Raw genomic sequence first — 144,179 nt, 5'->3', positions numbered from 1 at the left:
GACGAATGTTTTTATGTCTTCAGCGTTCATAAATTCATACTTGTGCTCGCGCGTCCTCGGCGTGTTTGCGCGCTCCGCTCGCTCGCTGGAGTGCGCGCACTGGATGCGCAACAGCACTGTGCGGTGCGTGAGCCACAGGCAGGACGTCACCGAGAGCGAGGCTTTCGCAGCCCGTCCTCGCGTAGCCTCGAGTAAGGAGGAAGGCACGATGTTAGTCATGGTTTCTGTGTGATCTGCAGCAGAAACTGTGGATCTAGCAGTAGAACCCGTGGATCTAGCAGTAGAACGTTCTCTTTATATGTAAGTTTAGGCCCCTGACCAAGTTACATAAAAAAGATGGTTCTGTAAGGGTTCTTTAGTAAAGACAAGGTTTCTATATGGATCCTTCAACACTTAAAGAACCATTTGCATGCTTAAAGGGTTCTTTGCGTGGTGAAATGGTTCTCCAGGTTGATAGAAAATGTCTTTTATAAGGTTCTATTTGAAAATGGTTCTATATAGCACCGAAATAGGTTCTGCTGTTGTTACAAGTTTGATATTGTAATCATAGAAGAACCCTTTTTTGGTGCTACATATGTTAGTGCTAATTAGAACCTTTAGCACCGTATAACACCAAAAATGGGAAAACAAAGTGACACCTTAGCAACCACCTGGAATACCATAGCTATGGCCTAGCAACACCTTAACAACCGACATTTGCTATACGCTCTTGAAAAAAGATGGTTCTTCAAGGGTTCTTTAGTAAAGACAGTCATTCTATACAGAACCATCAAGACTTAAAAAATCATTTGCATGCTTAAAGGGTTCTTTGCATGGTGGTTTTGCAATGGTTCTTCAGGGTGATGGAGTGACGTTTTGTATATGGTCATATGTAGAACCTTTTTGAAAGGGTTCTTCTAACGTTATGATGTCACGCTTGTATACAATAGAAGAACCCTTTTCAAAAAGGTTCTACATATGGCCTTATACAACACATGCTCCACCAATCTGAAAAACCTTTCCACCATGCAAAGAACCCTTTAAGCATGCAAACGTTTCTTTAAGTATTCATGGTTCTATATAGAATCTTTGCCTAAGAGCCCTTGAAGAACCGTCTTTTTTAAGAGTGTACTGTAAAAGCTGTTTATGTGGCAGTAAGCCTTATTTGCTTGGAAAATCAAGAATGCAATAAGCAGTGATTTTGTGTATGTTTAACCTTTTCCAGACCTCTTCCCAAGAGATCCCAGTGTTATTTGCAGTTATCATCCAATACCTGCTTTCACTAATCAATATTTCATTATGTTACATAGAGTAAATGTGCTGCTGATGGAAATGAACAAATCCATGCGATGGCTGGAGGAGAAATCGGGAGCCAAATGTTGTCCTTCAAACTTACAAGATATAAACAAAGTTTTGAAAATAAACAAGAAATTACCTTTTTACGGCATTTGTTATTGTGTTATTGTAATCATATATGGTGTTTTTACACAGACCTACAGACACGAGAAATAGTTTAGGCACTAAGACCTTTGAACAGTACTCTCCCTCTCTCTCTCTCTTTCTCTCTCTCTGTATATATATATAACACATATAACACATATATATACACATATATAACACATATAACACATATAGAGCTATTGTCGGAAACAAAACCTCGAATCTCCAAAATGGAAGGAAAAACCTTCTTCATTTTTAATGTAGGTCAATGGAATCAGACTTTTTTCCGAGTCATTTTGTTCCATTTCTTTTGTTCCATTCATAATGACATTTATGCACAATGTAAAGGTCAACAGATATTTTCAAATTATGTCCAAAACTGGAAAACGACAAAAATGGAGATTCAAGGTTTTTTTCATATATTTACACATCCTCTTGTTGGAACAAAACCTCATATATATACATATATATATATATATATATATATATATATATATATATATATATATATATATATACTATGATAGATAGATAGATAGATAGATAGATAGATAGATAGATAGGCAGACAGACAGACAGACAGACAGACATACAGACAGACAGACAGATAGATAGATAGATAGATAGATAGATAGATAGATAGATAGATACTCATTTAGTTCAATACACTGTTTTTTCAATATTGTTTCTGTTGTGGTTGAGGATAATAGTGTTTATACAGAGGAACAATGTTTAAATCCACAGTAGGAACAACACTGTCTGATCTACAAAGACACATTATTTTGATGTGATTTGGTATTTTGATCTAATAGCAGTGCCTCTACCTAGGATCTGTCTGTGTTGTACTGTGCCTGTAATACTTTCTACTGTTGTTGAGACAGATGTTTCTTTTGTACTACTACTGCCACTACAACTACTACTATCACTACTACTATTACTACTGCTCATACTACTACTACTACTACTAATAATAATAATAATAAAAGTGGAATGACATAAAGTAAAAAAAGAGACCACACATGCATAAAGAATAATAAGGTAAATGGAAAAATAAATTAAGCTTAAAAATAAAAAGGAGTTGGGTCAACACAACTTACTTATCTTGAGGGTTAACTCAGTTGACAGTATTTTTTTCACAGTATAAGACTCTAAATAAAGAAATAAAAAGGAGCACAAAACAAAACATCCAGTAAAAGGCTGAACAGAACATCTGCTAGTAAAGGCAGGTGTTATAAATTAATAAATAAGGAGTTCCAAATCTTTGGAACATAACAGCAGAAGGCTGCTTCACATGCTGCTTTGTACTTTGTCCTTGGAACATTCAGTGAACCAAGACTTGATGATCTTTAAACTCGTTTTGGAACATCAAGGTTCAACTCCATTAACAGCTTTAAAAACAAGTAGAAAACGTTTCTGCTGCCAGTGCAATGACACTAAAACAGGTGCAATATACAGATCAAACAGCCCTGTTTCCAGTGCAGATCAGAAGGGTGGTGTTTTCTTCTCAGACAGAGAAAAAGGTTTTTCTACCACAGATCAAAAGAACATGTTTGTAAACCAAATACTGTTGTTTTTGTCTATAAATCACAAAGTTATGTGTCTTCTATAAGTTAAACAGCAGTGCTTCTGTGGATCTAACGGTAGGGTTTCTACTGCAGATCAAAGTAGTTGTGTTTCCTTTGTAGACTGAAAAGTATTGTTTCTACTGTGGATTAAACAGAAGTATTTCCTCCACAGATCAAACAGTAGTGTTTACATTACAGATCAAAGAGTATACTAAGATAAAATACTAGTGTTTATACTATAGGCAAGGCAAGGAAAGTTTAGTTATATAACACATTTCATGCACGAAGGCAATTCAGTGTGCTTTACATAAATACAACCCCAATTCCAAAAAAATGGGATGCTGTGTAAAATGTAAATAAAAACAGAATGCAATAATTGGCAAATCTCGTAGACCCATATTTTATTCACTATAGAACATAGAACACATATCAGATGTTGAAAGTGAGACATTTTACCATTTCATGAAAAATATTAACTCTTTTAGAACTTGATGGCAGCAACACATCTCAAAAAAGTCAGGACAGGGCCGAGTCTACCATTGTGTAGCTTCCCCTCTTCTTTTAACATCAGTCTGTAAACGTCTGGGAAGTGAGGAGACAAATTGTAAGAGTTTTGGGAGATAAATTTTGACCCATTCTTGTCTGATATAGGATTCTAGCTGCTCAACAGATTTTTTGTTTCATGATGTGCCAAATGTTTTCTGTTGGTGAAAGGTCTGGACTGCAGGCAGGCCAGTTCAGCACCTGGACTCTTCTTCTGCTAAACCATGCTGTTGTGAAAGATGCAGTATGTGGTTTAGTGTTGTCTTGATGAAATATGCAAGGCCTTCCCTGAAAGAGACGCTGTCTGGATGGGAGCATATGTTGTTCTAAAACCTCTAGATACTGTTCAGCATTGATAGGGCCTTTCCAGGTGTGTAAGCTGCCCACACCATAGGCACTAATGTAAGCCCATACCATCAGAGATGCAGGCTTTTGAACTGTGCGATGATAACAAGCTGGATGGTCCCGCTCTACTTGAGTCCACAGGACACGGCGTCTGTGGTTTCAAAAAAGGATTTCAAATTTTGATTCATCTGACCACAGAACAGTTTTCCATTTTGCCTCTGTCTATTTTAAATGAGCTTTGGCCCAGAGAAGACGGCGGTGTTTCTGGATCGTGTTGACATATGACTTTTTCTTTGCATGATACAGCTTTAACTTGCATTTGTGGATTGCATGGCAAACTGTGTTCACAGACAATGATTTCTGGAAGTGTTCCTGAGCCCATGCAGTGATTTCATGCCTGTTTTCAATGCAGTGCCACCTGAGGGCCCGAAGATCACGAGCATTCAACATTAACCATCGGCTTTGTCCCTTGTGTGCAGGGTTTTCTCGAGATACTCTGAATCTTTTGATGATATTATGTACTGTAGGTGGTGGGATATCCAAAGTCTTATGTTGTTTCACAATTTTTAGACTCAGTTTTTCTCAGATTGGTGAACCTCTTCCCATCTTTGCTACTGAGAGTCTCTGCCTCTCTAAAATGCTCTTTTTATGCCTAGTCATGTGAGTTAGTTGCAAATTGCTCCTCCAGATGTTTTTTATTAGGACCACTTACTTTTCCAGCCTTTTGTTGCCCCTGTCCCAACTGTTTTGAGATGCGTTGCTGCCTTCAAGTTCTAAATGAGTTAATATTTTTCATGAAATGGTAAAATGTCTCACAGCAGTGTTTATACTACAGATTGCAAAGCAGTGTTTATACCATGGATAAAACAGTGGTGTTTATATTATAAATCAAACTAGTGTTCATATTATAGATCAAACAGCAGTGCTCATACTAGAGATCAAACAGTGGTGTTCAAACTACAGATCAAACACTAGTGTTTATATTATAGATCAACAGCAGTGTTTAAATTATAGATCAAACAGTAGTGTTTTTATTATAGATCAAACAGTAGTGTTTATATTGTAGATCAAGCATTAATGTTTATATTATAGATCAAACAGCAGTGTTCATACTAGAGATCTAACAGTGGTGTTTATATTATAGATCAAACAGTGGTGTTTATATTACAGATCAAACAGTGGTGTTTATATTACAGATCAAACAGTAGTGTTTATATTACAGATCAAACAGTAGTGTTTGTATTATAGATCAAACAGTGGTGTTTATATTACAGATCAAACACTAGTGTTTATATTACAGATCAAACAGTGGTGTTTGTATTATAGATCAAACAGTGGTGTTTATATTACAGATCAAACAGTGGTGTTTGTATTATAGATCAAACACTAGTGTTTATATTACAGATCAAACAGTGGTGTTTGTATTATAGATCAAACAGTAGTGTTTATATTACAGATCAAACAGTAGTGTTTGTATTATAGATCAAACAGTGGTGTTTATATTACAGATCAAACACTAGTGTTTATATTACAGATCAAACAGTGGTGTTTGTATTATAGATCAAACAGTGGTGTTTATATTACAGATCAAACAGTGGTGTTTATATTACAGATCAAACACTAGTGTTTATATTATGATCCTGCTAGAACCATTTTTCCAAAGTTCCTCCATTGTGTCATTTTTGAGAATTTGGAGCCCTCTCTGGTGGAAATGTGTAATTGCGCAGAGTAATGTAATGTGTGTTGTGTACAGTATGGTGAGCTTTGCTCCCCTTCCCCGAGCAGATGAATCTGATGATTGCAAGCGAAAGAATATCCAAAGAGAACTCAGGTGAAGGATGTGTTTTCTGAGAATGTGAATGAACTCATGAACATGTACGAATTCATGTCTACAGTATATGAACAAAAGTATTGAGACACCTACACATTACACCTACAGGAGCTTTTATGACATCAAATTCTAAATCAATAGGTGTCAATACAGAGTTAGTCCCCCTTTGCAGCTATAACAGCTTCCACTCTTCTGGGAAGCTTTCTACAAGATTTTGGAGTGTCTGTGGGAATTTTACTGCCAGTGTTTGTCTATTGAGACTGCAAGGCTATGTGCTTAATTTTATCCACTAGTTAGCAATGGGTGTGGCTGAAACACCTGAACTCCATAATTGGGAGGGGTGTCCTAATACTTTTGCCCATATAGTGTATATCAGTATAATGTTCATTTTGTGTTTGACACATAAACATTGAGCCGGATCTTCTTTTTGAGCCTGTGTGTGTGACATTAATATGTAAAGACATAAAAAAACTATTTCAGGCTTTACAGTGCGACTCACAGCAGCACACACACATCATATTTTAGCTGGTTTTTATTCTCCTGATTTAATAATGCTACTTCTTTCAGTTTTAACAAGCAAATTTTACTTTGATCCTATAGAACCGTTACTCTATCATGGTGAAGAACCATTTATGAATTCAAGCAGCTCTTTGAGCTGTCATTGTTCTGTATATAACCATTGCCTTTACTAAAAACCCACAATGAACCCCATTTTTATAGGTGAATGTTCTTTAGAGCAAACAGCAATATTTCTGGTGCAGGTATAACGACAGTGTTTCTGCTGTATATCAGGCGTCGTTCTAGGCTTAAGATCACATTTTGCAGCACCGCAAAGAAGGGATTTGCATTGTTTCTGTAAATATTCAGTGGAATTTGAACACAGTTTTTTGTTACTGTGAATCAAAATGAAACGATAACTAGATAAGGTGCAGACTGTCAGCTTTAACTTGAGAGCAACATCGATCCCACAGTGTAGGAATTACAGCCTTTTTTTAAGACAAAATCCTCCCATTTTAGGAGACCACAAGTAATTGGGCAATTAGTTGCTTAGCTGTTTCTTAGCCTGCTGTGTGTAATTGCCTCATTAGTTCAGGCACAAGGGAGTTAACAGAAGGTCTTGAGCTGTATCTAGATGCTTTCATTTACATCTGTGCTCAAAGAAGAGTAAATGCCAATAATACAGGCCACCCTGAGACTGAGATATCACAATAAATCAATCAGAGGCACGACGAAAGCGTCGGGTGGGCCGAATGTTTGGTATTTTCTTGGATTTCAAGAAGGCACTGAGGTCATTGGTGGAAAGAAATGACACTGGTCGACCACCAAAGACCACGGTTTTCGCCATACATCCTGCTCTTTGCATCATCAATCTTCACCACATAAACTGCAGCATTGTAACAGGCCTGGAACCGCAGTAGCTCTATTTTTGTCTTGTTCCATTGCTGCAAACCACATTAGGCCACCACACGCTCAAGCTACAATTCGACTTACTGCGGGGAACGGACCACTAGGAGAATGCTTCCACTCGAACGGAAGCAGAATTCAGCTGTGACTCATTTCCTGAAGCTGAACAAAGATCACGGCGTCATGTTGAGCTTGCGTGAAGAATGGAGCTCAGAACCGGCTCTAACTCACTCACCACTCATTAAAGTCACTAAAGGACAGTTAGCTGTGATCTGCTTTTCTAATGCACGTGATATACAGGGCTGCGCAGAAGTCAGAGACCACCACCTATCTATCTGTCTATCTGTCTGTCTTTCTGTCTGTGTTTCTGTCTGTCTGTCTATCTATCTGTCTGTCTGTCTGCCTATCTATCTGTCTGTCTGTCTGTCTGTCTGTCTGTCTGTCTTTCTGTCTGTCTGTCTATCTATCTGTCTGTCTGTCTGCCTATCTATCTGTCTGCCTGTCTGTCTGCCTGTCTGTCTGTCTGCCTGTCTATCTATCTATCTGTCTGTCTGTCTATCTGTCTGTCTGTCTATCTGTCTGTCTGTCTTTCTGTCTATCTATCTGTCTGTCTGCCTATCTATCTGTCTGTGTGCCTGGTTGTCTGTCTATCTATCTATCTATCTATCTATCTATCTATCTATCTATCTATATGTCTATATGTCTGTCTGTCTGTCTATCTATCTGTCTGTCTGCCTATCTATCTGTCTGTGTGCCTGGTTGTCTGTCTGTCTGTCTGTCTATCTATCAATCTATCTATGTATCTATCTATCTATCTGTCTGACTGTCTGTCTGTCCGTCCGTCTGACTGTCTGTCTATCTATCTGTCTGTCTGCCTATCTATCTGTCTGTGTGCCTGGTTGTCTGTCTGTCTGTCTATCTATCAATCTATCTATGTATCTATCTATCTATCTATCTATCTGTCTGACTGTCTGTCTGTCCGTCTGTCTGACTGTCTGTCTATCTGTCTGTCTGTCTATGTTTCTGTCTGTCTGTCTGTCTGTCTGTCTGTCTATCTATCAATCTATCTATGTATCTATCTATCTATCTGTCTGACTGTCTGTCTGTCCGTCCGTCTGACTGTCTGTCTATCTATCTGTCTGTCTGCCTATCTATCTGTCTGTGTGCCTGGTTGTCTGTCTGTCTGTCTATCTATCAATCTATCTATGTATCTATCTATCTATCTATCTATCTGTCTGACTGTCTGTCTGTCCGTCTGTCTGACTGTCTGTCTATCTGTCTGTCTGTCTATGTTTCTGTCTGTCTGTCTGTCTGTCTGTCTATCTATCTATCTATCTATCTATCTATCTATCTATCTATCTATCTATCTGTCTGACTGCCTGTCTGTCCGTCTGTCTGACTGTTTGTCTGTCTATCTGTCTGTCTGTCTGACTGTCTGTCTGTCTGTCTGCCTATCTGTCTGTCTGTCTGTCTATCTCTCTATCTATCTACCTATCAGTCTCAAATCTTCTCAGAAATCAGTCATTCAGGAAAATTAATAGCTTGTACTTAAAGGCTATTTTGACTGGACTTGGTCAGTTCTCTTCTCCCATGGCATAGACATCTAAGGACCTTCTCAGGTGGCGCTTCATTTTCCAAATTTCAGAATTTGGCTCCATATAATTCTCCTTCCTTCAGGATTAGCCTGCGCCTCCTTTCATGTCTTCACAGTCTGCTTACACGGCGTTTCAAACTGCAGGCCACATCACATCGAGCACCTCAGTGCACTGGAGGAAAAGCTCTAAGTGTCCACAGCTGCAGCAGCTCTTTTACAGGCTGCTTTCTCTATGGCAGCTTGAATAAAGCTGTGTAAATGAAAAGGGACACCTGACAGCATCTGAGCCATCCAGTGAAACATTAAGGGGATACAACTCCTCTTCTGTCTTTAACTGGGTAAAACAACGTGCCGTGAAAAGCGGCTCAGTGCAGCAGCTGGAGACGGGATAGTTCTGTGCTTTGCACAGTAAAAAGTTAATCAGTCAGTGAATATCATTCAGTAAGGCCTCCAATTCTGATTACAACTAGATCCTGGACACCATGACAACAGAGTTTTTAATGAGATTATGGGTCATTTTATTTTGGGAGCCCCCATAAATCGTCTACAGATGCTTCAATTATTGATAAACTATCTGGTTGGGATTAGGTTTTGGATTAGATTACTGTACAAAAGTCATGCTTTCATTTGTTTAATTGATTGATTTTCCAGTCAAATGACAATTAGGTAACTACTAAATCTTAAATATACTGTTCAATATTTAATGTGTCCCTCGTTTCTCTTCATTACAGCTGCCATTCTTTTCTGGAAACTTGCTTTCAGTTTTCCAAAGAAATCTGCAGTGATATTTTCCCACATTTTCCAAGTTCAGTTTAAGAAGTTGGTTGCATTTTCAGTGATCCAATTAATGCAATCCAAATTTAGACTCATCAGTCCATAAAACCTTTCTCTACATCACAAATGTCCAGTTTTGGTGTTCAACAAAGGTCAGAGATCATCCTTTCAGACTCAAGTCAGTGAATTCTTTGGGAGCAGCTTTTTTTGGGGTGGACAGAGCTGGACCAGGGGCTGGATACACGAAAGTGTCTTAAGAAAGAAAATCGGTCTCACTTTATTCGGATATATTCCACTATAGATTATCTACAGATTTCCAAATTTTTGACAAACTATTTGTTAAAAACTCAGTTGATTCTATACAGTGGTGGGGTTAGGGTTAGGATTTGGACCAGGGTTAGGGCTAGGACCAGGGTGAGGGTTGGGTTTCGGCTTTGGGTTGAGGTTAAGGTCAGGGTTAGGATTAGAGCGGGTTTAGAGTTAAAGAGAATTATGGTCAAATTAGTAGATATTTAATTGAATGTAACTTGAAAGTAAATTAAGTGTCTACAAAGAATTTAAAGTTGACTATCCAAATAAAGTGTTACCAGAAAACCTTCTTAAATGTGTGTTTTTTCTTGACTTCATTCTTAAGAAAAAGGTTATGTAACAATGTCATTCTTCAAATGTAATAGGTGACAAGGTCAGCACCTAAATTTATCATGGACACCGTGTCTCTGCTCGTCCTGCTCATCTTCATCCATTTTTTGGATGAACTAAATAAGTGAAATAACAATCAATAGAAATTCAAAATTTATCTTGCAGTGTTTGTGACACATGGTAAAATGCAGCACAGCATACAAAAAAAAACCATGAAAACTTTTCTAAGAAAGTTTTAAGAAAATAATTAATATTGTATTAACAGAATATTTGAGAATTTCTTAAGTAAATTGCACTTAAGAACATTCTTAAGAACTTCTTAGTGTTTGTCTTAAGAATCTTCGTAAGATTTTTCTTACGAAAGCTTTCACAAATCTGGCCCCTGATTGGTTTTAAGATTGGAGAGAGGTAAGAGTTAAAGAGTGGACATGTTAAATACTGCTATACATACTTACATATATATATATATATATATATATATATGTATGTGTATATATATATATATATATATATATATATATATATATATCATCATGCAAGATAAATTTTGAATTTCTATTGATTGTTATTTCACTTATTTAGTTCATCCAAAAAGTGGATGAAGATGAGCAGGACGAGCAGAGACACGGTGTCCATGATAAATTTAGATGCTGACCTTGTCAACTCTTACATTTGAAGAATGACATTGTTACATAACCTTTTTCATATTAAATACTGCTATACATGCTTACATATATATATATATATATATATATATATATATATATTGCACTTAATGTCCATTTAATGACCTTTGAACACAGTAGCTTTACATTGTGTGATAACTTCATGATGAATGAACCAATAGAAATGCTCCAAAATTACAAAAGATCAAATCTTTCATGCACCTTTAAGTATATTTGTCTTCTTCTGTAACGTTTTCTGAAGACACATTTTGTCAGTTTCCTGCTTTATTCTGGCACTAAAAAATTGTTGTTGCTGTAAAAACCTGGTAGTTAATGGCTGTTTTGACTGGAAGTTAAATGGACAATAAGATGATCTCTGAATTATGTACAGTACTATAACTTTTAAGTTAGGATTAGGGTTAGGGTTAGGTTTAAATTCAGGGTTAAATTTAGTAGTATCCATTACATTCAACTTCAAGTTCAGTTGCTTTTAAAATGTATTTAATTGAACGTTAGTAAAGATGAGGTGAGCATCTACTGTGCATCTTCAAAGTAATCTGTGTTATCAGATGACTCATTAACCCTGCTGTTGTGTACAGCTGTGAGGAACAACAGTAATGTTCCAGGTCAAACTGACCCGATGCATGTTTAACTGTCTGAAAGTAGTTAAATATATATCGCTGCTGTCAGGACAAAACCTCATAACTCTATTTTTGTTATTTTTTAAATTTTTTACATAATTTGAAAATGCTTCTTGGCCTTTACATTGTGTGAAAATGTTATGCTGAATGGACCAAAAGAAACGGCCCAAAATGACTTGGAAAAAAAGTCATTATAAGTGAAGTAGGTTTTTCCTTCTCCTGTAAAGTTCTCATTTTGGAGCTACGAGGTTTTGTTCCAACGACAGTGATATTTTTATCCACAGACTTTGTATTTAGCTTATTAAATATCACTCTGATCAATATTTAGTGTAATCATGCTTTTAACCCCTTACAGATCGTAGCTTACTCATAATAATTCACTCATTTTTTCAAATTTTCAATTTTTTCTGTACATTGGCAAAAACTAGACATTCAACACATTTGTTGTAATTATTCTTATTTTTTTTTTATTTATTTTTTTTTTTTTTTCAAAACTTTTTGACAAACATTAATGTCATGGGGTCATATTGATTAATATAAACAAAACATTTGTTCTGTTCTGGCTCTCTCTCTCTCTGTGTGTGTGTGTGTGTGTGTTTATGTGTGTGTATGGTTGGGAAAGATTAGGCAATCACATTGTGGCTCAAATTTGAAAATAAAACAAATCATTTCAGGTCTAAATTTGATATTTCTATCCATATTTTGATCCTTTGTAGCTTCTGTTTTCACTACTGGGTCAAATTGACCTGGACATTATGTGTGTAATATAAATATTCAGCAGGGGTTGCAAACATGTTAAATAAACTATTATCCATTTACATGTTTATTATACCATTTAAACCCAGCGCAAAAGTTTTCATCCTCCAAAAATTATTAAAAATAATTTTAATAATTTGAAATGAGTCAATTTGACCCAAAACATAACAGAAGGATTAAACTAATCTTAGATTATATCTAATCCGAGATTTTTCAATATTTATTTTTATTTTTATTATTTCTTTTCTTTTTTTTTTTGCATTAAAAACTTCCATCATAGCCGTTATTCTGTTTATGAAGAAAATGTAGACATTTTATTTTTATTGGAGAACACAGCTGGAACTCTATATCTGATTGTAATATTTGTCAGAGATGTGGGAATGTTTGAGTCACGCTTGGTTTACTGCAAGAATCAGTGGAAAAAAGTTGGAGTATTTCGTGATATTTTAACTTGTGGAGAATTTTGAACAACAAGCCAACATTGCAGAATTATATTATATAAGTGATTCGTTTTGCAGCTGCTCTAATGAGCAGTGTTGTTTTTTTCTGCACATATTGTATGATTATTTAACTCTTCTCCTTTTGAGTCCTCCAGCCTTTTGTGCTCCGGCTCTGCCAGGTACTGATGTTGGTCTTCAGGCACTGATGTTACCATGGTGACCAGTTGCTTCTTCTCTGAGAGAAAAACAATCTCTCTGTGTTTCTCTCTCTCCCTCTCTCTCTCTCTCTCTCTCTCTCTCTCTATCTCTCTCTCTCTCTCTCTCTCTCTCTCTCTCTCTCTGTCTCTCTCTCTCTGTGACAGAAATGCAGAAGGAGCTGATCATGTTTTTCTGGGTCAAGTGATTCACACGGAATGGATCTAAACTCTTTCTATATGTCATTACTTGGTCATTACTCATGTATACATCCATTATTATCTTACAGTTACTTACAAAGCGAGGAAAAATCATCGCTCTCAGTTCACACCCATTCTTTTAAATAATTAATGATTATTATGCAATTAGTGCTCTGCCCACACATACACACACAAGGAGCAGCTGATATTTAGAGTAAAATAAAGCCTAGTCCACATGTGTCCAGATATTTTTGCAAACTTTTTCCTCACAATTTTAGAAGAAATCTGCATCACCAACAGTGATTTAAAAAAAAAAAAATTATGTTAAATCAACATTGCAGGCAAGCATACTGCTCAAAATACAGGACCTTCATTGTTCGAGATCTCATACTCAGATTTCTACCAGAAAATAAAAGCTCAACAAATGAAAAAAATCTGTTTGCTGCCATAATTACCTCATAATTACCTCATAATTACCTGGTACATCCTATTCAGGTGGAGAACTTCAGCTTTTATGGCTTTTATGAGTACATTTGAATTATTTTGTCAGGTTTTTGTTTCAGATTTAATTTGTTTAATGATCATCAACTCTTTCTTTGAAATCACTGAGATATTTTAACAGGCCCATTTCATCATCATCATCTTATCCTTTATTTCATCTCAAGCTTAAATTAAGAGGAATCCTTACTTTCAATGGCCAATGACAACACATTAAGAAATAGACTTAAAAAAATAAAGATAAACAATACAACAAAAAAGACAATAAAATGAAAGAATATACCTTGAAATAAAGAAAACATGAATAACAAAGTTAATAAAACAGCTAAAACAATGAACTAAGATTATCTAGAACAGTTACAAACAAAGCAAAAATACAGAATAAAAGTTGAGAGTCGAGCTTTAGTGTGTCGTATCGTATTCCAGCTCACTGCTGCACCATAGCTAAAAGCAGATTTCCCAAACTTGGTGAAAGCTCATATTCCTGAGGTGTGATGAAATCACTTGAGTGGGTCTGGAAGAGCCCATCACACTAGATTCTGACACCTATCTATTACAGTACAATGAAAAGTAAAGCTCAATTAAATCAGAAAAATACAAATTGCTGACCACACAGAATCAACCCAGTCCTCAGTCGCATTTCAGACATTATTGCATGCAAAATAAATGAAAACAGCAGCAACCATGTACAAATTAACGCCATGAGGTCAGTGTTTTTACAAAAGCTGAGTTTCCACACAAATACACTGAAAAGTGTCTCCACCTTGGACAGTGTTTTCAAACGCTTCCATTTTCAGTGACCAAATTTGCTGTTTTCAGGTGAACAGGAGTCCAAAAATACAGAGAATATGCTGACACATGTGGGCGGGGCTTCAGCCACAGCTAGCGAGATTTTGTCGGTTCTGTTCTGATTGGTTAGCTGCACATCCACAGTTGTCTGCTCTAACATGAGCCTTTCAGAGTGAGATATGGTTGAGCACATTTTTATAAACTTAAATTTTATAATTTTTTTTGGAAATATTTCATTTCTGGGGAAGGAAAAAAGTGCTCCACTTTTCAGTGGAAGGAGGTGTAAAAATATTTTATATTTTAGCCACTTTAGACCATTTTTATTGGTCTGTTCATCATAAAACCTAACATCATAAACACAGCATAAAGGGCAGCTGGTGTTTTCAAATTAAGTAAAAAAATGAAACACTATAAAAATGGATATATTAGGTTTGTTCCCACAGTAACGCTTTAGTAGTGCATAAGTGAGATATCCTTGTGTGTCTGCTGACACAAAATTTGTTGTGGGTGTGTTTTTCTTGTAGCACATTTTGAGAAGCATTTACTCCTGCACATCACACAAATGATAGCCTTGTCATTTTATAAGTCAATCAAACTGCACTTTCCTGTTAAAGTATGTGGCTCTTGGCCCTGTAAAGTGAGGAAATATTATTTGGCAAACAAACCCGCTAAACCTGGCAATTCATGAAACCGGGCCGGATTCATGAAAATGAAAAAGAAACTCTTCTTAAATGTGTTTTTCTTGACTCCATTCTTAAAAAAAGTTATGAGAAATTGTTATTCTTCAAATAACTGAATTCTCAGTAACACTTTCTATGAATGTCACCTTTGTAAGCATCTATAAACACATTCATTACATGTTATAATGCATTCATAAGACATTCTAAACATAGCTATAAATATTTATAAAAATGCACTATACATTATAGCCATGTTTATTATGCATTATGAATTGTTAACATAACACATTATAAGTACTGATCATAACAAATTATAAGAGCTCATAAGTCGTATTTGTCCGCTCTAAGTAAAGTGAAGCGTACTGTACTAAAGCCTCCTCCAGTGTTCAGAGTGAGGCTTCAAGTTGAAGTATTTACTGAAGGATTTACTGAAACACTAAAACATTCACAGTAAAGCACATTACAGGCTTCAAATGTCAGAGTTTAAACTAGAGCTGCCATCAGTGTTTTACCTAGTGTGGGAAAGGTAATGTACACCACCGTTAGCTTGGTATTTGTCTTTACTTTACACTCTCCAAGCTGGGACTGACTTCTTTGGCACTGTTATAACATGTTATTAACACTATTTAAAATGCATTATATTAACAATTCATAATGTATAATAGACATGGCTATAAAGTGTAATTCAGTGTAATTCTTTCTTATAAATATTTATAACCATGTTTATAATGCCTTATGAATACATTATAACATGTTATAAATGTGTTTATAGATGCTTACAAAGGTGACATTCATAGAAAGTGTTACCGAATTCTCTTATTTTCTTTGTTTAACTACCTCCTGAAGAATAATTCTAAGAAGAAGAATATCATGTTTTTAAATGTTACACTTACACTGTCTTAGGCTGTCAGAGTTGACAAGGTCAGCATCTAAATTTATCATGGACACTGCCTCTGCTGCTCCTGCCCATCCTCGTCCATCACTCTACAGTTATCATATTTTCCAATGAGGATTTTTTTCTTGTTGGCTGTTTCTTCCACCATCTCCTCTAGCTCTTGATTTTTTTATACTTGGTTTGATGTTTTTCCTCCACTTTGTTTCTCAGAGCAGATTAAACTAAAAAACGGACATAACAATTAATACAAATTCAAAATGTATCTCACATCATTTATGGTACACTGTTAAATGCATTATAGCCTACATAAGAAAACAATGAAGATTTTCTTAAGAAACTCTTAACAAAACTTAAAAAATTAAGATTATCTGAAGAGAACATTTGAGAACTTCTTAAGTTTTTTTTGAGAATTGCATTTAAGAACATTCTTATGAACTTCCTAAGTGTTTCTCTTAAGAACATTCACAAGCTTTTTCTTAAGAAAGCTTGCGTGAATCCAGCCCCAGGTGTGTTTGAGGAGAGAAATCAGTAAACTATGCCAGGACTTTCTCTCTAGTATTGAACCCCGTAAATGACCAGGGCCCAGAGTTTGATTACACGCTTCTATAACCAAGAGTAGCTCAGCCAGTTTGCACTGAATTCGCTGTAGTTACTGAATAATAAGCCTCAGTATCTAATAAGCCTGAGATTTTAAGGGGTTAAAAGACTTTGAGCATTTTCAGCACCATGGACAGCAGCATATCTTCCCAACATTACATGCACCTACATAATCTTCTTTGCTTGCACTTCAAACGGTTTGATAGCTGAGCCTCAGGGCAGCATTAATGAAGGGAGTGCTACACCCACTGCTGTCACTGGGACACACTTCTTGCCTTCAAGCTTGTGATTATTCATATTCACCCTCCCATTTCCACCACAGAGAAGTATTTTCTTGGTCACAACCTGATTCAGTGTGTCTTGCTGTTTTGGTCGATGGACACATGATCTAGGTCATTACCGTAGGAAGCAAAGTAGGGATAGAATCAGCGAGCAAACACTGAGTGAGCCCTGGATGGTGCTGTTAAACAGCTTTAACCAATCCTTGTCTGGAGTATGTGGCAAAAAAGGAATACGTGGTAGAAAAATGTAGAGAAAAACATCCTAGATTTGTGGTCGTCTTATGTTACTTTTTGATGAGGCCTCCTGGTGGAGAATTAGGATCATATTCTTACTAATCTGAAACGTCACATGCTGGACTCATGGTCAAGTAATGAATTCTGAAATTAATTTGTTCCTAAGAGGCCGTTTCAGAGTCGTTGCTCAGATTACAGGAGCTGAGAGTCTGAGTCTGTGTTCTGAGTAGTGAATCTGAAACAGCCTCTCCTGAGAAGCAGTGCTGAATTGCCTCGTCGCTGAGTGGAGAGTTATATGAGGACAGGCCAGTGGCTCTGCTCAGTTAGGGAGGGGTGAGATGTTGCAGGACTTCAGATGAACAGTGGAGGGAGTGAGGGAGTAACATCCTATCATCCATGTCCATTACAGTTGGTTGGCAGAATGAAATAAAACGCCCTTCTGAATGACTCGGTCACGTCTTTCACTGCTTAGTGCAAAACGGTTCCTCCGAAGGGTCGATCTCAGCTCAACTGCTCAAGATTTAAAGAAGTAGAGAGAGAGAGAGAGAGAGAGAGACAGAGAGAGAGAGAGAGAGAGAGAGAGAGAGAGAGAGAGGATAAGACGGAGAGGGGAAAAGAGGAAAGAAAAAGAAGGAGAGAGAGGAAAAGAAGAAGAGCAAGGAGAGAGAGAGAGACAGAGAAACAAGAAAGAGGGGAAAGAGAGAGAAAAAGAAGGAGAGAGAGCAAGAAAGACAGAGCAGAGAGAGTAATGAGAGTGAGAGAGAGAGAGGAAAAGAGAGGGAGAGAATAAGGAAAGAAAGACAGAGAGAGAGGGAGAGAGAGAAGGAAAGGGAACAGTGAATGGGAGAGGAAAAGAGGGAGATACAGCAAGAGAGAGAGAAAGAGAGAGAGAGAGAGAGAGAGAGAGAGAGAGAGAGAGACAGAAAGAAAGAGAGAGACAGAAGGAAGGGGAGAGAGAATGAGAAAGAGGGAAAGAACGAGAAGTAGAGCAAGAGAGAGAGAGAGAGAGAGAGAGAGAGAGAGAGAGAGAGAGAAAGAGAGAGAGAGATCAATACTCCATGAAGAGAGTTTACCTCTTAAAAACAAAGGTGCCAAAAAATGTTATTGGTAAAAACATCATAAAGCTTATTTACAGAATACACTGGCAAAAGTTACATACCAAACAGAGGTTTTTCCTAGAACCCAATGTCCAAGCCAAGAACCACTTAGGAACCTTTATTTTTTAAAAGTGTCCACACTTAAAGGGGAATTCCACTGATCTGTCAAAATGTCTGTGTAATTCAGTGGTTGAGACGTAAACAATGTGCTTCAGAGTGGTTTGGTGTGAAATGGTTCATTGAGAGACTTACAGACTCTGATTTCTTCACAGTGGTGGTGATGGGAACCAGGGGTCACCAAGACTACAACACAAATATAGCCATTTTATTTACTATCCAAAACCACCAGTGAACCTACACGTGACGGGAAATTAGTTATGAATCTTTGGGGATTATTTTGCAAAAATATGTAGGTATTCGGCCAAAATCTTCTCAAAACTTTCACAAAACATGACTCGAACATCAGGCATTGATTCATAACCATTTAATGTATTAACTTTATGTTAGGGATCTTTTAGAAGCATTAAACCAGACGTCTGGTTCCTATCACCACCACTGTGAACAATTCTGAGTTGGTAAGTTTGTCTAGAATAGAGAATTTCACATCAAACCACTCTGAATGACTCTGTTTATGTTTTACCCATTTAATTGTTTTTGAAAAATTGGTGGTTTCTAAATGGTTTCTGGCTACGTGTAGAGGTTCCTTAAACTATTTCTTGAAGAACCATTCAGTGAAACGTTCTTTAAGGAACCAAAAGTGGTACTTATAGTTTTCTTCATGGAAAAACATTTTTATCACTCTCTCAGAACAACACGCTGTGTGCTTAACTAGGCACATCTACATTACATTTGTCTCTAAATGGGTTAAAATAGATAACGAGCACACCTTCATTTGTACAGTAGTGCTTTTACATTAGTGAGTCTTTATCTGACAAATTTACATTTGAAAAGCAACAGATGTGTCAGCAACTCGCCAGCCTTTCTATATTACACAAACAACTCTGACGAGTGATTCAGTCATGTCTTTCGCTGTTTATGTAACAACTGGTCCTCCGGAGGGTTAATCTCAGACGTAAGCGTATGGATCCCAAACAGGCCTGACTCTTATTTAATCAAAGGGATTTATGTTTGAACACACAGAAGCACCTTCTCTGCGGCTATGTATCTTCCTCTCTGCTGAAATCTGATTAATGCTCAGGAGCGACCTACAGGACCCAGGAATATCAGACTGGCCAATAGAAATTGGGTTAGTGCACTGCAGTTTGGCTTGTTATATTATGTAGTGGTGCGCTACCATGTCAGATACCCCCCAGATTCAGTTTGAGTGCTTATGAAAGAATTTCAGGACCACAAAGGAGATAAAAAGTGAACAAGTATCGTATTTTAAAAAGTTGAACCTGACTCGATTCATCATTCATCATTCATCATTTGTTTAATTCAGCAGTATATGCTGAATTAAACAAATGATATATATATATCACTGCTGTCAGAACAAAACCTCATATCTCGATTGTTGTCATTTGTCAGTTTTTGAATAATTTGAAAATACTTGTTGCTTTTTACATTGTAAATAAATTTCATAAAGAATGGACCAACAGAAATGCCCAAATTACATTTGGAAAAATTTATATATATACACAGAAATGTATATATATATATATATATATATATATATATATATATATATATATATATATATATTACATTATTATAATGGCAAGGAAACATGCAATAGACATTGGTATGTATGGAATGAACTTTGATATATCTTGTATGAATTAATTCAATATGCATCAAAGTTCATTGTATATATGTAACAACATTCATTCAATATATACCAATAATACGAATAAAGATTGATATTTATTAAATGATCGTTAATATATATTGAATGAAGATTGATATAGCTTTCATTTTTTTGCTTGGGAGATTTACTTTCTGTCTTTCTGCAGCAGTATTTTTCCACACCTCCAACTTTCAGTCTTAGAAGTTGGTTGCACTTTCTTATCCAAGGTCCAACCACAAATGTAGACTCTTCAGTCCATAAAACTTTACTCCACATCTCAGATATCCAGTTTGGGTGTTCTAGTGTAATGTTTTTCTTTGTTGTGTACAGTTTTGATGGTCTACCAGTGGGCTTGTGAGATTATGTGCAGTAGACCATCATCCAATTGTGCCCCCTAGCTGACTATACTACAGACTGCAGGCTGTAGGCTGCTCTAAATCAATATCCACTGCAACTTACCCCAGTAACCCATTTCAACATGGCAGGTTATGTGGAAACACCTTATTGTCTGCTATACTTACTTACACTGGAGAATATTAACAAGCTTCAAGCTAACTTTGTTCTTGGCACAGTTTTAGTACTTTTTAAGCCCAATCCCATTTCTTATTTTTACCCCTATCCCTTGTTTTCGAGTGTCACTTTGCCCCTTGGAACTGAGTTAATAGGGGTAGTGGTTAAAATCTTGCCCTGTGAAATGGGACCCTTAAATAAAAAGAGCATTACTTCATTAACAGCTACTAGCGCTCCTCTGTAGGTGACCCTGCCAGTCTGCAGTGACAGCAGAGGAGGGTAAAGTTCAGCTCCTCACTGCTGGGCTTTAGTTACATTTAGGGAATCATATGCTTTCAAAGAGGGGGGCAATTATTTATTATCACCCACCCCTAATTCTTCAGTGATATGAAGCTGAAGTCAGATATTCACCAGCTTCTTGTTTGAATTTTCTTGTTCCACCTTAAATAGTGCAGCAGTTACATTCTGGCACCTCAGGCATCAGAACTGCTGCACCATTTAAGGTGGAACGGGAAATTAGCTACTGGCAGCATACTACTAGCAATTTTTATGCTTGTTATAATGAAAATGATCATAATACGCTGAAACAACATTAAACTAATATAATACAGTGGTTTCCATACTTTTTTCACTGAGAAAATACTCTTTCTTTGGTCTCTTGTTCAGCCATCTTGCTGGTTTTTCTGTTTTTTTTTCTCATAACACTCTGTTTGGAGTGAGTCTCTGAATAAACTCAGTTTGGAGGCCATGAAGTCCTAACACTTTGCCCTACACCTCTATCTCAACAAAAATCGGGACACCCTACCCCTAGACATGAACATGCAAAACGGAGGGCTAGGACTTAGTGGTAGGGGTGAGGGGTGAAATGGGATTGGGCCTTAGTATTGTTGATAGTTTTTGTTATAGGTTTAATAACTTGTGGGTTTACAGCCTATAATTCACTTCTTGGTAAAAAATTAAAGGACTAAATTTTAGTCATGTGAAGTAGCCTCAAAGTTACTATTACTGTAGCTTTGTGTTGACTTTTCTGTTTTTAATAACCTGATGCAATTACAGCATAAAAATCTTTTGAAAAATCTCTTGAAGCCATTCTGTGGTGCAGCACAGTTTTTTGTAGTTTTGTGTATTTAACCCCTTGAATGGCCAGAGCCCACCAGCAGGCCCAACATTTCATTACACACTTCTATAACCTAAGAATAGCTCAACTGGTTTGCACTGACGTCCCTGTAGCGACTGAATAATAAGCCTTAGTATGTAATAAGCCTGAGATTTCAAGGGGTTAAAGTCACAGATGGCAGATAATCGGACATTTGTATCATCCAATTTGGTTGACAGTCGCTATAGATGGCAACTATCAGCGACTGAGGATGCAATCTTCAATCAGCTTTAACCTCTAACGTTTTGCACAGTCCCATTTTCTTCATTTTTTCATTTGTTCTCCTTTGACTTCCTCCTGTCTTATGCAAGTGGATTGTCTCATGTTTAATCTCCTATGAAACATCTCCTGAAAAATGAGTAACCTAATGGCTGTTTTGACTTGAAAAGTCCCCTTGGAAACACAAAAGTAGAGATGTTCAGCTCCTCCAGTTCAGCTGAGGACTTAGTAAGATATAATGTTCTGTTCTGCAGTAAAACATTAAAAAGCGCTGAGGTTTATGTGATTTAATCTAGTTAAAATCTTCCAAGATAACTTTTAAAATGCACAGCGACAAACAAGACCGTATTAACGATCCCACAAAGGCCCCATTGTGCCCACAGTCTTAGGCAGCATTCAGAGACACGCTTTCTTTTTTCCACCAAAGGTTGTGACCCCTGCAGTTCTCTACGGTCTATAGACATTCTATAGACAAACATGTTACATTCAGACATATGTTGCACTGTCTGTAGATACTGGGTTTCTGCAGCGTGCAGTTCCTGTGTTGTTAATTGAGCAAAGAGGACATCGCTATGGTAACCGAGTGGGATGACGTAATTGAAAGGACTCAAAGGTTACACACTGTTTTTATACTTCAGAATTAGATCTTTCTGATGTGTAATTAGAAAAGGAGGACAATTCGTTCATTGGGCTCTGGTACCTGGTACTCCACCAGCTTCAGGTTAGTCTGACATTAGGTGTTGTTTTTCTGAGGGCCACTCTTAAAAATAAAGACTGCAAGAATGGTTTCTTTGGAGCAATGCTTGTAGAAGAACCACTTTTGGTTCATTGTAGAACCCATGTTGGTTTGTTAAGGAACAGTTTTGGTAAACGAGATGTGTGAATGTGAACAATCAAGCCAAGAATAACTTAGGAACCCTTTATTTTTAAGTGTGTAGGGCTGGAACCCCATCAATTCCTTTGCCTTTAAAGGCACACCCCTAAAAATGGTTGTTAATTGGTTCTTTAGCAAAAGCAATGGTTATGCAAAAAACTGTGAACTTGAAAAGAATCATTTCAGTGCACAAATGATTCTTTGCATGGTTAAATGATTCTTCTCTCATATATGGTTCTTTAAAGAACTTTTTAAAAAAATGCACCCAATAGGGTTCTCCTATTGTTCTCAAGTCAGTGGTCAGCAACACATGGTTCCGGAGCCAAATGCGACTCTTTTACTGCCCTGTTGCAGCTCCAGAATCAGATTTGTAGGTGAAAATAAAATAATCCTCCTTTGCAGTAAAATAAAGCTCTGCTGGTCGTTCAACACAGTTTTAACAATAAATGGTTTTAAACGCTGGAGTTAATGTAGAACTGCTAATTCACCCTTTAACCCTGAAGGCTGGTGCACAGACTGCTGGTCACCAATGCAATGCAGACAACAATCTCACCTAGCTAGTAGGCAAACGATAACTTGGAGACGAATAGACTTATTTGCATTTTTAATCACTCCAGCTGGTTTCCTGATACGTTTAATCTGCAGCGAGAAACTGTCAAACACTAAAAAGTCACAAAGCTGAAGTTGCTTCTCATTCGCCAGCTTCTTGTTCGAATTTTCACGTTCGACCCTAAATGGTGCAACAGTTAGCTACGTAGTTAACTACATTCTGGTGCCTCAGGCACCATTTAAGGTAGAACGGGAAAATTTGAAGAAGCTGGCGAGCAGGAATCTGACTTCATCCTTGTAAAAAGTCAAACAGTGAGAGACATTTTACAAGAAACTATCCGACTGGTGAGGAAAAGTTTCCTGACTGAGATGCGTGAAAAGTGGCCACAGCTGAGCTAAAGCTTAAAGTAAAGCAAAGTAACTCTCTGTTTTCGTTTATATTATATTTTTTTTGCCTACACTAGTGCATTAGCACATACTGAGACATATTTACAGTTAAGCTGGTGAAACGTTACTTTACTAAAATGAACATGAAATGAAAAAGACATGAAATGTTGTGGCTCCCAAGATGGTTAGATTTTTGTTGAAACTTGACAAAATGGCTCTTTTTACCATTTGGGTTGCCTAACTTAAGTCATGGAAACTTATTTGGTACTATATTAACTTCTTTTTGTTAAAAGTGTATATTATAAGCACTATGGTGTGATGATCTTTGGGAGGCTGGGAGAGTGAGGACACTGGGAGGAGAGTGTGGAGACAGAGTTTTCTTTTTATTCTGAAAACAACACAACTCACTTAGCTTTTCGGCCAGCATACAAATTAAAGAGCACGTTTACTGGGGCTTTTCAGTCTTTAACTGTCCTGTGTCACCAGTCATCTCCTCCACTCTCACTGGGCTCTGCCACCAACCAAGAAAAGACATGGCTATAAGTAGGCTGGCAGAAACAAGGCACAGGTGAATCTAATTAGCTACTCAGCCCGCTGGCTCAGCATGACATGCTCTCCATCCTGCATGTGATGCTTGATCACGCCCCCCAGTGGTTATTTCAGCAATGCAAAGGAAAAAACACTTTTGGTTCCCTAAAGAACCCTGTTTGAAAAAGATTTATGAGTGTAAACAATCTTTTAGAGGTTTAAAGAACCTTTACTTACACTATGTTGTACCAATGAAGATACTTTGACTTGTCACTATAGCAGAACCATTTGCGGTGCTTTAACCCCTCACCACACCATGGGCCTGTTGGCAGGCCCAAAGCTTGATTACACACTTCTATAACCTAAGAATAGCTTCATTAGTTTGCATTTAAGTCCCTGTAGTTACTGAATAATAAGCCTCAGTATGTAATAAGCCTGGAATGTTAAAGGGTATGTATTCCACTGGTTCTTTGAGTTGTCACAAGTCTCTATATGTATCCCTTGCTGTTATTAAAGAACCCTTCAAGAACCCTATTTGTAAAAGGAGTAATGGAAGGGCTCTATGACTTCTTTCTAGAACCTTCAGACAATGTACATTTTTTTAAGCCTTAAAAAGATTAAATCTCATGTACAAGGTTCTCTAAAGAACCATCCATTGCAAGGTTCTTTAGGGCACTGGTTCTCAACCTGGTCCCTAGACGATCCACATTTTCCTTAATCTCTATGTCTTGCAAAATGGGTTGGCCTAAAAATCTCAACAGACTAGGAGTCCCTGAGGAGGTTTGAGAACGACTGCCTTAGAGAACCAAAAGTGGTTCTTCTATGCCATGACACAAAGAACTCTGTTCCTCTTAAGGGTGTTTGAGGTAAAAAGTACTGATGAAATGAAATGGGCATTACAAAATATGAGTTTTGGCTTATTTTTGATATTTCCAATCACCATAAATAATGAATGTATTATGTCACTTATGTCACAGTCAACTGGCCTCTGATCTCAATGAGTAATCAACAACAAACACAAAAATCAGCTTCTCTTCAAATACACTTTGGTATAATGTTGTCTGATCTCAGTGTGCTAGAGCCCTGTCCTTATTGCCCCCTCTGGCTGATAAACAAGGCAATGCTAATTCCCTGGTGATGACCAGCCAGTGATTCCATCAACACTTGGCAACCACTTTCACCGCGGGACATAAGCATAATGCCGCTATTTGTTTTATGTTACAACAATATCATGCCTCTTGTTTGGCACTGAGGATCTGTAAAGAGATTTCACAGGATTGGTTATGCTGTGAAATATGATAATAGCACTGTTTTATTCCATAAACTTTTGTTTATTCTGGCTTACATGTATAATTTACAGTTTATGCATATGGACTGTGACAGGAAGGGAACATCTTAAATGACCAGGACCTGCAGGTGTGTCTAAACTTTTATTACACTAAAGGATAACTCAGCTAGTTTGCACTGTATTCCATGTAATTACTGAATAATAAGCCTTTAATAAGACTGTAATAAGGTTGAGATCTTACTAACAGATGTGATCATGGTCAGAGAATGTTATAGTGTACTTTAGAAAAACTGGTTGATTTGTATATTTGCTGTAGGTGAAATCTTTCATTGGAGTGGAACATGTAAATTGCACCTTGGTTCTTGTCCCATACAATAAAAGCTGCTAGAACCTTTAGAACACATGTTAAAAAAAGAGTCATCCAGAGAAAAAGTTAAAGCACCAAAATATAGTTGTTCTATCCAAAGAACCCTTTTGGCACCTTCATTTTAAAAGGGTACAACAAATACCTTGGAAACATCTACAGAAGCTGCTCCTCGTCTTTTACCACATTTTCCCTGAAACAACCTTCCCTAAGCTTGTTCATGCTGGGGGTCCAGGGCTTGCAGAGTCCACTGTGTCCTGTGACAGCATTTTCAACTGCTCTGTGGGCGTTGCGGTCATGGTCCACATGCTTCTCATGGTTTTGGGCCATCTCCCGTGTTTGTGTCCTACACGTTTGACTCCATGACTGGTATTGTTTCTCCTTCTCTCCCTTTCACCCCTCGCCTCGCAACAAAGCCTGCCGTTTTCAGCGTACAAGGCTACTTGTGGTGCGAGCTACCCACTCCCTGCATTCCTGCTCCCTATCTTTGAAGCGTTTGTGGGCGATTTACAGATAGCAAGTCCTTCAGCCAACAGATGAGCTTCTGTAGGCATGACAAAACGAACAAACAGCACGTCGTGCTCCATTTATAGAGCCACAGAGAGGGCTATAAAATGAGAGGGAGAAGGCTTTGGCTCACTGTGGGCCACATGGTTTTGAGTAATCAAGGAGTGATGTATCTCATGTAGGTCAGTTTCAGCAAGTGCAAGCTGAAGTTTTACTATATTGCATGATATGTTATTGAAACTGATCTATTTCGCATGGTGCAAGAGTCAGAGACCACCCTTCCTTTATTTAATTTCTAGTCCTAAATGGCCATTAAGTACAAGTTATTATTTTTCAAGAGATGTTTCTAAGTAGATTAGATATTAGATAATTCACTTGCATAAAGAAGGAGAAAGTCAAGGGAAAATAAGTGAAAAAACAGTAGTTTCCAAAACTGGAGTTCAAAAAATGATTAAAAGCTACAGAGAAAATGGGACTCCTAACAACCACCTGGTAGACACCAAAAGTGCCCCCAATCAGATAAACAGCACTTAAGGCTTTCATCTCTGAGAGAGAGGAGAAAATCAAGCTGCTTCAGATCTGAAAACATCCACAGGTGTTTCTGTCCATCCTTCCACTGTGAGAAGACGACTCAGTGCTGTGGGTCTGAAAGGATGTGTAGCTTTCAAAAAGAACCTCACTGAGAAAAGGAGACGGACACAAACAAAGAAGCTGAACAATGGACTGACCACCCCAGAGTCCAGACCTCGCTTGGATTGTGAGAAGCAGAAAATGCAACAAACCTCTAAGACTGAACTTTGGAGGTGTGTCTGCAGATTTCTGTGAGAAAGTGAAAGTGAGTCTCCTGAAAAGACTGGAAGCTGTAATAAAGGCAAAAGGAGGAGACCTGAAAATTTTATATCATGGTGTCGGCAAAGAAGACGTCTCAGAAAATGTGGCGCTTTAAAGATAAATGCTCTTTTATTGAACAGGCAGCAACAGGCGCTACTGGAATGGCCGAGACAGAAGGCAGGTTACTTTCTGCCATATGCTTTCACCTGAGCACTAACACTGCACTGACTACACCACAGCCTGACACAGAATAGCACAAATAAACACATAAACACACTTTAGACTAACAACAACAACCTATTTACAAAGAACGTTTCTCCTGCCGCAAATGCGGCGCTTCCCAAGAGCCTCCTCGTGCAGCTGCTCTAGGCCATGCCTCTTCTGTTATTTTATAGACTGTTAGAAATAATACCATTTTTGTGGAGAGTGTATCTGGAAATTATATAAAAGTGTTAGATATGTGGTCTCTGGCTTCCGCACAGTGCTGTCCACACTCTGCTAAACTGTACCTTTCAGGGTTTTGTTTTTATGTGTTTACATTATTCGTACTTTGGGGAACAAAAATGTGCCTGTACCCTTTTTTCTGACAGTGTGTTTATAGTATGATACTGTATACAAATAAAATGTGTTGTTTAGAAGGCATGCAAGAAAAAGATGGTTCTTCAAGGGTTCTTTAGTAAAGAAGATGGTTCTGTACAGCACCATGAACCCCCAAAGAAAGGGTGCTAAAGCATTCTTCAGGTTGACGGAGAATGTGTTTTATGTGGTTCTATATAGAATTCTTTGGAAAAGGGTTCTATATAGCACCAAAAAGAGCTTTTCTATTTGTACAGGGTTGACATCATAATAATAGAAGAACACTTTTTGGTGCTATATAGAACCATCTACAGTGCCTTCTCCATCAATCAGGAAGAACCATTAAGCGAGAACAGAACAAATCATGCAAAGGGTTCTTTTGGTATTCATGGTTCTATATAGAACTGCTTTCTTTACTAAAGAACCCTTGAAAAACATTGTTTTTAAGAGTGCATGTTTACTTATCAAAGTCTTTCATTTGCAGCTGTGGAATAAAATATACATTTCCTACTTCATTCACTTCCTAATATGTTGCTTCATATGTTCTAACTACAAAGACTAACTTCATATGTCTTTCATTGAACGATGTTCTACCAAAATGTCTTTCTATTGTAGTTTTGGTTTGTTTGGGGAAAAAACTCAAATACTCACTCTAGCAATTTAACATCTTGTGTTTCCTTTAACTCTCCTTTGTTTGAAACGCTCAGTGTTGGCCTTGGTCTCAAACTTAAGTTATCTATTTGCACAAGTTGGAGCATGCTAATGTAAACAGTCCTTGTTAGCACTTTGAACAGAAGACTTTGTTTTCATTCAGAGTAAAACTCAAAATTCACGGCTTCTTTGGTCAAACTTCATTTGGTCCCGCATAGATGATCTACAGACAATTTAATCATTAACAAAATTCCTGGCGATGTTCAGTTCATTATCATTATGGTCAGGTTTAGGTTTAGGCGTAGGTGTAGGTTTTGCTTTGAGGTTAGGTTTAGTGTTCGGGATAAATTTAACAGGATCTTCCACTCACAACTTCAAGTTCAGTTGCATTTAACAGATATTTAGTTGAATGTTGCTTAAAGACATACTGAGCATCTACAAAGCATCCACAGTGGACCATCCAAATAAAGTGTTACCGAAAATATTAGCATGCTAATGCTGTGTTTCTTAGCAACCTGTACCATGACAGAACAATGGAAGTTCTCATAACTTCACAAATGTTGAAGACTTAATCAGAAGCAAGGCTGAAATGATGTGTAGTGCTTAATCATTTGGTAAATTTGATCAATTTTACAGGTCAAAACCTATAAAAAACAGGTCAAATTAATCTCAAATTCACTACCACTCAAATCACTGGGCATATGAACTGTTGCTGTTATTTTATTCAATATGCAGAGTGCAGAGTGGTTCCACCTTGGCAATGGAGGATGTCTACTTCACCATATCTTTGAACCTGTATGCTGAACATATAATAAGAGAAGCAGGACTGGAGGAAGATATGACAGTTACGCTTGGAAAAGGAAAAAACAGCCAGAACAAGAAGGATGGGCACAACCAGAGGAATCATGAAAAAAATATTAAGAAAACTGGATGTTCTAGAGAAACACTATCCCCAATACTAAACTTATACAGAGTGCATTGAAATACTATGATCTGGAATTTTAAGATGTTTTATTTTATTTTTCAAGAACAACAAGAAGTTCAAATAAATGCTACATGTACTGCAGTTATCTATTTTTGTAATTTCTTCATTCTATACAGTAGTAGCATCATAATGTCATTATTTTATACATGCATCCACAACAGAATTGGTTTTATATTGATGAAAACAGTGATTCTAAACAGTGTAAATTGGTAGGGAGTATCAAAGCATTAGTTTAAATCATACAAACAAAGATCTGGTCAAACTTTCTCTTCAGAAACATATTTAGCTGTGAAAATATGTTCGGTGTCCTTTGAAAACCACTGCTACTGTCTTACATCTTCACACCGTGTCACTGAAAAGCCAATTATTTCTCATTTGTCATTGCAAAAATCCCTACAGCAGAGATGAAAAGGAAACATAACAGGTACTTCCAGATCAAACATCACACAGAGCTCATGCACATCATTTTTCAACTTTCAACAATTATTTGTATAAAGGATATGCATCGTTGTGACAATAGCGCGATTGTGCCGGGGCTGTTGTGCATTGAGCTGCAGCTCTCTCATAGATAGGCCTTGTTGTGCCTCAGCCAGACCGAGGCAGATGTGGAAGAGAACAATGGAAGCTCCTTCAACAGCGAGCAGGGCAGTGACTGACTCCAAGGGTACACAGGCTCCGAAGAATGCCTGGCACAGATCCAGAGCCACTGACGCTATTACGGACCCACCTCACCTCCCATGATGGCCCGGGACGGAGGGGACCACACCTTCAAAGGCCGGCCCATGTTCCTCAGAAGCGCCGAAGACTATCCAGAAGCTTGGCGGAGCGTCGTCAGAGCGGAGACCGGATTGTGTTGAGAAGGACATTGGAGGGCCATCCAGACTGTTGACCCAGGCTCAGAAGATCAGCACCCAGAATGGCTACTGCTAGCACCTCAGGACAGAGCCCCTTCGGGCTGGGCCGGAGAAAGAGATCCCCTGGTATCCTGGATCAGATTGGCAAGTTCTTTGGAGGGGATAAGAAGAAAAGGGGCAAGGTGAGCGATAAAGAGTGCATGATACTCTGACTTTTAGAAAGTGAAGGGCATCGTGGCTTTTTGGTTGCTTTTCTTTAAACATTTATATCACTTTTAAAGACAGGGGAGACATGAATTTGAAGTGTTTTTGAGGTTTTATTTGCAAGGAATAATGCTTTTGTTCAAGTAGCCTACATATATATATATATATATATATATCACTGCTCTTTACATGGTATGGAAATTTCATGAAGGATTGACCAAAAAAACACCCAAAATTACTTGGAAAAAGTCTGGTTCCATTGACTTACATTAAAAGTAAAGCATGTTTTTTCCTTCTTCTGCAAAGTAACGATTTTTGAGCTACAAGGTTTTCTTCCGACAACAGCGATAAATGTATACATACTATATGTATGTGCATACTATATGTATGTGCATACATATATGTGTGTATATATATATATATATATATATATATACATATATATATATACACATACATACATAATTATTATAATTAGTTTGATGGTTTGATTTAATTATTATTGCTTATGTAGAGGAGAGCTGTTTTGTGGTATTCTGGATTATTTTTAACATGTTGTTTAATTTTATTTACCCTTATTGTTTTTTTGTTTTTTTTTACCAATTTTTAAAATGTGTGCTACATTTATGTTACTATGCTAGGTGATGTAGCTTTTCTTTCTTTGCATTTATTTGTGTCAGATTTAGCATACAACTCAGAATTAAGCAATTATTTGTGTAAAATTAATATAAAATTGAACATTTCTTTGTATGAAACTTGGCAAAAAGTTTGAATGTCTCAACATTTGAGAAATTATGGACACCAAGCACAGAATACTGAACAATTTCACAGGTTTTCATGATGGCTTCTTTTGGCTTGTTCAAGATCAATGATGACAGAAGATTATCATGTGTTACTCATTATCATGGTTTAGAGGATTTCTTGAATTTGAAGAATCCTTTAAATTCTTAATTTTTGCGATGTTTGAGATCAATCATTTTATACCATTTTATATTTGAATTTAAAGATTCCAACTGTATTACTTCAACTAACTCACTGCAAAGGACATTTTAAGTATCAATACTTGGTTGAGTATATATTGATTTTTTTCTGTTCTGGTCTTGAACTGTTATTATTAATATTATTATTGTTATTATTATTAATAATATTAGTATCTTTTTAGATTTGTGCTAGTTAATACTCCTGTGTATACAGCAATAATATGTCATCTAATATATCATCATCTAATGTATTTTCTATGTAGATGACTTGTTTCCTGTCTAGTCTTGAACAAACACTTTCATACTGTGTTTTCAGGGTTCATTCCGGGGTCACCTGTCCTCCTCACCCCAAAGACCCCTCCATTCCTCCACCCGACGCCGTGGAGATGTGAACCCAGTCCTGCACTTCTTCAGGAGCTTTGTGAGTACAAACTTCAAACTTTAGCACTAAGCAAACTGATATATGAGACTCAATAAAGCTTCAGGTAATGACACTTTAATCTGAGATCTTGCACTGAAGCCCCAGGACACCTTGCTTACTGTGCAGGAGCCGTCTTCACACCCACTACACAGCGTCTCTAAAATCACATTGAAAAGGCTGTAAAGGGATTGATTTTTGCCTTTTTTGCTTGTCTGTCGAATTCGAGTAAGAGAGGCCTTTACTCCTGTACTACACAGCTTTCCTAACAGTTCACTGAAAAGACTTTTAAGCATCTTTCAGTTAGTATTAAGCTGGGGTTACTTAAGGCCATTTTGCTTGATCCTTATTTATTCACTTCTATGAAAAACGTGAGAACAACCATCGAGACCCTCATCACTACCAGTGTTCCTTTTGTTGGGCAGCGAATTTCTCTACAACACATTGTGTGTGGAGTATGTCAGCCATTCGCAATCCAAGTTTGCCGTCCAAAGCTGTCGTCATGTCAGACATGCAGTCCATGTTTACACTTTTTTACAATGGTACAGGCTTGTTTGTCCATCAGACAGCGATTACTTCATTTCTCCCCATGCTTCTCTTTGCTGCAGATGCACCACATCACAGCTTTTCGACTAGAGTAAACACCCTAATAGATACATTACTTTGATAAAGTAATAGCGTTGAATCAATTATCCACCGAAAAGGCAGCACTGATTTAACTGTAATGTGTTTTGTAGACCTTTTTGGAAGAGATGTGTAATAAACTGTATGAAAGTCACCGAATATTAGTCACCTGCAGTAGAAACTCTGGAAACATTTCTCATTGTTGCTGCTTTATGAAACGCCTGCCCGACTGTAATTGGAAGCAGATGCAAATTGTTCATTAGAAAGACAAATGAGCTTCTAACTTCATTCATCAGCAATGAAAACTGTTCACAGAAGTAAGCAGAAGCTACTATAATGGCAGTAGAACTAAGATTACTATCATAAAGCTATCATAAAGTGTGGCTGGGTTGGATTTCATTCACCGAAACTGTACATTTATCACCCACAGGTGTCCTCTCCTCGTCCCAAGTCGAGGGTAAGTGTCTTTTTCTGTTCTCATTGATCTGTTTTGGTTTTGGCCCACATGAAAAAGTCCTTCCATAATTAACTTACCCTACATCACTTATAAATATAAACGTTATCATATCTTTGTCATGTGGTGGGTATAATCTCAGTATGTGCATTTATCTCACATAACCAGATAGCAAGATTCTCTGATGAAAAACTTTGAACTAATAGTAAGGATTCAACTTTTATTACTTAACAAGAGTAAATAAGTAAACAAACAAACAAACAAATACATAAATAAATATAAAAATTCAAATATGCACACAGACTTGTTCTTTGAAAGCTGGTTGAGTTCCACATTGCAATATTCTGGTTGTTATTGAGCCACAACAAAAGCTCCAAAATGGACATTTTACAGGAGAAGCTAAAAACATGCTAAACTTTGAATGGAAGTAAATGGATCAGGTTGTTTTCCCAAGTACATTTGGAGCATTCCTACTGGGCCATTCAGCATGAAATTTTAACACAAGGGCTTTTTCCAATTCTCCCATTCTTCTTATTCTAATTTTCTAATTTCTGTGGCAATTCTCCACAAAAAATAACAATTACATGCAAATATAAAATATATATAAAAATATTACATGTTATTCCTTCTATTAAATCAAGTGTGCTGGTGACAGAATTTATTTCTTTAGGAGACACCAAACTTTGTTCTTCAAACTAGCTCAAAAGACATCAACTACTTTTTTGAAAAAAAAAATGCTATATGCTGTTTTACCTGCAAAAACACACCAACTACTGAGATAAATGGCTTAAAAATGGGTTCACATATCAGGATATATATGCTATATATATGCTGTCTAGACAAAAAGTTGTATCACCAAAAGGAAACTTTAAAAACATTCTTAAGAATAGAATTTAATGGGACATTTTTGGGTATTTTCTATTGATCCAATGGGCAGCTGGTATTTTAACATTTTACCTTTTTTTTAAAAAATAAAAACAACAGATATAAAGTGAGATTCAAGGTTTTGCTCCAACAACATATGATCTGATGAGATATGATCAGTGATGTACATGATATACTTATGACCAGACTTATTTTTCTGGATATTTAGTTATAACGTTCCTGTCACTCATTTCCTGCCGGTTGCAAATTTTCTCAGATGCTCAAAACACTCATCTCACTTTTGTACTTTCCCTGTTTATGAATGTTTTTAAAATCTCATCACTGCTCATTCCTTCTCATAAGAGTTGCTTACAGGAGTTTTTATAGTTTGAATTCCAACAAGGCAGAAATTTTGTACTTCTGTGGCTTTAAAAGCTGAAACTTAATGGTTTTATCTTGTTTTGTTTCTTTTTCATGTGCAGTGGAGGGAACTCTTGGGCCTGGTATGTCACCCAGCTTTGTACTGAACCCTGTTTGCATTCACAGTCGTCACCGTAGGCAGATGTTTATGGCTTCAGCAGGCAGCCTTTCCTCGTTCCTCTGTCTTGTTCCTAATAGATGTGTCTTCTTCCTTAACAGTCCTTCTTCCCCCCTGTGAAATAACTGATTAGTAATTGCAGCCACTGGATGATTTTTCAAGGCTTTAATAGGTTCGACTAGTGAGAATTCACTTTTGCTGAAGAAATTCCAGTCTTGACATGTTCTTTTCTAATTAACCACAAATTCCAAATTATACTGCCAATACTTTAATGTTATTTATCAAACAACACTTGAAACAGAATGTTTGTTGCAATGAAATTCAATTATATGATTGCAGAAGTCACAAGTGAAAGGAAGTAATATATGCTCCTTTTATTAGTGTTAACCAGTGGCAGGCCTGTTAAGTTTCAAACAGTACTTAATAACAGTGATGGGCTGTGATTATTAGAGATAGGCCTTCAATTTCTGCTATAAAATGTCAAAAACCCTCTATCATAAAGCTAGCACGTCTATTGGATTTCCAAAAGTATGTTAGCACTAAGTGAACATTTTGCCATTCTCTACTAAATCTAGGACATTACATGCTTTATTTAAAGCTTTATTTAAAGACAGTAACATATAATTTATCTTGTAGCGGTCACACAGAGACTCTAGTGAAGACCTCTACTGCCACTGTTTTCCATTTCTAACAACTGACAAAGTTAGTTAGACTACAGCTCATATTTACATGATCTAGAACTTCCAGAAGGTCTAGTGCTAGGGTGCTCAAATCCGGTCCCAGTGGACTGATATTCAGCACAGTTTAGTAGTATCCCTACTCGAACACCCCCGCTGAACCTGGTAATCAACAGATGAGTTTAATCAGGCATGTTTTCAGCAAATTGTGCGGGACACTATACCTCTAGGACTGGAGTTGTGCAGCCCTGGCCTGGAGTAACATTTTTTCCTCACTAAATCAGTCCCACATTTTGTAAATCGAAACAAAACTGCCAATTCCTAACTATGTTGGTAGTTAATCTAATGTAAGTAAGTAATGCTGCATTTATGATCTAGTTGGAACTCTTGAGTTTCCAACCTCCAAGTGGGTAAAACTATTTGAACATCCCTCCAAATTTGAGTTCCGAATTCTCTGAGTTGCCATTACATAGAACAGCACAGAGGAAGAGGTAACAGCATGATTTAACCCCTTAAAATCCCAGGCGTATCACATACTAAGGCTTATTATAGGTTATAAGTATTTGGGCTAAGAGCTAAGGGGTTAAGCTTCTTAAACAAACTTCTATTTGTTTTAAACAAATGAATAAACAAAGGAATACTTTATTAATTATAAGGTTCAGCCAATTGGTGCATGATTTTTGATGAAAATTCACACTTTCATGCCATTTTTAGTGCTATATTAATAGCAAAGTGCCATAGCCTCCATCCACTTATAAAATAAATCGAGCACTATATGAACAACCCTTTAATTCAAATGTAAACAGTTTTTTTTCGAAAACAGAGCTTCTCATGTGCACATGGCAGCCAAATAAGTGCCAGCTTGCTCTGAGTGCTCTGAAGGCCTAAAAGACCCTGAGGGTTTCTCACTACTTAAGGAGACCATGGAGTATCAGGGCATAACCCTGATGCTGTACTGTAGAGTACGTCAGAATGCTTTATATGACGGCAGCAGGAGTACAAATTTGATCTGACAAGTAGGGGCACCAACATCAACAGGCTATATGCGCTATACAGTGCTAGCACCACATGTTCTCATGATATCTAACACTTGATATATCAATGTGAAACACAAAAACAAGCAACATTAGACTATAATAGTTAGATGTTTGGCGACCTGCTTCTCTAAGCACTGCGATAGGCTCTGTTTTGGCAGAGCTTAGCTTGTGCTTGGTGCTTATTCACTTATGCAGTCCCCCTCTATTTCAACTTGTTATGACAACATAATATAATTTTGGCAAAATAAATGGAAAATACAATCAGTTATATGAGCCATATTCTGCTACCCCACAACAATTATCTTGCATAATTTCAAATAGTGGGGAGGGATATGTCCCTCTCGGCCCCCCCTTGAATTGGCACCAATGGATGGAGGTGTATCTTTGACTGTGAGTCAACTTTCCTCATAAAGTTATATGACAGTTATAGCATATTCTGAAATATCCTTGATTTCTGATTATTATTACTATTTTGAATTGAACCGAGTTTTTTTCTGACACTTCCATCCAGAGTGACTCAGTGCTTCTGGATGACTTTGAGACAGCACGACTTTTTCTGAACCGAAGCCGGTAAAGCAGTTTTCTCTCCTAGGGGTCTAGCGACAGAGCTCATTTTCTCCGTTTTAAGTCTTGCAGCCCTTCACCCTCCCTCTGTCTTCATCAGTGTCTGGAAACGTCTCTGAGTCATTCACTCACCAGCGCCCCCTGTGTTGTAATCATGAACTGTTTGCAGTCTACAGGCTCATTTAGGGGTTCATACGTTGAAGCAAAAGTGTGGCACTGAGAGAAAATGAGCTGATATATGTATAAACATAATCCATCAGTCTCTTATTTAAGCATTTTAAAATATTTTAAAGCAACAGTTTTAAGGCAACCAAGAGTTACCAAGCTTCGTCATATTTCTGTAAAGTATAGACTTTCAGTTGATTGATCATCTGTTTTAATAAGTAATTATTGTTGTGAGAAAAAACTATTTTAGTAGATATAGTGTCATTTTTTGTTGGTGCCATGCTTTTGGTCTCTCTAACTCAGCCCTTTGGGCAGTGTTTGCTGCCTGTGTTGTTTGTGATGCATGCATGTGATAACCTCGGCAATTGGATTCATGCGTATGATTTCTTTATCTTGTTTATTAAGGATGGGACTATCCAGATTTTCCCAGTTTTTTAATCTTTTCATTCCCTAATGCTTTATCTTTGTCTCCTCCATTTCAGCACTGAAACCTTTTGTTGAACAAATACATACATATAGACGTACAGTACTGTGCAAAAGTCAAAGACCACCCTTTATTCATTCCGTTTCCACTCAAAGTGGCCATTAAGTTCAAGTAATTCATTTTCAGTGTCCAGAAAATACATATTGAACCCTTTCAATGGCCAGGGCCTGCCAGCCAATCCAATGTTTTATTACACACCTAAGAACAGCTCCATTAGTTTGCATTGAAGTCCCTGTAGTTACTGAATAATAAGCCATAGTATGTAATAAGCCTGGGATTTTAAGGGGTTGTTAAGGTAGTTGTTCCTCAAGGCCCCCCAGACAGTCCACAGTTTTATAAGCCTGAAATTTTAAGGGGTTACGAGAAATTACACACAAGCCTCAGCGACTAAACATAATACCAAATTCTCAGTATTTAGTGCCCAGACATTCTTTCAGGAGTTATATGCAGAGATATTTTCCCCTACCTTCAAAGTTCAGTCTTAGAAGGTGGTTGCACTTCCTGCTTCTCACCATCCAAATAATCCCAAACACGTTCAGTGATGCTGAGTCCATTTTTCTGAGAACGCTATACGTTTTTGCTTTGTTTGCTTGGTTTGCAAATTGTCCTTTTCTCAGTGAGGTTCTTCTTGACAGCTACACATCCTTTCAGACCCACAGCGCCGAGCCGTCTTCTCACAGTGGAAGGATGGATGTGGATTATTTCAGATCTGAAGCAGCTTGATTTTCTCCTCTCTCTCAAAGATGAAAGCTTTAAGTGCTGTTTCCCTGATTGGGGACAGTATTGGTGGTCTAATAGGTCTTCCAGGTGGTTGTTAGGAATCCCATTTTCTCTGTAAGCTTAATCAGTTTTTGAATTTTCTCAGATACGTGTCTGGAAATTACACAAATGAAGGGGGCTTTGACTTTTGCACATACATGTAACACGTAGCACGATAGTTGGAATGTTACGGAACATGTTACTCCTCAAAATAAGGTTTTCCATAGAGATGACATAACACCACTTTTCCGATATTGATATTAAAACCTTTACACTTGTGATCGGTTAATCTTCAGTTAATATGTTGATCTACAAGTAGCTGGATTGTATTCCTTCTTTTGATCCCTTCAATATCCTATTCATTATGCTGACATTGGCCCCATACTGATAGCTGGTATAGAACTCATGCCATCTCTAGTTTTAAATCACAGTGAATCCACTTGGTGTAACCTAGTGCTCACAGCCACACCGACTTGTTTACACCTCCACAGTTTATACAGTGCTTGTTTAAGTTCCAGCTCCATGCTGGTGCCATCAGTTTTTGTTGATGCAGGATATTTTTGTAGGCTTCGCCATCGACGCGGGGCTCGGAGAGTATCAGATCCCCCCACAGACGCCGCCGAGAACAGAACACACTCTCCAGAATCTTCAACCTGGTGAGCCTACAGTAGCGCTGTCATTTAATTAAAGGTCTCCGAAAGGTCACTGAGACAGAGGAATAAAACTGAAATTATGCTAATTGCATGGCAGCATCAAGGAGATGATATTTGGTGCAACATTAATTCATCCAAGGGTCGTAAAATATGTTAACATTTCTGACTTGGGATTTGGTTATTGGGATATTTAGCTTTGGGATTGAGTAGAAAACACACTCTACTGTGTCAGGGGTTTCACTTTCACAGGTCCTGAGCTGTAAACTGAAAATATAGCCACAGAAATGCACACAAGATTAACGAATGTAATGATGGATAGCAATGGTTGCTAAGCCAGAGCAGACGTCTGCGATCTGACGTTAACGGTGTTAGTAGTTTGTGTTCTCCTCTGAGCATGTTGAGCTGTTCAGTGATCCTTCATCCTTCCAGCTTAATAGCATCATGTGATGGGAAGACCTAGCCAGCATAACATTCTGACCACCTCCTTGTTTCTACACTCATTGTCCATTTTATCAGCTCCACTTACTATATAGGTGCACTTTGTAGTTCTACAGTTACAGACTGTAGTCCGTCTGTTTCTCTGCGTACTTTGTTAGCCCCCTTTTACCCTGTTCTTCAGTGGTCAGGACCCCCATGGACCCTCACAGAGCAGGTACTATTTGGGTGGTGGATCATTCTCAGCACTGCAGTAACACTGACGTGGTGGTGGTGGTGTGTTAGTGTGTGTTGTGCTGGTCTGAGTGGATCAGACACAGCAGTGCTGCTGGACTTTTTAAACACTCACTGTCCACTCTAACTACCTTGTCAGTACACCTGCTCTGTGAGGGTCAATGAGGGTCCTGACCACTGAAGAACAGGGTAAAAGGGGGCTAACAAAGTATCAGAGAAACAGATGGACTACAGTCTGTAACTGTAGAACTACAAAGTGCATATAGTAAGTGGAGCTGATAAAATGGACAATAAGCGTGCCTGATCAGTGTGTGTGTGTATATATATATATATATATATATATATATAATTTCCCCAGTTCAGGCTGTGACATAACCTCCCCCTGCTTCAGTACAGTCTGACATAATGCCTAAACATGACTCTCCTGGTGACTTCCCCTTTGTCCTGGCCTCCTTGTTCTTTGCCCACTGCTTACTGCCTGTTTACATGATCCACCTGCGTGACCCTAATCCCTGACATCATTATTCATCAAAACCTCTACATTTTTTCTCCTCACTGGACTGAATTGTGCGTCACTGCTGTTTCCTTATCATTCCCTATCTCCCCATTTCCATCACTAACACACAGCTCATCTCTAGCAGCCAACCAGGACATCTGCTCTGGAGATCCGCATACACAGTCCAGCTCTTATACTCGGCGTCCAACCCTAGGACTTTCTTACTGACAGAAAATTTAAGTCTGTTCTTATTTATTTAATGTCAACTTTTATCAGCCTATTCATTCAACATGATCAATTATATCCTGATAATGTACATGTCCTTATGATGATAAACAGTAATTGTACTATTTACCTCATGCATCAAATGCCTAAGAGAACAAAACCTATTATTGATCCACTTAGATGGAGTCTTAGAGGGGAATTGATCCACTTAGAGGGAGTCTTAGAGGGGAATTGATCCACTTAGAGGGAGTCTTAGAGGGGAATTGATCCTCTTAGAGGGAGTCTTAGAGGGGAATTTGGATGTGATTTGCACAAATTCTGCGTAATTTAATATTTGAGATATAAACAAGGCCATTTAGAGTGGTTTGATGTAAAATGGTTAATTGTAGAGAAGGTTACTGATTTGAATTTCTTTATAGTGGTGGTGATAGGAACGAGGAGTCGCCATGTCTACAACATAAACATTTTATGTGTTATCCAAAACAACCAGAGAACCTACAAGTCTTCTGAGTTTTCATGTGGAATGTTTTAGAAAAGGGTGGTAAATCTAAAAAATTAACCTTTCATCCACTGTAAAAATTGGCTCATCAGTTCAACCGAAAAAAAAAAAAGAAATTACTTTATACAGTTACAAGTTAGTTAACTAGTTTTATTCAACCTAAATAAATACTTTGGATGAGCGATTCTTTCAATCAATGTAATTTTTGAGTTGAATAAAACTAGTTCAATTTCTTGTTACCACATGAATTAATAATAATAAATAATAAAAGAACTTTTTTAGGTTGACCTGACAAGCCAATTTTTACAGTGTGGGGACTATTTTGCTTTATAACACCCTGCATGTACTTTTCAAACTTACTTTTAGGTCAAAAGCATCTTAAAACCATCATGAGTGCATTTACATGCACTTAAAAATCCGATAACTTCAGGAAATCAGATTTTGTCAGTAATCCGATCAACGCATTTACATGTACTTGAGTAATTAGTTAATGGAGAAACTCCAGGTCTACATGAGTCAGACAGTAATCAGAAGCAGCCAACAGACTCTCAGAAGAAGACGTGATTTAAATGTAACATAAAACTCAAAATTCATGCAGCGGCTTTTTTTAAAAATACCGCGCCACTGTACCTGGAAATATGAACATACATCATCTAGAAGATGAATAATATTTAAATCCTTCATTTCGTTAAGCATGTATTTGGTTTCAGCTGCTTGATTATTTCTGGTACCGCTGTCTGTTTTCGCTCATGTGCAGACTGAGAAATATGAAAGAAATCAGAGTAAGAGTTCACATACACTGAGAAATCTGATTACCGAGCTAATATCCACCTCTCTTTATTGGATTTCTTAATCAGTTTTCTAAACCTTATTTCGATCTATCGGAGTATGCTGTTTATATGACCATTTGAATAATCAGATAACTGCAGAAATCCGATTATGATGAGATTATTGAGCGCATGTAAACACACTCAATGTCTCAGGCAACAGGCAACATATTCATCACCATTTCATGTAGTAACCTTCTGTGATGTTGCTTTTAGAGGCATTAAACTACGTGTCTGGTATGTTGCCAAATTAAGTAAAAACAATGGAAAAAATTGTACAGTTAGAATATATTTCATTCAAGTTATGTACACTGTATAAATTCTTCATCAATTCAACCTAAAGAAATTACTTCATGTGGTAACAAGTAGAGCAACTAGTTTTATTCAAACTAAATAAATACTTTGAATGAACGATTCCTTCAATTTATTTTTCTGAGTTGAATAAAAAAGTTTAATTTCTTCTTACTACATGAAGTATTTTTTTTTTTAGATTGATCTGATCAGCCATTTTTTACAGTGAACAGCATAACTATGTATTGAGTACACATTCAAATCAGCTAAATTAAATACAGAACATATTTCAATGTATTAACTTACTCGCAATATTGTGACATGCTAACATGCTCTTCAGTGTTCAAGTCTGTGCTGAATTTAAATGGAGTATATTATACTGGACCATACTGCTGTTAAACTAGCGCAGTACTTGTAAACTGGGAGATGTTAGCTGACAAGCCACAATGTCACCAAGCATTAAGAATCCCCCTCACTGAAACAATTGTCAGTTTTGTTTTATTTTTCATGTAAATGCCAAAAATGTGTGATAAAGGTAATGTTATAAGGCCTTTATGGAGTTTTAGCTGTACTAGCTGTACTCTAAAGGGGTCTGATGCAGGGGGAATGTGTAAAACATGGGCCTGCAAAGTAACATTGCACTTTCCATTCTACAAGACTCAGATGATGCGAAGATGTATTTGAATTGCTGTGAGACACTGTTAGAAATTCTAGATTTCATCATTGTTTCAACATCCTGCAGCCTCAGGCTTTTGCCAATGGATTCAGATGAATTCAGAAGCAGCTTAGCTTCCTTGCTTTTAGATCATCATCACCTTCCCTTTCTTTCTCATAGCTAAACACTAGACTGTGAATAGATTGTTTAAATTGCTTATAGGTCATCTGACTGAATTGAATCTCATACCTATACGCTATATGTCCAGAAGTCTGTAGACACCAGTGTTTCTTCTGAAATGAAGGGAGTTTGTCCCTCTTTGCTGCAGTAACAGCCTCTACTCTTCTTGGAAGGCTTTGCACTTGATTTCGGAACATTGATGTGAGCATTTGATTGAGAGGTCAGGTACTGATGTTGGATGATCATTTCTGCATCACTCCAACTCATCCCAAAGGTATTGGATGGAGCTCTATCACTCCAGAGAGCTCCATCATTGCTCCACAGTCCAATGCTGGGAGCCTTTATACTTCTCTTGCCAGTGCTTGGCATTGGGCATGGTGACCTTAGGCTGATGTGCTGCTCCAGAGCTTCCATTCTATTGGTCAAGGCTTTTCTATGGCTGTGGGGGCACCTTAATGTGGTTGAATTCATTCATTACAATGGCTGTCTACAAAACATTGGACATATAGTGTAGCGCATGCATACATCAATGTGGAAATGTACATGTGTCCCTGCTAAAATCACAGGCTGTGCTGTCCCTCTTGAGTTTGAAAACCCAAGCGAAACAGCATCATCACGTAGGGATTTGCGTAATATCTAGACCTACCTCATCTGCTAATGAACTCCTTTTCTCCACATGACAATCTTTCCTTCTGTGAAGATGAACCTGAGCCTGTGCTCATGCCTTACATCATCCAAACGAACGCTGGAAACATCGAAGAGCCCTGAAATAGCCTTACACTCACCGCTCATGTGAAGCCGATGATCAAAGTGATGTCTGTTTATAATTTATTTTTACCCCTCGAGAGCCCCCTACTCCCTTCTGAGTGCTCTCTGAGGCTACTCATCGCTAGTGGAATGCATTATGGTCAAGATGCCCCATATGTCTTTTTATTTCCTGTTCATTATAGTTGCGCACTTTCCGTGAATCCTCGCAGGAAGGTGGTGCAATTATATGTGGTAATAACCACCATCCACTTGCGTTTCTCTGTGCTTTTTAGGGAGAAAGCAGATCCCGTTCTCCACCCAAACGCTGGAGCACCATCTTCTGAGACGGGAAAGAGCCAGATGGACGAGACGGGAAAGGATGAGGACGTGAAAGGAGAAGCAGAGGGATTCTGCCCTGCAGACTCACACCTTGCTACGAGCTTAACAAACTAATACCGGCCACCTCCGCTTGTCAGACAGAGATACAATCCTGGTATCTGAAGGGTTACATGTGGACGAGATTACTGCGGGAAACACCAAGTCCGCCAAATTGCTGTTGAGGTGCCCAGTGGTCTCAGTGGTCAAATTGGCTTTTTACAGCTTTTTTTACTCATTTTGTTCACTGTATCCAGAATGAGCAGCCTAAAAACATTATAATAAGCCAATACAAAACAAGCTGTTATCTAAACACGATGACCCTTCTTGACCATTTGGAGGAAGCACATCGGTCACTGCTTCTAGGCCATAAGTCACTGTTATTTCTATTAGGCCACAATAGCAAATATAAACAATTACACCACAATAGTAAATACAAACGCTTCTTCCCACTGTACACACAATGATATTAGCATAGCATACTAGCTTTTATCAATGGTCCCAAGCTACAGGAACCCCATTCACAGTTGCATCTTTGTCCAGTTAAGTTGAGATATCAAGCAACACATGAGCTGATGGTCCCAAACCTGATTTCTAACTGCAGCAAACTTGGAAACAATAGAAACAATGGCATTCCCAGTAGCTGAGTCAATAGCTAGCATTCTCTGTTTCATCAAAGCTTGCTTCCATTCTCTGTCTGTCATCTTTCCATGTGACATTCACAACAAGTGTGCTTGTATTTGATGCATTATTCAGCATCACATCAAGCCATCATCTTTAATCCATGTACTACTGTGAGAAGCGTTCCCCGAAGCATGGTTATTTTATGTAAGTGTAGCATATTTGTGGATATTTGCGTGTTTTTGTGGTTGTAAAGTGTCCTGTTGTGTACAGTTTGTTTCTTCTGTGTTAAGATCTCTGTAGTATGTTGGTTTGTGAGCTACTTAAAAGGGACTTTGTATTCATAACACTGAAATGTTGTATATTCGTAATACGTGGTATAGATTTTAAAACATTATTAAGTTACGACGGGTACTAAAATAACTCTCCAGATTGGAAAACATTATCCAAGCCAGTAGAGATGAATGCCCTTACATTGCACTGCGGTAGTAAAATGCTTACAATGGTCATTTATTTAAACAGCTTGGAAATAGTATGTGTGGCACTAGCTGTGTAATGATATATTGGAAATGTTTCATATTTACTGAAATACTTTTCAAGTATTTATTATGGATTAATTATTTGTCTATAATATACATAATGAAAAGAGAGAAAGGCAGAAATGTGGGTTTCTAAGAGTTTTAAAGGTAGTGAAGGTGTGAGAAGTGCAAGACGGATGTGAGAAAGAAGAACTTAAAGAGGGGCAAGTGGAGAAGAGTGAGGCAGATTGAAGCCGGTGTTTTTGACAGGCTCCCGTTCATAACGTGTCCTGATATTGTGCATTGTTTTGTTTCTCATATACATTGTTTCTCATTCTTTGCATGTACTGTTTATGAATAAGTGCTGAATATACAATAAATGTCAGTTTCACTCCTCATCAGCGCTGGATATGTCTCGAATGGTGCTAAAGATTTACAGAGAATATTTTAGAGTGGCCAACTTTCTAGATTATGATTGTAATACTTTTAACTACTACATCAAATAAAGATTCCTAAATGTACATATTTGTAGGTTATGTGTGTTTGTCTTTCAACCACATAAACTCTTAGTGAGACCTGTACGTGTGGGCCTACACTTCAGATCTGCACTCTTAAATACATATATTACATAGTATAGTACATAGATTGGCCAAATCACTAATAACTGTAGTTTTTGTGGAAAAAAGGAAGCCACAAAGAATATTATTGTCATATATATATATATATATATATATATATATACATACATACATACATACATCATCTAAACCGCTTATCCCTCTGGGTCGCGGTGGGGTGCTGGAGCCCACCCCAGCTGCCACCGGACGGAAGGCAGGACACACCCTGGACAGGTCGCCAGTCCATCGCAGGGCTATACATATATATACATATATATATATATATATATATATATATATGTGTGTGTGTGTGTGTAATGATATATATATCGCTGTTGTCAGAACAAAACCTTGTATCTCCATTTTTTTTGTTTTTCAGTTTTATACATAAATTGAAAATGCCTGTTGCCCTTCACATTATATGTAAATGTCATGATAAAAACACCAAAAAAATGACCCAAAATGATATGGAAAAAAGTCTGGTTCCATTGACTTACATTTAAAGTAAAGTAAGTTTCTTCTCCTGTAAAGTTACCATTATGCAGGTACAAGGTTTTGCTCACCAAGCACTTTATTAGGCACACCTGTAAACCTGTTCATTTATATTAATCAGCCAATTGTGTAGCAGCACATCAACCATCAGAATATGGAAAAATGTGATCTTGGTCATTTTGACTGTGGCATGATTGTTCGAGCCTGACGGGCTGGTTTGAATATTTCTATAACTGCTGATCTCCTGGGATTTTCACTCACAGCAGTCTCTAAGATTTACTCAGATCGGTGTAAAAAAAGAAAAAAACATCCACTTAGCGGCAGTTCTGCAGACAGAAACACCTTGTTGATGAGAGAGGTCAACGGAGAATGGCCAGACTGTTTTGAGCTTACAGAAAGGCTACAGTAACTCAGATAACCACCCCAACTGTGGTGAGCAGAAAAGTATCTCAGAATGCACAACATGTCAAAGCTTCAGGAGGATGGGCTACAACAGCAGAAGACCATGTCGAGTTCCACTTCTGTCAGCCAAGAACAGAAATCTGAGACTCACCAAAACTGGACATTTGAAGACTGCACCAACAGCCTGAATCCATGGCCTTCTGTCAACAGTACATGATGGTGGAGGTGGTGTAAGGGTGTGGGGAATGTTTTGTTGGCACACTTTGGGCCTGTTTATGCCAATCAATCATCGCTTGAATGTTACAGCTTATTGGAGTATTGTTGCTGACCATGTGCATCCCTTCATGGCCACAGTTTTCCATCTTCTAATGCACCATGTCAAAAAGCAAACGTTTCTCAAACTGGTTTCATGAATACGACAATGAGTTAAATGTTCAGTGGTCTTCCCAGTCACTGGATCTGAATTCAATAGACCACTTTTGAGATGTGGTAGAACAGGAGATTAGCAGTATGAAAGTGCACCTGAAAAAAATATGTAGTTTGCAAAAGTTAAAAAAAATGATAAAAGCTACAGTGAAAATGGGAATCCTAACCACAATGCAAAGCCACCTGGCAGAGAAACCACCACCAGATGCTTCTACTTCTGTCCATTCTTCTTCTGTTTCTGTCCATCCAATAAGCTATAATCTCTGTTTATATCAAGGATAGAATACTTTAGTATGACCTCAGCTTTTACCGAGGACTCTGTCAGCTTTGACTGTGTGTGCTACGTATCTGCCCTCCCAGCCAACCCTTCCTCATTGAGCATATCTTAACAATAACCGATTTCATCATATCTGGGTACCCAAATGTTGGCCTTGGGTGGCTTTAATAGATTGACATCAATCCACTATGAAAAGGAAATGACCTAACACAAGAGGTCAAGAGCAGTACAAGAGGAGATGCCATTCTAGATCTCATAATTACAGATTTGGCCTCATATTACAACTCACTCCAGGTCCCGGTGAGGTTGAGTGACCACAATTCAGTATTATGGATACCTAAAAAAACTGACAAGATCGACAACTGTATCAAGATCAAAAAACACCAGATGAGACCTGGAAATACGGCTCAGTTTGGAAGGTGGATATTTGACCACACAAGGAAAGGGATCTATGAGGCCCATGACACAGTGTCCAAAACTAGTACTTCTACCAGACACTTAATACTGCATGTGACAGATTTCGTCCTTTGGTAACTATAAAAATACACCAAACTGACAAACCTGGGATGAATTACTAGATTAAGCACTTGATATTTCAGCGTCAGAAGGTGTTTAGACACAACAGGAATATTCCCTTGGCCAAGTTCTATAGAAATAAAGTGCAGAAAGCCATCAGTTATGCAAAAAAGGGGGGTTTACTCCAGACAAATCTCCTACTTTAAGGATGAAAACACAAGACTCTGATATACTGAGACTCGGTCTATGGCTGGAATGAAGAAAAAAACCTTAAATTGACATCCCAGATTATAAATCAGACAACAATAAAGCCATAGCTGACTTTAGAAATCAATCTGTCTCTCATATGAACCAGTCACCAACTTTACCTTCTTTTCTACCTCTCTAAAATCTCTTCCCCTGGTCTATCCATTGCAGTTATGTGATAAAATGAAATTGGGTAAAACTAAAAAAGCCCCTGGCCCTGATGGGATACCTCAGAAGGTGTGGTCACACTGTATTTGGATGGTCCCCTATAGATGCTCTACAGATACTTAAATCATTAACAAACCCTCTGGTGATGTTCAGTTGATTATCAACAACATCATGGTTAGGTTTAGGAGTAGGTGTAAGTTTTGCCTTGAGGTTAGGGTTAGATTAAATAAACTCTTTCACACTGAACTTGAAGTTCAGTTGCATTTAATGGACATTTAGTTGAATATATATATATATATATATATATATATATATATATATATATATATATATATATATAAATATATATATATATATATATATATATATATATATATAATTTTATTTATTTATTTATTTATTTTTAATATCCCCGGGCCGATATACCTTGGCCACACCACTACCACCCCTTTTTCAGGGGACATAAAGTTTGTTTATTTATTTATTTTTTTTCATTTCACTGTTAATGTCACAACTCATCGTTTATTAATGACCATACAGATACAAGGTGAAACCACTCAACCCCCCTCCAAGTACCACAACCCCTGCTTTGAGTGAAAACAAACAATCCCTTATAGGATATCCTAAATGCATCCTGTGTGGAAAGAAGCAAACACCATCCTGACTCCTTAATCTTACCGTCCAATAGCTAATCAATTATGACCTATATCACTAACACCTCAGCTCAGCAAAATAGCTGAAGAGTTTGTTGCAGTCTGGGTAAAAAGAGATATAACCCCAAATCTTGACCTTACAAAGTTTGGAAGCCGACCTGGAAGATCGACTACTCATGCCTTAGTCAGCCTTAAATAAAGCCTCTGATTTTCCTTTGACTACCAGTACTTCTATCATTACTGACTTTTCAAAAGCATTTGATAAAGTGGATTTGACTGTTGCTATGAAACGGCTGATACAATTAGGAGTCAGACCGGCCTTAATGCCATGGCTCTTTAGCTTTGTGTCTGGCTGTCGGCAAAGATTTCGGTATCAGGATTGCTCCTCTGACTGGCAAGAGCTTACTGTGGGAGTGAATCAGGTATATTACTGAGGCCTCTTATCTTCCTAGCCCTTGTAAATGATGCTTCCATTGATTTTTAGAAATTGTTGGAGGTATGTGGGCGATTTAAACCTTATCTGTATGTGTTGAGGTCCCAATGTATCCTCTCCTCAGATAGCCTTTCATAATCTAGACAGGTGGGTTCACAGCAGTCAAATGACATTGTATCCAACCTAATGCAACGTCATGACAGCGACTTTGAAGAGGAATCCACCTCCCTCCACACACCTTTACCTGTGTGGTAAACAGCTACCCACGCACACATCTTCTAAGCCGCTTATCCTTCTGGGTCGTGGAGGGAGCTGGAGCCTATCCCAGCAGTCTTTGGGCGGAAGGCAGAATACACCCTGGACAGGTCGCCAGTCCATCGCAGGGCGGAAAACAGCTACTATTTTGCAAAATAACAAGTTACTTGGAGTTTTGATTCGGTCAGATTTACAATGGGACCCTCAAATGCATAATATTGTAAAGAAAGCAAATGCAAAACTTCAGAATAAGAAGAACTGGAGTGGCTATCTCAGACCTGACTTTGATATCCACTGATTACATTCATCCCATATTAGAGTATGGCCGCCCAGCATGGCATGGAAACCTGACACAGTGTCTGTCGAACCAGAAAATATAATTTCAATGGATTATGGTACAGTTATGTTCCCTGACTAAAGGTACTGAGATGTACCCTTGAGGGTCCCACCCCAGTGACAAGAGGGGGACTGCCCCAGTGACAGTTTCATACCTTTATTTCTGAGGGTGTACCACCCCTTCAGTAGAGAAGATACATACTATGTAGACAGTTTGTCCTCAGTATCCTAACCTCCCCTTTAGAGAGTGGCTACTACCAGACATCAGGCTGGAGAACCAGGGACAATAACAAACTACAGACCCCAAAAATGAGAACTGATAGTTTTCGAAAGTCACCCACTCCTTTATTCACAAGAATGTTAAATGAAGATTTATATGTGGTTTGTATCTTTATGAGACACATAGCGTCTTTATTTATTTATTTATTTATTTACTTTCCATTTATAATATATATAGGTGGGCATTGTCAATACTCAATTCAGTTTCTGTAAAACTGCAAAATGAGTGAGAAATAAATATAATATAATACAATATTATTATAATCTAATCTAATCTAATCTAATCTAATATAATATAATATAATGTAATATAATATAATATAATATAATATAATATAATATAATATAATATAATATAATATAATACAATATAATGAAGGTAATGTGTGAACACACTAAATACTGGAAAAAAATACATTATACTTGGTTGCTGATGCTTCTGTTTACTTTTCTGTTAAGTTATAAGCTTCTGCTTTTTTTCCTGATGCTGAAAGATGAATGGCATTTACTTAATGTCCGTTTTGATTGGAAATGGGTGAGAGCATGGGTGGTCTTGGACAGTAAATACATACTCAGGTGTCTGAGAAAACATTCTGTTAGCCATTTATCTGGTCAGCAAGCAATTATTGTTCAAAAAAAAACATCAACATAAGAATAAATACAAATAACCAAATAAACAACCTATTGATTTTATATCTACTAGTGTGTTTCCTAAGCTCTCCTCAGGGAAGTCCAGTCTTTACAGGTGCCATCCAATACCTAGTTTATCTAATCAGTCCTTCATGAAATTAAATCAGGTGATGGAATTCAGTTCAGAACACTTTTCTTTTGTCATCACATTTAGGTGCGAAGATGAGTGAAAATCTTAGGTGTGTAGCCCTCTTGTAGAACTTAAATACAAAAAAAATGAAAAAAAAATATATATATACATTAGACTCTAAATATATACAAATATATACAATATACACATTAATATACACCAGTATTGCACTATTTTCAATGTACACTTTTGCACAGTAATATAAGTTATGAAATAAAAAGCTATGATATGTACACTTTTACACATTTCCATGTATGCAACTTGTGAGTCCAAGGTAGATAAATGAGGTGCAGGGTACACAGGGGATAGAATACTGATATGCACATATTCCTGATTATGTAAGATTTGAATAGAAGCTGTGCAAGATGACCATCTGTATGTGCAAGCATAGATTTGCTAGACTGAAGTTACAGTGAGTCCATGTGATGACTGGAAACCAGTGAGAAGTCAGGAACAAAGCCTGTGCTCTTCTAACTGTACACTTCCAACTTATTCACTTAAAAATATATCTGGTTACATTGATTCTAATGCTATATTTAAGCAATAGAACACGAGAGGGAGTATGTTATTGCGAAATAACATCACGGCTGTGATTTGGTTGCAGATGACCACAGCTGTGATGTTATTGACGATAACACACGACCTTGAGTGTTATATTGCTTTTATACAACAGTGAAATAAATAAAGTAATAAATTAATAAACTGGGCTGTGAACGCGGCGTTTAATATGTTTTAATGTTCGCAGTTCCTTCACCAAATTATAGTTCCTTAACAAGCAGCTTGTTGCTACATCAGAGTAACGAGCTCCGCCCACTCGCTGCACAGCCGGCAGTTTGTTCTCCAGCTCCTTACACTAAATACCCAAGCTGTCATCACCACTGAGCAGCTTTTCAGTCGGCAGCTGTGACAGAAGAGCAGCTAAACAACCTGGAATTAGCCAGAAATGAACCGAATACCATTCGCCAAACGTGTAGTCTGATCTTCAGAGTCTGACCAAATCAGACTGAGCCATAAAACTGCTGCAATATCAAGTTTAGCTCAGTTTTGTCAATTTTTGCCAGATCAGTATTAATGTTGTTTTGTTCCAGCCAGTCTGTAAAGCATCTTACAGCCCATTTAGTTTGGCGAATGGTATTGGGCTCATTTTTGACTGATTCCAGGTTGTTTAGCTGTTCTTCTGTCTCAGCTGCCGACTGAAAAGCTGCTCAGTGGTGACGACAGTTTGGGAATTTAGTGTCGTCTCATCTTCAGAGTCTGACCAAATCAGCTGTCGGTCAAACGTGATCTTAAAAGTGTCCATTTTCTGTTTGTGGCAAAGTAAGAAGTAAAAACGTTCAAATGGCTTGAGCGTCTCCTACAGCTGTCAAAGTCATTGCTTAGCAACGGCGTCTCAGCGGAGTGATACGGTGTTTGTGAAATAAATGTGAGGTTATGGCGAAATATCAGCACGGTTAGAACACTTCTCAACCAATCAGCTTGCGTGGCCGGAACTAACTGTTGTATAAACATTAATATACACCACTATTGCACTATATGATATGAATAGAAGCTGTGCAGGATGACCATCTATATGTGCAAGCATAGGTTTGCTGGACGAAAGTTACAGTGAGATCACAGTGAGTCCATGTGATGACTGGAAACCAGTGAGAAGTCAGGAACAAAAACATACACCTCCAACTTATTCGCTTAAAATTAAATCTGGTTACATTGATTCTAATGCTATATAGTGTTATATAGCTCACTGGCAAACACACTTACTGCCCAGATATACTATATATAGTGGCATCACTAGATATACGATGTCACAAATGCTGTGTACAAATGCCTTGTGCTTTCAAACTGAGAGCTAAAAAAGGACAGATATTTTATAGATATTTTATACTAACACACATCTAGAAGGTGTACTCCATTTATTGGTACACTCCCCTCTTATGAAACGAGGGCTCACAGGAGGGTGTGCAATTTTTTTCACACAATGCACCGCACTGCATGCAACCCTGAGAAGCACTTTGAACGTATCCATGCTGTTACACCCCATCATCTTATCTCACTTCAGCTGAGATTCAGGAGTAGATAGTGCTGTAATAATATGGGCACTCCTGCTGGGCAGAGGACGCCTGTGAGGAAAATAAGGTGAAATTATACACAGCATCAAAGAAGGACGAGTGTCGGCCGGGTCAGATTCTGAGGCTGGAGTGCCCTCTTGTGATGCTGCGGAGTAGTTTTCAAGAGAGAATTTGCATAATAATTCTCATTACCAACAGCAACAACAACAAAAGCCGCATTTCTGAAGTGTTTGGTTAACTCATCAAAGTGCTATAAGATAATGTGCACTTATGAATAAACATATGCATAAACACAGAAACATTCATGATTTACAATGGCCTCAAAAGTATTTGAGCACACAGCGTAACCCATTGTAAACCTTAATAAAATTCTTTATAAATATTTTACTTTATAAAAAATATATAACAAATAATATTTATTTCAGAGATAAACACTTTCAGCACAGCATGGCGGTGATGGTCAGCTCTTAGTGTGGAGAAAGCCTGGAGAAGAGCTCCAACCAGACTGCACTGAGAGCACTGTGAAGCATGGAGGTGGAAGTATGGACCTGCAGAAAATCGGCAATGAAGCTGCTCAAAACATAATGATCTGAGACGCACCAGCCGCCTTTTGAAAGAATCGTTTTTTCAAAAAGAAAACAAGAGTCATAGAATGGTCTGTTTAAATCTCCTAACTCAATAATCTTTACACATTTTGAGGCACAAATGTTGAAATGCTTTCTGGAGCCACTGTACTTTCAGTTAATCCAATTATCCATAAATTAGCAAGGCAAGTTTGTTTATATAACATCTTTCATACACTGCTGTCAAGAAGAAACACAATTAACAGATGATTAAAATAATAGATTGAAAAGAGAAAATCATTAAACTCAAAATCAAATTAGAAATTAAATTAGAATAATTAAAAATCAAATAAAAAATGAAAAGTTAAATTAGGATGTGTATTTCTTTGCTTGTTTGTTTGTTTACTTTTACAGGTAATCTGTTCCCATTTTCATTCAAATATTTATGCATTTATTTATTTTAATTCAGTTGGGGTAATATTCTCATGTTTTTATGATGTTGTTAAGGTTTTTTTTATGTTTTATTGTCCAGCATCCTTTGGTATAATAATTTCTAGATATTATTATTGTTATTATTATTATTATTATTATTATTATTATTATTATTATTACTGTCATTGTTTTGTTGTTATTGTTTTTTGTTAATGATAATAATAATAATAATAATAATAATAATAATGAAAGTCCACGAAGTGTTGTACAAATACAAAACCTTTTAAAAAAAAGTTTTTATTCTAAATAATTTTGAAACATTTCTGTTGATCCATCCATCATGAAATTTCGGAATAGTGTAAAATTTCAAAGTATGCACTTTTTAAAAATATGGTTCTTCAAGGGTTCTTTAACAAAATAAATTGCTTTATATAGAACCATGAACACTTAAAGAACTCTTTGCACGATTAAATGGTTCCCTGCATGGTGAAAGCGTCCTTCAGACTGATAGAGAATGTGTTGTATATGGTTCTATATAGAACTTTTTTGAAAAGGGTTCTATATAGCACCGAAGAGGATTCTCCAGTTGTTATTATTTCAAGCCTGTAACTATAACAGAACCATTTTTGGTGCTATATAGAACCCTTTCAAAGAGTTTCTGCATAGAACCATCTGCAGCACATTCTCCATCAGCCTGAAGAACGCTTTCATGATGCAAAGAACCAGTATATACGCAAAGGGTTCTTTGACTGCTCATGGTTCTATATAGAACCATTGTCTTTACCAAAGAACTCTTAAAGGACCATTTTTTTAAGAGTGTGAACAAAAAAGTGGATAATGATTTTGTCCCAACAGCAACAATATGCTCAGTGTAGGTAAACACTGTATTGTCAGGTTGGTGTGTTTACACATAGCGCAGTGAGATATAATGCAGGTGTGGAGCCCTCTATAGGCAGCCTGTCAGAACGCTGTATGTCCCGCAGTACACGGAACAAGTCACTCTGGATAAGATCATCTGCCAAATACCATACAGGCTCACCAAGGAAAACTATGAAATGGGATAAAATGAGCTACAGAATGACTGAAATGACTGGTTCAGAATGTTGGCTAATAATCTGAGCTATGAAAGCAAGTTATTGATTGCAGAAAAGGTCCATATAGTGCCCGCCAGAATTATTATTTAATATGAATTATGCATCCTTGGTTAAAATAAGCAACAGCTGTATTGTTTATCAGCTTAAACTTATAGCCAAAATTTGAAAAATCTGACCTGTAAATGAAGTAAAAGAAAAAATCAATGATGAGAAAATAACCAGCATGAGCTATTTCTACTTATACAAGCTTAAAAATTGATATAAGAAGAACTGAATTTTCTGAATTAATCTCCCTTTGTTGCAGTAACAGCCTCTGCTCTTCTGGGAAGGCTTTACCCTAGATGTTGGAACATTACTGTGAGGATTGAGTCATCAGTGAGGCCAGGTACTGATGTTGGATGGTCAGTTCTGGATCACCTAGTCACAAAGGTATTAGATGAAGCTCCATTACTCCATTATGACCTTAGGCTCATGTGCAGCTGCTTCAGAGCATCCTGTTCTCTTGTCAAATCTTTTCTATGCAGATTATAAAGGTATCAGCAACAGCTATCCTTAAAGTAGCTGTACTCAATAATTGGAAGGACTGCCTGGATACATATGGACGCTCCACTGACATAAACATCTGATTAGTGAGGTGGTCCTAGAGCCACCCACCCCCACACTCATTAACTCTCTCCTATGAGATGGCTGCTAGAACATTGCAAACAAGCCATTTGAAAATACCTGTTATCCTTTACATTGTATGTAAACTTCATGGTGCATGGACTAAACCGAATGGACCGATCAGGCATAACATTATGACCACCTCCTTGTTTCTACACTCATTGTCCATTTTATCAGCTCTACTTACTATATAGGTGATATAATACCTGCTCTGTGAGGGTCCATGGGGGTCCTGACCACTGAAGAACAGGGTAAAAGGGGGCTAACAAAGTATGCAGAGAAACAGATGGACTACAGTCTGTAATTGCAGAACTACAAAGTGCACCTATATAGTAAGTGGAGCTGATAAAATGGACAATGAGTGTAGTCCATCTGTTTCTCTGCATACTTTGTTAGCCCCCTTTTACCCTGTTCTTCAGTGACCCCCATGGACCCTCACAGAGCAGGTACTATTTGGGTGGTGGATCATTCTCAGCACTGCAGTGACACTGACGTGGTGGTGGTGTGTTAGTGTGTGTTGTGCTGGTACGAGTGGATCAGACACAGCAGTGCTGCTGGAGTTTTTAAACACTGTGTCCACTCACTGTCCACTCTATTAGACACTCCTACCTTGTGGGTCGGCCTTGTAGATGTAAAGTCAGAGACGATAGCTCATCTGCTGCTGCACAGTTTGTGTTGGTCATCCTCTAGTCCTTCATCAGTGGTCACAGGACGCTGTTGGCTGGATATTTTTGGTTGGTGGACTATTCTCAGTCCAGCAGTGACAACTTAAGAACTTAAATAGGACATTTTATGTATATTTGAGTGTACAATTTCTGTTTATTTGCTGAGTTTAACATATTTATAAAAAATAAGATGTAAAATATAACAGTGTCTCAAATTCAGCAAATAAACAGTAATTGTGCCTTAAAATATGCAGTAGTGTGTCTCTGTAGAAGATCTCTTAGAAAATCAACCAATCATGTCATTTGGCCAGGTGCACCCAAACTCTTGCCTGGAAGAGGCGCAGTAGTACCAGCAGAGGGCGTCATGGAGTCTGCATTGAGAGTCAAGCTCCAAATGTTACACATTACACTTCACTGTTTTAGCCATTCAGTTTGTCTGAATATGTTATAAACACCTGTATATATATATGGCTTTGTGGGTATGTATGGAGTATATGTATGATTTCTTTCAGATCTCTAGGATCCATACGTCCATAAGTCCAGTCTTTTGTACTTACACTGTGAGTAGGAAATGTACGAACACTCGAACTGAAGCTGTGTGCTGTGCTCTGGGGGTTGCTGTTGCTTGCACGTAGCACCAGTGGAGTTGTGGAGGCAGGGGGTGGGTTGTTGTCATGGTACATCTCTCCCCAGTGGAGGATGGGTTAAGTACTCAGGGATTTCCACCAGAGCAAGACTCCACACCAGCCGGACCATCTGCCTACAAGCCCTCCCTCCCTCCTCTCTCCATCCTCCTTCTCCTAATCGTCTGCCTCCATAAGGGGAGGCTTGTATGATGCCTAACGAGTGTGATATTAAGACTAATAGAGACCCACTTCGCTGAACAGTGCCTCTAATATGGGTCAGTCGTCAGTGCTGAAGGTGTCGTCTACGTAAACAGTACTAACAAGAGAAGCCCTGATGGATATTAGCATGCTAATGCTATTCCGTTAGCCCTTATCAGCAAGGATCTGCCTTCAAGTGCTTGAAATCTGTAAGAATGATAAGAAACGTGACAGCATTCCTACAGGCTAACATATCGGGAATTTCTCCAGATAATGAGAAATAGGAGTGACATCTATTTTCTTTGGAATGCAAGAAAAATCCCTGGGAAACGGAAATGCTAAGCACAGTTGTAAACAAAGTGATGTAGTCATAGCAAAGTCGAACCACTCAGTAGGCTAGTCATGGATAACTTGATGAACATTAGCATGCTAATGCTATGCCATAAGCCCTTGTATGAAATCCAATGATAAGAAATGCGACATCACAGCTACAGGCTAATATATAGACCATCAATCAGTGTTACTGCAGTGCTGAGAATGATCCACCACCCAAATAGTACCTGCTCTGTGAGGGTCCATGGGGGTCCTGAGCACTGAAGAACAGGGTAAAAGGGGGCTAACAAAGTATGCAGAGAAACAGATGGACTGATCGGTGTATACACACATATATTCTCTCAGGAATTCATTGTACAGTGCAACAACTGTCTGTTTCTTTGTGCATGAAAATAAACTAAATAAACTGAATCTTGAACCATGTGACCACTTGGCCTGAACATTATCCCATAAGCCCTTGTATGAAATCCAATGATAGGAAACGTGACATCACGGCTACAGGCTAATATATTGACTGTCAACCTATTTTCTTTCAGGAAAAACAGGAAAAATTCACCTTGCAACTATATTATAGTCACGGCAAAGCACAATTATTCCGTAGATTAGCAAAAAACATGGATAATTCAAATAACATTAGCATGCTAATGTTATTCCTTCAGCCCCTTTCAGCAAGAATCTTCTCTCAAGTGTTCGAAACCCATAAGAATGATGAGAAATGTGAAAACACTCCAACAGGCTAATATAGTGACAGTCCTACTTCATTTTTTTGAAAAGGAAATGCCTATTAAATGGAATTTAAATGGTAAGTACAGATGTAAACACAGTGGTAGTCACAGCAAACTGCAACTATTGAGTAGTATAGAGAGAAGATAACTTAGCATAGCATGCTAATGCTATTCTGCTAGCCCTTTTCAACAAGAAATCTCTCAAATGTTCGACACCTATAAGAATGACAAGAAATGTGACAACAGTCCTACAGGCTAACATATTAGCAGTTGCTTAAGAGACTGAGAAATAGATGGCATTGTTTAATTCAGGGGTGCACCACTCTGGTCCTGTCCAGCACAGTTTGGTAGGTCCTCTACTTAAACACACCCACTAAACCTGGCAATTAACGGGTGAGTATAATCAGGTGTGTTTCAGCAGGTAAATATCCTAAATGTGCTGGACACCAGCCCTCCAGGACCGGAGTTGTGCACTCCTGATTTATTTCCTTTTCTATAAAAGGAAAATCTCTGGGAAAAGGAAATGCTGAGTATAGTTGTAAACACAGTGATATAATCAGAGAAAAGTGCACCTAGTCAGTCGGCTAGTAAAGAGAGTGGATGATTCTATTAACATTGGCATGATAGTGTTATTCCTTTAGCCCTTCCCTGCGGAAAAATCCAGCCCAGACCAGCATGCATTCCACACTGGTCTGAGTTGTTCTATGCTGATTTGTGCTGGTCTAGTGCTGGTTTTGGTGGTCATCATCATAACTTCCATTGCTGCTGATCAGTATACCAGAATCTAAAACACAACATATGCTGGTTATATTGGTGACCAGCTTTGCTGTTTTTGCAGGGTTATCAGCAAAGATCTGCTCTCAAGTGTTTGAAACCCAAAAGAATGATAAGTAGTGTGACCATTCCCACAGGCTAACATGTTGACAAGTGAATAGGAAAGGGCCATCATCTATTTTATTTTGCATAAAAGAAAAATCCCTTGAGAAGGAACATGCTACACAGTCATATAATACAACAGCAAAATGCAAGTATTAAATAGGCCAGTAAAGAGATATGATAACCTTCACATTAACATGCTGATGCTAATCAGCAAATATCTGCTCTCAAGTGTTTGAAACCTGTAAGAACAATAAGAAATGTCTGGGCCAATACATTACTGACAACTGCATAAGATGAATGAGACCTTGTACGAAAGGAAAATCCTAGGGAATGTAAAAGCTAAATACCTTTGTAAACGCAGCACTTTAGGCACAGCACACTGTCTAGCATGCTAATGCTATTCCTTTAGTTTTTTTCAGCAAAGATCTGCATTCAAGTGTTTGAAACCTATGAGAAAAATAAGTAATGTGACCATTCATACAGGCTAACATGTTGTCAAGTAAATAAGAAAATGGCATCACCTATTTTATTTTCCATAAAAGAAAAATCCCTTGGGAATGACAATGAAAAACGATGCTAAACATGGTCATAAAATTAGTCATATAGTAACAGCAAAATGCAAGTAGTAAATAGGCCAGTAAATAGATAGGATAACTTTTACATTAACATGCTAAGGCTAATCTGTTAGCCCTTATCGGCAAAGATCTGTGTCTGAAACATATAAGAGCGATAAGAAATGCTACATCGCCTCTCTAGGCTAATATATCATTGACAACTGTATGAGACGTTGTACAAAAGGAAAATCCCTGGGAATGTAAAAGCTAAATACAGTTATAAACACAGCAATATAGTCACAGCACACTGTGATCAGTAGTCCAGCATGCTAATGCTATTCCTTTAGCCCTTTTCACATGTTGACAAGTGAATGCTGCTGCTGCTGCTGCATAAACTCTATCTGATTAACCGTTGCTCCACCTGTTTTTCCCCGTTTTTGTATTCTAATATTTTATGCTAACGCTGTTTGCTCTCTGGTGTGGACCAGAGGAGGATGGGTTCCCCTTTTGTGTCTTGGTTCCTCTCAAGGTTTCTTCCTCTTGCTCTAAGGGAGTTTTTCCTCATGGGGGCTCGGACCTGGATTTTTCTGTAAAGCTGCTTTGTGACAACACCTGTTGTAAAAAGCGCTATATAAATAAACTTTCACTTGACCTGAATGGGAAAGTGGCATCCCCTTTTTTATTTTCCATGAAAGGGAAATCCCTTGGGATGGGAAATGCTGAACATGGTCTTAAAAATAGTCATATAATAACAGCAAAGTGCAAGTATTAAATAGGCTAGTAAAGAGATAGGATAACTTTCACACTAACATGCTAATGCTAATCCATTAGCCCTTATCAGCAAAGATCTGCTCTCTTGAAACCTGTAAGAATGATAAATGAAATGAACTTTTTTAGCCAACTGTGTCTGAACACATCGGAATTAGACCTCCGCATTTAACCCATCCGTGCAGTGAAACACCACATACACTAGGGGGCAGTGAGCAGCCCTATCCACAGCGCCTGGGGAACAGTTGGGGGTTAGGTGCCTTGCTCAAGGGCACTTCAGTCACGTACTGTCGGCTCTGGGGATCGAACGGGTGACCTTCCGGTCACAAGGCTGGTTCCCTAAACTCCAGCCCACGACTGTCCCGATAAGGAATGTTACATCACCTCTGTAGGCTAATATATCATTGACAACTGCATAAGATGTATGAGACGTTCTACAAAGGTAAAACCCTGTGAATGTAAATGCTGAATACACAGTGATATAGTCACAGCTCACTGTGTTCAGTAGTCTAGCGTGCTAATGTTTAGCCCTTTAGCAATTTTCAGCAAGAATCTGTTCAGGCTAACATGCTGACAATCTTAACAGAGTCCCACTCCATCAGGTTAGCTTTACAGCCAGGCAGCAGCAACTCTAGCAGTGATGCAGCAGGACACAAACATAAAGGCCCCCTTTGGAGCACACATGGCTAAATCCGGCGCCGGCTCTGCTCGAAAGTAATGACATTTAAACACTGCAGACTCACGTGTTTTTGCAAGGCCTGACAAAACAAATCTATTACACAGAGCTCCCGCGCAGCCACGATGAGGAAATACGACCTTCTGCATTCTTCTTTCACTGATTTAATGAAGTCTATCTCCTGTCCCAAAACTAATTACAGGTACAAAGAGACACCGGCAGATGAAAGAACCTATGCTTTGACGGATGGTGTGGGACTACACAAATGCAATTTGTGCCGTAATTGACAACAGAAGAGTATGTGCAGCGTTGGCCGCTTTTGTCGCTGAGCGTCATGAGCGTTATTGGTGTTCATGGGCAGCTCAAACAGGTTGGACGTACACAAACACAGAGAATGATAACAGTTTGCAGTACTGGTGGAACAGCATGGCTGGACCTCCATGGACATACAGCCCATATGTGCTCCTACAGGTCATTTTCAGCCTCGGTGAACGACTACAAAACTGCAAAGCATAAATCATAACATATCTGCTGATCAGAAACGCCTGAGAAACATGTGCTGTTTGAAGAGCCCGCTTACATTCCTGGGAATGCTCGGAATTCCAAAGAAATGTTCCATTCCATTACAGACGGATGAAGCAAGAAATGCCTCCAACATTGGATACACTTAAAAAGGATAGAACCATGAAGAACCCTTTGCATGATTAAAAGGTTCCTTGCATCGTGAAACGGTTCTTCAGATTGGTGGAGAATGTGCAGTAGATGGTTCTATCTAGAACCTTTTTGAGAATGATTCTATATGGCACCAAAAATGGTTCTTCTATTGTTACTTGACATCGAACACTTTTTGGTGCTATATAGAACCAGTTCAAAGGGTTCTTTGAGTGTTCATGGTTCTATATTCAATGAGATGCAGCGTTATAAATCATACATCGCATTAATTCCACAGACCTGAGGATAAAACAAGGAAAAACATGCCCCCCATCCCCACAGTTCAAGCCCCTTTGTGTCTAAAGCTAGATTAGTCCTCAGAACAGAGTGCTGCTGCTGACCCCTCCCCCACCCGTATGATCAGATACTCCCAACTTTCTGCTGTCACAGCAACAGGTCAGCCTAAGCAGCCTACGCTGGAAAAATAAAGAGTCTGTTCACAAGCATTTTGGTAGAGGACACGCTAAGAAACTCTTTTTATGGTGTTAAAGCTATAATGCATATTTTCAGAAAAAATGTGTTGCAATATTTTCAGCCCATTTCTGAGAACACTACTATTGTTTTTATTTATAAAACACTCTCCAGCCATAAGCCAGCATATATGACTTCAGTGATGTCTATAAATAATGGTGATTATCAGACTCGCCCCAGTGGTTGGTTCACATGCCAGGTACCGAGAGTTTTCACTGAACTGGGAAAATCTGCCTTTAGTTACGGAGAGCCAGTGTAACTCGGCCATGTTTGGTGTCAATCATTTCAGTCATTTTAAACATTTACTTTCTAGCCATCTCCACTCTGCCTATTATTGTCTTCTTTTCATTATTTTAGTTATTTATTTTCCCCCCACTTATTTATTTGTTTATCATCATTCATATTCTTATTCTTGTTTTTATTTATCATCATTCATATTCTTATTCTTGTTTTAATTATGACTATTATATATATATATATATATATATATATATATATATATATATATATATATATATATAATTCCTTTTTGTTGTATTTATCTATTTTGATTTTATTTTTTTAATACTTACCTTATTTGAGTCATTTTTATTATTAAATTTACTTTTATTATTTGATACGTTCTTACACATTATCAGTCACTTTTTCCTGTATCAAATCAGCAACACTGTAAATGAGGGTCACCCTCAATGTTCTCTGAGGTTAAATAAAGGTTGATTCATTTATTTATTATTATTATTATTATTATAATTATTATTAATAGTAGTAGTAGTAGTAGTAGTAGTAGTAGTATATTTACGTTTCTGTAGTTGACTGGCATCAGACAAGTAATTAAACATCATAACAGGAAGGTCTAGATAATATGATATAACCATGTTATTAACATGCACAATATATGGATAAAATATTGATAAAAATCACTAAATACAAAGACGCCAAGCCTCAAAGTAAAATTTCAGACAAAAACTGTTGGTGTTTGCATTTAGAACTGCAATGTATTCGTTCACCAATTTTTAAGGTTGTAGCACCTGCTATAATATCAGCAGGTACAACGGGTTGTGCAGTAAACTGAAGATATTAAGTTATTACAGAGTTACTGCAGAGCTGTTACAGAGTTATTACATTGCTTTGTTTTTTCTCTGTGGAAGAAATCTGACATCTCAAAGTGATAAAGCTTGATGGATCACTATGACAATCACTAAATCTGAGTAAGCCAAGTGCAAAGCCTGAAAGTAAGTATATTTCTGCATGTAAACTATTACTGTTAATGTCCTAAACCTTGACGGCTCGGAGGTGAAGAGGAAAACATCTTACACATAGCTACGGAGCCCCTGAACTCTGACCTGAAGGCGGAGTATTCTCAGACTACTTCCCCCACTCTTCCCCCATCAGCATAAGAAAGACCCCAAAGTCAAAACAGACCCCCCAGAAAAAAAAAGAAGAGGATAAAACAGTAAGTTGTTATTAAGGGCCACATGTTACAATTCTATCCTTCTCAGTCAGAGAAACAGGGAGCTTGCCAAGAACGTTCTTTAGAGAGATGCCATAGAACCTTTCTCTAGGAACTTTTCAATGCATGGCGGTTTTAATAATGAGATCAAGAACGTTTCGAAACTTTGGCGAAACCCTAAAGGTCCCATACCAAAGGCTTTTCTTAAAAACACACATCCAAGACAGGAACGATTTAGGAACCATAAGAGTGTAGATCAATAGACTGATGAACAGGATGGACTTTATGGAGTTCAAAGCCACAGCAAATAACCACCACTCTTCCGCTTGGCTTCCCAAACACCCCTTCTTTGGGCAGTATGTAAGAAAATGCTAACAGATACAGAAAAGAATGTGCTTGTTTATTCATCTGAACATCATCAGGGCAAACCCTCAGACACACGACATATATCAAAAGACAACCTTGTGCTTCACTTTCTAATAGTAGAAACCATCTCCCTTCCAAACCGCAGTATTCACTAGACCAGTATACTGCAGTCATTTGTGCTCATCATGGTCCTCCTGTGCCCAGACCAGAGGCACACACTCGTCTGAGCTTTTGTGTGCTCGTGAGGAAGGGAGGGGTGAAAGAGTTCAGATCCACCCCTCCCCCACCAAAAAACATCAATCTACCCATGTTCACTACTACGTACATCTCAAAACGTGCCCTGAACACGGCTATCGGATGTGAAGAAACAGGGGCCTTTGGGATCCTCATATGAGACACGATTAATCATACAGATAGAAGTTCATAAGAATCATTCAAAAAATCCTGACAAACAAAAGGCTTTTTGATAGGCAGGCAGATCACAGTGCAGATGGTTTGATTAATGACTAATGTTAGGCCGGTACAGTGTGCTTTGCTGGCTAATGATGGGGGAGGTAATGATGGCGTGGAGTTGAGTGTCAGTGAGGTAAGTGGAGACCGGGGAGTCAGGTTTCAGACACATGGCCCATGCTGGAGTATTGTTTAATGTCAGGGCGAGGCGCGCAGCCTCAGCAGCCACAGCAGCCACAGCGACAGCTGTCACGGCCCCTGCTAAGACTCGATAACGGCGCTCCTGAGACGTATCACATCACTCCTGTAATTTGCAGCATGACCTGAGGAGCCACTGTACCTTCCACACCAATATGCTGCAATAAGAGATTCTGTAAATGAGCAAGTGTCAGCTCCAAAATATGCAGTGGTTTAACTTGTCTAATAGTTAGTATATATGCAGGCAGTTATATATATGTATATCGCTGTTGTCGGAAGAAAACCTTGTATCTCCAAAATGAAAACTTTACAGGAAAAGGAAAAAAACCTGCTTTGCTTTTAATGTAAGTCAATGGAACCAGACTTTTCAAAAGTCATTTTGGGCCGTTTCTTTTGGTCCATTCATTATGGAATTTACACACAATGCAAAAAGCAACAGGCATTTTCACATTATGTCAAAAACTGATATATATATATATATATATATATATATATATATATATATATATATATATATATATATATATATATATGGGGTGCTGTTTATTAGGCTACATAACAGCTACATAAGCTTGTCATGACAACTGACATAAATCTACATAGTTTATAAATGCTTATTCCAATGGGCATCAATTCGCTATAAAGATACTTTGCCAATTGTGATCAAAGTTAGCTAAAGTAGCCTTTATGTCAGATGATGCCTACTGGAATAAGCGTTTATACACATTTATGTAGGGTTAAGTCAGTTGTCATGACAAGCTTATGTAGGTGACATGTAGCCACATGAACACTACCCTACAGTAAAGTGTTACCAGTAATATTTTATATATATTTTCCTCCATTGTGGGAGTAATGTGTATATATATATATATATATATATATATATATATATATATATATATATATATAAATATATATATATATATATATATATATAGAGAGAGAGAGAGAGAGAGAGAGAGAAAGAGAGAGAGAGACATTCTATTGAATATTAAACATTTTAGGTATGGAAAATTTTCAGATTTCTTTGGAAAACCGACATTATATATATATATATATATATATATATATATATATATATATATATATATATATATATATATATTATCAACAATTTGGTGTAGTTCCAGTTACTATTATGGTTACTGTACTACATACAAATGTCATCATCTGATGTTCTGGTGTTCGGTCTGATCTCTTATATTTTAAAATTACCCAGGATTATGTAACCTTAAGCTTGGGGTATGTAAACTTATGAGCTTTAAAATGTTTTATGTGTGTAAAACGCCATATTTTAAGCATGTTCTCTGTAGAGGATGATGATGTGTCACAAAACATCTTTTACATATTGACTGAATTTGTAACAACAAAAGATGAACACCTTCAAACTGCGTCTTAAACGTCATAACCACTATCAAAGCTACTATGGATGCAGGTCAACATCAGCTACACATAGCACAAGCAACCAAATGACACACCAAAAAGGGGAACAAAAAAAAAAAGCCACAAAGTTAACAAATTAGGCTGAGATGTCAAAGGTTTTTCTTTATTTGCCAGATGTAGATGACGTGAGATGAGATAAAAAACAAGGCAGCAGCTTTTGTGGCTTTTTAGGCCCCCTTTTATGGTGTGGTGAGTCATTTGGTTACTTGTACAAACACATACAGTCTACAGTTTAGCAATTTAAGTCTGAAAAATCTGTCGCTTTTCTTCTTCCTCACCAGCATTTCAGCATTTCTTTGAACCAAAACGTGTTTATTACACGTAATTACACAGGGTGGAAAATGGCGAGCCATGTAGACACATGTAATTGCTATGTGCACATAAGTGACCTACCTCTACTACAGTCTGAGAGAGAGAGAGAGAGAGGGAGAGAGAGATAGAGAGAGAGGGGGAGAGAGAGAGAGAGAGAGAGAGAGAGAGAGAGAGAGAGAGAGAGAGAGAGAGAGAAAGAGAGAGAGAGAAGTTAGAGCAGATGCTGAATAGACTGCACGTCCTTTAATCTACTTATAAATGCATTAACACTAAACTTCCCGGTTAGGACTTTCATTGTGAAGCAGCGGTGATGCGCGCGCTCCTCACCCTCCATCCATCCCCACACACACACACACACACATACACACACACACACACACACACTCACACGCGCGCGCGCGCGCACTTTTCCGCATCACAACTTTGTGCTGAGCACACAATAGCTCGCAGCGGCGAACGGGAGGAACCATTCCCGCTCCAGGTGTCGCCCTCAGCGCGGATCGTCTCCGCCGTCGCTCGGGACGCGCTCGCTGGAAGTTCAAGCCGGACCCCCCTCGCTTTGCTTCGCTGACCGTTCGTGGACTTTTTTTTTCTTTTTCTTCGGGAGGAGAATGGAAGAGGCTCGGTTTGTCATTTCCATGTAACCCCCCTTCCTCCTCCTCCTCCTCCTCCTCCCCTTCCTCCTCCTCCTCCTCCTCCTCCTCCTCCTCCCCCCACAAACACGGAGTGTCACCTTGCGTTTGTTGTCAGGCTAACGTTACCTCTCTCTCGCGCGCGCGCGCCCTCTCGCCCGGCTTCATTACGTCATTTGCATGCCCTGAGGTAAGTTTGGCGATCAGAATTTGCTCCGCTACTTTATGAAAGATTGCATATCGCTTCATGTATCGCTGCGAGAATCACTCTTGCCTACTTTGAGTGGGTGGTGGTGGTGGTGGTGGTAGTGGTGGGTTGCTGGGGTGGTGGAGGGGGGGGGGTGGTTCTAGCCTCTCTTCGGATGCGAATGGAGCTCTTGTTTGCTGATAATGAGGGAAGAACGGCAGGTAGTGGAGCTAACTTGGCCTCTTTCGGACTGTGTGCTAAACCACAAAGGCTGCGTTGTCGCCTGTGGAGCCTCTCGTCAGTTTCCTGATGCGCTATTTTTAGGAAGTTTTCCTCTCTGCTCTGCTCAGCGCTGCTTGTGCCCTCACTGATTGAGCTCTCTCGCAGATCGGAGGGTCCAAACTTTGAGACCCAGAGCCTCTTGAGTCGCCTCGCTGCACAGCAGACGGTTTGAAGGGGTCTTTAGCGAAGAATATATAGAACCGTGCTGGCTCCTCTGCGAGGTTAAGTGGTTCTCTAACCTGTTGTGTACGGTTCTTGAGGGAACACTTATTCTCTAAAGCACCAGATAGGGTTTTCAGTATCTGTTATCTGGATTCTCTGAGAAAAGGCGAGTTAATTACGCGTTAATTAGTTAATAAACGAGGCTTAATAATAACACCGTCCAGCTTAGTTAAACTTGTTGGGCTTCTGTTGTCTTTGGGCTTTTTTGTGTGTGTGTGTTGGGGGGCTTGTTAGCGAAGAACAGGGTCATAGGAAGTGTCAGCTCAGGTTGTGCAGCCTACATTGTCTTCCCCTCGTTCATTATATCTCGTATAAGCACAGTTGGTGCCTTTGTTTCTCTGCTCTTACGCACAGCCTCACTAGTACAGATCAGGGCCCTTTTGATGACCAGGGCTGATAAATCGAAGGCACTGTCAGGCTACTTTGCAGTCTATTACAATTCCAGGGCGGGGCTTGGCTCCTTACTTTTTTTGTTTTGTTCAGTTCTTTTTTTTTTCCACCCTCTCCTAAAGCCCCCCAATGCCTGTCAGCTCGCATTTACGCTCACCAAAGCACTGAAAGCCCTCCACAGATACGACAACGAGCCAAAGAAGCTGCGAGCGGCTGGAGTTAGGAAGGAAACTCAAGGAATATCTCGCGGATAGCAGGAAATGAGAGAAAGGAGCTTCTTAAAGACTGTAGAACTCTTTATCTGTGGATAGGCTAGGCCACTTATACACCCACGGTAAGACAGGCTGCAGTGAAACTCAATCTCACACTTGCTACACCTTAATCTTCTTGCTCTCCAACTGTAGCTCACCTCCTTTCTGTGAGCAGACCAGCTATTGTCTTTTTTCCCCCTTCCTTTGTCTTCTATATCTTTTTTTTTTATCTCAGGTCTATCCATGTCAGGTCTGTGCTAGTGATAATAGCTTTGCACTAATATGATGATGGTGATGATCTGCCACACCTGGAAGGCTGTTGAGCTCTCTTGGAGATGGAGATTACAGATAATGAGCCGTGAGCACTGACCGGTCACTTGCAGCATGGGGTGAACTTGCTTGGTTCAGGGCTCAGGGGAGCGTAAGCAGGGAGCTGATGTGATGGCGTCAGCATACTGACTTAATACGCATTGCTTTTGTGATGAGGGGCGCCTGTTTTCAGCAGACGGGATGACTTCTAACTGGAGCGACAAGCTCTTTTAAAAAATGTGCTCTTTTAAAAAAGAAGGTTTTAATTTGATTTCATGTGTGGTCACTTATGGGCCACAACTGAACGGTTCCCGAATAAACCAAGCTGTTGTAATGAACGTTTGTTGTTTTCGTAGCTTTATGTAAGTCTTAATCTGTTTAAGTCAAAGACATACCTCCTTTTTTAGTGTGGCTTCCTGGTGAGCAATGTAGGAAAATTGTTTTTTTCCTGAGGTTGGATACGTTAGGACACCCGAAAAAGCACCAGAAGTGCCACAAGACTAGTTTATTTAATTTTATTCAATGTTTATTCAACAGTGTAGTATGTGGACACTGTTAAAGTTTCAAACCAGCCCATATATTGAAACTAATCTGCTGTTTTGAACTTGTTTTTGTGACAATACACAAAAAAAGCCAATATAGTGACATATATCCATCTATATAGCCTAGAGCAGTTTGGCTTCACCCACTCAGGCTGAAGTTATAAGTTATGTTTCCACCTGGACATTTTGAATGAGGCACAATACAGTAAGAACATACATTTACATATATCAGTCTTACATCATCAAAAGCAGCCTGTTTAATTCTAAGGTATAAAGAGAGGTTGAAAAATAGTCATGTAAAAATTAATGATGGCTGTTTTTGGTTCATAAAAAACACAATGGAGATATAAAATGCAGGAAATATGTAGGATGTAGGCCTTTAGGAGTGACAATGTCAATGGTAGGCTCATATTGTGGTGTAATTTATCATGATAACGTTAAAAATATCACATTACCACCCTTAAAGCTTCCTAAAACACACAGCAGTTGGTGGGTATTTGCATGGAGCAGCTCTCGAGTTAAAGTTCACTTCCCTTTTATTTACAGCTGAAGTGCCAGGCAGTGTTTACAGCAGCTAACTCTCTTTGCACACCTCTAGAGAAGGCCGTGCTCGTCTGTGTTGACGTAGAGAAGACGTCTCGTTGCCTTATGACCTCTCAGAGCTGGTGTTAAGCTGAGGAGGAAGCACTGGCAGCTTTATGGTGATAGAAGAAGTGATTAGAAGTTTGGGGCTGTGAGATTAACTGTGATGTTACAGGAAGCTGTATGACCTTCATCTTAGTGTGGAGGTTCTCTGTGAATGTTTTAAGCTGAACTCTTTTGAAATTTTTTGGAGAATTCAGAGGGTAATTTGATGTGCAATGGCTCATTGTAGAGAAACTTACCAACTCAGATTTCTTCACAGTCTTGGTGGAACCAGGATCGCAGTGTTTACACAAATATGATTATGATTATGATTTACACAATCATGATTATTTACCAGTATTTCATGCTATTAGCTTTTAAAGGCATTGCATGCTTTAGACGACTAGTTCCTTTCCCTACCACTGTGAACAATTCTGACTTCACTCTGAATAACTTTATTTACATCCTAATCATTTAAAAGGCATTTTCTACATTTTTCTTGTACTTTATATATTTTTATTTTACTCTGAGATCTTCTTATGATCTTTGTTGGGGTTTCTGTATCAAGAACAGTCATAATTCATTTTACATGACCATTTTCAACCTCTTATGCCTTAGAACTAAAAACAGGCTGTTTTTGTTACTGTGCCTTTAAGACTGATTTATGTAAATGATCTCTGTTCTGATTGGCTGTATTGTACCATGCCTCATTCAAAAAGCAGTCCAGGCTGAAACACTCTGTGTAACTTAAATGCGAATGAGTGGAGCTAAACTAAACAAAAAGGTGGATTTATGCAAATGCTTTGGTTTTTGTGACATCACAAAAACTTTGAACTGTAGCTTTTCTCTGTTTCTCTATGTGTGGACTCGGGAGTGAATGACACATTTTGAAACTTTAACAATGACTACATGCAAATTCTTTTTTTTTTTAAAAAAGTTTGGAAAATCTGATTTTCTGTGATGTCGCTCCCTTAATAATTATGAAGAAAATTTGAAAAATCAGTGGGATTCCCCTTTTAAAGGCGGTGCTGTTTTACTCAGCGATGCCTGAATTCACCAGGGAGAGCTCAGACAGCTGTCTACCGGATCTGGGTCAAGCACAGAGCTCCTACCGAGAGTGAGAAAATATCAGCACCTATAGATTTGTAGTCCGTTTTGGCCGACGGTGAAACAACACCACATTAAGACGTACGTGATAATAATTTGCCTGTAGTTTACAGCTTGAACCTCCAGTGACCCAAGCACTGTTATTTACCCAGCACATGATTAGTATAGCTAGCATGCATTGTGGTCTTCTAACCACTAACTTCTTCAGCTCGGCCTTCTTGGGAGGAGACCATTAACACTGCTACTGTGCCATTGAGAATGGATGTAGTAGTGGTGACTGACCAAAACAAAAGGCACAAGGGTGCCATTGTGAGGGATCAGCAGCAGATTACTGGAATTCCTTTTTTTCCACTGGCTGAATAGGCTTTTAGTACACCCCCCCATCTGGATGCACCGAAAAAAGCTTGCATTGGCAACTTTAATATTTTAATGCTATTGTTGTCCTCAAGCAATTTGGGCCTGTTTAGTAGCAGTTATTACCATTGAGACACAACAGACCAGGGTTTTCGTGTGTCAAGGTGAGGTTTCCACAGTATTGCAGGAACGTTTGTCGTTATGTAAGCTTTATGTAGCCGTTCATGAAATTATACAAATGCATGGCACTTTTTTCACTGGCAGAGCAGGAGGGAGGGAGAGTGCAGACAGAGAGTGAGTCACCATGTTAGTGATAGGGCTTCTGTGTCAGTTCGAGAGTCATTTGAATAAGTTGGGTTGTGATAAAGGGTTCGCTGTATGTCACCCAGTCTGAGGACACAAAGCCAACTGTAATATCGCCTCATCTACTAGCTATAGACAAATAAATCCAGAACGGCTTTCTATGGATAAAACTACTCCTCTGTCCTTGGGCACATAAAAAAAAAAAAAAAAAAACAAAAAAAAAACAAACTGAGGGAATTCCCTTGTGTTATAGTACATCTGTCTCTGACAGCGATGGCACTGGCTAGGGGTGAGCAACAATATATCACCATTCATGCGGCCGTATGCAAAACTTGGAACGCCCCCAGTCATGTGACGTGCTTTGTTGATTTTCTGAGTGTCGTGATAAAAATGTCACATGGCATTTTTCTGCAAAAGGTAGTAAATAATTTTATAGTCATTTTTCCTGTTAAAAAAGTGCCATAACTTTTGCACAGGGCACATTTTATATTTTTCCCCCCAGTATGTTAAATTCAACAGCAATTGTGCACTAAAATGTGCAGAAGTGTGTTCTCCGAGGATGTGTTAACTTATTTTCACTTAGAAAAATCAACAAAAGCCAACTTGACCGGGGTGCCAACACTTTTGCATGCAACTATATCAAGATATTTTGCTATTGTGAGGTTGTGTCAGCGCAAAACAGTAGCACCTCATTTAAAATTGCTATCACTATTTTTCAAATCAACCTTTCATGTTATTGTGAACGACATCCAGTTTAACAGGACCAATTATTAGGTATGAGCGATGATATCAGAATCATATCAGTAACAACAGTATTATTGACATTGGACAGATTTTTAGATTTGATCGATATATCGTGAGTATTTGATGACATATTTTCTGTTCTCCAGAAGTGCGGAATGTTTAACCGATGCTGAGTTTCTACACTGAAATATATGCATTTTATTTATCTTACTGCATTTATAGCCCTTGACAATTAAATGTTACATTTCTCAATAATGCTGACTCAGCTAACTGTAGTCCCCCTTTCTATGCAGTGGACGTTCGCAAAGTGCATGTACTTTTTTACTGCATTTAAAAAGTTTTTCATTGTTTACTTATAAAAAGCATTTACTTTTTTCAGATTTTTAGTACCACTCTGCTACATTTCAAACTTTTATTCCACTACTTTCTGCAGCATGTGACGTTACTCAGAAAATTTTTCATGATATCCAAAAGAATGGGGTGCATTTTCGAACTGAAGCAAACCAACCAAAGTGCACCTTTAACTAAACCCCTCCCCTAAAACCTGTCTAATCATAGCTTAGCAACTGTAACCAGGGATAAGCACCTCAGACAAGCTTTCAGAGTTTAACAGAATGTTGTAACATTGTATGGGAAACCTTTAAATCGGCTACCTGATTTAATTTGAAGAGCGCACAAGAGGAGGAATATATAATATATATGTGTCGGAAGAAAACCTTGTACCTCCAAAATGGTAACTTTACAGGAGAAGGAAAAACCTACTTTACTTTTAATGTAAGTCAATGGAGCCAGACTTTTTACTAAGTCATTTTTGGCCGTTTCTTTTGGTCCATTCATCATGAAATTTACACACAGTGAAAAACTGAAAAACGGCAAAAAAAAATGGAGATACGAGGTTTTGTCCCGACATATATGTATGTATATATATATAATCCATTAATACACTTAAAAGCAAATATTTCAAATGTTTTTGTACTTTGTGTAAATATATAAATAGATGACTGTACCTTTACTTGAATAATATGGGAGAGTATCTCTACATTCACTCAAGTACAGGATTGCGCACTTTGTCCACTTCTGCAGTTTCTACATTTGCTAAACGTTTATGTATTTGCATTGGCAGATATGTACATGAAGAATAACAGATATTGTAATCGGCTCTTTTGAGCATTCAGAATTGCCAGGATTCGAGCTCACGATCTCATGTGATCTTGAACAAACCTGTGTTACTTGTCTAAACCTGTTTTAAATGAAACAAAGCTGGTCAGTGTTCTTTAAGTGCCGACACTACCCAGGATAGACTCGGAAAAGTGAGTTTATCATGAGACCGATGCTATATCATGATATTCCTACCCCAGCACTGACTCTCATAATTTATCTTCTCCTTTATTTCTCCAGCAGCACATCTTTAGGAATGTTCTGCGTGTCAGTTCTAGCTAGTTTTCTCCTGTACGAGCACACTAATTGAACAGTCTGTCCTGACCGCACTGCTCCTCTGGTCATTTGACAGGGGAGCTGGCACCACTGCTGAGCGGCTCGGGACACGAGTGGCCAACATGTGGGTGGTAATCCAGCTATTAGGGTAATCTGCTCAGTCCGCCGATCAATAGCGAGTACGCCCAGGCTCCAGGCACAGACCCTATTTCGGGCAAAATTAGGGCTGAGGGGGGAAAAAAGATATGGTTTAATCACTGGTGTTAAGTGGAGGGGGATGGGGGCTCTGCATGAAGATTTAATTTGCTGAGTTAAGATGCCCAGTTTGGGCGACAGCAGATGTTAAGCTTTTGTATGCTTATTATTATCATGACCATTTGTGTATTTATTGATGTACAACACTATGTAAATGCAGCAGAATTCTGTGTATGTATTGTTTATGCAGTTTGATCAAAAAATGAAAGGTAATATATACATATTTCACTGTAAATGACAGACATGGTGTCATTGGTGTCTCCTTCTTTAGTTTTAGCACCACAGCTACCAAGCTAATGTAGCTACCAAGTTAGAGAAGTCTGTGTTAGCATTGTGCAAACTTGCCTCAGACCTTGTAAAGCTGTTAAATAGTCTCAGAAAGACTTGCTTATGTGATTTGTGTTTCACGATTGCTGCTGCTGCTGTTTTTAGCTTTGCACTGTACTGTAGTTCATATTTATAGATAACAGTATGTCATACGGAGTCAGAAACCACATAAATGTGTCTATTTAAGAATGCCTAACAACTCAACATGGTTTGAAGTGAGTATGTGATGATTTAGCCATGCGGTTAGCACCCATGTGTCAAACACAAGGCCCGCAGGCCAGATCAGGCCTGCCATACAATCCTATCCAGCCTTCAAAGTATTTTCATTTTCTATTAATATTAGCCCGTTTCACAATGTGCTGCACTACAGCCCCCAGCATGCACTGCAACATAACGTGTGTCGACTGTCCTACCCCAAAAACAATCTATAGGCAGTGGTTACACCTCAATTCTACACAATTCTACACAATTCTGCACAATTCCACACCAGTCATATCACCAAAATGCATTGCAGCTGCAGGTCAACCAACATAAACACCTAACGTGAACTCAGCAGCTCAGAAATCGATCCCAAGTCTTAATGAACTTGGAGCATAGAAAGGATGCCAGATGTCTAGATCAAGCAAATAAGTGGGTTTAGATGACCGAGCATCTGGGGACATTTTGTGTGGACATCTGGGGACATTTTGAATATTTCAAGTGTCCGTGTAATATTTCAAGATCCACTACAACTGTCTGTATTTTACTGTTGAGGTTTTGGCATTTTTTGAATAAACAATGGCCAGTTTAGGTTACAGCACAACATTAATTAAAAATGAAATAAAAACATTTTTTCTCTGGCCCACGGATTTGATGAGATTTTTTAATATGGCCCCTTTACTGGTTGAGTTTGACACCCCTGAGTTAGCGCAATGTAAATACTTGGCCAAACCACAGTAACCTTTTGCCAAACCACAGCTACAAGGCTAGCTGCTTAAGTAGCTACTTTTCAGCTTTCTTGCTTTATAATACAAAAATGACAGGAGCACCTGATATACGACAAATGACAGGCCTAAATCAACACGACTTATACTGCCTGTTGAACAGTGTACTGAACACACAGCACTGCTAATATGCAAACACGTTTTATGTACTTGGATGTTTGTTCAGTGACAAGCATGGTGCACTTAAGAGGACAAAGCAGATAATCAAATTACATGCTAATGTAGGCTAGTAGTGAACCAGTACACTATATTCAGAGTGCAAATACCTTTTTTTAAAGTCAGGCCTCATCCTCATACATCCAGTAGTAACTCCCTCCCACAGCATTTACAATGATTGATTATAAGCCAGTGGTTAGAGAAGGCAGTGATGAAGAAGCACACAATGGATGGCACAAGGAAAGGAAATAATTTCTATAACTATTCAGTCACACAGATCTGCTTTCTTCAAAAGAAGCCTGGCTGTTGATAATAAATGCAGTCTGACATTCCTACGTTAGCCAGTCAGGTCACTGTTACACATCAGTCAATATCGGTTTTATCTGAACAGTTCTCAGTGAGCGGCAGAAGCCATTTATTTTGGACTCTTAACGAAATGTGACTTTGACCCTTATTGGATCTTGCTGTGTTTATTGTATGTGGCAGCATTAGGAAAGACAAGGAATGCACATTGTAACCTACATGTAACCTACAAAACTCTGTAGCCAGAATGCAGGCAAGTCATTATGGATCATTTCCAGTACCCAATAACCATTAATCATAAGGTAGGAGTACATTGAATGAAATCACACTGCCCATCATGTAATCATGTAACTTAAGCACTTAAAAAAGGAAAATACTTTGACTGGATTGCATTTATTATTAAGTGACCCTTATTAGTCCAACAATGGGGAAATTTCACCTTCGCATTTAACCCGTCACCACATATACACTAGTGAACGCACAAACAAACACGAGGGGGCAGTGAGCACATTTGCCCGAAGTGGTGGGCAGCCCTATCCACAGCGCCCAGGGAGCAGTATTGGGTTAGGTGCCCTGCTCAAGGGCACTTCAGTCACGTACTGTCGGCTCAGGGGATTGAACCGGCGCCCTTCTGGTCACAAGGCTGGTTCCCTAACCTCCAGCGCACGACTGTCCATACTTACGGAAGTGTGTACTGAAGTAAACAATGACTTGATTGGTTTCAGAACCAATAAATAATAAACATGCAGTCATGGAAATATGACCTTTTTGCGTTCAATGGAAAAAATATCCAGTAGAGAAGAAAATGATGTGTGCAGATGAACAAGTTTATGTTATGTAGCTTTTATTTGTAACTTTATTTGTTTTAAAAGTGCAGCTTTTTTCAAAATTATGATTTTTTGCCATCAGACACAACAGCAGCATCAGTCTATAAGCCTCGGCATCTGCTGAGTCTCTTTGAACTGGATCTGTAGATGTAAGCTTCATGTTTGGAGCTGAATGTTTAAAGGAGCGCAAAGATTAGAGCTGAAAATAAACCTACAGCAAATAAAAAAATGTTAGATCATGTCTTCTTTGTACTATATATGGATTCTGTTCGTTTACAGCTGCGTAGGGGGAGGTGTAAATATTTAGTAACTGGTAGAAGCTAGTTTGTGTGGTGCAACCCTTGTGATCAGCAGTGCACAAACTGGAACGTAGTAAACACTACACAACTACATTTGAACTTATGTACAGGTGGTGCATGGCCCTGTGTGCTTGTCTAACTGAATATGTTTCCTCTGATATATTCAGTCACTACTAGAGGTTCACTGATCAGAGCATTTAATGGCCAATTCCAAATTCTTTACAGCCAAATTGGCAAGTTTAGTTGATATTTGTAAGCCTTAAATAAATAAGTAAATAAATAAATACTTGATGCTCACACTGTGTGGGCTAAGCACATTTCCAGAACGCTCTGTTAGCCAAAACTCCAACATAAATATCATTATGTGCTTTTTTAATGAGCCAAACTGGCATTTAAATTTATTTTAATGTTTGGGGGATTCGGAGACCTCTCTGGTGGAAATGTGCAATGGCACGCAACATGCGGAACAACGTTTTGTAACGTGGGTGGTGCTTTGGCCTCCTCACCCAAGCAGATGAATCAGAGGATTGAAAGAGAATTCAAAGAGAACTCAGTCAAAATTGGTGAAGGATGCATCTTCTGAGGATGTGAGTGAATTATCTACTATTGTCATCATATCTTCATCAGTATAGTGTTGATTTTGAGATCATTTGAGACCTAAACGTCGAACCGGACCTTCTTTTTGAGCCTGTGTGAGTGACATTAATACATAAATATGAATGGCGTGGTGTGAAAAACTCTCAACCCGACTTTAAATGATTATTTCAGGCTTTACAGGGCGATTCGCAGCAGCACACGCTCACCATATTTGAGCCTGTTTTTATTCTCCTGACTCAGTAATGATATTTCTTTCAGTTTTAACAGAGACGTCTCACAACATTTAAACTAAGAGGCGACTGGCTATTTAGCAAAATGAGTAAAGCATAATTAGGTAATGCAATTTTGATACAGGTTTAGCAGCAGCATTCAAATACAGCGAACTGCTCTGACCTACCTCATCAAATTACAACACAGATCAGCCAAAATGAAAATAATAAACTGTCGGATTGCTGATCGCGTTTTGAGCATCATCTGTTTCCGATGTCGGCAGATCCCGAGCGTGCCTCCTGCGTGGCCTGTACTCTCAGTTATTTTCCAATGTGTGTGTACATGTGTGTGTTGGATCTGGTGTCAGCTGTTTTGGGCTCTCGCTTGGGCTGATGACTGGTGGTGGGCTTGGCACTGACAGAGTTGGCAGCAGTGGGCAGTGTGAGTGAGAGAGAAAGAGAGGTAGACAGATAGAGAGAGAGAGAGAGGTGGTTAAGCCCGGACACAGCAGTAGCTCACACACCAAAGCAAGGCAGTGTGTAGACGTGTAGGCAGTGTGTTAAGCATTCCAACTGAAACAGGTTGCTGCTGCTCTGAGTATCTGTGCCTGCTTGAGCCATTTCACATGACTTCACAGGGGACGCCATTCATTACAGCTCCTTCCGCATCAGTTGGGTTGTAAAAACACATAGAATTGCTCTTACACCGGCGTCACGGTTTATCGGATCTATCGAATTCATACCCTCTCCATTTCTTATTTAGCTAGCGTCTCTACACCTCCATCACAGTCGCACATCAGCACGGCACACAAAGCGGATATGATGTTAACAGAGAGTTAACAGATAGAAGGGTATCATTGGTGATAATGACATTGTGTAATTCATTATTAGCTATTTCTCATCTTGAAACTATGTGTAGAATGCGCAGATTCTGAGCTTACACTCCATACCATCTTCGTGGTTGTCAGCAAAAAGTATTACATTGCCCATCATGTAATCATGTAACTTAAGTACTGAAGAAAAATAAAAATATTTTGACTGGATTGCACTGTTTTTGTGAAAGTATGTACGAAGTCAGCTCCAGCTTCTTGTTCAGATTTTCCCTGTTCCACCTTAAATGGTGCAGCAGTTTCTTTCTGGCGCCTCAGGCACCATTTAAAGTGGAACGGGGAAAATTTGAATGAGAAGCTGGCGAATGGGAAGCTGACGTCAACTTCATAGAAAGTGGAACGTTGAGACATTTTACAAGAAACTTTCTGGAAAAGTATCCTGTCAGAGATGCGAGAAAAGCGGCTATAGCTGAGCTAAAGCTTAAAGCAGAGCAAAGTAAGTCTGCGTTTTTGTTTATATTATATTTTTAGCCTATAATAGCACATCAGCACATACTGAGACATGTTTACAGCCAAGATGGTAAAATGGACATAAAATGTTGTGGCTCCCAAGGTGGTTTGATTGTTGGTGAAAGGACAAAATGGCTCTTCTTAACCTTTGGATTGCTGACCGCTGAGTTAAGGCAAAGCTCAGATATGCCACACTTCACACTCTGCTCATATTGATTTACTGAAATTAGAATTTACAGGAACTTTCGACGTCATCTAGTCAAACAAACTAACTCTTCACTCACTCGTTGTGTTCAAGCTAAAACATAGGAGGTGAAAAAGACTTGTTAGCTAGTAACATTGAGCGAGAGCCGATTAGTCTTTCCTTGTGTAAACATCAAGCAACACACATCCTACCATCGGTCTTGTTCTGGGTTTAATTTAATCCACTATGAGGAATCGAGCAGTGCTGGGAGTCACCCAGCACCGGTGCATCGACGCCAAACATGTGCACCTTCATTAAAAACGATGGTTTCGAATTTTGGATGCTACGTTAAGGGTTAACTGGCCTTTCCACATAAGCAGACCATCGCCAACACTGCAACTCAATAAAGATTAAAAGCTGTTGCTTTTATTCCGACTGCAGGAGTTTGTTAGCGGCATGTTAGAGCTCATGAGAAAGCCAGTGCAGGTCCAGTTCCCAGTGCATTTGCCTGATGAAAGTGACCTCAACCACAAAATGCCGTTGAGGTTGTCACTACACTAAAACAGCCTTTCTCTAAAACGCATTTCTGACTGTTCTGAAAACCTGCTAAGTGCCTGATCCCAGTGTGGTTTTCTCTGTTGTGTCATTTGCTCAGTGAACTGACTGCATGTGGATGTGAACTAATTGGAGCCTTGGGGATGTCAAGGACTTGTTCCCTTCAATTATTCACAGTTTTGCTTTGCCGTTTGTCGCTTTATTTCATGGTACGTTTTGAGTGTTCTGAGGTACAAATACGAGTACACAGAAGTACATAGCATCTCAAAATGTTATTGTAAAGGAACAGTAGTTCAGGATCAACAGCTTTGGGTCAATTGAGGGCTTACAGAGCTAAACGCATTCCTCAGCGTGAAAAACCGACGAGGAATATCAACAAATCTGTGCGCCCCAACATCTGGCCCTGTGAGAAAGCATGCAGAGTTTATTATTAGCAGCAACTCCAGGGATTTCCCTTATCCAAAGGAATAAAGTCACCATTCAGAGCAAACCCTCCCATGTCAAGTCTGATTAGAACCTTGTGCAAATGCTAAACGTTCAAGGTAGCGGTTTAGCTTTTGGAAGTACGTGTGTAGTAAATCTGTTGGAACATAACCAGGCTTTGTCTCAGGCTTCTCAAACAGGCTTGTGTTGATGGTCTGTTCCATCAGTCAGTGTGTGAGTCTGCACTATGTGTTGTTTGTTAATCGTTATCTTGAAGTTGGCTTTTGTACTGATATCTGTAAGGCTGCAATATGCAAATGAGCCTCCAACCAATCCCAATGTTTTTACTGTCTGCTGTGGTCATCGGGACCGATCACAGTTCCAGCTAAGTGTAACGTTTTAATAAATAATGATATTCATGTAATGCAGCGAAAGTTAACTTGACTTTGAGTTTGGTCAAAATAGAACTGTAGCGAATGTGACACTGTAGCTAATATCGCCATATTAAGTAACTGCGATTAACACAATCATTGTTTATGCAGCTATAAAAGTCTAAAGTGGCCAAAATTTCTGATTAGCTCTTTGGCTTCTTTGCAGTTCATACTTAGTAGCTCCCAACTGAGGACAGAAACAGCTTGAGCTCAAATAAACAAATGTTACTCACTGTCGTCCTCTAAAGGTGATGTTAACAAACATCAAATAAACAAACGTTACTCGCTGCCACGAAATAAACGTCGCTCACCGTCGCCCTCTAAAGATGTTATTAACAAACATCTAATAAACAAATGTTACTCACCACTGCCCTCTAAAGGCGTTGAGTAATGTTTGTTTACTTGATGTTTGTTAATAACATCTTTAGAGGTTATTAACAAACATTAAATAAACAAGCGTTACTCAACACTGCCCTCTAAAGGTGTTATTAACAAACATCAAACAAACAAACATTACTCACCGCCGCCCTCTAAAGATGTTATTAACAAAGATTAATTTGGAGTGGGCAATATGATGATATTTTAGCATTATTATGACAAGCTATGTAGTATTATGCTTTTCTGAGCATATCATAGATATCGTCAGTACTTAAAGAACACTGACTAACTACAAGTTTCAGTACAATGAGAGCATAATTGACCGGAAAGTTGAAATTTGTTCCTGGCACAAGTCAGAACAGCTGTTTAAATTTTCTCATTATTGCTCACGGGGGCCCCCTAGTGGTTTGGGCCCCTGGACACGTGCCCATATAACCCACTGAATGATCCGGGCCTGATAACAAATCACATTATGAATCTTGTGCATCGTGGCATCACGTCAGCCATATGAAGCAATACAATCATAATACTAGTATTTTTTCCGTTTCGTGCTGCCCTGCCATTGAGTATAGTTCCACGCCTTCCTATATGGTTTGCCTTTCAAAATGCTACCAGTGGGGGAATCAAAGCAGTTGCTTGTTCGAATGGCTGGTTTGAATGTAGGGATTGTGTGTGTTTTGCTTTCACCCTAGCCGAATCTCAGCCCTCACCACCCTCATCACTGAAGACCAACAGCTACTCATTTGCAGCTCTCTCTGAATTAACAGCATCTCTGTTCTCGTCATTTCACATTCTTAAAAACTTTGAGGAGGCACAATACTACTACTGTCCCTGCTGCACACTAGCCTCTGTTTTACCTAGTCTAGAACCACTGCATCTGTAGAGCGGCGTCCTTGGCCTGGAAAGGAGTATGAGCAGCATTAGTTCACTTCTTTGGCAGGCCGAGATTAAATGCCATAATCCCACTGATTTTGGCAGCAGACGTCCAGCTGGAGTGGCTCAAATCCCTCAGGGCCTGAGGTGCAGGAGCTCTTAAAGACACGACCCTCTAGTTTTATACCTACCAAGATCACAGGATCAACGTTCGTCTCCAACCCAACCCAAATTTCTATGTCAGAGCATGTTTTGTTCTGAGTGGTTTTTACATAGACAGTTCACTAAGGGATTTAAAGGTATGTACAATGTAATGTAAAAGTAACTAGGCCCATTCATGGTTGCTATTTGTGAGGCATTAAATGGGCGGAACGCCACATGTGCTCAGATAGGGTTTCTGGTGCTCACTTTCTTTTGCAACTGATGGCCCCCTACATTGACCCAGGCCACTGTGTTCCATTTCTGATCAGGCTTTGTTCAGAGGCAACCCCGTTTTTGATACGGGAGGCTACTGTCAGTGTCCAAAGATGAGGGCTGAGACAATCAGTATTTTGAATTGTCTTGCTAGCCTTTTCCATTAAAAACCAAGCATTATGGATAGATCTATTGATTATACATATGTGTCTACACTGTGTTTTGATTTTTGAAGACATGAAGACATGAAGACATTCTAAAAGCTCCCAAATTAATCCATCTATTTTGGAATCTTTAAGAAGGCTATGCTTAAAAATAAAGGGCCCATTGCGCTTAAACACTTAACTCCAATTAATTAAACCTTTAACTCAAATTAATCAGGAGCAGTTATACTTTTTGTAATGAAATATGCAGTTCTTTATGTTCTGATGAGATCCACAATGTGCTCAAGAAAGTGTATTATCATGATAATAATAGAATATTGTCATATTGTCCACCCCTACTTTGTGCAATGCCATAGGATAACCCTTTAATGGATGGTAATTTAGAGCTGGGGTTCCCAACATATTTAACAGCATAGACCAAACCGAAGCCCACAGTGGTTTTCACAGAGCTTTGGGGTGTTTGGGGTGTGATGGTGGCACAACTCATGTGATTAGCCTGTCATTTGGTGTCGACGTGGAATGTTTCGTCTCCAAAGTATAAAGTAGTTGGGCTTCTTCAAAGCTTCATTCTCTCGCTTCTCTCCGCAAACCACACGATGGACTTTTGATAAATTTGGATTTACACAATGGATTTATGATAAATTTGCGTTTTATGTATTGAATAGTGCTTTTTCTTTTTGCTTTTTCAGGTTTTTTTTATGTTAGCAATCAACTGAAAGCAACCATCAGCAACCTACATCAATCAATCAATCAATCAATCAATCAGTCAACCTTTATCTAAACTCAGAGTACATTGATGGAGACCCTCATTTACAATGTAGCTGAGCCAATACAGAGATCAGGGACTGAGAAGTTAAATAGGAAAAACATAACAAATGCTAAAAAGTAATAACAATCATAGTAGTAAATAGTAGTTGTAAAGTTAAAATTAAAATTACAACAATATAGTAACTTAATAAATAAGATAAAGTAAGGATGCATAAATATATAGCAAAAGATGTAAAACTATAGCTTGGCAATATTACAATAAATAAGAACAGAATAATAAAAATGAAACAATAACTAAAAACACACCAAAATCGCTTTAAAAGTTAAGTAAAATCAAGTAAAACAGTTGCAGGCTGATTGGAGGAGGTTAGAGACTAAAAGTTTAAAACGTACATGTGACATACATAAGGCCAAATGGAGACATGATGCAGGCCCATATGTTTAAAATGACACATTAATTTATATTTTTGCATAATCCAGTGGACTAATTAAGCCTTAAATAAAAAAAAAAAATTTGTTCTAAAAATATTGATTACAGTAGTGATCATAAAAAAAGTGTAATTCAGTAGTTGGATTATTAACCCTGTGCTCACTGCCACACTTATGGCCTGGTATCAAGCGATCCACAGTCCATACCAGTCCACGGACTGGTGGTTGGGAACCTCTGCTTTAGATAACCATGTTTTGCAGTGAGTTGTTTCAGTGTTAAGAACCACGTAAGGAACTTCCACACAATATAAGTGTTCCAGGAAGGCCCCTTAGAAGGTTCTTTACCCTTTGCAGTTTCTTTTTTAGGGAAGCAAAAGTGGTTCTTTTGTGGCATTTCCCAAAGAACGTTTTGTAAGGATGTATACATGATTAGTTGTAGTTCAGTTGAGTCTATATTTATTGTTTCTCCTTTAATTGTTAATGAAAAAATCAAGATTCAGTGCTTGATAAAAATCTATAGAGTAAATAAATGAATAAACAAACATACAATGACAGCTGTTTTCTCTGCAGCCGCCCCTTTTTAATCTGCTTTGTTGCATAAGACAGTGGAAGGAAGCTGTTGCTCAAATGGCCTGTTACTCAGAATCGCCTGTGGACGTTACGCTTAATTAATAACCTCCAATATGTCAACACACAGCAGTCATTTCTCTCTGAGAGCTGCTGTTCCTGTGTTATTGTTGTTGGTAAGAGTGACAAAGTGAAACTTTGCCCCTGGAGGATGTGTTGTAGGCATCCTCTCCACTGCCCGATCAAAATTCCGCCCTATTGTTGCACTCGGCTGCTCACTTCATAAACAGGAAGTCAAAAACTCTCAAGACTTTTTAGTAAATGTGCCACACACACACACACACACACACACACACACACACACACACACACACATATACGTGCACAAGACAGATGGTAGATGAGGTTAGAAAGATAGACCTTCTGTGAACAGACCAGGAACAGGAACAAAGAGAAAGAGATGGCATTAAGAGTATTAGATTACCGTTTCTTACTAGGCTTACTGGAGAAGAAAACCGGCTCTTTTAGGAAACTTAAGACAGCTCCTTCATCAGAGATGGCAGTGGTGCCACTCGAGGCCAAACGTATAGTTTCAAACCCTCTGCTTTTCAGAAATCCATAACATGATAGTTGAAATTCAATTCCACAACAAATCGCCCCTCCAGGATCCACCTCAAGTCATATCTGTAACCGTAGCCTGAACAGAGGAAATGCCATCTTGTTATGATTGGGAGTACATGTATCATAGCGCTGTTTTCCCTCAGCTAGCTTCATTGTTCTGCTATGATAAACAGTGTTTGGAGCGCAAGAGACGCCACCGTGTGACTCAACATTAATAAATAAACGCAGAGCGAAACAATACGGATGGGGCCGTGAGAACGGCATCTGGCCGCTGGCCCTCTCGCTGCCTCCATGACCGCGATCGAGTCTCTTGCCAAGGACAGATCTTCTCACAGAGGACGGCAGACTGCTACTGAGGAAGTGTGTCCCTCTTGGGCGGCCTTCAAGGTCACTAAACCCTGAAGACAGAGGAGAGGTTTGCTGCATATAAAATGCACGCAGTACCGTCCTCAACAAACCTTTTGGAAACCTCCTCTATGGAATAATCAGGTTTTCCCTGAATATGCAAACGATGGAGAGTTTATGTTCAACGTGTACACCTTATCACCTTATTTGGGTCAAACCTGAGCACATAAACAGCTGTTATGTTGGACTAAAGAAAGGCCTTTGAACACAAACTGCAGGAGAAAAGCTATTGCACTCTCCTTTGGCCAACAAGCACTCATACTGGCTCATTAATGAAGGTTTTGTAGTTATTAGTACTATTCGGATGGGACTGGTTTTACATAGGGAGGTGGGGAAATATAATTTTACCACAGGAGATGGGAGTGGACACTGAATATATGCACTGCTTTCACACAGAAGGGTAGAAACCAGGTGGAAACATGCAATTTAGCCTTTTTTGTCTTGTAGTGTGTCATTAGCATTATCATTAGTTTGGGAATTTACAGCCAACAGTCGACGTTTCTGTATAAAATCAACATTTTTTGCTCTTTTTGAATGCTTTAATGTTTAGAGAATACATATTGGCTAGACTGAGCCAGTAAGTGTTTCTTTAAGTGGCTTCATACTTAAAAGAAGTCTCCAAAACTCCTTTTCCACTGGATGTAATAGCATTTTGACCGACATGGCAATTCAGGATTAATCTAATCTGGGGTTGTTTACGTGGTTGGTGTTATAGTAGCTAATTGGCACTACACCTTTCTTATATATTTGAACATTCATAAGCGTTAATGATATTCGTTAACCACAGGGATGGGAAAAACAACAACAAATAAAATTAGCATAGCACTGTGGGCTTACTTTTAAGTGATAGCACCGGTGTTAGCAGGCTAAAAGTGTCATTAGCACATACATTTAGCAGCACATAGAGGAAAAAAAATTGGACACCTTCCATTATTCAAAAGTAGGTGAGGGAAATCTGTAGTTCTTCATATCGGATGAGTAGTCGGGGCTGCCTCTTCAGAAATGCTAATGAGCTAACACTAGAGCTAACTGGTTGATGCTGATGGAGACTCATCGTGTTCTACATGAGGTATTTTCTCCTCAGAGGAAAGTGTTAGTTTGATGGAAAAATATATTATTGTTTCTGCACAACGTTCAACTAGAGTAGTTAGCCTAGTTAGCAGTGCTATCTCTGACTCCCTAGTCACGTCCTTAACAATGTGCCCTTGGCAGTGCACAAGTTAAAGCACTCGTGATATAATACATATACAGCAAAGCAAAGCAAAGTTTATTTATATAGCGCTTTTTACAACAGGTGTTGTCACAAAGCAGCTTTACAAGGAAATCAGCATTACAGAGAGAAATCCGGGTCCAGACCCCATGAGCGTCGCCAGTGGCGACAGTGGCAAGGAAAAACTCCCTAAGAGGAAGAAACACTGAGAGGAACCAAGACTCAGAAAGGGAACCCATCCTCCTCTGGTCGACACCGGATAGTAAACATTGTTAGTACAAAAACAGGGAAAACAGGTGGAGCAAATGATTAATTTGATTCGTTCATGTAGCAACGAAATCAGTCGTATATCTACTCACAAATGTGAGCAAACTGTTGTATTTTACTGTCCGGTCCAAAAAAAAATCGCACTTTGACTGAATTAATAGCCTCTGTTTACGTATATGGGCTAATGGTATATGTAGATAACCTGTACAAGAGTTTTGTTCCAAAATGCTTTCCCAACTTACAACATTTTTTTTTCTTTTTTCATGATATAGATTGTTGGGAGTGGGCTTTACAAATAGAAGAAATATCAGTGCTATATTATGATTTGTAAAACAAATAGTTCCGGTCCTGAAATCTGATTGGCTGAGCCACGTTTGAAGCTGTTGTAAAATCCACAATATACGTACATCTATGACCACCACACAGTAACTGAATCGTATATCACTCCCCCACGGCACGAAAAAGCCCTTGTGCTGTTAATGGAATAATCTTTGACTCTAATGCTGCTCGTATGGACAACCGAGTGTATTAATGAAGTAAGAATCCATTTTCTGTTTAAACTGAGGGGCTGGCAACTTATGTTCTTAACTAGAACTAGGCTGGACAGCTAGCTAACAGGCTAAAAGAGCCTAAACAACTCCATCGTTAATATCACAGACTTGAATTAAAGTACTTACAATATGATTGACTGTAAAATCGCAGTATGAAAGTCTAAAAAATATCACTTGAATGTCTCTCACGCTTCAAATGTTCGTGTTTCAGTCAGAAACAGCTTCAAACCCAGGCTGAATTTTAAACGGCTCTGTACTCCCTAAATAGTGTTCTAGCTATGAAAGTTTAGAAATTCTAGCTTATACAGCCAAACAGTGCATCACTTATCGAGTGTGGATGTGTCTGAGTCCCAAATGACTATTTCTTAGCTACATTTTGCTCTGTTGGGCTGCAGGATCCAGTATTTAAAATCCTACGTAGTGCAGCCATTTGAGATTCAGTGCCACCGTGAAAGAGGGGCGCCGCTGGACTGGTGCTTAATAAGACTCGTGGTGTTAATTTGGTGAGCAAAAGGAACTTATAAAGTGAAGGCTTTTGCATTAAACAGTGCAGTGTTATCATTTGTTCATTGTTATACGACAAAAAGTTCATAAAGTGCATAAAAAGACTGCAGTATACAGCGATGGGCAACCAAACGTTCTCCTCATTCAGCAGTCCATGAATAAAGTCCAAGAAAGGGAGTTTTAGGCATTCTGCTTCACGTTGTGCCCAAGAGCACCCTTCCTGATACAATCGCAGTAACGCACAGCCTCTCGTGGCTTATTGCTTTATCATACCACCTTTAACAGAGAAATACAAATGTCGACGAAGCGCGTTATGCATCAGCTGTCATCAGTATCTGTGTGGATCCCTAGTGCTGTAGTAACTAGACACTAGTTGGATCATATAGCCTAGTAAATACAACATTTCATAGCAGTTTCGTTGAAAATGAGCCTCTGTGTGAATGACTGGGAGGGACACGCTGGCAGTTGTTGAATAGGCACTTATCAACTCCATTTAACCTGGTATGACTCCAGTTTCCTGTCCAAACTGCATTGTTCCCCATCCAAACTACGTCTCCATACCAACACCGAGTGCAGACAAGCACAACACAGGGTCGAGTCCAGTTGTAAATATAGCAATCAATACGGGCGTCGGGTGCAGAAGCATGGCTATGGAGACAGAGGGGGGTTGGGAAACAGTTAGCTTTAGATAGAGAACAACTGGTTCCTTCTCTGCTCTTTGTTTTGCACAAACTCTTTCCAGGGTATGCATGATTGATGCTGCTAACATGTGAGAAAGAGAGGGTGATAGAAAATGGGAGAGAGAGAGAGAGAGAGAGAGAGAGAGAGAGAGCGTCTGAGCTGACCTTACCATGATAATCTAATCCCTGTTGAGAGAGCTTTTTTTAGAGAGCAAGTTAATGCCACCAGATTATAGTCCAGCCCCAAACCACGTCGACCAAACCGGAGCATCAGCAAGCCGCTGCCTGCACGCAGCAATTACCCTCCTGAACAAAGAGAACAGCTAAAACACAACAGTCAGTCTATATATTTCAGTTTTTAACGTGTCAGAATCGCAGCTCAGACTGGCGTACAGTGGCAGACTTCTTCAGTGACTTGACCAGAACCCTTTGTAGAAACATACAGTACTGTGCAAAAGTCAGAGACCACCTTTCATTTGTTTAATTTCCAGCCAAAACGGCCATTAAGTACAAGTTATTCATTTTTAGGGGATATTTCTGAAGAGATTTATAAAGAAAGCAACAATCCAAGACCACCAAAACTGCCCCCGTCAGATAAACAGCACCTAAAGCTTTCTTCTTTGAAAGAGAGGAGAAAATCAAGCTGCTTCAGATCTGAAACATCCACATCCATCCTTCCACTGTGAGAAGACGACTCAGCGCTGTGGGTCTGAAAGGATGTGTGGCTGTCAAGAAGAACCTCACTGAGAAAAGGAGACGGACACATCAAACAAAGAAGCTGAGCAATGGACTGACCACCCCAGAGTCCAGACCTCAACATCACTGAATGTGGTTGGGATTATTTGGATCGTGAGCAGCAGAAAATAGAATCAACTTCTAAGACTGAACTTTGGAGGTGTGGAAAAATATCCCTGCAGATTTCTTTAAAAACTGAAAGTGAGTGATTTGAATAAAACTAGTTTGATTGCTTTGCTTGCTGCAATAAAGACAAAGAGTGGACACACTAAATACTAAAATAATTGATAATACATTTGGTTTTTGAGGCTTCTTGGTAATTTTCTGTTAAATATGTATTTTCATCTGAAATATTAACATGTACCTAATGGCCGTTTTGACTAGTAATGGAAGGAATTAAGGGTGGTCTCTGACTTTTGCACAGTAATGTATTTTATTGTCATACGCTCTCGGGGGAAAAAAAGGTTCTAATGTGTCACTGGGGTGGTTCCCCTCTTGTCACTGGCATGGTACCTTCCAGAGTACATCTTCAGTGCCTTTAGTCAGGGAACGTAATTGTACCATAATCCACTGCAGTTAAATTTTGAAAGCTGTGTTGACTCCACACACTCCATCTCATCTCCAGCCTTTTATTATATTGCTCTGTTTTTAAACACTAGACTATGAAAAGGGACAAATGGATACCTTTACACTGGGAGAAACTTGTTTAAGGTACACGACTGGACCTTAAAACCACTGTTGTATCAGTCACACTGTTAGAAATAAAGGTTCTGTGCAGGTACATTTATCATTCATCAAGGTACAAACAATGTAAATGCTCCCTCAAAGGTACATCAGTGGTTTTAAGGTCCAATTGTGAACCTTAAATAAGTTTATCCAGGTGAAAAGTACATATTTATACCTTTTCATAACCGAATGTTTTAAAACAGAACAGTAAAATAAAAGCCTGGAGACGAGACGGGGTGTGTGGAGTCAGTACAGCTTAGAACATATCATTTCAGTGGATTATAGTACAGTTATGTTCCCTGACTAAAGGAACTGAGATGTACCCTTGAGGGTGACAAGAGGGGGCTGCCCCAGTGACAGTTTCATACCTTCTGGAGTGTACATTTACATTGTTTGTACCTTAAACAAAAAAATGTATCTGTTTAGTTCCTTTTTTTCTGACAGCGTAAGGCAGGAAGGGAGGAAGTGTCTTGCCCCTTACATATAGGCAGAAAAGCATGTGAATAGATGTCTGCATATTATGTGTATCTGACTGTGAATATGCTGTTGTTACCATGTATGCCATGCTGTCTTGGACAACACTGGAGGGATTTTATTACGTAAGCCTCATGGCCAGTGGCTCCTGCAATCAACCAAGAATGGACACACATTCTCACACTAATCCTGTCTTCGGTCTTAAGTGACCCCGTGCCTTTTATTTTTCCTAAAGCAAATTTTCCCAATTACAGGGACAGACAGTTACAAGGACACGAAAGCATCAGCTGGGATCGAACTCACAGTCAGATTGACGGTCAATGAGCTGGCCCACTTGACCTCTAACCATATAAGGCAAAGGGTTGATATTTATTTCAAGCACTACATTTATTCTGGTACAATTTATGGACCAGTTTGGCACAGTGTTGGAATCAGGGCTGATATGGAGAAATACTATTACTGTGAGTTCATTGCTACAAATAGCAGTGTATTGGCAGGATATTACTAATGCATCAGTGACTCCTTAATGTGACATGGTTAAAGGCCTGTATTGAGCGAAATAATGAACATTTCTCGGATCATAATGAAGGTGAATACAGTCGTGTGCAAAAGTTTAGGCACCTGACTCAAATGACATAGTTTTATTGATTTTCTGAGTGAAAATAAGTGAACGCATCATCTACAAAGAACACACTTCTGCACATTTAAGTGCACCATTACTGTTTATTTGCTGAATTTAATATATTGGGAAAAAAATAAAACAGAAAATGTTGCCTGTGCAAAAAAGTTATGGCACATATATACACCGATCAGGCATAACATTATGACCACCTCCTTGTTTTTACGCTCATTGTCCATTTTATCAGCTCCACTTACTATATAGGTGCACTTTGTAGTTCTACAGTTACAGACTGTAGTCCATCTGTTTCTCTGCATACTTTGTTAGCCCCCTTTTACCCTGTTCTTCAGTGGTCAGTCATATTTGGGTGGTGGATCATTCTCAGCACTGCAGTTACACTGATGTGGTTGTGGTGTTTTAGTGTGTGTTGTGCTGGTATGAGTGGATCAGACACAGCAGTGCTGCTGGAGTTTCCAAAATGGTAACTTTACACGAGAAGAAAAAAAACCTACGTTACTTTTAATGTAATTCAATGGAACCAAACATTTTTCAAGTCATTTTGGGTCGTTTCTTTCGGTTCATTCTTCATGAAATTTACACACAGTGTAAAGGGCAGCAGACATTTTCAAATTATGTCAAAAACTGAAAGTTGTCCAGTTTGTTCACTCAGCAAATAAATAGAAATCATGCACTAAAATGTTTACAGAAAAATGCCATATTTAAGTGTGTTCTCTGTGGAGTATGTGTTCACTTATTTCCACTTACTTTATTTTGATTCCCCAAAGCACCAACAGTGACTCATCTGGAACTTTGAATGGTCAGCACACAGTAAAAACACTGTGACTGGTTAGAGAGGTCATTTGCATATCACAGCTTTCTACAACATCAGCATTGCAAAGGCCAACATTGCGATCCATTTAGCAAGCGATTTGTTGTGCGTGTAAAAAGTGAAGTGAGTAAAAGCCATTAAAATACACGTCAAATCTTAGATACTCGTTTGATTCCAGCTGGTACTGTCAGTCAGAACTGCTCAGCGCAGGTTGTTTGCAAAGCCCAAATCTCATGCATCAGACGGCCTGTACGTAGAATGGCGAAGAGAATAATCCTCGCTTATTGGTTGTGTAACAGCTCAGGCTTCGGGGAGTGGCCCTGGCCCGGGATACTGCAGGGAGGTAGGGAATGCTCTCTCCTCCACAGCGCACAGCATAATCCACACTGGACAGCCGAAGGCCTGTGTTTACAAAGAACTGATCCTGGGTCAGATCCTGCCCAAGAATCTCAGCCACCATGTGAAGAAGATTAAAACTGAATTCATGATTCTTAGATCAAGTTATCGATCTTAGACTCCACATGCTGGAAAAAAGAAAACTCAGGGCTGATTCAGGAGAACAGAGCCTGAACCAGCAGGCCTACTTTTAGAATCCCTGTTAATGTGCTTCAGTGGAGCATAAGTCAGTGCAGCGGCATAATCTTATCAGCAGATGCCCATCGCACCCTCCTAACGCTCACATCCTGATCCAGGGGAGGGACTCTTGAGCCAGACTGAGGTTTCGCAAGTTGTTGAGTTTACTTTCTATTATATTTCTAATTGTCTTTTTCTTTAAAGCTGTAAAGTGAAATTTACATTAAAAATGCTACTAAAATATTTGCAGAAATATGTTGCCTAGCTAAAAATGATAGTATTAGCCAAGTTTCAAGTAATATGTAACCACAGTCAAAGTTTCAAGGCCTACGAAGTCCATGTGGTCTGCATATATGGAAACCGTGTGCACATTTGTCCTGTTTTGAATTCACAGTTTCTGTGATGTCACAAACATGAACACATTCAGCGTAGTGCAGTTTAGCTCCGCCCATTCATACTGAAGTTCTAAGGAGTGTTTCAGCCCTAAATGCTTTTTGAATGAAGCACAATACACAGAGCTCACAATCAGAACAGAGCTCATTTATCCTATTACTAATTTAAAGGCACAATAGCAAAATGTTTGGTAATTCTAAGGGATAAAGAGAGGTTAGAAAATGGTCAACTAAAAAATGATTTGAAACCATTTTCTGTGTGCTTTTGTCTATTTTTGTAGAGAACGGTCTATTTAAGATTACCCAAAAATTGACACAATAGCCATTTTTACATGCAGCCTAGTAGCAGTTAATAATCTGACTAATAGGTCAATGGGAATAGAATACATCCATGTAAACACCTCAATATGAATAGTCTAGTCCGATTGAGGCCATTCGGAATACAGTTTCTATCCGATTGATCGAGGTGGGTAATCCTGTAAATAATCTGTTAAATAGAAGAATAATATCCGTGTAAACGCCTGTATCTGATTACATTCCCTATCAGAGAGTTTAAGTACGTTCTGATCATGTTCGTCACGTCATAGTGAAAGTTTATACCGTTCAACATGGCGGAGCAGAAACTGGTCTGCAGAGGAGACGAAGTTTATGCTCTGATCTTTAAAAGACGGCGGTGGGACAGACGTCCAGCTTATGTGTCTCAGAACACGACGTCTTCCTCTCGGCCTTCTTTAATAAGGACATGTGAAGGACATTTTCTGCCGTAATTTTAAAGCAGTTAAAATGGAGATTTTCGTCAGATTGTTGAGTAGAGTGAGCATAAACACCTCAGTCTTGATCTGTAATCGGAATGAATTCAGTCGGATTGGCAAAAATCTTTGCATGTAAACACAGCCAAGGTGTGATGATTTAGACATGCAGAATGCTAAATGCTGGCTGTTAGCTTTCATTACAGCTACATTAGCCCTGTAGCTCCAGTGCGAAAACTAAAGAAGTGAACCAGACATGTCTGGGATGACTGACAACATTTGGGCATTGGGGGAAATTTCCGTAAATTTCATTTTTGGCATCATCATTTCTGCATCTATGATATTTATGTAATGAAAGTCTTAGTGAGTCCCGTGCTGTCTGAGTTTTAGAAAAGTGACAACTGAGAACTGACTTTTACTAAAACTGTGAGTTATTTTTGACAGTAAAAAGTCACACCAGGCAAAATGATCAGTTATCAGAATTTTAATCTCCTTAAAATATTGGTATTGGTCTGAAAGTCAGTCAGGGCCCAGGGAACAGTGACAAATGTCTGGAGAAACACACATGCAGTACTGTGCAAGACTCTGAGACCATCATTCATTCAGTGAAGTTCCAGTTAAAACAGTACTCACAAATTATTCATTTTTCAGATGTTACTGAGGAGATTAGGTATAAAACAGTCTACCTGCACAGCGAAGGAGAACATCAAATTAAAATAAATGAGAAAACAGGTGTTCAAAAAAAAAGAAAAAAAAAAGAAACTGAAAGCTACAGAGAAAATAGGACTCCTAACAACCATGCAAGACCTGGCAGACCACCAACACTGTCCCCATCAGATAAACAGCACTTTCATCTTTGAGAGAGAGGAGAAAATCAGGCTCCACTCTTGCTTCAGATCACAGATCTTGCTTCACAGTCCAGACTCAGCGTCACTGAATGTGTTTGGGAGTACTGAAGCAGACAATGGAACCAACTTCTACATGTAAACTGAAAAAAATATCCTGAAAAACTGACAGCAATTTAGTTGTTGAGGCATTTTCTGTTTCCTTTGATGCTGAAAAATGATAAACTTGTACATACACTGCAAAAAAAATAGTATCTCAGCAAAACTTTTACTAAGATTTGAAAAACATTTTTAATTCAGTTTTAAGATTATTAATATCATAAGATTATGTAACTTATTTCTAAACATTTTTACATTGTAAGTAAGTTAATCCAGTGAAAATGCAGATAATTTTACGTTTCAAGCATTATTTCATGAGATAAGCAAAACGATCAATTTCTCAAAACAAATGAAATTAATTGCCAATGGAATAAATATGTATAGAAGTTGGTTAAATAATCCTAAAATATTCTTACAACAACCTCATAATGAGAAAAATTAGATATATCGACTACATTTAAGACATTTTCTCTTGCTGAGTTATCATTTTTGTGGTTGGCTGTTTTGACTGGAGATGAAATGATCTCTGACTGTTGCACTGAACTGTACATGCATGTGTGCAACGTCAAAGCCTTTGGTGTGAGTGTCGTCTGTCAGAGTGAACATATGTGTGAGGGGTCAGTGGTGAGTGCTGCTCCTCTTTTTATCTTGTTCGTTCTCTCTTATCCACAACGACAAAGACCGTCACATGCGCACAAACACAGACACACAAATGTGCGCGCAGCCAGCGTGGCTTAGAGCACATACACATTAACGGAGAGCTGACACACACACACACACTGGCTCGGAGCAGAGGAGCAGCGTCCAGAGCATGGGGCGTTTGTGCTGAGCTGGTCTGGCCGTCAGGTTGAATAAACGTGTGGACAGCTGACTGGTCATGGCTATTCATCAGCATGAGAAAAGAGCGCAGAGAGAAAGAATGGAGCACTAGCTTAGGGCTGCATGCTAGAGATATGGGCCTGCGCGTGCTGTTATTTCCTACTTTCCACTGATAATCTGTTTGTGTGGGGGTTATTTGTTGGTGCATTATCAGTGGAAGCTCCTATATCTAGATCTCTACTTCTGTGCTGCTTTTGCAAACCATTTCTTCAAGCATATGGCATGCGATTAATGTTTTATCGTTGAATTATGATTTAATTAGTCGGTCATGAGATGTGTAGGCTGCGTTAGGAATGCAGGTTCAGTTAGGACAGCTCAGACTGATCTGCTGAGTGAGACTATACTGCTTGTACTGAGAGAGAGAGAGAGAGAGAGTCTCTACTGCAGATGTATCAGATGAAGTGCAGAGCTAAGATGGGTGGGGAGGGCGAAGCGAAGGTTGCATGTAACCCAGAGTAACAGCTACCGTGGAAACAGAATCACAAACATCCCATCATAGCCTAAACACTGACAAAGAGCATAAGTGATGGAAAGTATCCCAATTCCTCGGCCCACTGATAAGAGGCTCGAGCAGTATTTCGCCCTTAAATGTTTCAAATGCTGCTCTAAATACCTTTTAAAGTGCCTACAGTACTGTGCAAAAGTCAAAGGCCACCTTTCAGTTATTTCATTTCCAGCCAAAACAGCCATTAAGTGCAAATTATTCATTCTTCAGTACCAGAAGTAAAAGTGCAAAACAGAAAATTACAGACGTCTCAGCAACTAAGTATAATATAATTTTTTCTATATTTAGTTTGACCGCTCTTTGCCTTTGTCTGCCATTTTTGAGACTTGCTTTCAGGTTTTCTAAGAAATCTGCCTCAAAGGTTCAGTCTCAGAAGATCCAGTCTTAATCCAAGAAATTCCAAACACATTCAGTGATGTTGAGGTCTGGACTCTGGGGTGGTCAGTCCATTGTCCAGCTTCTTTGTTTGATGTGTCCGTCTCCTTTTCTCAGTGAGGTTCTTCTTGACAGCTACACATCCTTTCAGACCCATAGCGCTGAGTCGTCTTCTCACAGTGGAAGGATGGATGTGGATTGTTTCAGATCTGAAGCAGCTTGATTTTGGGGGCAGTTTTGGTGTCGACCAGGTCTTCCAGGTGGTCGTTAGGAGTCTCATTTTCTCTGTGGCTTTTGATGATTTTTTAACTCCAGTTTTGGAAACTCCTGTTTTTTTCAGTTCCTACAGCTGCCACTGCTACTTTTCTACCTATTACAGACCTACGACTAGAACCACCAGGCATATATAAATACCTAAACTCATTTTAGTAGTAATTTATTCAATTAGAGCCTGATCAATAACATATTTGGCCATTAAAATTGATAACACATGCTTTTATGGGTATCGGTAACAATATCACTAGACATTTTGAATCTACTGGGATTTAAAGGGGGAAATTTAAACATAGTTGTAAAGATGTAAACAGAGTCATTCAGAGTGATTTGGTGCGAAATGCTCAATTCTAGAGAAACTTAGAGTCAGAATTGTTCATAGTGGTGGTGATAGGAACCAGACATCCACCACTAAAAGCTCCCTCACAGAAAGTTATTACCTGGAATAGTAATGAATACACTGCCTGATCCCTGAGACATTGTTTTACGATAGATTGGTGATGAAGTTTTGTCTTAAAACATTCTATTCACGATGGAGACCCTTATATAGGGCATTGTGAAGCAAAATAGTCCCCAAAGGAAACTTGTTTTTGTCAGATTTTACACTAATTTACCATCATAGTAAAAGTAAATGACTCTGTAAGTTTCTCTACAGTGAACCATTTCACATCAAAGCACTCTGAATGACTGTTTACACTGCAACAACAGAATTATGCAAAAATTTCGAAATATCGGTGGAATTCCCCTTTAATCTCCTGATAATGCGATGATATATTTTCGTGGCCATGAATTCAAATTTTACCCTTCGTCTCACTTCAGTCCCAGTTTTGCCAATGATGGAGAATGTGTGGTATATGGTTCTGTATAGAACCTTTCTGAAAATGGTTCTGTTTAGCACTAAAAAGGGTTCTGCTATTGTTCAGATGTCAAGCTTGTAACAGTAGCAGAACCCTTTTTGGAGCTATACACAACCATTTTTGAAAGGTTCTGTACAGAACCATAAACAACACGTTCTCCATCGATCTGAAGAACCATTTCATCATGCATAGAACCCTTTACCCGTGCGTGTGAACAATGAATGATCCATATATACATAGACTCTCCGCTCTTCTGTTCCTCTGATATCAGACACTAAAGCACTACAACCTTCCTCTGGCAGAATGGACTGTAGGCTGGACTTGGATGCGTCCAACACAATAAATTATGCTTTGTTTCGTGCACATGCTTTAGAAACAGTGTAAAACACCTACCGGAGGCAGTTCTCATGTAAACATTTTTGAGATCTCAGCCAGAACCTCCACTCCTCCCTGATTTTTACTCTCAAAGTGGCGTTCTTGTGTGTTCTGGCCCGTTTCCACCACTGCTGATAGCAAGCATACAGTGCTATTTACCATCGGTGTCAGCTGAAAGAACTTTTTCACGTGAAACATATATTTTCTTTTGTTCTTGTGTCTGTGGGCAGCATGAGGATTCAAAGTTAGGCTCTGTACGTTTGGCCTCGAGTTAACAACCAGCAATGAACAAAGGGACCCTTCACCATGAGCAAGCTGTACCGATGAGCTTCACGTGCTAACTGAATGGAAACTGTTGTCTCCTCTCTCCTCACAGTTTTAACTCATGATCCCATCAGTACAAACACGCACTGGGATTTTGTAGCTTCATACCAAGACTGTCGCTGACCGTCAGCTCAGTTTACCTCCCATTACAAACCTCTGGGACTAGAGCCACTAGAGACAGGCATCGTTATTCAAACACACAGACATATAAAACTAATTTCAGTGTTCATTTACTTAATTGGTAGGCAAATTAGAGCCCAACCGGTACAGTGGGGTGACAATGTTGGCTGATATACAGTCCATAGTTTTATTGGTTTTTTGATTGTGACACTGCTGGTATTTAAACTCATGACCTGCTGATGACAGGCCGAAACTTCAGACAGTTGTGCCAACAAGGAGTCCAGTGTGTATGATCTGTTTAACTGAATGACAGCAATGCAGGCAGAATGAAAATATCATCATAGTCAGAATAACATGAGGTTTATGGCATTAGAATGACAAACATTTTAATGAAGAGAACTAATAGAAAATAATTGAAATAAGAGATGATTAACTCAAAACAAAACCACAAAGAATTCTGGAAGCTCCACCCCCAGTGCCACAATATTTATTTCATGTAAGATTGTACATTTATGGTGTTTTAATGAATTCATTATTATTACAATTTGTTTAGTTCAATCAGATTTTTATATCACATCATATCTGTTCATCATATCCGTTTGAAAATGTCCACTGCTCTTTACATTGAGTACAATTTTCATGATGAATTGACCAAAAGAAACGGCCCGAAATACATACATACATCATCTAAACCGCTTATCCTTCTGGGTCGTGGTGGGGTGCTGGAGCCCATCCCAGCTGTCATTGGGCGGAAGGCAGGATACACCCTGGACAGGTCGCCAGTCCATCGCAGGACGGCCCGAAATGACTTGGAAAAAAGTTTGGTTCCATTGACTTACATTAAAAGTAAAGTAGGTTTTTTCCTTCTCCTGTAAAGTTACCATTTTGTAGATATGAGGTTTTGTTCTGACAACAACAACAAAAAAATACACACATATATATATATATATATATATATATATTACTTATCAGAATTTTTAGCTGCTTAAAAATCACTATCAGTATGAGCCACAATTTTTTATTCATATTAGTTCGGCTTTAATTCTAACTTTGTCAATTTCACATACGTTTTTATCTGAGTGTGCTTGTGTAGAGTCTTGTTTCGCAGATACAACAACAAAAAATGTACCTTACTCTTTTTGCATTTGCTTGTCATTGAAACAAATGAACAAAACGGGTCATAAGTGAAGACTCGAACCTGTGCAGACTGTAAAAGGAATGTAAATGTACCACATAAGTATGTAATTAATTATGTAATTACATAATTACATTTAACTTTTATCTAGCAGATATTTAAACAGCAAATATAGTCAAAATGCCCATCCTCAGTACCTACCTCAACAGCAACAGCCCATGCACTCGGCTGTAATCTAAACTGACAGTGTTAGCCTCAACCACCTGCTACGGTCCACACAGGCCCAACTCCACAGCATCAGGGCCCCATCCACATCGCCATTGACCAGTGGCGGTGGGGACCCGGCTCGGACTGAGCTGAGACGGGGCCATAAGGGGACCCCCTTTGTCTTCCCAGCGAAGACAAGTTTTAGGGTACTGGCATAGACCAGACCCCAATCCCCAACAATGGCGCTGCCTTACCCCCTGCTGCTGAGAGGAGGTATGGACATGAGCTATTGTGACATTTCTAGTGCGAGACACACAATGCGATTGTTGGCCAGGGGATTTCAGATCCTCTGGATAGTTTCAGAAACGGAATGGAGGAGCCCCCTGGATGGGTTTTACACATTTATCACCGAGATAATTTCATTAAAAAAAGTGTTTTGATAAACAATCAGTGACATTTTTTGCATAATTAAATTGTTAAGATTTAAACAAAGTCATTCAGAGTGGTTTGGTATAAAATGCTCCGTTTTGAGAAACAGAGTCAGAATTGTTCACAGTGGTGGTGATAGGAACCAGACGTCTGAAGAGTTTAATGCATCTAAAAGCTCCCTCACAGAAATGGTAACTAATACACTGAGACGTTGCTTAACGGTAGTTTTGCGATTACATTGTGGCCTAAATCACATTTTTTAAAATCCATTCATTGTGGAGGGGTACATGCAGTGTTGTGAGGCAAAATAGTCCCCAAAGAAAACAGTTTTTTTCAGATTTATCACTATTTTGCCATCATCAACATCACATATAAACTCAGCAGACTCGTGTAGGTTCACTGGTGGTTTCGGATAGTAAATAAAATGGCTGTATTTGTGTTGTAGTCATGGCGACCCCTGGTTCCTATCACCACCACTGTAAAGAAATCTTTGTTTCTCCATAATGAGCCGTTTCACATCAAACCACTCTGAATCCGTTTGTTTAGATCTCAGAAATAGAAATATGTCAAAAATGCAAAAAATTCAGTCCCCTTTAAGATACAGAGTTGCTGTAGCCTTAGTTGCCGCTGTTGTGACAAGATCTTGTTTTATTGTACGTTGATTGAACAGGAAGTAATTTGAACTATTTCTATTGATCCATTCATCGTGCAGTGTTCACACAATGTAACGAGCAGCTGACATTTTCAAATGGCATTAAAAAAAAAACTTACTACTGATCATTGGAAACTGTAGTGGCTCCTTAAAGCTTCCAAAACAGCACAACAGCTGCCACAGGAGTAGCACAGAAAGTGTGGTTAACTATATAAGGTTTGAGCTGGAGTTAGGGGTGGACAATATGCCGATACTTATTATCATAATAGATTATGTCACATTGCTTGACAGTATGCTTTTCTGATCATCAGCACTTGAAGACCACTGACCATCTGCATGTTTGATTATATAATTAGCCCTGTTTAACTAGACTTAGTGTGTCTCAAAAGTAAGGAAACACCCATATAAAATGGAAACACTTTGGCAGACGGTGATCCAATTTTAGACACAATCTGTGGGGGAAGGAGAAACCATGTCACCAACATGGAACATTTCATGAATTTCTAAAACTGGATCACCGTCTGCCAAACCGTTTTCATTTTTATGGGTGTTTCCTTATTTTTTAAGACACCCTGTACATCACACTCTCTGAAAAGTAGTATTTTTTAGTATTGCAGCACTACTGGTCCTTTTTTGTCTGTTCCAACTTATCACGTCAATAAAAATTCAATATGTTGATGCATATTATGCATTGTGAAGATGTCTTGAAGCATTCTGTTTTTTTTGCTGGAGCAGCTCAGCGTTGCCTAAACATTCTGCTCTTCCTGACTGCAATAAATAAATACACTGCATCTTGTGAAGTGAAATGATCTTAAATCTAGTCGACATATCTAATATTTCCCATTTTGAGATGGATGTGCTCTTATTATAAGATCATTTAGCTTATTTCTAGACTTGTTTTAGGTCATTTTATTAAGTAAAGTGATCTCACTACACTGGCAGATAATTTTGCAGGTTTCAAACACATTTTTTAAAAACAAGCAAAACTATCTGCCGACATAGTGAAGTAATTTTACAAAATAAAATTACTTAAAACAAATAAAAATGTCCATAAATAAGGAAAATAATCTTAAATTTCGCTTACAACAATCTCAACAGGAGAAATATTAGATTTTTTTGACTATATTTAAGATCATTTTACTTGACAAGATACCATTTTTGCAGCGTACATCACCAAGCTTTTTTAATATATGTGAAATATCAGCTCCTGTACAGTCAGGCTAAGATGAGTGGTTTCACATTCCATAATATTGGATGGTAAAATTGGTGTGATCCCAATTCCACTCATTCTTCTTAGATTCATTACACTTTTGTGGCCAACTAAAAAAGTGACAATAAAAAACAGCAACAGCAACCTGTACTGAGCATTTCTGCTAGGCTTCAACTTACATGCTTTCACTTTCCTCCTTCCTACATCTGCAGCAGAGTTAGGGTTTGTCTCAAAATGACTGCTATTATTATTATTATTATTATTATTAGTAGTAGTAGTAGTAGCAGTAGTTGCAGTAGTAGTAGTATAGTAGTATAGTATGGATGGATTCATAATCCGTGATGTTCTTGGAAGCATCAATATATGTACTTACAGAGACAGCGACAGTTTTTGTCCAGCAATTTTGAGACGGTTCCTACTTCTGAAGCAGTGATAGTCTAAGTCAGTGAGAGTCCAAGCTTAATCTTTATCGAATAAATCAGAGGAAAACCATAAACACCCCCCCCCCAAACCCAGTTTAACTGTTTACTCTGATTATTCTCCACTCAGTTTTCAGAATAAGAGGACTCTGTTACGGACACAGGCCTAATTCAAAAGGGCTTGTTATATGGATTATTGATAGAGCATATATATAAAGTTTTTGCTGATTTTATGGTTATTAAGACAATAAAATCTACATCTGCAAATTTGCACATCGCACTGCACACACATAAAAAAAATCTCCAGGATCTGCTTTGTCTCCAGTAATTTGCTCTTCTGTTGTCTAGCCTGTCCTAGAACATCACATTCGTAGTTGGGTAACTCTCCCCAAGCGTCTGGGTAAACAGAGCATTTGGTAAAGGACACACACACACACACACACACACACACACACACACAGCTCAATTTGAAAAATGCACTGATCCTGCATTGATAGAGCCCCAAGATGAGCTCAACTGTCTGGGGATAAGTAGGTCAACAAAGCTGAGGTAAGCCCTCAGAGAACAAGCACGTTTCAATAATAACCCCACTGCTGTTGTGCTGTGTGTGTGTGTGTGTGTGTGTGTGTGTGTCTACTTACACACCTCCTAAACCTCCCAGTAGCTTTGAAACTGGAACTCTGTGTTTTTGCTTGTACGTGCACAGCAGCTACACAGCGCTATGATAAACGTGATAGATTATCTTTACATTCTGATATTGATATCCGATAAAATAAATAAACATGATTGGGTGTCATGGTTTCACGGTTAGTCGTGGTGTACGATCAGACAGTTAGCTCACCATTGACTTTATACGGATTAATTTGCATTTCCAACTGTTCCTGTCTATGAGTCGTACATCCTGAAACAGTGGAGTTCAGCCCATTTTAGCCGTGACCTCCCACCCTCTCCACTCACTCTGGAGCTCCTTTTCCACACCTCTCTGCACACAGGTCACAGGGACTTCTTAAGGCCAGTATAGAACATTGCTAGCTAGTAATGTCAAACAACAGCTAACAAGTACATGGTAAACGCAGCACCTAGCAGCTCTTTCTCAGATTATTCGTTCTGCACGAAGCAGCATACATAGTGTTCATGAGCCTTTTAGCATAGTTGGCTAATAATCATGTAATATTGATTCACAGAAGACAACAAAGTTACAGTTTGGCTCAGAGCTGCACACTGGTGACTTTTTATCTCTGTATGCCTTCTTTCGTTCATGTTATTTTGGCTTATAATAAGTTGTGATATCTTTGTTTTCATATGTTATCAAATTAGCCTTGTATTTGTTTTTTTTTTTTAACCTCGTGTTAGTTCTCTTATTTATCAGAAGAACATTAAGTAACAGAAGTAACAATTACAATATGACTATATATATATATATATATATATATATATATATATATATATATATATATATATATATATATTTACAGGAGAATGAAAAACCTACTTTACTTTTAATGTAAGTCAATGGAACCAGACTTTTTTCCAAGTCATTTTGGGCCGTTTCATTTGCTCCATTCATCATGAAATTTACACACAATGCAAAGGACAACAGGTATTTGAAATAATGTCCAAAACTGAAAAACGACAAAAATGGAGATACAACGTTTTTCTTCCGACAGCAGCGATATTAAATTTTATATATATATATATATATATATATATATATATATATATATATATATATATATAATATGAATTAGAAGAAAATACATTAAATGAGATGTAAATGCTTATATTAAAGCTGCACTATGCAAGTTTTGGGGATTTGGAGACCTCTCTGGTGGAAATGAGTAATTGCACGCAACTTGCGGATGAACAACATGGGTTGTGCTTTCGGACCTCTGATTGTCATCATAGCATATTTTTCTCCCGACTCAGTAATGCTGCTTCTTTCAATTGTAACAAAAATTGTAGCAAAAATACTTGGCAATATCTAAATCTATATCTAAATGTCTTAAAACTACTAAGGAAATACACACTTTATTGAAGGTCAGTGCTCATAAGACTACACCACCCCTCAGTAAGCCTATATAAATGTCTTTACAAGTTAGTTGTCTTGAGAGGCGTATGTAGGAGTTCTGTAGCCTTTTAAACACAGTGAAATGTTCAGAAGGCTACACAACATCTACATGGGCTCTCATGACAGCTGGCTTAAACCCATATAGACATTATAAAGGCTTATTCCAAGAAGTGTTATTTGTTGTAAGACTTGCTGATTTCAAAATTTACAAATGCTGCCAGTTGTTGGAATAAGGCTTTATAAAAGTGTGTCCCAAAGGGCTTATTTAGGTGTGGCGTACACTTACGAATGCTGCTGATTCTATGATAAAGTGTTACCAAAATGCGTAAATATAGCTTTTGAAATGTGATAAAAGCACCTAAGACTCTGTTTCCATGCACAGTAGAATGAGCCAAGTTGTCATGAGCCAAGTCTGCTTATCAAACAACAGAACATCAGAATTACCCTCTCATCTTTTATTAACTGCTGTGCCAAAAATGTACTTAGAATAAGGTAAAACCTTCGTGCTTTTATAAGACAAATAATCTTATCAGAGAGCAGTGCAGTTACCTAAAATGCTGTTTGACAGACACTCGACTGTATCCTCCCTCGCTGCTAAAGACGAGGTAGTGTTCGTTTATATAATAATACGAGTTTTTCGCTCGGCGGAGTTGCGTATGTGTGGGTGTATGTGTGTCTGTATGTGAGTGGTGAAATGCAGTTGTTTTATAATGGATTATTGATTGCTGGGAAAGAGAGAGGCTCGGCCCTGAGGCTTCGTCCCAACCGGCTCCTCTCCTGCCCACAGTGAATGCGGCCCTTAACGCCTCAGCGCGCACACATACGCGCACACACATACTCAATTTAGGTCTGCGAGCAGACGGCCATCCCTCATTCTGACTAGGAGAGGGAACTGGGTCTGGGATGAGACTGGCACCACTGTCCTTAAGACAAAGAGACTCTCACACACGCAGCACTGTGCAGAGGTCGGAGACCAACCTTCGTTTATTTAACATTTGGTATCAGGAAAAAAAGTTAAATATAGTTAGATATATAACAGAAGCCTAAACTAATTCATTTGTCCAGCTTCCTTTTTTTTCAGACGCCTGCAGGGTTATTTAGTTCAGTCTTAGAAGTTGGTTGTACTTTCTACTTATCACAGTCCAAGTAAACACATTCAGTGATGTTGAGGTCTGGACTCTGGGGTGGTCAGTCCATTGCTCAGCTTCTTTGTTTGATGTGTCCGTCTCCTTTTCTCAGTGAGGTTCTTCTTGAACAGCCACACATCCTTTCAGACCCACAGCGCTGAGTCGTCTTCTCACAGTGGAAGGATGATGGATGTTGATTGTTTCAGATCTGAAGCAGCTTGATTTTCTCCGCTCTGGTGTTTATCTGATGGGGACCGTTTTGGTGGTCTACCAGGTCCACCATGTACATTTTTGGCCCTACTGCCAACTCCTCAACCATCATTTAAAAGGGGAATTCCACCTATTTTTCAAATTTTCTGTGTGATTCAATCAGTAAAATGTAAACAAAGTCCTTCAGAGTGGTTTGATGTGAAATGCTCCATTCTAGAAGGAATTAGAGTCACAGTGGTGGTGATGGGAACCAGACATCCCAATTGTTTATGCCTCTACAAGCTTCCTCACAGAAGGTTTTTACACAAAACGGTTATGAACTGCCTGATGCCTGATACATTATTTGACAATAGGTTTGAGAAGGTTTGGGATGAAAACACATTTTTTAAGGTCTGTTCATGGCAGATAGGTACACACAGGGTATTATGAGGCAAAATAGACCCCAAAGAAAACTTATTTTTGCAGATTTATTACTATTTTACCACCATCAACATTCCATAGAAAAACTCAGAAGACACGTGTAGGTTCACTGGTGGTTTTGGATAGTAAATAAAATGTCTATATCTGTGTTGTAGTCATGGTGACACCTGGTTCCTATCACCACCACTGTAAAGAAATCTGAGTCTCTACAATCAACCATTTCACATCAAACCACTCTGAATGACTGGTTACATCTTAAAGGGAAATTCCACCAATTTTCTAAAATGTCTGCATAATTAAACCATTAGGATGTAGTTCAGAGTGGTTTGGTGTGAAATGCTTCATTCTATAGAAATTTGAGTCAGAATTGTTGATGGTGGTGGTGATAGGAACTAAAAGCTCTAAAAGATTATGGTTATGAGTAAGCTGCCTGATGCCTGAGACATAGTTTTATGATAGTTTTGAGAAGGCCTAAAATGTTTTTTTTTTTTAATCCATTCATGGTGGAGAGATAAATGAAGTGAATAGGCAAAATAGCCCCCAAAGAAAACGTATCACTGTTTTACCGTCATCAACATTACATATAAAAACTCAGGTTCACTGGTGGTTTTACATGGTAAACAAAATGGCCATGTTTGTGGTTCCACTACTAACAAAGTTTCATTACAATGAACCGTTTCGCTTCAGAGCACTCTGAATGACTTTGTTTACATCTATATGCAGATTTTAGTGGTATGCTTAGCTTGCATTCTGCAAAACTATTCCCTGACAAACGAGAGAGCTGTTTGGAACTGATGGAAAGCAAGACAAAATGGCAGGAAATCCTGATTCCTGGCTGGGAATTGTGTGATTACAGATTCAAACTGTGCCATGTCCTCCTCAGCAGTAATTATCAATGTGCTTGCAAACAGAATTTTTTTTTAGGTGCTTGTTTGAGTCAGAAAAGACACAGGCAAGCTGTTAAAATGAGTCAGTCTAATGCACTCTGAAAAGAGACACGTTTCCCTATGAGGGATGAGGCATCAAGAAGCTCAGTCTGTCTCTGTGTGCACATCAGCCTGTCAGAACTGCTTGCCTGATGCAGCCAGACAGCTTCTCATCCAGGCCCTGAAGGTAGCTCGCATAGCTACATATTAGACATACTAATGATGTTTGCTTCTAGCTTGCTCTCTTTCTCTTTTTCTCTTTAAATGGTATATCAGTGGAGTCCAGTATGCTTTGTCCAATTATACTGTACTGACAATATGCGCAGAGAAGGAATAAACAACGTCCTGCTGGCAATGATAACTTTACAGGAGAAGGAAAAAACATAATTAACTTTTAATGCAAGTTAATGGAACCAGACTTTTTTCCAAGTCAATTTGGGCCATTTCTTTTGGTCTGTTCATCTTGAAATTTACACACAATGTAAAGGGCAGTAGTTTTCAAATTATGTTAAATGACAAAAATGGACATACAGGTTTTAGTCTGACAGCAGCGATATGTATGTGTAGCAGGCAGTAGGCCCATAATCATAGTGATTACTGAGTTTTCTGACTCTTGCTTCTGCCTGAATGTAGATGTGACTGCTTACGTAATACTACATTTCTCCATAATTCAGTAACTGAGATATAAACAAAGCCATTTGTAAGTGTTATGATTTGAAACGTGCCACTCTGGAGAAGCTCACCAACTTCTGATGTCGTGATTTTTACTACACAATATAGCATTTTTACTTGTTATCCAAAATCTTCAGTGAACCTGAGTTTTTATATGTAATGCGAATAATGTGAAAACTTTTGGGGACCATTTTGCTATTACAATGCCTTGCATATACCTCTCCGCCATGAATATATGATTAAAAGTAGTTTTAAGCCAAAACTTTATCAAAACTATTCCAAAACACTGTTTTAAATCAAGTTAAGTTTTCAAAACCATTTCATGTAATAACTGTGTGTGTAGTAGCTTTAAGATGCATTGCACTCTTCAAGTGTCTGGTTTCTGACTCTAGAATGGAGCATTTCACAGCAAACCACTCTGAATGATCTTGTTTACATCTGAAGGATTTCATTGAGCAGAAAGTTTCCCCTTCTGGATTATGCAAGTAGGTCTGTGCAAAACAGAAGTTCAAAGTACCTAAAATTCTGCACAAAGGAAGTGCACATTGGTTGCGCAGCATTTCAGATATAATGCATAGTCCTTGCTCTTTGATGGTTCCTTTAAGCACATTTCCACAGCAAAGACTACGCCATATACACAGCAGGAATGCCCAGAGTTTCATGTTATCCATCTAATGCATCACTATGGCTATTATAAGCGTAGCGACTCACTAGTCTTCAAAATGTAGAAAATGGATGAAAGCACCATCATATGCATTTTTTTTTAGAAATGCTTACTCATCTACATGTACAAACTTATATTTAGTTGCTAGGCTGGCTCATCATCTAATGCTGCTTTTGTTTCTCCACAGGTCACAGGATGAGGCAGGTCTCCCGTAGGTAAAATGATTCATAGCGGAAACCATAATCAAGTGAAAAACAGCACAACTACCCGGCATCAATCATCAGTGAGACTTACGGTAAAGAGAACTTTCATTCAGGACATATGACTAAAGCTGACCCATATTTACTAGGATATAACAAACTGGACGACAGATAGCCACATAGCAGATCATTCGAGCCTTAACATGGAGGTTGAACGGCAAGAAATCGCAGTGGATGACCCCATCTCCAAGGCCACCCATAATAAGGCAGATGAAGAGAAGAATCAGGGCCATAACTGTGAGCTCTGTGGCAGAACTTTTCCCTTCCTAAGCTCTCTGTCCCAGCACATGAGGAAGCACACTGGGGAGAAGCCGTACAAGTGCCCCCATTGCCAGCACCGCTCAGCGCAGAAAGGCAGTCTGAAGGCCCACATTCGCAGCCACAAGCTGGACAGTATGAATCAGAGCCCAGGAGTTGGTGACGAGGAGGCAGAAGATGAGGGAGAGAAGGAAGGAGGGGTACCTGAGGAGCAGGGTGGTTGTTCCAGCCCAACAGAAAGCACCTCTGCCTGCAATAAGGTGGTCAATGGCGAGGAGGCCACTAAAGCCAGAAAGAAAGGGGCTAAAAAGGAGAGGACATCCAATGAGGGAGGCAAGCAGTGTTCACTTTGTAGGAAGAGGCTCCGGAGTCAGGCCGAGCTGGAGCAGCATATGCAAGACCTCCATGATGCCTCCCAGGAGGAGCTCCCGCAAGCCCGAATGGAGAAGACCCCTCCAGTGGAAGAAGAATCCATGATTGAGGAAGGCCCTTGCATGGAAGAAGCAGAGAAAGAGAATGAGCTTGGCAAAGGGGACTTTCCTTGTGATCAGTGTGACCAGGTGTTTACTCAAGCCTGGTTCCTCAAAGCCCACATGAAGAAGCATCAGAGTGCCCTTGATCACGGTTGCCGCATCTGTGGCCGGCGCTTCCGCGAGCCCTGGTTCCTGCGCAGCCATATGAAGACCCATGGCACGAAGGCCAAGCCCAAGAGTGACTCTGAACCTCCCGCTACCGTCAACAACGTGTCACAGGATGAAGCTTCCCTGGTAAATGAGGTATGCCTGTACGAACTGTGCGCCAAGTGTGGGAACTTCTTCCATGACCGCAAGAGTCTGCGGCTGCACGAGCGAGTCCACAATGCAGAGCAACCTTCAAACAAGAGCGATGATCATTTATCTCCTGCCACCAAGAGACGCTTCATGGAGTGCCTGAACCTGCAAGCGGCGGGTGAGACGGAGAAGCTATCTGAGGGGAGTCTTGGCAAGAGAATCCCAGAGTTGGACCCTGTGAGCAGCTACCAGGCATGGCAGCTGGCCACCAGGGGCAGGGTGGTGGAAGTTTCTGAGAAGGGCTTGGGCTGGGAGGAGAGGCTAGCAGATGCAGATGTGGCCTACGATCGGGAAAAGGGCGAGTATGTGTTACTGAGACAAGAAAAGAGGAAAAAACAGCTGGATGCCTCCCTGACCATCCCGAATAAGAAGAAGCGGGGGACAGTGACCCACAGTTCAAGCAACTCCAGCAGCAATGCCGATCAGCAGAGAAGCAGTGGGCAGGCATCTACGGGAGATGGTAGCGCTGAGAGTTTGAGTGACTCTGAGTACCGTCCCTCTCCCCGCCATAGCCGGAAGAATTCCCAAAACAAGACCTCGGAGTGCTTGGAGTGTGGAAAAGGCTTCCGAACTCAGCAACAGATGGTGATACACATGCTCATAAGACATGGCGGCATGAGCGACGGCATGAATGGGGTTTCACTGCAAGAGAGTCTGTTTGCTAAAAGGCAGCCCAGTCTTTCTAAACCCGGGGACTCTGCTACAGACGTCAAGGACCAAAGTCAGAGGATACAACCTGAAGGTACAGGTAAGGGAATAACTCACTTTATCATTAACGACCTTGACACTTAGCTGCATGTGTTGTGTTGGTTCATTAGGCCGTACAGTTTTGCTCAATTCAGATTTCAAGAGATTCTAATTTTTGAGCTGAAAGAGGCTGATTTTTCTGTTCAAGATTTGTATTGTAAGCAGTGTAAAGCTGGCTGAATTGTGGAACAGGTGGAAGTGAAGCATATTCACTCTACAGAAAGGGATGAACTGTGAGAGGAGTGAGAATAATATGCAGGATATAGACTCTGCCACTGCTGCATTTATTCCCTGGATGACCAGATATGGCAGTAAAGTAAAGGATTAATGATGGATAATGCGAGGCAGGCTTAGCTGCTGCAGTGACTCAATATCTGTAGACGGTCTGGAAGTACAGTGAGATTTCCTTTGTTTGATTTCACCAAGTAAACTGAGTAATGACACCATTACATATAGACTCGTATTTTGGTCTCAGAGCATGGAATTTAGTGGGGTGTATGAAAAGGCTTTTGTGGTGCAAAAAAACTATTATGTTGTTAATAGCGGTGAGGAATCTGTCTCACATGCAGTGACTGTATTCAATTACACCAAAAGCTTTACATGTGCAAGCTTTTGAAAAAGAGGGCTTTAGGCACTGACTGTGTAATCCAGTATCCCGAGTAATGGAGCAGGGAGACATCTTGTGGGAAAATGCCGAAGCACAGTTGAATCTGGAACAGTGGCTCTTCACCGCACTAGCACACAGCAGTGTCCTTATATTAGCTGATGTGAGGAACTACTTATCTTCCAGCAATTTAAAGGAAAAAGTGAGGTATAGATATTGGACAAGAAGTCCAGTGGTAAATAGTTCAGTGAAATATAACGTTTACACAATTCTGTACTAACCCCAGATGCAGTCGATCAGTTAAGGTATGTTTGGTGTCCATATTTTGCCTTATTAGTTTCGTTGCTAACAAACACTAGAAGTCAATAGTCACCCAAATCTTTTCTTTAAATGCATCCTCAGAACTTCTCTCAGCCTGTTCAAACCATATGCAGTCTAATTAATTACTATAAAATAAAATAATAATTACTATAAAATAATTATTACTATATAATTACTATAAAATAAAATAATAATTACTATAAAAATGGACGAAACGTCATCATGTAGCCAAATGCAACAGGCAGCCATTTTAGGCAACAGGTGTCGAATTCCGATGCTCCTTCTTAAGTGTGAAAATTTAGTTTTATAGTTCACAGTAAGTCAGACTGTATCCTAAACCACATTGAGAAGTCTGTGTGACCGTAATGAAGAGTTAATGAAGAGCTGGATGTGGTTTGAGCAAGTTGAGAGAAGTTTTGGGGATGTAGATTTGGGTGACTGTTGACTTCTTGTCTTCATTAGCAACGTTAGACTCGTAGTTCCAGTGCCAAACTAAAGAAGCAAAATTTGGACTCCTACTACTAATCTGGGGTTAACTTATTTCTAGACGTGTTTTTCTTTTTTTAAGTTATTTTATGTAGAGCAGTCGGCTCATTAGTTGCTCGTGTTACATCAATGTAACACAATTGTTTCAAGCAAAATTATCTGCCAATGAAATAAGACTATAGTGTAGATCAAATGACTTAAAACAAGTATGAAGTGTCCAGAAATAAGTTAATTTATAATGTTTTTACAAAAATCTCGCAATGGGAAATAGTAGAGACAGTCTTATGCAAAATTTGTGCACCCTTGGTCAATTATATGTTTTGTTAAGTCAACGCATCCTATATAGAGAACACACTTCTGCACGCTTTAATGCACGATTACTGCTCATTTGCTGAATTTAACATATTGTTAATATAGTAAAACATGAGATGTGACAAGTGCAAAAATTATGGTTCATTTTATACTTTTTTTATATAATTTTTTTAATATGTTAAACTCAGCAAATAAATATGGTGCAGTAGAATTTACAGAAAAATGCCATATTTAAGTTTGTTCTCTAAGAACATATTAACATATTTGCAACAAAATTCGTCTAAACTTTTGCCTACAACTGTATATTAACTAGATTCAAGATGATCGCACTTGTCAAGATATCATTACATTATATCGCTGCTGTCAGAAGAAAACCTCGTATCTCCACAAACAGGTATTTTCAAATTATGTAAAAAACTGAAAAACGTTTTTCAGTTTTTGACATAAATTGAAAATACCTTTTATACTTTACATTGTGTGTAAATTTCATGGTGAATGGACCAAAAGAAACGGCCCAAAATGAAAAGTCTGGTTCCATTGACTTACATTAAAAGTGAAGTAGGTTTTTTCCTTCTCCTGTAAAGTTACCATTTTGGAGATACGAGGATTTCTTCGGAAAACAGTGATATATGACATCATTAGGCGTTCTAGTGAAAAAAATTTGATTGCTTTATACACTGCAAAAAAAGGCATCTTGCCAAGTGAAATTATCTTAAATCTAGTCGATATATCTAATATTTCTCATTCTGAGATGGTTTTGCACTTATTATAAGATTATCCAGCTTATTTCTAGACACTTTTCACTTGTTTTCTTAAAAATTCTGCATAGTAAGATAATTTTACTTAATAACATTTCTTAAAACAAGTAAAAATGTCAAAAAATAAGGTAAATAATCTTAAATTAAACTTACAACAATCTCAACAGGAGAAATATTGGATTAATTGACTGAATTTAAGATAATTTTACTTGACAATATACCATTTTTTGCAGTGTAGTATTCATTCTAAATAAAAAGTTTTGGCATCCCTGGTTAATGTTTTATTGATTTTCTAATTGGAATAAATGAACGCGTCCTCTACAGGGAAAAAAACCTAAATAGGAACATTTTAGCTCTTTTAGTTTCTGTTTATTTGCTAAATTTAACATATTGTAAAGGAAAAAAAAAACACTTTAAAATGTGATCTGTGCCCAAACTTTAGCAGAAGTCATATTTTCTGTTTTTTTTATTTTTATTATTTTCTTCTAATCTGTTAAATTAATTAAATAAACATTAATTGTCCATTAAAATGTGCAGAAGTGTGTTCTCTGTAGAGGATGTGTTCACTTATTTTCACTTACAAAATCAACAAAACATGTAACCCGACCTTCTAAAGAAAAGGGATGTTTTTCTTTTGCACTGTTTGGTGTGACAAGGCTGTTTTCATCGATCCACTCAGCCCTACTTCTCACTTCTGTTTATGTACAAACTCCCGTAAAACAGCTGCAGCTGATCTAACTTCCCGTATTGCTAACAGGCCGGGACCTGGCTTCAGTCCTAGCAGCTGGTTGGCCTTTTGACAGTTATCGCAGAGCATTAGCAGCCCCTGATTTGTCTGATTTTCTGCTCGTTTGACTGTGAGCTCACAAGCCCTCTTTGCATGATGCTATTTCAGGATTTCCTGTGTCAGGAAGACAACCCTGAAGAGGGGTTTTGTGTCCTTTTTTTTCCGCTCTTCCCTTTTCTGTGTGAGAGTACGCATGTAGCCGAGGACAGAGCTCACAGATTCCTCTCAGTTTGACCACAGCATGACCTGGATAGACAGACATGAAGAACAAATTTGGTGTTTCTGGAGTAAATGCTGCTTATTCGCATGAGTGCTGGTGTATTGTTCACTGCAGACACCTGTTTTGCCTCTCAGTGTAATAATTTAACAAAGAGTCTTCCACCATTCCTAGAAATGTGTACTCTCTTAACACAGATGTGTTAAAAACAACACATTCTGTCTCTAACTAGACACATCAGTTACTTTTAACACAAAATGTGTTGAAATATTTCTGTGCCCTGTTATGGACACTTTTTGTGTCACTTTTAACACAGAAAAAAAAAACAAAAAGTGTTAAATGGGTTACACAAATAAGTGTTGTTATTTAACACATCCCATTTTAGAGCGTATCAATTATGAGAAGTATGTATCTCCTGAAGCCACATCATTGTGGAGGCCCAATTCAAATTTCGCAAAAAGAAGTTTTCCCCTTAAAGGGGAAATTCCACTGATTTTCAACATTTCTGCGTAATTCACTGCATATGCATGAGACACCTGTTACTGAACTGGTACTGAAGAATCACACACACACACACACACACACCCACTCTTCTTAAGCTGCTTATCCTTCTGGGTCGCGGTTGAAGAAACATGCATATAATGAAAATCTGCATTAATGCAGTGAGATTTTATTCCAAGACATTTTGGACTTTTTCCTTTGCTCCATTCACACAATGTAAAGGGCAGCTGGCATTTTCAAATGATGAAAAAAGCAAAGACAGATATTTGACTATGTAAAATCAGTGTCAGTCTCATTTACTCATTTACACTAGCATTAAAAAGTTAAGAATCACTATTAAGAGGTTTACAGTCAATGTTTTTAATAAAACACAACCAAATTAGTCGTAGACAAGTTCTAATGTGCTCATCCTGTACACCTTCACAGGTTTCAGATGATCAGTATTACACTAAGAAGCTGTAAATAAAAAAAATAAAAAGTGTTAGTTGTGTCTTGAATAATGAGCAGAGTTGTAGAAGATTCTAAGATGATATCATATTTGAATAGTGGAGATCAAACCTCAAGGCAGATAGCTTGACCAAAAAATAATGTAATTAGATCATTACAGTATATTATTTAGCATTGTGTTCCCATACAGTTATATATATATATAGTTTTAGTGTAAGTGAGTGGAACCAGATGATTGTACAAGTGATTTTGGGTTGTTACTTATGGTCCGATCATAGATGGATGGATGGATGGATGGATGGATGGATGGATAGATAGATAGACTTTTTTTTCTCCTGTAAACTTACCATTTTGGAGATACGAGGTTTGTTATGCAGCGTTATGTAAAACAAAATTAAACGCAACAGAATCTTCAAATTGTAACTTTTATTTTGGACCGTTTCTATTGGTCCATTCATCATGAAATGTTCACACAATGCCATAGGCTGCCATCTAGGCTGCCTAGGTAATAACCTCAGGTTTATTACACACTAAGACTATTCTTAGGTTATAGGAGTGTATAATCAAACTTTGGGCCTGTTGGTCATTTAAGGGGATAAGTGGTGAAAATGGAGTTACAAAGTTTTAATAGAACAGTAATACTGAAATACAGACCCTGTGGTTAAAACTGAGACACACGTAGAGTTTTGCATTTCAAAATATAAAGGATTCTCTGAGCCTGAAGAAGGAGGGAAGTATCACTGTCAAATGTGCTGGACAAAATCAGTCTGTTCACTGCTGACACACAGCCTGTTCACTGTAAATCACTTTCCCCAGACCTTCCCCATCATTATCCGCCTTTAACACAAGGATCAGTCTTTAGAGGGTGTTTAATGCACGGGAACGGACATGATGGTTAAACTCGTGAATAGTGCGTCTGAGAGGACCTCCCACTGCGATTTGGCTGAAAAGCAGCACCTCAGAGGCTGAAAGAGAACTGTACAGCGGCCAGTCTGAGCCACAAATACAAACCAGATGGCACAGAGAGAGAGAGAGAGAGAGAGAGAGAGAGAGAGAGAGAGAGAGAGAAAGAGCTACTGTGGGTTCACTGAACTGAGTGTAAACAAACATCTCCCTGACAGATGAGGGAAGGTGGGTCCAGACTGTGTTCTCAGGCCCTGCTCAGTTACTCCTCTTATGCCTTCCTTATGTTCTTCACCCAGTAGAACGCGTGGGAGGATGCAGCTACTGTTCTCACATTCTGTGGCTGAGATGCTTCATGTGGCTGCTTGAATGTAACACTAACAATATATATGGCTCTAGTAGCATTATTTTTGTAATTATGCATACAGATGCATATGCATTCTACGCAAATGACTGTGTGACAGACTATATCAAAGATTATTTGAGACCTAAACCTGATTTACCTCGGAAAGGTTGCGTGGTCTCGTTATGTGGGCAGCGTAATTATTATTATACTCTTTGAAATGGCAAAGAAATGCTGTCAAGGGAGGCTGAGAGAACACAGCCTGTTCTGCAGGGTCTAAAAGGGTAATTATGTATAAGATTATCTGAAAGGTCTTGTGTCACAGGTCAGTAAAGCCTTTCAGTTCTTTGGGCTCATCAGAAAGTACATGGTGGACTACTGTTTCCACAGTGAAGTGCTGCCATCTTGTGGTCAGAGGCATGTATCACATCGGTTCAGGGAAGCCTACAGTGCAGAAGCAGTTAAAGCGCACAAGCTGTTTAACAACATATGACCGTATTTGACACTCATAGCATGACTTGTTATTCACCTTACATTACCGTAAAGTGCTGTGCAAAAGTTGTAGGCAATTTTTTTACACACACATATATATATATATTTTTTTCTTCACTCTTAAAAATGGTGGTTCTTTAAGGGTTCTTTACTAAAGAAAATTGTTACGTAAAGAACCATGAGCACACAAAGAACCCTTAGCATGATTAAAGGGTTCTTTGCATCATGAAAGGGTTCTTCAGATTGGTGGAGAGTGTGTTTTATATGGTTCTATATAGAACCTTTTTGAAAAGGGTTCAAAATATCACTAAAAAGGGTTCTTCTATTGTTACAGGCTTGACATCATAACAATAGAAGAACCTTTTTTGGTGCTATATAGACCACTTTTTAAAAAGATTCTATACAGAACCATTTTCTTTACTAAAAACCCTTAAAGAACCATCATCGTAAGAGTGTAGAAAAAAATGTGGTTCTTTGTTGTTTATTTGTACTTCTTCTTTATTCTAATAACATGGTGTTTTTAAAAGGTTACGTTTCTGAGGTAAATGGTTTGACAATGTGCTTAGGTTCCTTAGGAGCATAATACTGTATATTTTTAAAAATATGTATCAGTATTTTTGAATTTTGAAATATATTTACTTTTTTAACATATAAGTACATATAAAAAATGTACATCTTTGCATATATATTTAATCTACTTTTATGTGCATATATCGCTGCTGTCGGAAGAAAACCTTTTATCTCCAAAATTATAACTTTACAGGAGAAGGAAAAAACCTGCTTTACTTTTAATGTAAGTCAATGGAACCAGACTTTTTGGAAGTAATTTTGGGCCGTTTCTTTTGGTCCATTCATCATGAAATTTACATGCAACATAAAGGGCAACAGGCATTTTCAAATTATGTCAAAAACTGAAAAACGACAAAAATGGAGATTTTTCCTTCCGACAGCAGCGATATGTTAATGTAGTAAGGGTTTTCTTAGCTTATAAAAACATTTAACAATACAACAAATGTAATGTAAAATAAAAAAAAATAAATAATCAGTACCTTGTTATCTGGTTTGAAGAACATAGTGTTGTTCCAGATTTCTCCTTTATGCCTCCAGCCACCACATGGATTTGATAAATGTTATCAGCAGTACACTTTACCATAAAGAAGGATTGATTAGCCAAATTTGGTATTGAATAATAACTACAAATAATATTGGGCAATTTCAAGGAGTGGTTTGGAAATGTTTACACAAACACATTAACATTTTGGTGCTCAAACCTCACTGTCGGAAGAAAACCTCATATCTCCAAAATGATAACTTTACAGGGGAAGGACAAAACCTGCTTTACTTTCTTATGTTAGTCAGTGGAACCAGACTTTTCTCGAAGTAATTTTGGGCCATTCATTTCGGTCCATTCACCATGAAATTAACACACTATGTAAAGAGAAACAAGCATTTTCAATTTATGTCAAAAAGTGAAAAATGACAAAAAATAAAGATGCGAGGATTTGTTCCCACAGCAGCGATATATTGACATATATTGCACGTATATTTCGAATGAGAAGAAATGTATGTACATATATTTTTGCTGCAGATGGGATCATTTTTATAGTACAATAAAATTGCTGAAAGAGGACTTAAGACTGCCTCAGAATATATTCTTTCTGCTTGCATGGTATCATGAAAAAGACGTCAGTGTACTTGATTCTAAAAAAATTGTCCTAAGCAGTTTTGAAAGGGAGCACATGTGCCATCAGATAACTTTTTAAATGTATGTCACTCTTTTTGCTTTTGGTAACGTTCTCCTTTGATCTATGAATACTCATTTCCTGTTTTTCTGCGTTTTCAGAGAAAAAGCCATACACCTGCGACCACTGTGACTTCATCACCTCCGACCCATCTGCCATGGCGGCCCACATGCACGTTCAGCACACAGCTATCAGGGACCGGGTTCAGAAGCGTGAGGCCTTAACCAGCACATTTAGCCAAAGCCACAGTCCTTCCACCAGCCACGGAGGCTTCCCCAGGCTGAGGAAAGCCCTGCTGCAGCAGCCATACTGGCCCTACACCTCCTCCAACCACCTGGAGAGGGCGGCGATGAGCAGCACAACTCCTCCCTCCAGGAACAGTGATGGGAGAGGGGGCGGGAAAAGCAAAGGGCAGGGAGAGGTCAGTACCGAGAAAGTGGATGCCAGTCTGCTGAATCTTTCGGTGGAGGCGGATAACCCGAAAGAAGGAGAAGTGCAGAAAAGTCTGGTGAGGCACCAGTGCCCGTACTGTTCCCATGCTACGTTGTACCCTGAAGTTCTCTGGATCCACCAGAGGATTGCACATAAAGTTGACAGTGCTACACTGGCCCCCAAGTGGGCTCCCAAAAATGGCCTCAAGGGGCCTAAATCAATCCTTGATTTCAAGAGACGCACTGGACCACCTCCGTTTCTGGAGGGCAAGGATTGTCCATCACTGCCCCAGACACGCACCTTCCGCACGACCCCTCCTGAATCTGGGCCCACAGGAACAAAGAAGCCTAAGCCTCAAAACAGCAGTTGCGAATCCACCTCCTCACAAAGCAAGGGTGGGCACACCGGAGGATCGGCGCACGCCTCCAAACACAAGGCCAGCAACTCCCAGACAGATGAGATCGGGACCACCAAAAGCAGAATGGAGGCCCACCAACAAATTGCCACCTCTACTAGCACAGCAAGACCAACAGCAACTCCTCAGAAGACCGGAAGCCCAAAGACAGGAAGCAGAGTCATGGAAACTAGCTTGTTACCCCAGGAGGGACTTCGCTTCATGCTCTCCAGCAAGCACAATGTCTCAGAGCAGAGGAGTCCCAAAGCCCAAGCCCCGCAGACGCCCAGCCGGTCTGAACCTCAAGTCCAGGACACTCAGACCTCTGCAGGATATGACCCCTGGAGTAGGCTAGGCCTGCCCGGATCATCGTCTCACTCCCAACCCAAGAGGCAGCAAACAGCAGAAAGTCCAGAAGCTTTTACAGACATCTTCAGTTTCTTGAAAAACTGCAGCCCTCATGACCTGGCAGCGCTGTACCATCACTGGGGCTTCAGTAACATCATGATGGAGCAAGCAGGTAAGACAAGGGAGTGAGCTCAAAACACCACCAGTTCATTTGTACATCTACAGAAAGTAGAGGAAGGTTTCTAAAATGACTTGTAGAGTAAAGCTACACAGTATATCATTAGTTAATCATTACCGTTACATTGGCCTTTGCAGTACCAATATTGTAGAAGATCTTAATGTACAAATGAGTCCTCTAACAAATTACTAAGGGGTTTATTATGTGCGCTGACCCACCTCAGGAGTTCCAGATAGGTTTCTTCAGTGTTTTGATAAGAAAGGCAATTTAAGAGACATAAATAATTTTGGTCGGAGTAATTCAGGCCTATTTATTATCATATCACATTAAAGGTTCAGTTATGTGTTTTATTATATTCTAAGGCACATTGCATGTTGCTGCGGTCAGAATAAAACTTTGTATCTCCTTTTTTTTTTTACATAATTTAAAATCAGCTAACCATTATAATGAGTTAGAATGTCAACATGAATGGATGAATATATACAGTTGTATGCAATAGTTTAAACAAATTACATGTATTTTTTAGATTTTCTAAGTGAAAATGAGTTTACAGAAACAAGAGGGAACAAATTTTATAAAGGCAAATTTTAGGGCACAGTTTCTATTTATTTGATGGCAACATTTTGGAAAAAATACATCACTGTTGTTGAAACAAATCCTCGTATCTCCAAAGTGGTAACTTTATAGGAGAAGGAAAAAACCTTCTTTACTTTTAATGTAAGTCAATGGAGCCAGACTTTTTTGGAAGTAATTTTTGGCCATTACTTTCTGTCCATTCATCGTGAAATTTACATACAATGTAAAGAGCAACAGGCAATTTCAAATTATGACAAAAACTGAAAAGAGAAAAAAATGGAGATGCGAGGTTTTGTTTCCACAGCAACGAAATAAAATCTAAAATATGGCATAATTTTTGCTTAGGCCACATTTTATGTTTTATTTTTCTTATGTTTTTTTTTTTTATTTAGCAAATAAACAATAATTGTGCATGAAAATGTGCAGAAGTGTGTTCTCTGAAGATGAGGTGGAAACTTTATATACACAGAAAATCAACAAGATGACATTTGAGCAGGGGTGCCCAAACTTTTGCATACAAGTTTTTGTCTGTTACCAGTTTAGAGATAAAGAGTTTTTGTTCAGGCACTGATGATTTGCAATGTGGACCAATATGATAATTGTAAAATAATAATCTGTCCGTGTTGTGCAGTTCTGCTTCTAGAGAAATACCTGTTCTTGGCAGAATAACTGCTATCTTAGCTATTTATCTGTAGGGCTGCACAATGTAGTTGTATATAATAATACAATATATTATACAACTATATTATATAACTATTTTAGACATGGCACCCCAGATCATAACTACAAATAATGTAAAGTTCATTAATTGTGCTTCACTCATGTAAAGAAGGCATCCTGAAGACTCGCCTCAGTCTGGTAGGTGCTTTTCTGTTGCAAAGATAAATCAACCATGTCACAAAGTTTGCAGGGCTTAAAAAGATGCTTAAAATATTAGGCACAGTTTCAAAAGTCAGTACGTAAATTTACACAATTGACCTAAGATTAAATAATACTTTTCTCTTATGATTTCTCTGATTTTTCTTTTTTATCCTGTTCCATAGTCGCTTGCCGTATGTAAAACAGCTCCAAAACCAATTTTTCCACATTTGAGAAACCATTTTTAATATGAAACAATATTTTTAAAAGGTTTAACTTAGGACCTTGTATAAAACAGATTCATGTTTACTTTTTTATATCATTAACGTTATACTAAATTTAAAAAAATCATTTGTCACAGAGATTTTGGTAACTGGTGTTATCAGGACTCTTACATTACATTTTAACACAGTATTTTCAGCTCTATTAAACTGCTTCTTTGGGTCGAGGCTCATCAGAGAGGAAGCATCTCAAGGCATGAGAAGGCGAGTCACACTCGCTCACTATATTTCATTCATTTATTAATAATTTTGTTTATCCGGCAGCTCATAACGTCTGTGTGTCACTGGTGTTATGTGCTTTAATGGCTGGGTGATTAATATTATGTCAAAATAATGCCATATTATCACTTTTATTACTGAGTTTAAATAGTTGCACAAGGTCATCTGATGGCCAGTGAGTCAGCCAATTTACAGAATCCTCAGTTTTAACCAGAATGTCACTGGAGTCACTGTCACTGGTGTTACACCATATTCATACAACACCAGTGACTGTAAAATATGTTTGGAATTAAGCTCTCCTTTTAGCATATATGATAACAGGAGATGTTGATGGACAGATTAAGAGTATTTAGAGAAATACTCAGGTGCAGTAACAAAAAAAAACAAAAAAAAAAAAAACAGCCTGTTTAATTCTAAGGGAGAGAGAGAGGTTTGAAAGTCGTCCTGTAAAAACAAATTATGACTTTCTTAGGTACATAAAACCAAAGTGGACCTCAGGGAAAATAATAAAATGCATGAAAAGTGTAGGATATGGGCCCTGTAAGGTATGAAGATTGACACCTTGAACGAACGCTTCTCGGTTATTCCAAATATTCAGACAAGGCCGTTATTATTCATTTGTGTCGAGCTAAAATGAAAAATAAAAAAGCAAGAGAAAAACGCTCCACACACACACACACGCGCCTATTTTCAACAGCTATGCAAACACACACGTGCACATACACACACACACACACACACGCAAAAGGTTAATGGAACTATTGAGTAATGTCTTCATCTTTATGCAAACTCTCAAAGTGTGCAAAAACATTTCAGACAGCTATCGCTGAGAGGCATTTCTGGCTTTAAACAACATGCTTCCAACGCCATGGCAGGCAATCTCTGAGGGCCCGCAGTGCCTCGATGCTACAAATATGCAAAGTAGCATGGAGAGGGAGAGGGAGAGAGAGTGAAAGAGCAAGAGGAGTCAAATTAAGCCACCAGCTGCTTTGAAAAATGGTGATTACTGAATCTCTTCTTTCTCCTTTTTTTTATTTTTTAAGCCCCCTCCTCTCTCCCTCTCTCCCTCCCTCCCTCCCTCTCTTCGTTCGAAGTCAATTTGCCGGGCTGTTGTTGGCCGGCCGCCGCCGCGGTCTCTGGTGTTGAACTACTGAGAGACAGAGGAAGTCTCTGTCAGCTGTCCGGCCCGATATCATCAGGCTCCACTTTAGCCCTTTAAGTCACATACAATACAGTGACCTTTCCAACATGGGGCTCCGCTTTTGTTCGTGCCGTCCGCTGCTCTTCCTGTTTAGCGCAGCTCATGCATGCTAATAACTCGTGTTTACGAACGGCGGCCCCGGCTCCGCTCTGCCACCAACACTTTCAGTCACGGCTCGTCGCCACGACAACGCGGGGCCGCCAGGGTCAGGGCAGGTAGGACCACCGGCGCCGGGTGACGGACAGGAGCCAAGGGGACATCGTTTCGGCTGGCGAGCTCTCTTTTTTTTGCGGGCCCTGAGGGGAAAACGAGAGGCCGGGTTCCTCTTCTGTTCCCGTTACCTCGGCGGGCCGTTCTCCTGCCACACGGGTGTCCTGGCGAATCGCCGGAGCGGACGAGGCTTGACAGAGCCAGAGCGACAGGCAGGAAAAGAGCATCCAGCTGCTCGGCTAGAGGAGGAGAGCGCGAAGGAGAGGGAGAGAGGGAGGGCAGAGAGAGAGAGAGAGGCACACCTGACATGTGACACGGTAGCGCAGATGAGGGCACATCACAGGGCGAGGCTTTTAATTCGCGGTAATTTATGCGGCCGTGCGGGGCTGTGTACACGTCAGCCTGTCAGAAGTGCTCGCGTGATGCGGCCAGACAGCTCCTCATCCAGGCCCTGAAGGTAGCTCACATAATGACACATTAGACATACTAATGATGTTTGCTCCTCTCTCGCCTGCTCTCACTCTCTCGCTCCCTCTCTCATGTGGTTTTTTACATGGCTTTCCTCTTTGACTTACTCTCCGTCCTCTCTCTCTCTCTCTCTCTCTCTCTTTCTGTGTATGTGTGCTGTAGGGATGGTGAGGTCAGGGCAACAACAGGGGGAGTACGTCTGTCCAGTGTGCGGGAAGAGCTTTACCCAACACAGCCATTACCGCACACATATGAGGTCCCATACAGGTAAAGAAAACACTAAAACATACACATAATAGTGTGCAAAGTACTAACGCAAGCTAACATGTACAGCGCTGTGCAAAAGTCAGAGACCACCCTTCATTTTTTTTATTTCTAGCCAAATCGGTCATTTTTAGCAATAAAACATGCATTTTCAGTACTTAGTGAGGCCAATTGTACCTTTTTATTACAGACTCACTTTCAGCTTTCCAGAAAAACCTGCAGGGCTATTTTTTAACTTCCAAAGTTCAGTCTTAGAAGTTGGTTGCACTTTCTGCTTCTCACAATCTAAGAAATCCCATACATGTTCAGTGACGATCTTCAGATCTGAAGCATGAGTGGAGCAGGATAAACACTGAGTGCTGATTATCTGATGGGGGCAGTTTAATGGTCTACCAGGAGGGTACTCCACAAAGCAGGATTTCTCACTTAGCCAAATGACTTAAGCCCAAAGATTATGACTGTCCAATGGGAATGTCCCTCAGCTTTTTTTTCCTATAGGACAAACTTGGCTTTGGGCTTAAGTTATCTAGCTAAACTGAGAAGTCCTGCTTTATGGAATACCCTCCAGGTCTTCCAGGGGGTTGTTAGGAGTCCTGTTTTCTCTGTAGCTGTTAATCATTTTTTGAATTTCATTTTTGGTAGCTCTTCTTTTTTTCACTTATTTTCCTTTCTCCTTCCTTTCACAAGTGGATCATCTTGCATCTAATCTCCTCAGAAACATCTCCTGAACAATGAGTAACTTGTATGTAATGGCAGTTTTGCCTAGAAATTAAATAAATGAAAGGTGGTTTTTGAACAGTACCAGACTATCCACACACAGTCATACCAAAATTATACAGTTGCTGTCATAACAAAATGTTTTATCTGTAAAATGGTAATTATACCGGAAAAGGAAAAAAAAACATAGAATAGAGTGGGGCACAAACTAACATGAGGTAAAGTGTAACATGTATTGTTTAATATACTTAGAGAGGCCCTTCTCGTATCCCTCACAGTTGATACAACAGATATTTCTCAATATTCACCCTAAAGATGTACCGTAAGAGTAACTTTTATTTTAAAAATAAAATTAGGTATAAAATGTGCCGTAACGTTTGCACAGGCCTCATTTATGTCCCAATATGTTAAATTCAGCAAATAAACAGTGATTGTGCATTGAAATGTGCAGAAGTGGGTTCCATGTAGAGGATGTGTTCAGTTATTTAGTTAGAAAATCTACAAATCATGTAATTTGACCAGGGGTGCCCAACTTTTTCCATACAACTGTATTTCAATGCAAATATTTTTACACATTTAGCTCGTCTAGCTCAAATAACAGACTTATATTGAATTAATTGCAATTACATCGATTTACCAGACTTTTTAGCAGCTTTTACAACTAACCCCATTAACCCCACCTATGGGCTACGGGGGGTGCTTGTATAAGTAAAATTAATAATCTTGCTCAAATATTTGACAATTTTTTTGGTAAAAATCTAAATGTTTTAAGTTGTGCCCTACTCTGCTCTACATTAATGCTAGAAATTTTTATCCTGTGTAACTTTAAGGCATTTCTATTGACCCATTCGTCAGGAAATGTTCACGCAATGTGACAGGCAGCTTTTTCAAACCATGTAAGAAAAATAAAACATTGGAAAAAATGAAGTTACAAGGTTTTGCTATGACAGCGAATATATCCTTTTCAGCTACGCTGCAAAGCCAAGCCACACAATCCAAACAGCTTGTGTCTATGTGTATGTGCGTGCTTGTATCTTTGAGTGATCTCTCTGTCCTTGGATAAGACAGTCTGTTCCTCTGTTTTTTCCTTTCGCCTCCACAAACATATCTGTGTGACTCTGACCTGTGAGAAATTGTATACATTATTAATCAGATGTCACTTATGGAGATGTATTTGCGAATGCTAATGAGCTCGGCAGTTACTAGTCCACAGTGATGTCCGTCAAAAGCGCACTAAGAGCATGTCACAGTCCGTCACCGTGTCCCGGTCTGACCACACGCAACGTCCCGTAGTGGACAGGCACATTTTCAAAATAGGCCATGTGAAGGTCACTAATGAGATAATGGCATTTAGAATAGTAGAAAACATGAGGTTTAGAATAACATCTAAAGCAGCTTTTTTTTAATTAGTAAAGGACAAGACTAAGGGCACAGTCTGAATGCAACACTCAGCGACATAAGCACATCCAGAAGCTCCAAAGGATTTGTTTGTGTTTGAATTGAGTGCAAATAAAACACTATTTTTGCTTCAAATACATATGGAATCAGATTTTTTTGGACATGGATTAAGACAATTCTTAGAATACATTACATTGCCAATGGTGTTTCACTATTAAAGATAGCATTTTATCTAGACTTAGACTGAAATTTCTGCATAATTCAATAATTGAGATGTAAACAAAGTCATTCAGAGTGGTTTCACATGAAGTGGTTCATTATAGAGGAACATACTGACTCTGATGTCTTTACAGTGGTGGTGATAGAAACCAGGGGTCACAATGTCTACAGCACAAATACAGCCATTTTGTTTACCATCCAAAACCAGTGTTTATATGTGTAAATATGAAAATATGTGTTTTCTTTGGGGACTGTTTTGCCTCACAAGAACCTACGTACCACTCCACCATGAATGGACTAAAAAAGTATAGTCTTTTTTTAAATTATTGTAAACATAAAGTATCATAAACAATGTCTCAGACATCAGGCGGTGTATTCATAAACATTTGATGTAGTAACTTTCTGTGAGGGAGCTTTTAGAGGCTTCAGACGTCTGGTTCCTATCACCACTACTATAAACAATTCTGACTGAGTAAGTTTCTCTAGAATGAAGCATTTCACACCAAACCACTCTGAACGACTTGGTTTACATCTTAAAGGTTTCTTAATGCAGAAGTTTTGGAAAATTGGTGGAATTTCGCTTTAAGATGTAAACAGTCATTCAGCGTTTTTTGGTGTGAAATGTTTCATTGTAGAGACTCGGATTTCTTTACAGTGATGGTGATGGGAACCAGGGGTCACCATGACTACAACACTAATATAGTCATTTTGTTTACTATCCAGAACCACCAGTGAACCTACACGAGTCTTCTGAGTTTTATATAGAATGTTGATGGTGGTAAAACAGTGATAAATCTGCAAAAATAAGTTTTCTTTGGGGTCTATTTTGCCTCGCAATGCGCTGTTTGTCATCTACTATGAACAGACCTCAAAAAATAGTCTCAAACCTTCTCAAATCCATTGTTAAATAATGTCTCAGCCATCAGGCATATGTATTCATATCCATTTTCTGCAATACCTTTCTGTGAGGGAGCTTTTAGAGGCATTAAACGTTTCGGATATCTGGTTCCCATCACCACCACCGTGACGCTAATTTTCTCTATAACGTACCATTTCACAACTACTCTGAATGACTTTGTTTACATCTTAGCGGTTTAATTATGCAGATATTTTTTAAAAATCACTGGATTTCTCCTCTGATCCAGGTCTGGCTCTCATAGACTCAAATGCCAATGTGCGCCGCCTGCTGTGTCTTATCAGCTGTTTTAGTTTATCCACACAGAAAAGCCATTGTTCTCCTGCTGCACATCCGCACATGAAAGTATTCCTCCTCAACCTGGATAAGAATAACCCACAAGAGCAAATCTCTTTAAAAAAAAACACTGAAGCAGCTTTCATGCAAAAATAACGAGGTCGTTTGTAATCAGTAATTACCTCGGCTAAATGGCTTCCCCACTCTGTTAGACAAGAAGAGCCTTAGCCGAGCAGGCGGGCGAGTTCTACAGAAGAACGTGAGAAGGTTGCTCGGGCTTAGCCCGGCCTGATCCCCCGGTGACAGAGGCCAAACGCTGCATTATACAGAAGGAGAGGCTGCTCTCTCCGCGCGTGGAGTTATAATCAACGTCGTCAGTGATCGCTCGCGTTCGGCGTGAGCGTCCAAATGAAACGGGGCAGGGGCCCCAGGCCTCCATTAGCATACGCGCTAACTCTGTGTGTCAGCCTAAATTGGTAGTTTCAGCTCACTGTCTGCCGCCGCTGCGCTAACCGCTGATGCTAATCTGAGGCTAATGCTGGATGAGTCCCGCGCTCCGTCTTAAAGGAGCGCTACATGTAGAGTCTCTGCTTTTAACTGCTTAGCATGTTCGTTTTAAACACCGTCACTGCTCAGTCGAGTACATTCAATTTCATTTTCTGACTGGAATGTGCTGGTAGTTTCTAGAGGATTGAGATGGGATCAGGCGCACGCAGACAGAAGAGGGTGATTCCACGATTCAGGTGCCATTTAGCACTTATGACTCTCCAAAATGTTTTCAGTTTGAATATGTTTGAATATAAGACATGCATTCAGCCTTGAAAAAACATTCCAAATGTGTTAGACCACCTCAGGAGCAATGATGGTGGCTTCAAAGAGCAGGGATGACTTTTTAGCATCGAATTAGCACATAGACAAAATGTGGTCAGCTAGCGACCATGCTAATGAGGACATTAAAGGGCCTATATGATAGAAAAACTCATTTTCCTCACTCAAAAAGTTCGATGTAGTATGTAAACATTGGTTTATGTATCATTCACTCCGCAGTCCATACAGTCCATAAAGGTATATGGAAATTATGCTGCAAAAACAGCCTGATTGGACTGCCACAAAAACGAGTACATTTACGCATATTAATTCACCTACTCAGCCTTCAGCTGTTTAGCCCTGCCCATTCATACTGAATTTATAAAGAGTGTCTCAGCCAAGACTTTGTGAGTGAGGCAGCCAATCGAAACAGAGATCATTTACATATATAAATCTTAAAGGCACAGTAACACAGTCGCAACTTTTTGGGTATGTAAAACCACACAAACGTCATGAGTGGACGTACAAGAAACATGTAAGATACGGCCCTTTAAGCAAACTGATTTACTCAAAATGTACTTTTTTAGGTAAATGTTTTACTTTCAGTCTATAATTAGTGTAACAGGGTTGAACTTTCAAAGTGATCTTATCAGTTAATCTCATTGAAAACAGATAAAAAGATTCTTCTCCCCATGAACTTCAGTAAATTCAGCTGTCCTGTTGAAGATTCCAGATATTTCAAAGAAGTCAGTGTGTTCAGGTAACAGGGTGGACTAAATGTAGTGGAATGTGATTAAAATGTACCTTTTTCATAGCGTATTATGGATGATTTATGAAAAATGATGTCCCAAACATCATTCGACACATTAATGCAAAAAAAAAAAAACTATATATATATATATATATAAAAACTATAAAAAAACTATATATATATATATATATATATATATATATATATATATATATATATATATATATGATTTTTGGCCTATTTAGTGATTATATTTCAAGGTAAAGTGTAGATGTAATTGTCTGGGACAGGCAAAAATGCTGTTTCCTGGATGTTGTATATTTATTACAGGGAATATATGATAGAAAACCAAATTTTCCTCACTTTCTTGACATAAAAGTTTGCTGTAGTATTGTTAAAGTCTTAAAACAGACCCTTCACTCCTCAGTCCATACAGTCCATATATGGAAACAACCTGTTTTGAAACCTTTTTTTATGATGTCAACACATTTACATATCCACCTATTCAGGGCTACTGGAGTTTGGCCACACCTGCTCACATAGAAGCTATAAGGAGTGTGGCACAAAACCGGACAGCCAATCAGAACAGAGATCATTTACATATATTAGTCTTAAAGGCACAGCAACTAAAACAGGCTGTTTTGAGTGATTGGAAAATGGACGGTCATGCACAAATGAATTATGTTGTAAGTTGGCCTCAGGGGGAGGTCCTCATGAAGGACGCTCAACATATCTTTAAAATATCTTTTATTTTTAAGTTGCATACATATTTGTAAGTGTAATTTCAGTGGCACCCCAATGATGGAATCACCCATGAAAACTGGTAGCTAAAGACCAACTATTTTTATTTTTATTTTTTATTTTTTTCCTACAAGTTATGGTTTTAAATGATGTTCATGGTGGGTCTAAAGTTTATGGACTCTTACCTGTATTAGTTGGAGACATTTGCCGCCTGCCTTCTTCACTAAAAATTATACCCTTGATAGCACAGGAAAGAGGATATGTTTTCAGTTTTGAAGTTATTTTAAATGATTTTTAGTATTTGATTTGTGTTCTTAACTGGCCACCTTGTTCCCACAGTGTTATTAGAGTCCAATGGACTCATGGGAACTGGAGTCCAACCTCTACAGAAGCCCCCTAACAAGTATGTTCCATTCTTCGTTTGGTTGTTTGGGGAATGTGTGGGGTATTTATGTGTGTGTGCATATGTGTCTTCCATCTGGACAGGTCTCATTCATTTCCCTACATTGTCCACTGTGCCATGCAGTACCATGCAGTGATGTCACTCTCACACTCGCCACGACTGCAGAACTTTCGTAAAAGGGAAAAAAAAGCAGGTTTCCATCGTAACAGGAAGGACAAATGGCTCGCATCTGCCTTAACAATCAGAGATTGTGGCCTGCTGCAGCGAGGGGGACTTCCTTAATGAATTACCCCCTTTGCATGTGTTGCATAGTGCGGACGGCGAAATCAGGGAGAGAGGAAAGGTCAAATTAAATATGTATCCTAGCCTGTGCACGATGTACTGACAATAACCTTTAATGTAATTAAGTGGGCCGTGTTTTGGACGGGATTTCACTTTATTTTCCCCCGGGGAGCCGGGGCGGCTGCCCTGGGAGAAGTGCTCACTCTGGCTCAGACCTTATCATGCTGCTAGCTCGACTCAGCCTCAGATAGTCTTGATTAATAGTGTCTGTCTCGTTTTTTTTATGAGACGTGATTTATGATAATGCCCCCCTTTTTCAGCCTCTCGGAATGACAATTATTTCCTAGCGGATAATTCATTCATTTTTCAAAAATAATAATATGGAGCAATTGAATGGCAGACTCATTTGTTTTGCTCAGGTGTGGGGGGATATTTTTATGCGATTGCGCGAGGACGACGCTGTACATCAGTCTAATTAAACAGCGAAAGTGGGACCCGGACAATTATACCTGCGCTGAGCCACTGAGAGACGGGCGGAGGGGAAAAAAAGCCCGTTGTCAAGTTCGCCTTTCTCTCTCTCTCTCTGTGCAAACTTTCGACATCCGCCGTCGGTATGACGTTTTGTGGCTCAGGGGAAGAAGGTAGGCAGTGATACTTGTGTCTGTGTGTTTCTACGAGCAGCTGACAGAAACAGAAAACAAAAGGCTGACGTCCCCTCAGGGGGAACAGTCAACCGTCTCCATATGGCATGTCATCAGCCCATCAATCATGGCTACGGCCCCTCCCCCGCCCGCGCTCCCAACCTGCCTCTGTTTTCTCCCTAACACAAAAAAGAAAAGTATCACTTTGACAACCAGCTCACCAGCCTCCATCTCTCTCACTCTCTCTCTCCTCTCTCTGGCAATGTCTCTCGCCCTGGCGCTGACCTCGGCCTGCCCTTGCGTGTGTCTGTTCCAGGTGAGAGACCGTTCCGGTGTCAGTACTGTCCCTACAGCGCCTCCCAGAAAGGCAACCTGAAGACCCATGTCCAGACCGTGCACCGCCTCACCTTTGACAACACGCAGTACCCTGACAGGAGGCTCCGCCACGGCCCATCCGATGACCCCGAGCACCCATCTAGTCCTGGAACGTCCCATGGACCAGCAACTTCCTGAGGAAACTTCTACTACTTTCATTTTTTTTTATTAGGAGAAGAATGTGTGCACCCAAAGCTCTGTTAGATAGCTCTTCAAGTATAACCAAGCAGACATGATCTCCCTAAGAACGTACAACACTGTGTAAATAGCATTGAGTTGTTTTTAGCTTCATTTTCTCTGAAAGTCTGTTTGGCAGTTTTTTTTCTTTGAAGGTTACACAAACAAAGCCACTTTGCAGACAAAACAGCAAACCAAGCCACTCTGCAGACAAAACAGCACTGATGTGTTTACAACACTCTCCCTACCCCTGAACTCACGTCGTACTTGAGAGTAAAAGACTTTGAAACGTGTGTAAAAGGAAATACTGTATGTCGCGAAGCTGTGTCCGAAAACCAGGGGCGGTCAGTGGATCCCCTACACTTGAAATGCTGCTGCCGAATGCCCGACGACGAAATTTAAACTGTTATGAAAACTGCTAGCCTTAGTTTGTGCGTATGTGTACGTATGTGTTCCATGTTCTACTCCTCAGGACTTCAGTTAGATTCCAAAGTCTGCGTTCTCTTTTTTCTTTTTCTGTTTTTTTTTTTTCCAGCAGCCTCATTTCGGCGCTGGTTGGGAATATGCAGGGAATTTGTTTGGGCAGACGCTTGGCATTATCAGCATAATATGTCATAACATTCTGTATTATGAGTTCAGGGACTACGGTATGTGTACAATCTTCAGTACGATTTGTAAAAACAGCAGGAATTTTATGTGAAGGTTTTTCAGTCCAGCGTCCTCTAAAAGAATTTAAGGGCCAGATTTGCAAACTAATCCTAGTCTTAAACGTCGTGTGGCCCAATTTAGCTTTGTTTCTGAAGTGAAAGCTAAAGGAACACGCAGATATGTCATGTTTTGTGGTGAACAAAGTCAGGAAAAGTTTTCAGTTTTGATTTTGATGTAGCATAGCTGAAGTTTTTACGTTTTGTTTTGTTTTGTTTTGTTTTTTTTTCTCTTGAGATATGTTATTTCTGAGTATTGTATCCCAAAAAATCTCAAAAAGAACAAAAAAAAAGAAGAATAAGAATCTCATTTAAGTTGATGGCACATTAGGACTTAAAGCCATGGTGGAGTTTCTTTTCAATATTGAAGTTATTGCTGGAGGATGTACAGAACTGCAATTTCTCAGTCAATAATCACCTTTAAATTATTGCATTATAGAAACTAGCTTGACTCACATCAGATCTATAGATTGAGAGGTAGTGTGTTTTATAACAACTCTTAAAAAGCTTTAGAATGCCATATTTTTAGAGGTTGAATACTTAAAGCAAAGAAACTCATGGCCATATATTTCTATGAATGTTGAATAATATAATTAGGTATTTACTTATTTAGTTATACATGGTTGTGTTTGAATACATTGGTATATTTGCGAACATTTATCTTAATATTAAAATCTCCTGATTTCAGTGAATTTGTTGAATACTAGAATAAGAACTAGTGTCCCCACATTATTTAAGTGGTCTTTAAAGGTGACTACACCTGATCCTGGTTGCACTGCCGCACCGTAGGTTAACCTGATATTCCTCTAAACGTAGGTGGACAATGACAGTGTGCAAAGTTATGGGACTGTAGGCATTGTCTGTCGTAGAGTGGGACACAGTAAATTAAAGAAACATCCCAAAATGATCTCAAAACTTGAGCAACAAAAAAGACCATTGGTTCTTTGCTGAACTAAAACGTAGAAGTACTAAAACTCATGAATTTAAGGAGTGAAATAGCATCAGCTAAAAAAAATACAATAGGATATTTTTTCTCTCTTTTATGTAACATTAATTTTGTGCTTTTGAGTAGTAGTAGTTGAATGTATGGAATTTTTTGTGGTATGAGTTTTTATTTGGTTTCGTTTCCCAGGTTTATTTTCAGAACTCACAGAACTGTCAGTTATCACCCTTGGATCGATTTCATCTCATAAACACTGTCCACTGTTCAAGTTTTAAGCCTCCCAAAATAAAGTTTACCTCTGATATTTCATCTGTATGGTGACTTCCGTCCTAATTTCTTCTAGGGTTCTGGATTATTCCACTCGAGCAGCATACAGCACTCCACAGTAAGTTCCCAATGCCTGTCTTTTGAAGACCCCTAGAGAACGTTTTAAGAATGGTAATCGCACTGGTACTGTTAAAAACGCTTCTCCTGACTACTTGTTCTGACTTTAGACCGTCTGCTCCTTCATCCATGACCCTTTTATGTCACACATGTTCAGTTACATTAACAGTGAAGGGCTTCACAGTGAGACTGCACTGAATATTGATCTGTTCCACTTGTGCATGCATAGCTGCTGCTACATGTGTGTGCTGTGACAAATAGCTTAGGATTACACTGCTAGCCCTGTGCACCAGCCCTCCAAATGAGGAGTTCTAGTTAAGGAGCTTCCACTGGACTGGGCATGCTGCTCTCTTGACCACAACAAAACAGATGAAGTGTAACTTGAAAGACATTCTCAACTTTAGCATAACAAGATTTTATTCTGTAACATATTTGATTTTCAAAATTGTAGTATAGGTGTTCCACAAGGCTCAATTCTGGGTCCCTCGCTTTTTTGTTTGTACAAAAAGGATTTATCTGAAAGATGTAAAAGGATTGTCAATTGTATGCAGATGACACAATCCTTTATATATAGGCAAAGACTCTGCGGCAGAATTATTAAATAGATAAATGATCAATATGTCTCTGTTTAAAAAGAACTACTTGACTAAATCACACTGAAGCAGTTTCAATGCACATTACAGTAAGACAAAACGAGCAAGAAGAATTTGTAATATATGTTGATAAAAATGAAATCACTGAAGTAATAAACTTAACATCTTCAATTAAAATATAATACAAATATTAAGAAACTGTCTAAGACATGGTGGCCCAAACTTTTTGCCTTAGGGGTTGAAGTGCAATGTTTGTGGTGGGTTTTGACTAAAAAGACAAAACAATATGCAGATAAAGTAGAAAGTAGGTTAAAGATTGGAAATTTAGGTTTTAAAAGAAGATAATATACTAATTTATGTATATAAAAAGTATGTTCTGGCATTGGGAGAGGGAATATGGTTAGAGTAGCCAACTTTGGCCTGAGGGCTACACTTTGGGCAGCGCTGGTCTAGGACCTTCAAAAATAATGACCATTTTATATTGATAAGAACTTTTAGATTATGGTAGCACAACTGTATGTGAATGCCATGATTCTATCACATATGTCCCAATCAGTATTTAAACCTATACTGATCAGCAACTTCATCAAATACACCTGCTTGTATCTACTCTCTTTGTCCATTTTATCAGCTCCACTGACCACACAGGTGCACTTTGTAGTTCTACATTTACAGACTGTAGTCCATCTGTTTCTCTGCATACTTTATTACCCTGTTCTTCAATGGTCAGGACCCCCACAAGACCACCAGAGACGATAGCTCATCTGCTGCTGCACAGTTTGTGTTGGTCATCCTCTAGTCCTTTATCAGTGGTCACAGGACGCTGCCCACAGGACGCTGTTGGCTGGATGTTTTTGGTTCTCAGTCCAGCAGTGACACTGAGGTGTTTAAAAACTACAGCAGCACTGCTGTGTCTGATCCACTCAGACCAGCGCAACACACACTAACACACCACCGCCATGTCAGTGTCACTGCAATGCTGAGAATGATCCACCACCCAAATAGTACCTGCTCTGTGGGGGTCCTGACCACTGAAGAACAGGGTAATAAAGTATGCAGAGTTACAGCACATTAATAAAAAGGGCAAAAGTGAGCTGTTATATCTGCTGAATATGTATATGTGATGAAGTTGAATGTTTGCAAACTGATGAAGAAGACAAAGTAAGTGATCATCAAAATCTGAGGTTTAACTGTATAAACAAATGTGGGTTCTCTATTAGGCAAACAACATGTCGCTGTTGTCCTTTATATTTGTGTTGTAAATGCTTATTAATGATTTTAAGGTGTTTAAGACCTAATTAATAACCATTAATATACTCATTTTAAACCATTCATGATTGCTTTATAAGGGTAGTTTTATTTTAAACTCTTATTCTCCAGGGTATAGTTTGGTTTGTCCATCTGAATTTACATGACCAAATCATAAGGTAAATTTTTCAGTAACTGCATGAAATAAATGTAAATTTTTATTTTTTATATGCTTACAATTTACTGCTGAAAGCCACAAATCTTAGACGCTCTTTGTATTTTTTATAAAAATAATTTTTACAAAGCAGATCACTGAAGAGACGCTATCTGTTTATAGTTTATAACCCAGATTTGTGGAAAAATGAGTCGACTCATTCAGCTTTTTCTATGATAAGGGTATAAAATTACATTACTTATCTATTTAGATGGAAAGAAGACAGTTAGCTCTCATATGACCCCCACCTTTTGAATGTAGCTTATGAAATCTGAAAGTTATGAAGAATATGACAAAGTGCGTTTTGGAACCACCGGCGGTCTCAAGGGGTTGAAGAGGTTGAAGTGGTACTGTTTTATTTACTTCAGAAATCCTAAAAAGGGACTGAGGATATAGGCTTTATATATATATATATATATATATAGGCCACACTGGATGTATTGCATTGTATGTAACAATAATTATCTGTATTGTTCCTGGAAAAAAAATAAATAAAAGTTTTGAATTGACAGGATATATGCAAGTGAAGCAAGCACAGAGATGGTCATACACAAGTCTTGGCAAGTTCATGCCCTGAGACTTCACTGATGAGCAAGCACATCAATTTACTGCATTTTGCTGGCCAGCTAGCTGTTAACACTTCTTGTCCTTCCACTAAAAAAAGCACAGCTTCTCCAAGTCAACGTGGTTGAAGCATTCGGTTCTCATTGCTTTTAATAGGCTGAGGTCTGAAGGGTGAGACCACCCATCAACCCGTTCAGAGGGAGTTTGATCCACTCCAGTGGACACTAGTTCTCTCCCATCTACGTCAGAGGATAGAGGTCAGAGCAGATCTGGGGAGTTGTCAGAAGTAGCTAAGGACACTGTCGCTGCTGTTGAAGGAGAGTGGGAGAAAGTAGGGAGCGCACACCAGGCCCTGATCGCCATGCCGACAAAAAGGCCAAAGGAATTTACAACACTTCAAGTGTTCCCGACACCCCAACAGCTTCCGCGGCTGAAATATGTAAATACGCCGCTAATCAAACGATCTGGAATTGCAAATGCCACAGAGAGGTCGCGACCCGGAGCCTTGCTAATGGAGGGTTTAGGGCGTCAGCGGAGCAGGTTGGAGTGACGGGTACCGCGGGGTTGAGAGCGGAGAGCGGACCCCTGGCGGACGACCTCTGCCTGCAGGCCTCTCACTACGCTGACAGTAATGAATGGAGAGAGCTGTTTATGCATATCAACGATTATTTACACCCAAACAGCTGAGAGAGCGAACGTAGTCATCAGGGACGCACACACTCACTTCACTTCACCTCACAGGCCGGCTGTCAAATATGAGGCCGGCAGCCAAGAGAACGGTGCCCTGTGTGAGGAGCCTCTCATTTTGAAGCTGATGCACAGATTGTATTGGCGTCAAATGCAAAAAAACATTGCATTATGTGTAACCTTAATCAAAACATGATCAACTCATGAAATATGATGCAGATTGGTTTGCACTGGCTATACAGACTGAATTTCTATCAAATGTGCTTGTTTTTGACATTTATTTCTTCCTAAAGAGCACTGTGCGAAAGTCAGAGACCACCTTTCGTTTAATTTCTAGTCAAAGCACAAGTTATTAATTTTTCAGGAGATGTTTCTGAAGGGATTAGATATGACAACCCACTTGCATAAGGAAGGAGAAAGGTCAAAAGAAAGGAATTTCCGGAGGTAGAGGTTAAAAAGTGATGAGAAGAAACAGAAAATGAGGCTCCTGACAACAACAGCACTAACAAGCCACTACTATTACCTAAGAAAAGCTCCTTTAGCTGGCATTGAAGTCCCTGTAGTTCCTGACTAATAGGTCTTTGTATGAAATAAACCTGGATTGTTAAGAGGTTAAAGCTTTCATCTTTGAGAGGGAGGAGAACATCAAGATGCTTCGGATCTGAAATCCATCCGTCCACTGTGAGAAGACGACTCAGCGCTGTGGGTCTGAAGGGATGTGTAGCTGTTAAGAAGAACCTCACTGAGAAAAGGAGACAGACACATCAAACAAAGAAGCTGCTGGTGTTCTCATAACAGTGGACTGCCCACCTCAGAGTCCAGACGTCAACATCACTGATTACTTGGATTGTGAGACGCAGAAAATGCAAAACCAACTTGTAAGACTAAACATTGGAGGTGTGGAAAAACATCCCTGCAGATTTCTTTGAAACTGTGAAAGCGAGTCTATTTTGGAGTCTAATTTCCATGACCAAATCGTAAGGCAAATTATTTAGTAACTGCATGAAATAAATGTAAATTTTTAATCTATTTATTTATGTATTTTTGTAAAAGCTCCCCTCAAATGAACAGAAAATGTGTTTTATGATCACACATATTGCTATATGCTTACAATTTACTGCTGAAAGCCAAAAATCTTAGACGCTCTTTGTATTATTTCATAAAAATAATTTTTACAGAGCAGATCACTGAAGAGACGCCATCTGTTTATAGTTCATAGCCCAGATTTGTGGAAAAATGGGTCGACTTTCAGCAGACAAGAAATTGTGAGTTCAGCTTCTTTTATTCTAAGGGTTTAAAATTACATCACCCATCTATTTGACTGGACAGAAGACAGTTACAGCTCTCATACGACCCCCACCTTTTGAATGTAGCTTATGAAATATGAAAGTTATGACGAATATGACGAAGTGCGTTTTGGAACCACCGGTGGTCTCAAGGAGTTGAAGAGGTTAAAAACAATGGAGGCCTTTTTAGCTGTTTGACTGGAAGTTAAATGAAGCACTATATGAGAGCATAATCTGATAAGACTCATAGAAAAATAGAAGCTCTGTTACAGACAACAAACAATGAAACTCTCAAAGTCAAACTCTGATCTCAGCAATCGACACGCCTGGTATCCTTATAGACATCTAGCAGTCTTTTAGTGTTCAGTGTCGGGGCTTTATGGCTCGCCGTGACTCGTGACTCATATCGGCACAGTAGAGAATTAGGAGGATCTAAAGTATGCTAATCAGAAGCTATTCGCTTGGCCCCTGCTCTTAAAAGTGCAAATGGTTCCCAGGACATCCAGTGACATTTAACATCGCCTACACTAATTTGTGCTTAATAGGCAAAAAGTGATTAGCATTAACATTAATGACATTTCATACATTCCCCTCCACATTAATTTTCTTTCTTTCTTTCTTTCATTTTTTTTTTTTTTAATGCTGATACTTAACTAAAGCATGTGGCAGGCAGGATCCCACAGCTTAAACTAATGCTACGCCTTGGCAGAAATCCTTCCGTCGCTTGCAATGCCACTGTAGTCTGTTTTGGACAATGCCTGGAGAAAGAAAAGCCACGCAACAATAAGAAACAGGACGTTTAAAGAAGTGTTAAAAGTAAATCCGGTAACATGGAGCCGGGGGTATCAGTCAGACGCTCTAAGGAACAACCGGCGCTCTTTCAGTGAACGCGAGAGAGGATTACCGAAGAGAGCTATTTCTAGAGCATCTTCAAACATAAGCGATAGATTTGTATTCTTTTAGCTGGGCTACATGAACACATTCTTTCTCTTAAGTTAACATCGTGACAGATGACACATGCGGGAATAAGTTTAAGTCGAGCCTTGAGCTGGGTTGCGCCTTGGCCCGCAATTCTATTAAAGCGATCCCTTCAATCAAAGGCAACGAATCGCAACCCGATATCTTCTAATAGTTCAACAAATTGGTCTAATGAGACAAACCTTCAAGTGCCTTCATATATCATAAACCGTGGTTCTTTAGTCCTATTTTCTGGTCAGTTGCCCTGAGGAGACCATCTACAGCTCTCATTGTGCCCTACAAGTGATGTTCTCAAAGTCAGAGCAGCGCAAGGACAATTCAATCACCTTGGCTTCGATAGCAACAACTGTTCGGCTTCCTGCGCACTCATGGGAAATGGTCAAGCTCAATGATGATGGACAACCCAATCTTCCAACCAGACACCTTTAAGAGGGACATGACTCTGGCCAACCACCTCTGGCCCATCCAGACCTAAAGGTGCTAAATGTATATTGGCAATGTGTCTGTGCCAATGCTATTAGCCTGAAGGTTTAAACTCTGGTGTAATTTTCTTGGGGGACTTCTTTATTGGCACGGTCTTCTTTATTGGCACCTGGGATGGGGAAAGTATCCCAGACCAAGTGGAGTGGAATTTCTGATCAGGCCTTTTAGCTCGCATTAAATTTGTAATAGACAAATGAAGGGAGGAAGATTCCCTGAACGCACAACAAATTTAAGAGTTACACATACCGCTGTGCATATTTTATGCTAATCACGTGAGTCGGAGCGGAGAGACATAACCAGGAGCAGCAAAGCCCGACAATGAGATTTTGCTTTCTCGTGCATCTGAATTGAAAGCTTTTGGAGATGCTTTCTTTTACAGTCTCCAAAGTTCTAGGTATTAAGCATGTAAGTGTGAGGTACAAACTCCAAAATACTCAATACTTATTTGGGGTAATGTGATGGTAAGTGTAACTGAATTATATTGAAATGCTAAACAGGTTCTAGATATTAAGATGATTAAAGCACAAAGTAAAATACCTCATAAATATTTGAAATAGCAAGGTGGTAAATACAAACACTAAATCAAACACATACAATTTTATTGTAATGTTGCAAGTAAAGCAGAGTTGTTATATGGCATAAAATGACGACACAACAAGATATATTTCTGGAGTAAACAGTAACGATCCAGTAAAACCACAGTAAGAACAACTGCTTTCCTTTACAGCTCATATTCAGATTTGTTTATTGTTAATAAAAATCATTCTGCCAAACTGCCACAATGAAAAAAAGCATTCAGACCATAGACATTTATGATTATGTTACAATCTGTTTAACCCAAGGCATTAGGTGATTAAATAATTAGAAGGAGGTAAATATATACAAAATCATAATTTGTAAGGCAGTTTTTATTGGGAGGTGTCCGTCCCAAAACCTAACTCCTAAATTTACATTCATGAAAATAATACTTCCTTTTTTTTACAAAAAAAAAAAAATTGAAGATCTTTTTGATTTCTTCTAAAGTGAATATTGAACGATTTTGATTATTCACGAGTTTAATTTTTAAATAAAACAATCTTTCAATAAAAAAATGCTAAGACTAAAGAGTTTTAGTCTGTAGGTGGAGCCTTATTTTAGCCACACCCCGGCATTTTAGAGCAAAAAGTGAGGCTGCATCCCTGTCCCTCATGGCCACATGGTGAGCAGGTAGATCCCTTGGTTTTGAAGTAAATGTGTTCCAAAGTCTGAAAATCAGGGTGGAACGTTAAGAATTGTCACTACCGAAACACAAATTTTCTACAATTGAGTGAACTTTTTTGTTTCAATGAAAAGAAATTAATTTTTGTGTGTTCACCTGTTCAAAACTGTGTTTGCTCGTCATGTACCTTTTGAGTTCTGCTCAAAATGCGCTAAAACTGTCACTACCAAAACAGTCACCACTGAAACATTTGGTAACATTTCTGTAGTGTCATGATTGTTTTGATGGTGACAAAATCAAACGTTGAATCATTTGTTTTAATAAAATAAACACAATTAAGCAAGAGGATTTTAGTTCCAAGTCCAAGTCTGTTAAAAGTCTACTTTGACCTCTGACTTTGATCCTATTCAGTAGAATGATCCATGTAAGACTCTTGGTTCTTGTGTACAATCTTTTTACATCATATAACTACCTGGTACTTTTCACCCAAATAAGCTCACAGTATATAGTTTGCACTTTACATTTTCCCATTTAGTACCTTGAGCCTGTTGGTCATTTCAGTGTAATTTAGTTAGACTGTTTTGGAACGTACCATCATAATACCCAAAATAATCACCTGGTGCTTTGGAGTACCTCACACTTACCTGGTTAATGCCTAGAACTTAAGGGACTGTAAAAGAAAGCATTACTGAGATGTTTGGTTCAATAAAAACTGGTTTTTAGTTCACATTTGCAACCACAAACCAGGTTATAGTTTGCTATAAGCTCTGCAGTGCACTGTTAATGCTATTCTCTCAAAGTTATTTTCTCGATTCCTCCTCACCAGGGAGCAGACTTTTGTCAGTCGTAAGATAAATACCCAGCTTTGAAAAAAGAAGGCAGAGTAATTTGAGTTTTTGTATTACACTTGACAATCACGCTGGAATCTTTCACCCCAGAAATGCTAATTACTCACAGCGGGAAACAGTTATGGAGAAGGGCGCTGAGGTTTAATATATTCCAGTGTTACCATAAAGTCGACAAAGCACTGCATACGCCCGGCTCTCCTCTCCTCAAAGCATGGATACCTTAAGCCAAGAGCAGAAGGATTATTCTTAATGGGAGAGGTTTTAACGAGCCAAGAATGACTTTATGAAGGTGAACTGCATACAGGAACGCGTCCACATCAGAAAGCCCTAATGACTATCATTGCTCTGGAGTTTTTACACGCTTGTCTTGTGTGGATTAAAAAGTCCCCGAATGACGTACGTAAAATGGCAAAGCCGAAGTTTGTGAAACAAACATTACCCTCTTAAAATATTTCATAGGTGTTAGCTGAAATAGGCCTGCTGGAATTTAAAAACTCATTACCGCAATAGGTGTCAGAGAGAAACACACTGCTTCAAAACTTATTGCATTTTTCCATTTTTCTCAAGCAAGCCCTACGCCACAAAATTAGCAACTGTCTAGATTACGGGAAAAAAATAATGCACAAAAACTGGCTTATGTCTAAATGTTCCTCAGTCATGGATATGATATGATAGCATGCTGTACATTAACACTGATGCATTTAAACTGGCATCATCAGAAACTGTGCCATTGTGCTAGATAGTCTTGGTTGGTTTAGTGTTACTCAACTGACCAGAAGATGGCGCACCATAGCAAGCAGAGGCGCCTTCAGCGGCTCATCTCTCAGAGACAGCCTCTAGAAACTTCCACACAGTTAGGCCAACCTCCCCGACAACAGACTTGCTCTGTGTTCTTCATTAAAAGGAAGGAGGAAAGACTAAATCCAAATTTTAAACACACTGTGTGTCCCAAAATAACAATCATAACTGCCATATTTTCTTGAGTGCTTGTTGAGATCAGTGTGGTGCTGGTGCTGTGTTCGAGGCCTTCTTTGGCGTGCAGCCCTCCATTTTTCCCATTCTTGTTCTGAGTGTTCTATAATTAATAGCTTTATCTGGAGAGGTGGTGTCATTTACCAACAAAATATGTGCTTTTAATCCAGCATGTGTTTGCAATGAGAAAGAATTATAGTAATGATACAGGAAATTCTATAAGAATTGCTATGGTTTATTTTACGGTGCTACACAAGCATTATAGATTATTATCATAGTATAATAGACAGGATGTAGAAGATAAGGCAGTAATTTAGGAATATTATACAGAGGTCAAAGTATTATATATTATAATGCTATATTATAGGTAGTTTTAGATTATTACAGCACACAAATCTTCCTGTTCTTACTGTATCACTATAGTTGTTTTTGTATGGGAAGTTCCAACTAATGGATAACGAAGCTTGCCAATAGACAGAGCCATGCGGCGTGTAGTCGTTGTTACTCAGTGTCAGGTCTTTGGTGTAATGCTAATGAGTACATCTGGGCTATAGCCTTTAAATCCAGGCTATCTGTGAGACTTATGTGAAAAAATCATAACACAATCATACGTCTCCAAATCATAACTATGGGTTTGCATTCATTTTTAAATTTACTGTGTGAACAATGCACATCTGCTAAGATGGACCACAAAAAACACACCACAAAAAGAATATAGTTGGTTGTTTACTTAAAAGGCCTGCCTATTCACTACAAGTGGGCTTAAAGATACAATTGTTTACACACATCATGACCTAGAAATTACAATATCACTGATGTATTTATTGGGATGCACCAAAATTTTAGTTACCGAAAATGTTCGTCCAAAAATGGTCGAAAACTGTGTTTTTGGTTTCGGCCAAAATAGAAAAAAAACAAAATTTTGACAGAACATTTAAAAAGATAGGCCTACAACAAAGTCCAAGGCTGTTTAATGGCAATAAAAATGAGAAATTAAGTCATGTTTTTGTCACATCACACACACACACACACACATATGCGTATATACATATATATTAGACTCTATATATACACATTAATATACACCAGTACTGCACCATTCCCAAAGTACCAGTAATATAGGTTATGAAATATAAGCTTTGATCTGTACAGTACACATTTACATATATGCAATTAGTGAGTCTAGGGTACATAAATGGGATGCAGGGTATACAGGGTTATATAATTTATTAGTTATATATTACAGGTTATACAAGATATGGTGGAAGATGTAAAAGATGTCGATCAATATGTGCAGGTATAGATAGTTACAGTAAGAAAAAACACAGTTAAAACACAGTTTATTCTCTTCGCTTTCATGCTCTGTGCAGCTCAGATGCATTCAAACAGTTAGAGCGACAGCAGTGCAAATATCAGCCACATGGAACTATTTCATTGTTTCTGTGAGAGACATCAGACATGTATAATCGCTGTTCATGCCAAGTATCAAGACGAGGTACAATGACCAAAGACTTCTACCTTACAGGTCCGACATGACGTCCCGCTTGTTTCTTTGTTAGAAAGAACCCAAACAAGCGAAACAACAGAAGCAGAGCGTCCCTGCGAGCTCGCTGATGCCATCCGCAGGCTTAGTTTTTGATGAAAAAAGTCAGAAACGACAGCCAAAGGGAAAAGTATAACTTGTCTGGGGTGATGAACTATTCTCAGTTGTTGG

At 38.9% G+C, this 144,179-nt stretch overlaps 2 protein-coding genes across 5 annotated transcripts; both read left to right on the top strand.

Annotated features, from left to right (window-relative positions):
- Nucleotides 1-30,062: 30,062 nt before the first annotated feature.
- mbpa (myelin basic protein a) lies at nt 30,063-45,192 on the top strand. Its single transcript, XM_036567606.1, has 6 exons — nt 30,063-30,329; nt 31,648-31,752; nt 32,804-32,830; nt 34,174-34,194; nt 38,482-38,571; nt 43,451-45,192. The coding sequence occupies exons 1-6, from the start codon at nt 30,210-30,212 to the stop codon at nt 43,499-43,501; spliced, it is 414 nt and encodes a 137-aa protein (XP_036423499.1). The 5' UTR covers nt 30,063-30,209; the 3' UTR covers nt 43,502-45,192.
- Nucleotides 45,193-66,950: 21,758 nt separating this feature from the next.
- On the top strand, nt 66,951-133,314 carry znf516 (zinc finger protein 516). Of its 4 annotated transcripts, XM_036567605.1 has the most exons (6): nt 66,951-67,056; nt 108,411-110,319; nt 118,333-119,577; nt 123,559-123,663; nt 129,825-129,888; nt 131,128-131,251. In XM_036567605.1, the coding sequence occupies exons 2-6, from the start codon at nt 108,627-108,629 to the stop codon at nt 131,129-131,131; spliced, it is 3,111 nt and encodes a 1,036-aa protein (XP_036423498.1). In that variant the 5' UTR covers nt 66,951-67,056; nt 108,411-108,626; the 3' UTR covers nt 131,132-131,251. The 4 variants fall into 4 exon arrangements, with proteins under 4 accessions (XP_036423498.1, XP_036423497.1, XP_036423494.1 ...); XM_036567604.1 differs by lacking the exon at nt 129,825-129,888 and having other exon boundaries at nt 108,411-110,313; nt 131,128-133,314; XM_036567601.1 differs by lacking the exon at nt 129,825-129,888 and having other exon boundaries at nt 131,128-133,314.
- Nucleotides 133,315-144,179: the final 10,865 nt, after the last annotated feature.

Source organism: Colossoma macropomum, unplaced genomic scaffold, assembly GCF_904425465.1.
Source record: "Colossoma macropomum unplaced genomic scaffold, Colossoma_macropomum, whole genome shotgun sequence".
NCBI lineage: Eukaryota > Metazoa > Chordata > Actinopteri > Characiformes > Serrasalmidae > Colossoma > Colossoma macropomum.
The sequence above is the reverse complement of the archived record's forward strand: the minus strand, read 5'-3'. Positions and strand labels throughout refer to the sequence as shown.

What these genes read in the sequence shown, in the direction of transcription:
- mbpa (XM_036567606.1), top strand. Translation starts at nt 30,210, where the DNA reads ATGGCTACTGCTAGCACCTCAGGACAGAGCCCCTTCGGGCTGGGCCGG. An exon ending in TGCACTTCTTCAGGAGCTTT is followed by an intron (nt 31,753 to 32,803) that starts GTGAGTACAAAC and finishes TATCACCCACAG; the next exon opens with GTGTCCTCTCCTCGTCCCAA. An exon ending in TCTCCAGAATCTTCAACCTG is followed by an intron (nt 38,572 to 43,450) that starts GTGAGCCTACAG and finishes TGTGCTTTTTAG; the next exon opens with GGAGAAAGCAGATCCCGTTC.
- znf516 (XM_036567601.1), top strand. Translation starts at nt 108,627, where the DNA reads ATGGAGGTTGAACGGCAAGAAATCGCAGTGGATGACCCCATCTCCAAG. An exon ending in GATACAACCTGAAGGTACAG is followed by an intron (nt 110,320 to 118,332) that starts GTAAGGGAATAA and finishes CTGCGTTTTCAG; the next exon opens with AGAAAAAGCCATACACCTGC. An exon ending in CATCATGATGGAGCAAGCAG is followed by an intron (nt 119,578 to 123,558) that starts GTAAGACAAGGG and finishes TGTGTGCTGTAG; the next exon opens with GGATGGTGAGGTCAGGGCAA.